Source organism: Cryptomeria japonica, chromosome 2, assembly GCF_030272615.1.
Source record: "Cryptomeria japonica chromosome 2, Sugi_1.0, whole genome shotgun sequence".
Taxonomy (NCBI): Eukaryota; Viridiplantae; Streptophyta; class Pinopsida; order Cupressales; family Cupressaceae; genus Cryptomeria; species Cryptomeria japonica.
The window spans coordinates 171897775-172041953 of NC_081406.1; the positions used below are offsets into that span (position 1 = coordinate 171897775).

The following is a 144179-nucleotide window of genomic DNA, read 5'->3' on the forward strand; positions in this document are numbered from 1 at the left end:
TTGACGATAAAGAGAAATCGTCTACAAGAATCTTTTGGAGATTGAAGTATGATAAGAATGTTGCTTTTCCTTTTATTAAACTTAATCACAATTATAAGAATAAGGAAAGTGATGAGCATTATATTTTTCATCATGGTTATTCTCATTCTCTTGAAAATTGTAAAGCCTTTAAAGTATTTGTTCAAGACTAATATGATCAAGCTCGTATAGCTCTTACAACTGATCTTGCACTTTTTCTTGGTGAAGAGGTAATGCCTTAGCACTCCATTCACCATATCATGTTGCTTCTCACCCTAGGACACTAGTAGTTAGCTTCATTGGGGTCTCTTTGTCATGAGTGGTGATACTTTCTCCATAATAATCGTACTTGGACAACAACATAATTCTTCCTTATCTCCTCGGTTGGGCGGCAAGGACAATATATACTTGATTCTCTCTCTCCTTTTCAAATATTACTTCTTCTTTAGAGTTGCATTCTGGATATATTTATGTCCTTTCTTGCATTGAATATTCTTTTATGCAAGTACATGCATGTTCCTTGTTAGGACCTTTTTCTTTTCTTGAAGTGCTACATCTTCTTATGTATAATTTATCTTTGGAGATTGTGTAATCCTCCTCATTGTCCTTCTGCTTGGGGGGACACTGATCTTTACTATCATTTCTAAGGACCCACTTTTCCTTTGTTGAGTGGTGTTTTCTTATGATACAATACTATTCCTTGTGTGATGTGGCCTGTTTTCTCAAGGATTCTCTCTTATACAAGAGGTGTGTATCCTTGTGTACAAACTCTTCTTCACTTGAACATTTATATATATTACAAACAAATATTTCACTTTAGGTCAAAAGTGTGTCATCGTTCATCAAGAATCCCTTTCACCAAGCAATATGAGAAAGATATGTATTCTTGTTCTCCTTTCCCTTTTTTGGCCAATGATGTTATTTTTTTCACGAAACTCATCTTGGAGGTAGATTCTTTCGAGAAAATATCTCTTCCCCTCCAAGGATTCCCTTTACACTTGTTGCAAGATATCTCTTTTTTAACTATTTTTCCTTTCTTATAAGAGTAATGCTTCTTTAGCTTGGATTTATGAGCATTGTTGCCTAAAAGGACATCTCCTTGGTGTTGAAGGTGTGTATCCTTGTTTCTAGTTTCTTTAAGACATAAACATAGGACTATGTTGAAATCTTAAGTGGCGGGGGAGGAGGGTGCATTGCATATCACCCTCTTTGTACTATATTTTCATATGTCTTAAAGGGGGTGTTCAGACTCAAAACAAGACAAAACAAAGTCTTCTACGAGATGATTTATGCCCAAAACCAGACACCTTTTGCATTTTCATTTCATGTCTTATATAGGTTGTTGCATGCTCGAAACCAAAAAAAGACAAAGTCTTATACGAGATGCTTAACTCTTAAAACTAGACATCAACATATGCAACAGGATGAGTGGAACTAGAAAAACACAACTAGACTATTTTGACTTTCCTCTCTAACATCGAGCACCTAGCATAACACAACTTGCTAGCATGTGACATCCATGTTCTCTCTCTTTTCTCTTACCCATGAGCTCATAGCTTTTCTATTTGTGGATCATGGTTCATCATTTGATGCATGCTCTTGATCTTTTCATGTGATCACTTGTGTTCTTGTGATGGCATTCCAAGAATGATATTAGTGGTTGAGACATTTTGACTATCTAGGTATCTTCAACTAGTTGACTTGGAGCCTTTTTGTGTTTTGTGTTGTGTTCTTTTGTCTTTGATTGTCTTTGTTTTCTTTTTTTTTGTCTTTATCTTGTTTTGTGTGTCCTTGCATGTGATTGTGTGAGTTAAGATCCTAAGATTGAGGGATTGGTTCCTTGAAATTAGTGATGTCTTATCTCCTTGTGATCTCGCTCCTAATTGTTTCTCTCTCTCTCATATTTCTACTTTACCATGAGTATTTTCATAAGATCATATTCCTATTAAAGTGGGGGCTAAATGTAGTATCATAAGTTGTATCTGATCCAATTTACACCTCATGTGTGTGCTCCTACTTTAGTGTGTCATATCTCCATGCCCTCTCTAGGTCCGGTTTGACTCTATTCTCTAACTTTGATGTCATGAACACCCTTTGGTGGGTCCTATCATGGAATACCCTCCCCCTTGGATATCTATTTTGGCCCTATTTGTAGAAGACTAGGGTGTGGGACTATAGTGTCCTAGATTATACCTAGTGCATTTATGACACTTACACATTACACTCGATGCATTTATGAAAAGGCTCATGATCAAGATCTCATTACTTTGGCATCATTAGTTCAAAAGACAAAGTGCCCCCAATTACCTTAGACCTCATTTGGGATCATCTTGGTGTGGAGAATAGCGCATCGTGCAGACGTCTATGCACTGCGCTAATGTCTTATCACATTCTCAAATATGGAATCGCATATCCCTCATCAGTCATTTTGGACACGTGCTCCTTCGCTTGAACTTGACTATAATGGATATTCCCGCCCATTCATTGCATTGAAACCTCACCACTTTTTCCAATATCAAGCTTTAGACACTCTTGGAAAGAAAGCTCTCAAGGACCATTCTCTCATTCTCTTGGCTCTCACAGTTTTGGCTCTCATTATGAATACTTAGCAACTATCTTGCAACAACAATGCTATCTCGAGCTTCATCACACTCCTATCTCAAGAGAGGGGTTTTACTGGAATGCTTTGTATTCTCTCTTATCTTTTATTTCATATATTTAACATTGAATGCCTTGCTTTGTTACATCTTTGAATGTATCTATTGTCTAGGTGCATTTAATTTATCATTTTTATCATATATCATGCAATAGGGGTTTTCCTCCATTAAGTGGGGTTTGTTTCTATTGCATTTATCATTAAATCATTTATGTAGTAGGAGTTTTCCTTCATTAAGCAAGGCTAGTTTCTATTATAGTTGTCTTTTTATCAAATCTATCTATTTGGATGTCGGTGGTGGTGGACACACCAAAGCAAGGGTTTGACTAAGAAAAAACCCCTATACATCCCCAACATTTTCCCTCCATCTCTACATGCGCAAGTGGTGAATAGGTTTAGCGTGACTAAGTACAATTTCTAGAATATTTTTGGTGCATCTGTAGGTCTCTATTTGTATAGATGGCAATGTGGTGCACAAACATCCCCGCGATGTGCTGGCATCCAAGGCCCGAGATCGGATAGGTCCTCCGGTATAATTTAACTTTATTTTTGTATTCTCGTAATATTTAGAATTTTATTGCTTTGTTAAATATACTTTAATATTTTTCAATTTCATAGTTTAGTTTAGTGGTTACTTTATTGTTATATTTTCATCCCCTAGCTCACCTTTAGCATTATTTTAAGTGAGGTAGTAGTGGATAGTTTGTTCTCTAAGATTTGTCATCTTAGAGGTAACAAATTCCCTCTATAAGGATGCCCTGGTCAGGGTGCCCGAAAATGCCTTGGTCCCTCTCAAATGGGCCCTAATTTGAAATGGTCTAGGTCCTATATCTCCCCAATGGCATTTGCTTCTTGAGCTACAAATGACCGTTAGAGGTCAGCCTAATCGGTAATTTGCTTAGGGAACCCTATATAGAGACATCTTATCAATTTATTTTGACATCCATGAGTTACCTAAAGTATTCATGCATCTGTGAAGCATTCATCATCAAGAATCTTTAGAGATTCAAGGCTGCATATTCATCCTTCAAGAACTATGGAGAAAAGTTACATAAATCTTCATGCAAGCATGTGCACGTGTGTGTGTGTGTATAAGATTAGGGTTTTTCATGTTCATGTGTTTGTCATGCCATTACATTCAACATTTGTGATTACATTTAAAGAGCATTGCATCATCATTAACAATTGCAAATCTGAGGTATATGGCCTTAATATTTATTTTAGTATTTACATTATTTCATTCAAGGTTAATTCCTAAATTAGGGTTTAACTTAGCCAAACTCCTATCCCAACATTTTTCCCTTTCTTTTTGTATATAGGAGCAAGTGGAGGGGATGTACTCAAGAAACCTAGCAATGTCGACAATGATGAATAGGTTCAGCTTTCGATGGCAAAAAATTTAGACCAGGGCGGATCTATGCTACCCGGTCCCAAAAAATCAAACCAAACTTCTGGGAACAAGGTCTAAACATCTTATTTTTCCCAGATTTCAGTTGGTGGCTCTATGGGACATCTATAGCTTACTATTTTTATCAAATTGCCTTAATTATCCCTCATTTTACTCTAATTTCATAGTTACATTCCAAATTCAATTAAGAAAGAAGGAGATTCCCACTACACAAAATTGGTTAATCTGATTAGTATTCTCAACCCCTTTTTTAATCAAATTATGGCTAGATCTATTGGATTTACCCACTTCTGTCAATGTATGGTTAATTTGGTTAATTAGTGGTTTTATTTGTTGAAACCCTAATTCCAAATTTACACCATTACATTTTGCTTCAATTGTGGTCCTATATTGTGTCTATTGGAGCTCTTGTAAATGTGTTCTTGTATGTATTTGTTGTGTCTTGATTAAGTTTCTTACTATGTTTTCTATCTTGTAGGGATGATGCTTAGTATTGAGATAACTTTTCATACTGATGTCTCCTTACCTCATTGACTTGGAATATTTGTTTGCTTTAGTAATTATGATTACTTTTTGTATGATTCTTTGTCTTGTATATTTCCTTCATGTCTTGCATATTATGTGTTTTCTATGCATATTGCATGTCTCCTATGTGTCTCACATGTATGCTTTGTGCCTTTTGTGTTTTCAATCCATGTCTACTTTGTGTTTGCTTCATGTTATGTATGTTTGATAAGTTCCTTAGCCTTGATTACTCTATAATTTATCATGCTTATGGGTGCAAGATTAAACTCTTACGAAAGTTGGGGCTGAATGTAGTGTTCTAAATTGCATACCCTTAGAATTCTATGTTGTGTTTAACACCTAATTTGGTGGTTGTGCTTGATCTTGTGTTAACAGGCTTGTCTTGGGACCATATTGGTAACTTAGGTTACATTGACTAGTGCCTAGCCCTTTGTGCAACCAAAAAGGGCTACACACCAGTGCCCAATGCTAGTGTCCTCCCAATTTAGCTCCAAATTCAAATCTTTGAATGTTGACTTCGGTCCCTTAACGATTGTAATCCCATTGTTGACCTCTCTTAGATAAATATTTATGAAAAGGTGTAAGTCACATATCAAGGTGATTCCCCTCCTCATTTAAAATGCATAACTAGCTAACTCTTCCTAATGATAATTCTAATTATCAAATCCTATCAAACAACCAAGATCAATCAAGTATTGATGAATTTGAGGATATAATCAAGCATATTGTTATTTACAATTGAAGTAATTTTATTTGTTATTGTTATTGTTATGTTGGACATTAACAGTTGTAGTATCTCATCAACACCTTATGTGGTATTCCAACAAGGGATTCATACATAAGATTTCCTTATCAATCGAGTATTTATGTTATTTTCTCCTACTCCCCTAAGAGTACACACTCTATCATCATCATCATGGTTGTTGTGGAGGTGGGAACACCAAAATAGGGTTTGAATTAGGCAAGCCTCTATATGACAGAACCATTTCCCCCTCTTTTATGTGTGCATGTGCATATTTGAGGGTATCAAATTGTGATAGTGATAAAGATAGACAAAATGGGTTATGATGAATAGTTTTAGACTTCAAACAATGAAAAAATATTAGATACTAGTGCTAGGTACTAGTGTCCTCCTGGTTTTGCCTCATTTTTTGAGGATAGTTACCCAATAACCTCCTATTCCTGATTTTTGGTACTAACTTCTACACTTCTTAGGTCCAGGATTTGAGCACTCAATGCCTTTGTCTTGCCCAACCATCTCTCAATTTTAGTCATAGATTTCTCTCAGCATTCCACTTCCAAATATGTCCTCTTCTTTTATACTTTTGTTTTTTATTTCATACATTTTGGTAAGCTTGTTCAATTTAGCCTTCCTTGACCTAGTTCATTGCATACAATTTATCAATCACACACAACCAACACATGCATGAAAACCATATAAGGTGTGGGTCTAAGACAACTTGGCTCTCCCTTGAGGATTTTAGTCAAAACCATTCACACCTCCTCTAGTGATTTGTATGAAAAAATGAATTGATTCTAGATTAATGCACTCGTTAGCCTAAGATCACATTTCCTCCATATCAATATTTACTATGAAGAACGTTGATAAATTTTATATAAGTAGGGTGTTAATTCATTATAACACCTTTAATCATACCAACATGAACTCATACATACCTAAAAAGAAGACTAATTTAATAAACAAAAATTACAAGCACAGATTGCCCCTTTGTTATATTTTGTGAGAAGCAAGAACCAAGCCAAGATTTGATGTTGGTCATAGATCAAATGCAACTCCAAGAAACATATGATTGAAGATCAAAATATTTGAATGAAGATAAATCTAAAATGAGAGAAAAATAGAGACAAAGAAAGAGAATTTTGAGAAGACTCTCAATACTCTCATGGAGCTATCACTGAACTAGTGAAGGTGAAAGTAGAGTGCTAATTATATATAAAAATAATAGCATATAGATCCAAGGGGTGAATTAACTCCTACTCCCCTTAGAAAGTGCGAGGTTTTACCTACTTGGTAAAATGCCAAAACATGTGACATAAACTTCTTACATGAATACATGAAAGGAGTTGTGAAAGTTGTCACATAAAGCCAAAAGAGGGTGACAAACCTAACTACCTCATAACCCACTTAAGAATTGACAAAATAGTGGTTATGCGAGGTGGCACAACAAGCCAAAAGAAGGTGCATAACTCAACTACCCACGTGAGGGAGAGAGTTACACATGTGGCTGAAGTATTCCACCACATGTCCTCATATTAACCACTCCTAATAACCTAAGCAAGCTTAAATAATATGTGTAGACAAAAATAAATACCCACTAACATAGAAAAATAAAAAACCAACACTAAAACCCTTACATAAAATAAGTAGATTCATCTTCACAATTGTGTAAGTTATATTCTACGTAGAATACAATTCAAGCACATGCATTCCCCTTTCATAAAATGAGCACATTCAACTTCACATATGTTTAAAATTGAAATAATGTTGATTAGGTGGAAAAATTCAATTCAAACAAAAAAGTGATTAAGTTAAAAAATAAAGAATATAGAAAATTATAAAACATGGTTTTCATCTTAAAAATAAAATTGAAAAAGTGACGAAGTTATCAAAAGGTGTAAATTAAGAAGAAGAGTGTAAAAATATGATTTTCTATTAATAAATATGAAAAAATCAAAACTCCTAAATCATAAATTATTATATAGAGACATGTATTAATAAGTAAACCATGAAATTCACCCTTTTTGTGGGGTCTTTAAAGAAAAAAATTGAAATATTTGGCAACAACTATTCCATGACATTTGAAATCCTAACATTTCTAGTGAGATATCTAATCAACATAAGCATTTTAATACAATAAAATGAGGGTGTTGAAGAAATGTAGAGTTTTAGCTTTCAAAGTGAGATGCCTAGGTGGAAGAATAATTTTGTATTAATACAATTGAAGAGGTACCATCTCAACAATATTAAAAATATGATAAAAGCATGGATACCATTTTTGTAGGTAGAGAACATATTTGTACATAAAATGATGATCTAGGTTATGATATGCAATTTAAAGAGATTTTTAGATAGTAGAACATCATTGGAAGATTTCACTTGATCTAATTTGTGCTTTTTATATAAATGAGAAAATTGTCAATTATTTTTGTCATCATGACCATGCTTGTCATTGTAATAGCCAAATAATTAGGCATAGGTAAGACAATAAAATACAATCAATTAATTTTATAACTAAAGCAAACCACATGTACAAGTGTTGTTGCCAAATAGTACAATACATGAAACAAACTTCTCAATCGACTTGTAACTAAACCTTAATCACATCATGAATAAACCCTAATAACTTTATGAATAGATGCAAATAAATCCTAAACTTACTAAGGACTTAAAAAAGAATCTTAAACATTGTTACACACAATATATGCAGATACCCTAATGAACATTAAAGACAATTTTACATTATTATTGACAATGACTAAAACTTTTGATAACCCATTTCCACAAAAAAATGTTAGTTTAAAATAACTAATTGAAAGAATTATAAACTTATAATTATAACTTATACTAGGTAGATCACCATGACGCTTTGATAAAAATATTATAACTATCATAATGAATAAATGTGTCACAAAACACAAAATACGTCTTTGCTGATAAACACCATCAAACACCAGTTTTGAAGTTTCAAATATATTTAGTAGAAAGTAAAAGAAGCAAAAAACATCATACATTCACCTTGAAATTCTAACTACTTCAATAGTTTGAATGCTAGATTTTAGAATCACAAAAAAAAAAAAAAAATATAATTCAACCACTTCATTAGTGATATGATGAGACAAAATACCCCAAAAATAGTTGGCAAAATTATTTGTTACATAGAAGCACCTAAAAAATTAGAGAAACCTTCAACTAATGACCATATAAGAATGAAAAATAACATCACCTCAAAACAAGGATAAGTGAATTAGAATAACACAAAAAGAGAAGAATAGATAGAGAAGTGATTGGGTTGCTGGTTCATTGCCTTAGTGAGGTGTAGAATCCTCACCTGAGCCAAACACATGCATATGATGGCTAGGAAGACAAGCAACAAGTAATGAGCCATCATTAGCTACCATTCATTTCTTCATTGAAAATAGAAAATCAAAAAACAAGTTAAAGTCACCAAACACATCAAAAATCATAGATAATAATAAATATATTATGAAAAGGGAATTAAGGAAAAGTGATTACATTGTTGGTCATTTACCTTAGCGTAGATGATGGTGTTGAAGATGATCAATAAACAATGACCCAACATTGGTGACCATTTCTTCTACATAAGCCTTGACCAATACAAAGCTAGAGAGATCATGTGTTGGTGCCAAATGAAACAATAGTTTCTAGAAAGAGGAGTCTTGGTAGTGGGGCGCCAGTGAGCAATAAATGCGAGGTATTGAAGCATTGAATGCTCAAAGGTGTCAAAGTGGGTGCCATCACATACAAGTATATGGAAATGAATGCTTAGTTAATGTGGTGGATCAAGAAGGAAAGAGGAGGTAAAGTCATTTAATGTTAACAAGTTTAAAAAATTCATGGCATTTTGCCTACTTGCCACATGACTTGATGAACAATACCAATCAATAAGTATGTAGGGACTGAGTCCCCTTGACCCACCATTGTTTAGCCTTTAAAACAAACACAAAATGACCCTGCTCCACCTCTTTTTGTTGTTCATATGATAGATTGGTTGAACACTTATCACAACAATTTTTTATGTCCACGATTAAATTACCAAAATAACAAGATTTTTTTAATTTTTGATCTACATGACACTCCACATGAACTTCCAAAATTAACCGCTCCCCCATAAGACCTCCCTTAATTTGTCCAGAATTCTTTTTATAAAATGTTTTATTTCTCCTTTAAATGTGCCAACTTATAAGATAATTCCAACATAAACATGGACACACTAACTTTGAACACAAATATATTAAATGCTTGGTGTACTTGTTGTGATTTTCCTTTTTCATATAGCTGAAATGCTTATGTGCGTATTCTCCAAACCCTTAGAGCTCCTCGTGTGACCGCTTTAAGTGGCCAACGGCTTAAATCATCTTTTCTGCAGATTTTGAAAAACCTCGCATAAACCCCGGCCCGAACAAATACACAGCGTAGAATAAATCCAACCGAGATCCAGTTGTAGCAGCATAACACAAATTATACCATGGGTTGGAAGGCTGCTGAAAAGCTCATTAAAAACTGGAAGATTCTCAGAGGAGACTATGTGAAAATTTTTCTTCGGTTTTAATTGAAAAAAGAATTGCACATTTTTTTGTTTTAGTTTTTGTCAAATAAAATTTACGTGATGACCGTTTTAAGTGTATGGATTTACAGGTCATGATAATGGCGGGGAAGGATAAGGGTCAGAACGGCACAATTAAGAGAGTAATCAGATCCCAAAACCGAGTTATTGTCGAGGGCAAGAATTTGGTAGTCCCTGCGAACTCATCATCTGCTTATATTAGAGTGTTTCGTATTACGAGGGAATTTTAGTGTTATATCGTAATTCCTTTAATTTAATCCACATCCGGGCAGTGTTTAATCCTACTTGGGTTTCACTGTAATTTTTTTATTTGGCTAGTTAGGCGAGGATATGAGCTGTCTTTATTGGTGGAAACAAGGGCCAGATTATATAACAATCTTGCTATCTGTATTGTAGGGAATTCCTCTTATTGCATTTGAATTTGATTTACGCTGGTGTGAATGTCTTCATTGCCATTACACATAATCAATTCCAAGGGTTTTTATTGCATCTTTTCTTGCTTTGTAATCTTGTACGAGGTCATGGATGCTCTTTATGCAGTGCTTGGACCACATTCTTAAAATTGGTTAACATGGGTTACATTTAAACGACTATTTCCCCTTTTTGACTCATGACCACTTGAGCTATGGTTGCCTTATAACATTGTGAAGTTTAAATGTGGGTCACACTCTGAGATGTGTTTTCCATCACCATTATACCACTATCCCTTGGAGGATTAAAACTGATGCCATGCTTATCTAATAATGGCCATTTTGCTAGGGCTTCATTGCATGTTGCCCCCACTCTAATGATCTATATAACCATGCTCAGATAGTTTTAAACAGGACATATTAAAATGAAGATATATGGGTGTTGATTTCAATAAAAGGGGAGGAACAATGGCAATAGGACAGATGACTACGCACAGGTTGATTTCATTTAGATTGCATAAACCTATTTGACTATAAGAAACAGACTATTTGAGTTTTATCTATAATATTCACAGATTCAGGATATGGTGGCTTGTTGGCATGAGCCTTATGTAATTTTGTTCTTTCCAGGTAAATAAATACATATGTCAGCTTCAAATAAGATATTTATATCAAGTGGAAAAAGTAGCAGTGTGAAGTCCACCCATGAGACCAGATACGTGACCTGCTTTTAGAGAGTAATAATAAAAGCCAACGATGGGCAACCGGCTCAGCCTGCTGTAGCAGGATATCATACTTCGATATCCTATCATTTGGGTCAGCCGATTGAAAATGCCCATAAAAAACAGATGAACTGAAATTGAGAAAATCCATAATTGCCAAGAGGCTTGCTAGAATTGACTATATGTGAAGTCAGCGGGAAGGTTTGCAGCATCCAAGATTCTTTTCATTCTCCAAGGGGAGCTCCTTATACCCTGCAGACAGAGTTGGAACAATGGGAATTTGTACACTTCCTGGCTGTTGCATGAGCACCATGATTAACTTCAATGAAGCAAGCCATCCCAGAGAAGTAAACTTCTGTAATGAATCAAAAGCTGAAAACCATAATAAAAGGAAACGTTGCAGCAAAAGTTTAAAGTTGTGAAACAAAAATTCCATTTTTTTTCCTTAAAAAAAGGAAAGAAAGATGAGATCTGAATTACAGGGTGTACACACCAAATCCGAAGAAAATCAAACAGAATTCTCTTATTATACAAATATGATTTCTATGTAATATATAAAATGACAAGAATTTTTTCTGGGAAGGCATGGGTGCCATGATCCGCCATCCACAGGCTCTTGCTCAATGTTTTCTGATCCCAAACAACATTTGGACTTGAGGCCTAAAGGACTTTAATAACTCCTGCAAGCCGAAAGGCCTGTAACCAAGCTAAATTACCTTTCACGGCTTGTAGGATCAATTTGTTATATCTGATATTCCTAATTATTATAGTGTAACTGATGGGTAACAAAATTATAATTGCTGACATAAAACTGACATAGCATCTTATGGCCGCACCAAAGAAATAAGTTAATAACTGATAGATCCTTGTATAACTGATCTATATCTACATAAGTGATGTTTTTGTGGGTAACTTGTATATTTCTGCATAACTGATTTCTTCTATCTCAACTATGTAGGCTTTAATAGCTTTACATGCTCTAGGCTGAAAAAAGAACTTCCCTCAATACATCCATGATCTGTAATTGGCCTGGAGACTGTACTGTACAATTATTGAACATAGATCTTATACTTGCCCATGTGTTGGCCCAAGGCAAATTGCTTCTAAAATCAACATACATAAGACTGATGATGCGTGTTACACTTATGGGTTTCCATCTACTTCATTTATACTATTTGGATGTGCAAGTACTGAAACACATGCCTACTATGGATTTTCCATATGTATGCAAAGATTCTAGCACTTCCTGATCACCCTGGAATGGGCAAGGTGAGATCATTCGATGGGTAGAATGCAAATAATAATCAAATTAATTTTAAAGACTGGCAGCAAGCTGCGCTGTTTACAAAACTTGCATATAAGCAATTTGAAACTAACTAATGCTCAGGAAATCTATTCTAAGCCTAAGAATATAGGAAATGATGAACAAATTTAGTGGAATCGAACTAGGCAAGGTCTCACAAACAGGTTTTGACATGAGCTTAGTGCAATCGTCTAAAGTATACTTATTGATTTTCAAATTATTACCATCAAACATTGACACCATCCAAGTTGATGCATATCAAGGGATGTATAATAATTGAAGTTAAGCTTGCTTAATTTTCCAGTTGACCACACAAGGCACACTTACCAACGGCAAGAGGCTAGTGGTATGGATTAAGGATTCCACACAAATATATTCAACAAATCTTCCACTAAATCTAATAAACATGATAACAAATTCTAATCTAAAATTCTAATCTAACTTGGAGGAATTGAACAACATTTGAAAGACAAAATCACCATCAAGTCGAACAATGATATATATTTAAATAGCTGCAACATATACCAACAATTCTACAAAAACTCTCCCTTTTACAAATGAGAGACAATGAGGTATATATAGAGTCTCATACAAAATGGATGGCCAAGATTAAGACTAAATCAAGGGCCAAGATCATGCCAACAAAACCCTAGAATCGCCCTAATTAGGGTTTACATAAAAAATGGTGCCACCAACATATGGCCCAATAGAAAGATACCTAGTCATCAAATAGAGAATCTTCTAGAAGATTCCTCCCTGCATCTCTCTCTCTCCTAGCATACTCCAAGAATCTAGCCAATACAAAATCTAACTCCTCCATGGAAATGCTAGGTACGGTATCCTGCTGTAAATCAATCACATCCAATGCATCCGAGCAAGCATCCAAAGTGTTCTCCCAATCTGGCATGAGCTTTTGCGTATTATGGACATGAATCAACAAAGAGACCAAATCATCTATCTGACTCTTCTTCAAAGAGTCCAATTGACAAAAATACATAAGTTTCATCTTGTCTCTTAATTCTGCTAAGTGTAAACCACTAGCCTCACTAACATCAACACCCAATAACTCCTCAATTGAGGCAACGATCTTCAACTGAATATCATGAATTGATCCTTCCATCTCTGTACAACTCAGCTGGGTTCTCTCATAAGTTGATTTCTTCATGGCCAATGAACAATACCGGCCATGGAAATCATATCTATCTCCACTGTGCACAACATTCTCCTTGATTAGTGTGGACACGGGAATCTTCTTCAAAGCTCTAAGGCATGGAATAGTCTTCTCCTAAATAGGCCTGAATTCTTCCCAAACTCCCTCCAAATACTGGATTCTAAACATGGGCCCCGTTGTCCTGTCAAATGCCTGGACAAACTGAGTAAGGAAATCATCTGCCTGTTTCTTTGTACTTTCAATCCATTTCTCCACCTCCGAGAGTGTATCTCTCGCTACCTCATAGTGTGAATGTAGTCCACGATCAACTGCAATAGGGGAAATAAGGGTGGGATTCTCACGCCTTATCCCTACAATGTACTCTTTAAGTCTGATATTCTCTTCTTTGTACTTCTCCTTTTCTTCAATCTTTCTATCCAACCTCGCATTGATTGCCCTAAGGTTATCACCAACCTCCTGAAATTCCTGCTCTCTTGTAGTACGACCAAGGGGAATCTGAAGTAATCTGGAAATCCATGGGAGTAGCAATGTGCGCCGTCAAACTTGCAATAGGAACAACCACCTGCGCAATCCGCATTCCTGTCTCATCTCTAGCTATGTGTGACAAAATCTCAGCTCTCTTAGGCTCTTTCTCTTTATTGCTCCTAGCTAAGTAGTCATCAATGTCATCAATAGGCTGTACCTCTATCATTTTCTTACTTTTCTCCATACTCTTCATCAGCCAATCAGGAATAGTGGCCATCTCTATACCATCATCGAGACACATCTCTTGATCAAGCCCTCTCAATGCTGAGATAACATCATCATCATCGGGATTATTCCTAGTCAAATCATATACATCTTTTCCCAAACTAACCTCCAAAAGGACAGTAGGGGATCCCGACTGATCATCATCCTCATTAGGTGGAGCAGATGTGGCTGTGGCGTGTAAATCCTGAATATTCTCTGGTAGTATCACTGTGTTGGAACATTGCTCAGTCCCCTTGTTTTGTTTAGCCATTTCAACTTCCTTAATTGATGAGACATTGAGAGGTGGTGAATGAATGATAGGTGAAGGAATGGTAGTCTTTTGTTTCTTCTTCTTGACCTCTTCAATCTTTTTCCCTTAAGCCTTGACTTCTCCTGGTGTGTTCTTCCTTCTCTTGGGAGCTTGACTCTCCTCGTCCGCATGAATCCAACATCACTGATAGTCCTCTGATCATCCTCGGAAGCGGATTCCTCCTGTTTCATCTTTTCATAAGTGAAGGAGACACCCATATCAACTAACTTATTCATCTAAATATCTACCCATGCTCGGGAGAAACTCAAGACCTCTCTCATCAATACATTCAAATCTATTTCTACTAACTCTGACCAATTAGGCAATAAGATCGCCCTCTTCATTTCATTTTCATACTGTGGATGCGTATGATCCTTGCCATCTAACACCTGATTAGGAACGAGGAAAGTCCCTCATGAAATCCACTAACATTCTGGACCAAATTCTTCTCTTCACTGCCTGCTCGTCCATCAGGTTGGCCCAATAATCTTCTATGTCTACCTTGTGGATGAACTTTTCTCCCCCGATCCTTCCAACTTTCTTATCTGGATCAAACTTTTCTCTTCTCTTATATGTCGCAAATCGATAGATTGCAAGCTCCTTGCTCACAGTGTTGGCGGCTAGGGCGGACTGGCAAACCTCCAATGTTTTTGCAACTGAAATATGAAATGTCATGCCTGTCCTGTGCTTCTCTTTCTGAATAGAATCAAACTCCAGAAGCTGTCTCACCACTTCCAACAAGATCATTTTGTCGGAAGGATACCTAGGAAGCTTGTAGGGTTCGGATTGAAATCCATGAATCCTAAGGTATTTGAAAGTGGGAAACTGAATATACCACGATCCATATTTCTCTATCAGCTCCGTTGCCTCCTTGGATAACCTCTTGTGGACTCCACCTTGCAGCATTCGTGTGATATACATTCTGAATACATCATTCACTCTCTTATAATTTTCAATTCTATACATGTTTAGCTGTGGATAGCACTCATAACTCTTGAATTGTCCTTGTCCATTCCTGACTTCACCTTTGCATATCAATCCTTTGTATGTAACAAACCGTGCAAGCAGGTACACCAAGTAGGAAGTCATGGCGAATGACTTGGACCGCTCCACATTCCTCAACTGAAAGTCCAGATTGTCACTTATGATTCTAGACCAATTTATCAATGTTCCTTTTAGACAATCCTGGATGAAATAGAACATCCATCCATCGTATATTGCACCCTATGGCATCCCCATCACTCGGTTAAGCAGGAATACTAAATCACTATATTCCTATTTGAAGTCTGTGCACATGAGTGTTTTGGGAGCCTTGGAATGATGAGTTCTAGGCTCAATCATCCACTCCTTATTCACCATGGTCTTGCACGCATCCATCTTCTTCTTGCATCGGTCTTCATATTCATTCTTGGTTATATCCTTCATGTCTGCTCCACGTGGAATTCCAAACACCTCAGCAATCGCATCCTCAGCAAGGTAGGCAACGATGGCACCCTTAGGAGTCTTGATCATTCGGGAGCGAGGATCATAACATCGTGCACACTCCAGGATAAGCTCATTGCACTATATGGATTGCGGAAATCCAGCGGCCTGATAAATGCCACTCTTCATATTGTTCGCATAGGTTGGGGAAGGAATCTGGCTCCCAATTCCGAACATCCGCTTTCGCATCTGGTTCATGTTCGTGTTTGTAATCTCCTTCCATCTAGATGACATCTTGGATTCTTGATAGAATCCAGTCTCAAGTATCTTCTGTTGTTCTCTCCTTTCTTTGAGTCTAGACTTCGACATCGCACTTGTACGAAACTTGAAGTTAGAACTTAGGAAAATATAATATTCTAGACAAAATTCCTGACTTCTTAATGATTTAGACTAATTTTTATATGGAAATCAGGAAAATAATCCACACTCTTGATAGATTTCAACAATTGAATACAAAATGTGACAAGGTTAGGGCATGAAATCCTCATGAAATTCATTAAAATCAATAATTTTCAGACCAAAGTCTGAAAACACCTCCTTATACCTAGAAATTATGCTCAAATTAGAGTGCAAAGGAGTATACCGGATCAACAATGACTAAGAAAAAGACACAAAATCATGTTTGAAGACACCTTCCGAAGTCAACAATGGCTGCCAGCAAATCTGAAGACAACCTGCAACTTACAAATTAATCTCTAAAAACATGTTGCAGTTACCCAAATATGCACAAACTTGATGAAAATCAGTTTTGATGACGAAAGCAATCATATCCAGGAATGTAGGTATGACTGGTAAAAGTTTAATCTTCTAAGGACAAGTCTGAAAATGTATTGCTTCAGACTTGCCAGCACTTTGGAAAAGTGATTAAAATCCCTGGAAATGATCAAAAAATGAGTAACAAATGAGCTCCAAGCAAAATCGCCAAAAGTGACAGGTGGCTGGAAATGAAAATTTACTGAGGACAGCAGCCAACCAATGAAATTTGCAGACCTGCAACAGTTCTGAATAACTCTGAAAATGGACTGAAAGTGATCCCAATCAGCCTATAGGCAAAATCGCCTAAGGCACAAATGAACTGAAAATGCAACGTAGGTCTGAAAATGGATTTTCCAGCCAGCATGAAGGTGTAAGATCTTAGCAATGGAGGCAAAACTCAGGTCTGAAAACATCAATCAGCAAGCTCACAATAATGGCAGCATCACCCAAGGAGGAAAAATCACTAAAATTGGAGGTGAAAATCTCCCAAACACAAAATCGCCTTCCTTCACAAAAATCACCAACTCTCCAAAAATCGATATCCCTCCAAAAATCGTGGCAAATATACTCCAATGGCAGCCACCAAAAAATCGCTAGGCTAGAAATGGAGGAAAAATGGCAATAAAATCAATCTTCAATTCAATGTGTCACTTGGACACTTCACCAAAAACCGTCAGCTAGAGGAAAAATCGCCTTTGCATGCATACACTTGGCAAATATAATAATAAAATAATGCTGGGATCTCTCCTTTTAAACTTGCTTTCACCATCAACTTTCACTATACAACCAATGTGGGATAAAAAACTTGCTCTTATACTTGCCTTGCAAAATTGATTTGCTTCTAGAAGGTTAAAATCATTAAATGTTCATTGCAAATCATTTATTAATTGTTTTTTATTTTTTAAATAATCATTGCCTTTCATTAAAAAACAATTAAATGAGGTTCATTTTATTAAAATATTTCAAAATTTAAATTAAAAATGGCCATTTGGGGAAAATCGATTTAAGTAGGGATAAAAAATAAATCCCATTAAAATCATTAAAAAATTGTCAAAATTATCCCCTTAAGGGAAAATCGATCCCAGTAGGGATAAAAATCCCTATCAAGATTCAAAATTCATCAATGTGCACAAAATTTGGGTCTAGGGGAAAATCGATCTCAGTCTGGAATGAAAATTCCACTTAAAACTTCGTCATTCAACACAAAAATGCCCCTGGTGGAAAATCGACCCTAGTCTGGACATTGATCCGGACACAAAAATATTAAAATCACTCGTAGTGGAAAATCGCCTAGGGTTTGGAATGAATATCTGCACAAAAATCCTCAAAATCTTGTCACAAAAAGGCTTGGTGGAAAATCGACCCAGGTGTGGAATCATCACAAACGTCATCCACAACCTTATCCATACTCCCAATGGAAAAACGAGGGTAGTCAGGACAAAATCCTAACACTTAGTCAAAATTATAGCATCTTGGGGAAAATCGACCCTAGGATGGATTCTCAATGGTGGAAAAATGGGGCAAGTCTGGATTTTAGGGGAAATCCATGTCCATTTTGGATTTTGAGTGGGGGAAAATCATGACTAGTCAGGAATATGAGGGGAAAAGCACCTCTAGTATGAAATTTTGACCTTTAAACCCTTAGAATATGGATTTTCATCCAGAAAATGATGATTTTTCCACTCAAAATCACTAGGAAACTTCAAAACTCAGTAAAACTCAACTGGACTTGGCAAATTTATCAAAAATTTGAGCGAAAATAAAGGAAACCTATTGGGATAAAGTGCAAAATCAACTTGAATAACTCCCTGGGAGCAAGAAAACAACTCCAAAAGGTCCTGAAACACCTTAGCACTTTAAAATCACTGACGTGGATGTTCAAAAACACGTTAACGCTCAGAAGGTTTATACTTAGACAAAATTAGGATCACTTAAAATCTCAACTTTACGTGCTTGATCCTATAACTTCAAATAAACCCTAAACGACACTAGGCATGATCAAAACTCTGAGACTCCGGCACTAGAAACTCAAAATTGCCCACTAAGCTGCCAAAACCCTAACCCAAACAATGCGGAAAGCAGGAAAAGAGGGGGTCCCCATTAGCCATGGGGCGATGTGTGAAAAGGTCACAACAAGACTCAAATCGCAATCAACATGGTGGATTCGACAACTTGTATTGAGGAACCCATCAGTGAGTCTGGAGCAATACTGGAAGAGTGACCTATCGCCAAGAAGGTTGAAGGAGTCACCATAGCAAGAATAGATCCATATTTAACAACTTGTCTATTTGGCCCATTGGCTACAAAGATAAGACTTTATGAGGGCTCTAGGATAATGCGTGCTCCCTATTTCGGCAAAAGGAGGGGCTACATAAGCCATGAATTGGATATAGATCCAGTAGTGAAGAAAGTGACAAACAAGAGGTAGAATGGCCCAAGTTTACTCTGAGGATGAAGGTGGTCCAAAGCTATGACCTATATTGATGGCAAAATGCTATATGGTAGTGGAAAGGTTAGGGTACAACGAGGTTGTAATTGAATATGCAAAGGTGTTAATGCGATAGCTATGGTCGGATCCTTCAGGCCAACATAGCAAATGGAAAATGTGTGAATGGCCTATCGGCCTTACACATTTACAAAGTCCGATTTAAGATGATCCTTACCGACTTTGTAACTTTTATTTGCATTTATATCTATCCCGCCACTCTTGAATAATAAGATGTGTTTATTATGATATAATTAATCGCTAACAAAAAGACGTGTTGATTAAATAAGAAGTCGGCTTTTGATATAAGTCGTGTTGGTTGATCAAGTCGTGGTGGGTATATAGATCCATTCGTTCGATCATCTTCAGCAATTCGAATCAATCATCAAGCAGATTGTGTTCCTTCTATTGTAGATCGAAGTACATACATCCTACAGCAGTTCACATCATTCACTCAGCAGTCCGTTGATATATATCTACAGCAGATAGAAGACTATCTACAACAGTTTGTGAATCAACTAAAGAAGACCGATTTTCATAGCAGATTGTATATTCTCTATTGTGGATTTTTGCCATTCATATATAGCTTCAAGTGTGAAACAAATTCTTTGTAAAGTCACTTGACATAGTTGAGATAATAAAGACATACTTCATTGCTGGGTTTTCCACCTTCAAGAGGAAGGTTTTCCCAGGGTACATTCTGTGCAATTGTGTTTGATTTTCTATCTATCTAATCTGATCACATAATTTAACATGGTATGAGAGCCACGGTGAAGTAAGATCGTGATCAGATTTTTCCACAACTAAGAAGTTTTCTCTCATCTCTCACCTTCAAGGAGAAACTTCAAAGCCTCGAAAATGGTGAACTGTCTTAAAGTTGAGGATAGGTTGGAAGGCGCATCAAACTTCATCTCATGGAAGTTTAGAGTACTTATTGCACTTGAAGAAAATGATCTTCTTTAGTTTGTGGAGGATAAAGACTTATCCCAGGCAGAAGATCAAGAGGAGAAACTTTAATTCAAGAAGAATGCCATAAAAGCAAAGAAGATATTGATCGACTTTGTGAGGGATCACTTAGTGCCTCTCATCTCCAAGATGACAACTGCGAGAGATATGTTCAAGACCTTGGAAGGTCTATATGAGATTAACAACACAAGTAGGGCTCTTGCATTGAGGCAACAACTTCATCAAGTAAAGATGGCAAAAGGAGAATTTGTCATGTCATTCTTCATGAAGATTTTAGAACTGAGGGATCAACTAAGTGCTATTGGGGATCTAGTGATTGATAAAGACCTTGTCATGTTGGCATTGAATGGCCTTCCTCATTCATGGGAGCCATTTATTCAAAGTATAAGTGGAAGATCCAAATTGCCTAAGTTTGATTGTCTTTGTGCGGATTGCATTCAAGAAGAATCAAGATTGGCGGCTAGGGGAATTGTCAAAGGTTCTTAAAATGATGACACTCATGTTCTTTCCACCCAATCTACCAAGAAAGGAAGGAATTGGAAGAAGAGCAACTTCAAAAGGAATAGAGATCAGAGATCAGATTCCACACTTGATTCAAAGAAGAAGAAGAAAGATCTCTCTCGCATCTAGTGCTTTAGGTGTGACAAGTTTGGTCACTATGCAAGGGACTGTTTGACAAGGCCTAAGCAACAAATGACAAACATTAATGAAGTCTCGATTCAGAAGGAATCTGAAGATAACTCTAATGGATTCCTCTTCATATCTGCCTTATCAAGCAATGTTCCTACAGATAGTAATGCTTGGCTGATTGATAGTTGAGCTTCTAGACACATCATCGGCTATCGGGAGCATCTTTCAGATTTGGTGGAGAAGGAGTCTAATCTCCAAGTGATCATTGGAGATGATGCACGCTATTCTGTAAGAGGATTTGGTACTACATCACTCAACCTAGAATCTGGAGTCTCTCTTCACCTAAGTGATGTCTTATTCGTGTCGGGAATCAAGAGAAATCATGTGTCTATTTTAGCCTTGGAGGATAAGGGTTATCAAATTGCATTTTCAAAAGGGAGAGTTCTTGCATGGCCAAAGAACTCTAGCATCAAGACTGCTCGTGTGATTGGGAATCGTCATGAGAGTTTGTATAAGCTCTCCACTCATCTTGTTCAAGCTCTTCTACATGATTCTTCCCGTTCCAACGAACTATGGCATAGAAGACTTGGGCATCTACATTTCAGGGCTCTTCCATCATTGGAGAAGATGGTTAAAGGTATTCCTAAACTCAGTCATGTACATGATGGTACTTGTAAAGGTTGTGCTATGGGTAAAAATATTAAGAGTCCATTTCATAGTAGTGAAAGTAGGTCTAAAGAAGTTCTAGATCTTGTACATTCAGATTTATATTGTCCAATGTCAATTTCATCCCTAAGTGGATTTTTGTATTATGTAACTTTCATAGATGACTACTCTAGGAAGACTTGGATTTATTTCTTAAGGTCTAAAGAGTCTGATGAAGTCCTAGGTAGATTTAAAGAGTTTAAAGCTCAAGTAGAAAACTTATCTGGGAAAAGATTTAAAGTTTTAAGGCCTGATAATGGAGGTGAGTACACCTTTGGTAGCTTTCGTGATTTCTGTATTGAGGCAGGGATCAAGAGGAAGTTTTGTGTCCCTTACAACCCTCAGCAAAATGGGGTTGCAGAAAGAAGGAACATATTTATTGTCGAAGATGCAAAAGCCATGATCCATGATCAAGGCCTTCGAACCTTTATTTGGGCAGAAGCTTCTAGAGTAACAGTGTATGTTCGGAACAAATGTCCTCACTGGATGTTGCAGAATATGACTCCAGAAGAAGCCTTTTCAAGGATTAAGCCTGATGTAAGTCACTTGAGGATCTTTGGTTGTCTAGTGTATGTTCATATACCCAAAGACAAAAGAGCCAAGTTGGAACTTTCTGGCAAGAGAGGAATTTTTGTGGGCTACAGTGAAACCTCTAAAGCCTACCATATTTACATTCTTGGTTAGAAGCAAATAGAAGTGAGCAGAGATGTTACATTTGAGGAAGATGTTGCATTCAGAAAATCTAACTGGTCTTGCATGGAGATAGATGATGAAAATCATGAGACTCCTCAAGACATGGACATTGATCATACTACTGAGATTTAGAGGGAGTCCATTGAACTTGTAGCCAATGATGATCCAATTGAACCTTTAGATCCTACTGATGGGCCTAGAGATATTGTTGTGAACCGGAAGAGACCTCTTTGGGCAAGAAACACTATGCAGGAGGCATAACAGTTTGCAGCTCCTAGAGGCACATTTAGAGAAAGTAAAAGACCACAAAGATTCTCTAGCTATGTTGCATTGATGTGTAATCTTATTGAGACTGAACCTTCTAGTGTTGAGGAAGCCTCAAAACAACAAGTATGGAAAGATGCAATGGATGAAGAGCATCAATCCATTATTAAGAATGATGTTTGGGATATGGTTCCTAGACCTGAGGGGAAGTTAGTTGTATCTTCCAAGCGGCTGTACAAGATTAAGCATGTAGCTGATGGAAGAATTGAGAAATACAAGTCTAGATTTGTGACTCGTGGTTTCTCTCAAAAACAAGGAATATACTACGAAGAAACATTTGCTCCTGTCGCTCGCTATACTTCTATCAGGACCATCATTGCCATTGCAACAACTAAGATATGGAAGATGTAAAGACCAACTTTTCTCAATGGTGTGATTGAGGAAGAGGTCCACATTGAGCAACTTGAGGCTTCGTGGTTCATGGGAAAGAGTTTCATGTATGCAAATTCAAGAAAACTTTATATGGTCTTAAGCAAGCTCCTCATGCACGGTATGAAAGAATTGACAGATACTTAGTGGGTTTGGGTTTTTGCAAGATTGATGCTGATCCGTATCTTTATTTCAAGGTATTCAATGGTGAAATGTTGATCTTGATGCTATATGTTGATGACCTATTTGTTACTGGGGAAGATCATCTCATCCTTAGATGCAAGAAGGAGTTGACTTCAGAATTTGAGATGAAGGACCTAGGACTCATGCATTTCTTTCTAGGTTTGGAAGTAGGTTTGGAAGTATGGCAGATGCTTGATGAGATTATCCCGAGTCAAGGAAAATACACCATTGACATCTTGAAGAGATTTGGAATGTTAGATTGCAAGTCTATGTTTACACCGATGGAAATGAACTTGAAGAAATTTGAGGGAAGCTGCAGCTAGTTCAGATCTTGTGGATCCTACTATGTACAGGTAGTTGAGTGGATCCTTGATGTATCTAGTCAACACTAGACCAAATATCTGCTATGCAGTGAGTGCACTTAGTCAGTTCATGTGTGAACCAAGACAGATACATCTAGTTGTAGCCAAGCATATCTTGAGATACTTGTGTGGCACAGTTGGATATGGCTTGAAATATTCTTCCAGTGTGGACCTGAATCTAGAAGGCTATTTTGATTCTGATTGGGCAGGGACTGTTACTGATTGGAAGAGCACCTTTGGTTGTTGCTTCAGTTTGGGATCTGCTATGATTTCTTGGTGTAGCAGGAAGCAATCTTCAGTGGCATTGAGCACCACAAAGGCAAAATACATTGCAGCATGTGTGGCAACTTGTGAAGTAATATGGCTTCAGAAGCTCATTGCAAGATTTTTTGGACAATCCTTGGAGCCTACCACTATTCATTGTGATAACCAAAGTTGTGTGAAGTTTTCATTGAATCCAGTATTCCATGACAAAACTAAGTATGTTGAGATCCAGTACCACTACATCAGAGATATGGTACAGAGGAATGCTGTTCAGTTGAAATACATTTGTATTGAGGAACAAACGACTGACATTCTCACCAAGCCTCTTTGCCAAAGTGAAGTTTGTGCATTTTTGAGACAAGCTTGGAGTCGTGGAGAATGAAGCCTTTGCTGAGAGGGAGTCTCAGCATCAGTGACTTCTTGAGATGTATGTTAATGCATTCTTCTCTGTGAGAGAGAAGTTTGAGGTGCAACCCCTTGTTAATGCATTCTTCTTTGTGAGAGAAGTTTGAGGTGAAAGCCCTTGTTCCACCCTCTGGGAGTAGCCATGGTGGATGTCAAGTGAGAGACTCCATGACTTAACACTTGTGCTTATTCTCCCTCTGGGAGTAGCCATGGTGAACTTCATCACGTTGAGTGACTCTGTGATGAGCACTTGTGTTCATTTGCATTTCCATACATGGGAGTAGCCATGATGGACCCACCTCTGGGAGTAGCCATGGTGGATGTCACTATGTGACTTAGATATCGAGAAGGATTCCTCCCTAGCTAAGAGGGAGTGTTAATGTGATAGATATGGTCGGATCCTTCAGGCCGACATAGCAAATGGAAAATGTGTGAATGGCCTATCGGCCTTGCACATTCACAAAGTCCGATTTAATATGATCCTTAATGACTATGTAACTTATATTTGCATTTATATCTATCCCGTCACTCTTGAATAATAAGACGTGTTTATTATGATATAATTAATCCCTAACAAAAAGACGTGTTGATTAAATAAGAAGCCGACTTTTGATATAAGTCGTTTTGGTTGATCAAGTCGTGGTGGGTATATAGATCCATTTGTTCAATCATCTTCAGCAATTCAAATCAATCATCAAGCAGATTGTGTTCCTTCAATTGCAGATCAAAGTACATACATCCTACAGCAGTTCACATCATTCACTCAGCAGTCCATTGATATTCATCTACAGCAGATAGAAGACTATCCACAGCAGTTTGTGAATCAACTAAGGAAGACCGATTTTCATAGCAGATCGTATATTCTCTATTGTGGATTGTTGCCATTCATATATAGCTTCAAGTGTGAAGCAAATTCTTTCTAAAGTCACTTGACATAGTTGAGATAATAAAGACATACTTCATTGCTGGGTTTTTCACCTTCAAGAGGAAGGTTTTCCAGGGTACATTCTGTGCAATTGTGTTTGATTTTCTATCTATCTAATCTGATCACTAAATTTAACAAAAGGAACACCACATACCACCCCCTCCATTACCTTGCACAAATAGGCTTTGGTGAGTTGTACACAATTTGCTAGACAACCCAACAATACAAGTGGAGAAGGTTAATTGGTATCAACAGTGTGGAGAGAGGTTTATTGATGGTCATCAAAAATTGGAAAAAGCTGTGACAACACCTTTGACCATCAATAATATTTTCGTTTTAGAATATATTGGTACCTATTATGAACATGAATGATAGAAGAAACCATATGACTCATGTAAGTGGAGGCATGATAAAGAAATAAAAAAGCAAAAAATATGGAAAGCCGAAAGAGGAAAACAGAAAATGAGGAAGACAGTAAAAAGAAAAAGAAAAATATTATTAAAACAAAGAAAAAGAAAAATATTATTAAAACAGTGAAGTAAAAAAAATTAAAATATTGAAGTTGGAAAATATTAAAATATTGACTTTTAAAAAGTATAAAGTAGGGCTACATATTTTCTATATTGTATGACATAAGGTAGGAGCATATTATAAAGTGAAATTTATAAAGGAAAAATATCCAAGATTTTATAGAAGTGCCGATTATAAAGCAAATCCGAAAGGATCACTTGTTATATGGTGGTCAAAGGGAATTATTATCGTATGACTACCTCAGTATTTCAATCGCACCATACGACAATCACATTTTATTCATTAGATTACAAGGAGTGATGCAAGGAAGGTCTCCACATTTGGTAAGTCTCTCATTGTATGGTTGCTCTCACTAGTTGGAAGATGACCCACTCAGATCGTATGGCTTTGCGATTCTAATGTACTGATGAGCACACACTTATACTAAGAGAGGGGGGGGGGGTATCAGTATAAGGTAATATTTTACTTTCTCAAAAAACTCAACAATCATCATAATATCAATCACACAATATCTCCAATTAGGAACACAAGAACACAAGTTTTATGTGGAACCCCTTACGGGAGAAAACGATGACAAAATATTGCGTATATAAAATTCTCTTACAAAATTTGTAGGCACCAACCTTTTGGAGACACCAATCACTGCTTAGTTTTGCAGGCACCAACCTGTTGGAGACACCAATCCCCACTACTGAGAACCAACCTAGCGAGAGACACCATTCTCTTTTTTAGAGAGGCACCAACCTCTAACACAACACAACTTTTGTCTTCTTAACATTGCTTCTTCAAAGCATGAGAGTCTACTCACAAAATCTGCTATAAGTCCGCTCTTCGGTCTGCTCCAAACCTGCTATAGATTACCCCCAAAAATCTTTTGTAAGACTGTTCTTAAGTTAGCTCCAAATCTGCTCTTTGGTCTGTTCCAAATCTGTTGTAAATCACCTTTAAAAATCTGCTATAAAACTCCTTGAAAGGTCTGATATGAATCTGCCTTAAATCACGTTGAAGATCTGCCTTAGATTCCGTGAAGGTCTGCTACAAATCTGCCTTAAGTCACCATGAAGGTCTGCCTTAACTTTCTCTTAGGTCTGCTCCGAATCTGCTATAGATCACCTCCAAAAGTCTGCTATAAATCTCCTTGAAAGGTCTGCTATAAATCTGCCGCTGAAGAATATACTTCTGCTCTAAATCTGAAAGAGGAAAATAGAAAATGGAGAAGACAGTAAAAAGAAAAAGAAAAATATTGTCAAAACAGTGAAGTCAAAAAATATTAAAACATTGAAGGTGGAAAATATTAAAATATTGACTTTTAAAAAGTATAAAGTAGGGCTACATATTTTTTATGTTGTATGACAAGGGAGGAGCAAATTATAAAGTGAAATTTATAAAGGAAAAATATCCAAGATTTTATACAAGTGCTGATTATAAAGCAAGGCTGAAAGGATCACTTGTTATTTGGTGGTTGAAGGGAATTATTATCGTATGGCAATCTCAGTATTTCAATCATACTGTACGACGATCACATTTTATTCATCAGTTTACAAGGAGCGACACAAGGAAGGTCTCCACATTTAGTAAGTCTCTCATTGTATGGTTGCTCTCACTAGTTGGAAGACGACCCACTTAGATCATATGGCTTTGCAATTCTAACATACTGATGAGCACACACTTATACTAAGAAGGGGGGTGAATCAATATAAGGTAATCTTTTACTTTCTCAAAAACTCAACAATCATCACAATATCAATCACACAAGATCTCCAATTAGGAACACAAGAAGAACACAAGTTTTACATGGAAACCCTTACAGGAGAAAACAATGACAAAATATTGCTTATATAAAATTCTCTTACAAAATTTGTAGGCACCAATCTATTGGAGACACCAATTCCTGCTTATCTTGTAGGCACCAACCTGTTGGAGACACCAAACCCCACTATCGAGCACCAACCTAGCGAGAGGCACCAACCTCTAGCGCAACACAACTTTTGTCTTCTTAGCTTTGCTTCTTCAAAGCACGAGTCTACTTCATAAAATCCGCTATAAGTCTGCTCTGCAGTCTGCTCCAAATCTGCTATAGATTACCCCCCAAAATATTCTCTGCTCTTAGGTCTGTTCCAAATCTGTTGCAAATCACCTTTAAAAATCTGATATAAAACTCCTTGAAAGGACTGCTATGAATCTGCCTTAAATCACGTTAAAGATCTGCCTCAGATCCCTTGAAGTTCTGCTACAAATCTGCCTATCGCCATGAAGGTCTGCCTTAAATTTGCTCCGAATCTGCTATAAATCACCTCCAAAAGTCTGCTACAAATCTCCTTGAAAGGTTTGCTATAAATCTGCTGATGAAGAATATACTTCTGCCCTAAATCTGAAAGATATTTTGTTAATTGTTTGATGTCTTTACTTCAATTTCATCTTTTATTTATACCTTAATCATGCCTTTTCACCCAAGAGGTCGACCTCATATGAAAATAATAATTTTAATTTCATGAAGGAGGTTGGCCAACTTTTGCACATAAATAAATTTAATTTAATTCCACAAGTATTTATTTTACCAAGGAGGTAGGCCAGCTTTTGCACATAAATAAATTTATTTTATTATTAATACATAGGTTGGCCAGCTCATAAAATTCAAGTATTTATCTATGAAACTCAATAAATATTTTCTGATTAAACCTCCTTTGACATCATTAATAAATCGTCTTGACATTAATTCCCCTTTGACATCAATGACAACAATATTTCCAACACTTATGACACTTTAGGCAAGTCATATGTTCTTAGACAAATTTCACCCTTCCTCTCTTTGTACAACGGTGGCAACTAGGGGTGATCATACAACGGTCTTCTCCAATTGGCGTGCGACACCCTCATAAAATCGGTGCTTGGTGATGGCTTTCCTAAACATATGGGGAACTTCGACTAGCAATGTATGCCCCTCACTACCTTTCGGTGTATGGTCCACCACTCTCTCCTACTTATGGTAGTCAAGGTCGTACTTTCTAGCGTATGACTCAAAATCTCATTGTTTTAGCATTCAACAATTTCATTTCGTATGGCGTACCCTCTACTTCTTCATACGATGGTCACTCCATCCCTTCTTTTGGTGACTTAATTACTATAAAGTAATTGTCCAGTTTTTGCTTGCCTTTCATACAACATTTTGGGCACATTCTTCAACAATGTCCTCTCACATGGCTAGACAATTATCATAATTGTTTTTTGCAAAGGTACCATCGATTTGAATCTAATTGTGCATTCCCAAGAGCAGATTTGAAATATAATTTCCAGATATGGACAACAATGGTAGCAAGGGGAAACTAATAATGCGACACTATGAGATGAGATTTCCACCAGGAAAAAGCTGTAAAGGAAAAGAGGAGGATAATATAGTTGATTCCATGACTTGGGAAAGTCTCACCGACAATGAATGCTGGATGTGGTGGTAGAGCAATCGTTAAGGTCCTGTGTTGAAAGTGGCTCTTCAACATGCTTAGGTAGACAAAGCCGCACAACTGTCATTTTTAATTAGTGGTAGTTTGAACCATAGTCGAAAGAAATACTAGAAAACTACAATTGGCACCCTCTCGTAAAGTAGTGATCAACTACAGGGGTTGCCCGGTCACTATTTCCTTTTGGCTAGTTGATTTTACTACAGTGTTCGACATACCTTATATTGGGGCAACAATGTGAAAACTATCAAGGAAATTCATCCCATAGCACAAAAAGGCCTCCCTTCATCGACTATGGTGTCCAAACTTAACAAATGAAAGACAGTATTTGGAGTGCCGGAAATAGAGGAATGCATAAGCCTTCTTGGTTAATGCTGAATGGAAGTTTATAATGGACTTGGTGAAATGTTGATTGATAGGTGCTAGCCGAGCATCGGATGTTGCGATATGGATGATTGACTACATGATCAACCTGAGCATAGAGAAGGTGTACAAGTGGGTGAGACTTTTGTTCGATAGAATCAAGGAATCCCTCTCCCTCAAATGCAAGGCCTTCTACATGACTTAGCATGTCATCAGCCTATTCATGCATGATCTTTACACTCAGGTCCCTAAAGATAAATTGGGCAAGTTACAGCCCATATCTCAGTTTGATCTCTCATGGCCTACTGCATTCCGTTTGACTACCTTATACATTCAAGCACTAGTTGGGAAAGAGGTATAATCGGCCAAGAAGAAAAGAAAGCATAGGGACTATCAGGCAAAGGTGGAAATAGTATGTAAGATAATTGTGAGCTTATTGAGTTGTCATAGTCCACATTGACCACCATACCTAGGGACAATTCCATGACAGATGATGTGTCCTTAGTTGCTGATGCTCAATCCTTGGTCCCACTTGATTTTGAGATAGTAAAGGCCATTCCTGTCAATGATACTATTGCTTCAACCACTCCACCCACATTTCTAGCTGAAGTCACATTGCCCACTTTGTTAGTTAAAGGCACCATGCTAGCAAAAACCACTTTGCTAAACGATGCCACAAAACTCACCTTACTAGTCAAAGGCACCTTGCTTGCAGATGCCACTTTGGTTAAGGAAGCCATCTTGCCGATGAAGAAGATTGATCATTGGCTGAAGCTACTTGGGCTTTTGGTTGAGGTTCCAACATTCCCTTCACTGAGTTACCTAGGGGTCATGGCAAAAGGAGTCGAGCAACAAGTGATAGAGCATTTGGTGATAGTGGTTAACAACAACAAACTTTGTCGTGCATAGGCAACTATGTCCATGTTGAGCATGTTCAGGAGGAAGGTGGTCCCTCCCATAGTTTTAAAACTCGTGGATTCACCACGGACTTGCCACAGACTTGCAAGTCCCTTGGCGGGCTGAGTCAACTCGCCAAGGACTCGCAAGCCAAGTCCTGGTGAGTCTTTCCCAAGGACTCGCTAGTCTTTCCCATGGACTTGTGCGAGTCTTTCGCTTGGACTTGCGAGTCTTTTGACTGGACTTGCGCGACCCAAAAAACACGCCCATCAAGCTAATAAACTGTTTTTTTTAAAACTTTTTTCATTCATTTGGGTTTGTTTCACATGAGGCCATTGACTTGGATGAAATTGATCCATACGGTGGTTGCACCGTGAATGAACAAAATGACGGTGATGATGTCCTCCTTACCGAAGAAGAACTTGCAGAAATAGAGAGAGGAACAACACAAGAAGCAGGAGGAGCAAGATTTGATGAAATGGAGGAGGATGAAGATGAGGAGGAAGATGAGGACTTTGATTTAGAAGAAGAATCATCTCACCATTTAGATACCTCAACACCTATTGCTACTACTACTAGCTCAAGGCCTGAAAAATTGAGCTATATTAGGAGAAGTACAAAGAGGGAGATGTAGTCCTCTTTAGTTTGTTCATTGTTGTTTTTCACATTTCGACATATCATTATATGTAATTTTGTAAACATTTATAAACCTATGCTGCTATTATACATTTTAGAGTTTGAAACTATGTGTATGAATGATGAAATTTCAAATATTGAGTGTTTGGAGATCATATGACATGTGTAATGTTTCAGTTATGGCTCTTATGTTTTCTAAATGCATTAATTACTGTCTTTTTTGTAAAACTATAGTTTTTTTTTTGCCAAGTCCTTGCCGAGTCCTTTCACGAGTCTTTCACGAGTCCGAGTCCGAGTCCAATTTTTTGGTTTGCCGAGTCTGTGGCAAGTCTGAGTATTAAAACTATGGGTGATCCATCTGGTTACATATGTTAATGCATAGTAGCTTCGGTAAGATAAATGATTGAATGAGAGATAAATGAAGTCTCATTCAATCATTTATCATATCGATAATTATGATGAATAACTTCAAGCCCTCATTTGATAAACCATTCTTTATCTGTATATGATCAATCAAATTAGTTCGATCAAAATGCTTAAATGTCAATTATCATTCTATAGCATAGAATCCTGATTTAATATCAGTTACACTATTTGTGTTCACCGATTATTAAATCGGGTTAACCATTGCAATCTGAGTTAATTCGGTTAACTCATTTAATGATAAAACAAACAATTATCGAGTAGACCAAACATCGATTAGTATCGATGTTAACTTATGTTTGCACCGATTGATATCGGGTGGTAGAATAAATAAACACCGATTGTTATCGGGTGTTAAGGCAAGCATTCACCGATTGGCATACACCGATTGTTAATATAAGCATACACCGTTTGGTAAATAAACGCCATGTATTATTATTATAGCGAAGGGGCACGATCAAGTAATGTCTTGATTGGCCATGTCTAAAAGACATGGCCGGTCAAGGCATTGCTTGACCGTACCCAGTCTGCTATATATATATCAAATGGCATTTGTGAGAAAGGACATCGAAATTCATAAATGCTCCTCTCACCTGCCATACAAAAGAAGATAGTCAGATTTATTTTTTTAAATTAGTAATACATAGAACAAGATAATATCAAATAGAATATAACTTGCATATTGAATGTAAATTGAACATCATTTACATGGTATCAGAGCTATAGTTAAATCGAACCTGAGGCTGTTCAATTTTATGTAAAAGTCAAATCAAGCATATATTCAACATCACAATCCTATCAATGGCTAGCGCTATTAGATTTGAAGACAGACTCGGAGGAGGTGATGACTTCTCCGCATGGAAATTCAGAATTCAAATGATTCTAAAAGAAAATAAAGTTGAATCATTTGTAAAGACTGAAACTGAAGAACCTGAGACTGAACCTGACAAAGCAATTTGGAGAGAAGGAAATGATAAGGCTATCAAAATCATAGTTGATGGGGTAAGGAACAACATTATACCCATTATAAGGAAACATGAAACAACCTTCAACATGTTCAAAGCACTTGAAGATGCTTTTGAGATATCTAATGCTAGTAGAACCTTGGCTCTAAAAAGAGAAATAAATCACATAGCCATGATAAAAGGAGAATCAGGCAATGCCTACTTCATGCGAATATTTGCCCTAAGGGATGAACTGGCAACCCTTAGATATGAGATCCAAAGCAAAGAATTAACCCTCATTGCTCTAGATGGGTTGCCTAGCATATGGGAAACATTCGTCCAAGGCATCAGTGCAAGGGATAACTTCCCGAAATTCGATAGGCTAAAGGCTAACTGTCTCCAAGAGGAATCAAGGCAAAATAAGAAAGGGATCAAACAAAAGAATATAGATGAAGATCTTCAAGTTCTAAATACGAACTCAAACAAGAAAGGCAAGCAGAAGCAATTCAAGAAGAGAAAAGGTCGTCATGGCAAGAACTCCTTCAAGAAGTACCTCTCTCAGATTCAGTGTTACAGATGTGACAAATTTGGGCACTATGTTGCCAAATGTCCAGAAAGAGCTAAACAAGCCACATTTGCCAAAACAGGAAAATCCAAAAGGGAAGAGGACTCCGAGAAGTATGTACTCTATTCAGCACTCACAAATCAAGCATCAAACAAAGTGAACTCCTGGGTGATCGACAGTGACTCATCAAACACATCACATGATTCAGAGAAGTACTAGACGCCATGAAAGAGGAGAAAGATGAGGAAGTAACTATCAGAGATGATTCTACACACCCTGTCAAAGGAGTTGGAACCTACACCATCAAACTAAAGTTGGGTGTATCATGACAACTTAGAGGAGTGCTATATGTTCCAGGCATCAAGAGAAATCTAGTCTCAATATCAGCATTGGAGGACAATGGATACAAAGTAACCTTCATGGACAACAAAGTATTGGCTTGGCCAAAGAACTCATCCATCAAGAAAACTAAAACAATTGGTCAAAGACAAGGCTATTTGTATGAGATATGTACATAACCCAACTTAGCCCTAATTCATGAGACTACAGATACCAACGAAATCTGGCAGAGAAGACTAGGCCACCTAAATTTTAGAGCTTTATCATCAATGGGAGACCTTGTCACAAGTCTACCTAAGTTAAAGTAATATCATTCAGGGGCATGCACAGGATGTGCCCTAGGTAAAAATACTAAGGGTGCTTTTTCAGAATAGTACTAGGAAAACAAGTAAAATTTTAGAGTTAGTTCATTCTGATGTATGTGGACCTATGTCCGTACTTTCATTGGGGGGATTTCTGTATTATGTAATATTTGTTGATGACTACTCTAGGAAAACTTGGATCTACTTTTTGAAATGTAAAGAATTAGAAGAGATCCTTAATAGGTTTAAAGAATTCAAATCACTAACAGAGAACTACTCAGGAAATAAAATTAAAACCCCAAGAACTGACAATGGGGGAGAAGACACATCAGAATTTTTTAAAGAGTTCTGTAAAAATTCAGGGATTAAGAGGGAGTTAACAATACCTTATAACCCTCAACAAAATGGGATAGCTGAAAGGAAAAATAGGACAATCGTTGAAGCTGCCAAAGCTATGATTCTTGATCAGAATCTAAATATCATTCTTTGGGCAGAAGCAACTAGCACTGCTGTATATATTCAAAATAGATGTCCCCACTCTCATCTTGAAGATAAGACCCCTGAGGAAGTCTTTACTAAATCAAAACCTGATATTAGCCACCTTAGGATATTTGGATGCCCTGTCTATATTCATGTACCTAAGGAGAAAAGATTAAAATTAGAGCCTTCTGGGAAAAGGGGAATCTTTGTAGGATATAGTGAAACCTCCAAGGCTTACAGGATCTGTATACCTGGTCAAAAGAATATTGAACTAAGCAGGGATGTGATCTTTGAAGAAGACTTAGCTTTCAGAAGAGTCTAAAGCTCTCTAGACCCTGAAGTCTATATCCCCACCCCTAGCATAGATAAAGATCCTACTCCTGAGCTTCAGAGGGAGAATCCTGAGGAAATTATAAGTGAAACTCAAAGTCCACCTAGAGAAAACCTCAAGAAAAGACCACTATGGGCCACCAAAATTGTAGCAGAAGCTCAGAAGTTTGTTGCTCCTTCAGGGACCTTCAGGGAAAGCAAAAGGCCTAACAAACTCACTAGCTATGTTGCCTTTATGAATGATCTCTCCAAAGCCGAACCAAACAATGTATCAAAGGCTCTTGAACATCAAGTATGGAAGGATGCCATGTCTGAAGAGTATCAGTCCATTATGAAAAATGATGTTTGGGAGATTGTTCCTAGGCCAACTAAGAAATCTGTTGTTTCATCTAAATGGCTTTTTAAGATCAAACATGCTGCAAACGGTAGTAATGAAAAACACAAGGCTAGATTTGTAGCTAGAGGTTTCTCTCAAAGGGAAGGAATAGATTATGAAGAAACTTTTGCACCTGTTGCCAGATATACATCAGTAAGAGCTGTATTATCCATTGCAACAGCTAAGGGGTGGAAGGTACACCAGATGGATGTTAAGACAACATTTCTAAATGATGAGATCTCAAAAGAAGTCTACCTAGAGCAACCTGAAGGGTTTGAAATTTATGATGCAGAGTCTCATGTGTGCAGACTCAAGAAAGCTTTTTATGGGCTTAAACAAGCTCCCAGGGCCTGGTATGAAAGAATTGACACCTATCTCTCAGGACTAGGCTTCTCTAAAAATGATGCAGATCCCAATCTCTACTACAAAAGAAATAAAGGTGATATGCTAATGTTGATTTTATATGTTGATGACTTATTAATCACAGGAAATGATCATCTTATAGATCAATGCAAGAAAGATCTATCCAAAGAATTTGATATGAAGGACTTAGGACTCCTTCATTACTTCCTAGGATTGGAAGTATGGCAGAATTTTGACAACATTATACTAAACCAAGGAAAGTATACCTTGGATATATTGAAGAGATTCGGAATGCTAAACTGTAGGCCCATGACCTCTCGTATGGAAACCAATTTACATAAACTTAAAGAAGCAGCAGCAGAGTCACAACCCATTGACTCTACTCAATACAAACAGATGATTGGGTCCCTGATGTACCTGGTGAATACAAGGCCAGATATCTGTTATGCAGTTAATGCCTTAAGCCAGTTCATGTGTGAACCTAAGGAGATGCACCTAGTTGTAGTAAAGCACATCATGAGATACCTACAAGGTACTCACTCTAAACCTTGGTCTCAAATATGAGAAAGTTGACATAAACCTACATGGATTTACAGATTCAGATTGGGCTGGAAGTGTAACTGACAAAAAAAGCACCTCAGGGTGTTGCTTCAGTCTGGGTTCAGTCATGATATCTTGGATCAGCAGGAAACAGTCCTCTGTAGCTCAAAGCTCCACCGAGGCAGAATACATTGCAACTTCTATGGCTGCTCGAGAGGCAGTATGGCTTAGAAAGTTGCTTGTGGGGTTGTTTGGAGAACCTATGAAACCCACTATTATACACTGTGACAATTAGAGCTGCATAAAACTTTCAGTTAACCTAGTGTTCCATGACAAATCCAAGCATATTGAGATCCCATACCACTATGTGCGAGATATGGTAGACAGAAATGTAATTCAATTATAATATGTTTGTACAAGAGATCAAACGACAGATATTCTGACCAAACCTCTTTCCAGGGTGAAGGTTGATCACTTCAGAAAAGGTTTTGGTATGATAGAAAGGTAATTTGCTTTGTAATCTGTATTTACATATCAATAAGATGTTTAATGTGTAAACTTCTTTGTCATGATAGGACATTTTGGATTTTTATCCCCTGAGTTCATATCTAAGAGGTGACGATCTCTCAAGATAATGAACACTTGTATGGAGACATTATAAGGTGACGATCTTATAATGTCCAAATCAGTTATCATGTTGGATCTCTGGTGTATCATGGATGAGCCATGATTGTGTTGTGGTAAAACATTTATATGAAATGTTAGTGCACCTACCACAACTTGGATAAAGATGAGAATTGAATATTTTCTCATATGATTATCCTTAAGTATTGCGTGCTTAGGCAATACTGATATCACATGTTAAGGTGATATCCTGTCATCACAAGATTGATGTGATAGACACTTTGTATCACGTGTTTAGGTGATACTTCACATCATGTGATTAGGTGATATGATCTCCTAGAAGGTTAGATTGTGTAAAAGAATGCTAACTATCATTTGAATTGTGATGCTTGATACACTGCTCTCATTTATCTTACCTAGCTAAGAGGGAGTGTTAATGCATAGTAGCTTCGGTAAGATAAATGATTGAATGAGAGATAAATGAAGTCTCTCATTCAATCATTTATCATATCGATAATTATGATGAATAACTTCAAGCCCTCATTTGATAAACCATTCTTTATCTGTATATGATCAATCAAATTAGTTCGATCAAAATGCTTAACTGTCGATTATCATTCTATAGCATAGAATCCCGATTTAATATCGGTTACACTATTTGTGTTCACCGATTATTAAATCGGGTTAACCATTGCAATCCAAGTTAATTCGGTTAACTCATTTAATGATAAAACAAACAATTATCGGGTAGACCAAACATCGATTAGTATCGATGTTAACTTATGTTTGCACCGATTGATATCGGGTGGTAGAATAAATATACACCGATTGTTATCGGGTGTTAAGGCAAGCATTCACCGATTGGCATACACCGATTGTTAATATAAGCATACACCGTTTGGTAAATAAACGCCATGTATTATTATTATAGCGAAGGGGCACGATCAAGTAATGTCTTGATCGGCCATGTCTAAAAGACATGGCCGGTCAAGGCATTGCTTGACCGTACCCAGTCTGCTATATATATATCAAATGGCATTTGTGAAAAAGGACATCGAAATTCATAAATGCTCCTCTCACCTGCCATACAAAAGAAGATAGTCAGATTTATATTTTTAAATCAGTAATACATAGAACAAGATAATATCAAAGAGAATATAACTTGCATATTGAATGTAAATTGAACATCATTTAGAACATAAACCTCAGCCATTTTGTAACTGTTTTAATAAAGCCATCGTTCTTGTGATTAACATATACATTTATGACATACCCAAAGTAGGACAAAACATATAGATTCTATTGATTCAATCACATGTTTGTTTGGGATTTTAACATCTATCCTAGCCATTGAATCAAATACCTTGCACCAGAGTTGTTTTCCAGAGGACATCTGCTCAATAGCTTACTTTTTAGGAGCTCAAGCAGCGCTTTTGTGTTGCTTCAGTCCTGGTTATGCAGACATCTGCTCAATAGCTTGCTTCTAGTGAGCTTGAGAAGTGCCTTCGAGATCAAGATCAATGCATCAGGCTATGCACTTGTGCAGTTCTCACCCAGCATAGACATCTTGTTGCATATCACTCACACATTCAATAACACTATTCAATTTTACTCCACATATATGAAAGAATTGAATGTCATCATTAATTTGTCAAGCAATGGCAATACTGCATTCTAGAGAAGAATAGCATCACTCATTTAGATCATTAGCCACTTTGGTTTTTGCATACAGAAAGCAATCTGAAGTATGCATGCCACATGAAATAGATGACAGACTTGTAATGGTTACATCTGGGCATTGAGAACAAGAAGTGAAAATACAAGAAGGCTGTAGATTGCATGAACCAACCATCTGTCTATATGCTCACCAAAGTGCTTGACATGAGAGGCCACAACTTCTCATGCTAGGTTTATCTCTACTTTGCTGAAACAACTTTGCAAAAGTCCATACTGCTCTCACTCAGGGTAAACATGATGCTGATCACTATTTGTCCAATTATCTTGTCTACTTGCTTGGGAATCTTTGTGTTCCTGTAGGTTCACCTCACCAATGATTCATTGGGCAGGCACACTATTCAAAAACAAATGAACACTCTAGGGTAAGCAAAACATTGTCTGCATTCCAACAACATTTGTTTTGGCCCCATAGGCTCAATGAAATTAATTAGATATATTAAGCCTTGCATCCTATGTTGCATTGCCAAGGGAACCAATAAAAAAATTTGAGTGGATATTGTTGGTTCCAACTATACCATATGAATTTCCTATTTGGTTTGTCAGTGACAAGGCACTGGAAAGACAATTATGTCTGTCATTTTAGATCATTTCTTGGAAGTGGACATCATGATTGCAGGCAAGAAAAGCATTAGTGTGCTAGATTCAATGCATCTATTTTCCAACTGTGTTGGATAATGTTGTGTTGCAACACGCATGCCCCATCACTAACCCATTCATAATTAACCAATCAAGTTATTCCACATCGACATGTCCAAGTTCATTGAACCTGACTCATTCCAAGAGGAGCAAGTGACATGTGGAGTCACATTTAAATATTATTTATTATACCTTACCTCATCTCTCATTGGTCCACATTCAAAGGAAGGACATGTGTCCAAAGTTGTGTAATCATATCACTGGTCAAATATTAAATTAAGTGGTGGTAGTTGTAACTACCCCACATTAGGGTTTTGTTGTCCAAATCTTGGCCATTGATTTGAAATCAATTTGGGCCCTTGAATTGTAATTCAAAGTCTATAAAAGGCTTGACCTTTTCATTTGTAAAGGTTAAGAGTTGATAATTATGAAGTAGTAGAACATAATAGATTAGAGTAGGAGGAGGAGAAGAAATTGTTATCAAGACTGTTGAAATTAATACATGAGTTTCGTTGAAGATATGGCAGATCTTTGTGTTTTGTTTCTACATTTTGCATGGTTTCTTTCTACTTCTCAAATTTAGTTGAAGTTCATTGGTTATGATGGTGATATGTGAAGATATTTGTGAATTCCTTTGTTCATATCATTGGTGATTTGTTGATTGCAAGTTGGTTTGCATGGTTAGTCTAAACCTCATAATTGGTAATAGTTCGATTATGAAGTTTCATTTGGATTGTGTCGTTAGGGTATTTGAATGAATGTTTGCAATATGAAAATCTTCCACTACCTTAGAAGATTTCACTCTTTCTATGGCTTTGTGAGCTAACTTGGTCAAGTAGAAAGTAGTTCCATAAGGAATTTGTCTATCTAAAGCATTATCCATCATCATCATTGTCCTTATGTCTTAGATTAGATTTCCTACCCCTTTATCTTTTTGATCTTTTTTTGTTTGAGGAATCACTTAGTTTCCAAGTTCCAACAAAGCTTAAGTCCCTTTGTGATACCAACATATCACATCATTTCATTGAGACTATCCAATTTACATGTCAAGACTTGACTAAAGAAACCTTGGGGTAGCCTTATTGGATCACATTGTTCAACGTGCAAGGTTTCCTTGTTCAAGAGAGGTTAGAATACTTAGTATTTTATTCTGTGTTCGAGGTGTCATAAAAACCACATCAACAAATACATTTCAAACTTCAAATGTCTTTTGTGTTTTATTTCTACCCAAGGTTTGGAAGCCATTTTTGGCAAGTCTTGTGGAACATATTAGATACACAACTAGATTGGTCTACAATATTTCATCCTTAAATAGATGGGCGAAATTTGGTGGTCACTTGAACTATTGTCTATTTGCTGTGAATGTACACCACCACCGTTGCACTTGGGATGATAATCTTTTGTTCATGTAGCATTTCTGTGACTCAAATTTGCATAGTTCTATGGATCTTATTTCATTTTAGACATGTTTAGGGTTCTCCTTAGTTGTGCCCCTTGCCATCTCCTAGTCATTGGGAGGATGTGTACAAGTCAAAGAAGTTTTTGCAACACATTGTAATGTCCCCTTTTTATTTGGCCTAGAAATATAATTAAATAATTAAAATTAAGTTTTAATTATTTAATATTGTCATTAATTCGTAAGTTAAGTGATCACTTTATGTCAAGGCCACTTTATTATTTCACAAGCTAAAGTAAGAATGTAAAAAAAGAAATGGAAATATGAAGAGAGAGGGAAGCTGAAAGGGTGGTATTTGAAGAGTTTCCTAGAAGGTTATAAAAGAGTGATGAGAGGCTAAATAAGGATATGTTGAGTTTATTCTTCTTGAGTGAAACCCTTGTGGTTTTTGAGTTTGAAACTTGTTCCATCTTAGCCTCTTGAGGACAAAAACCCTCTTGGGAAGATCAATTTCGGCAGTGAAAGATTCCTTCCTAGTTGGGGTTGCAGAGTCACTCAATTTCACAACTAGATTCAATGTATGGAGTTTTGGAAATTTGTTGAAGTCTCTTTTAGAGACAATTTTGCAAAATAACAAAAGTTCAATAAATTTCCAGTATTCATCTTGCAATTCCTTGTAGTATTAGGTGGTTTTGTAATATCATGGTATTCTTTGCAAGATTATATTAGTATCATTGTGAAATTTTTGAGTATGGCTTTTGAAGAGGACATTGGGTATTTTATTGAAAATTCATGATTGTGCTGGTTGCCAACTATCACTGATTTAATTTTTGGGCAAACATCTATAGGGGTTCTTACACACATCCAACATATTCTTCAACTAGTTCAGAATATCTTTTCATGCCAACAACCAAAGTACAAAGAGAGCCATGATGCCCAATGCATCCCCCATGAATTCAAGATAAGTGAGAAAGTCTGATTGCATCTTTAGGAGTGTTAGTGTGAAAAGGGTATTTTATCTAACTAGTTCATTTCCTAGCTAGTTGTCCACTTAGGTCCTCTTCACACTAGATTAATTTTACTTCGGGATAAGCTTGTTGGGGTTTAATGACCCCAAGTTGTCACATCTCATAGATTACAGCACTTGTCATAATCTATATCCCGAGTCTCACCTTGGCCTATTTAACCAAGAGGTTCCCTTTGTAATCTCAATCTCATGCTCATTGTAATCTTTGCATTCTCTTGAGTAGAATACAAATTATTCTTGCTCATTTCATATTTCTATTTAGCGTTCCTTCATTCATTTGTATCCTAGGTAGGCTTTTTAGTCAAATCGTACATGGTATTAGAGCTGTTGTGAGTTGTGGGCTAGCAATTTTTAAGAACTTTAGGAGCACAGAGCTGCTATTTTCCAAATCACAGGTATGCTCTTCTCTTGCATCCTTGAATGATCTAGAGAATAAGAAAAGTGTGGAGAAGATTCCAGTTTTTTTGAGGGGGGGTTCATACTTTACTTGCCAATTGTAGGTCTTTTGAAGTTTCTTGGAGAAATTTGGAGCTCACCATCGAGTCTAGAGCAGCTGAGAATGTCAAATCTGCCTTTTGTTTCATTTGAATTGATCATTGAAGGCCAAATCTACAAGATTTTGAAGTGGGAGGTTCATTGTTAGATCTGGCAAGGAAGTGCCATTTCGCATTGTTTTGGGTCAAATCTAATCTTGCCATCGCACTCAAAAGCACTAAAATCGACTATAAATTTGTTGATTTTGGTCAAGATTGCAAAAAAGCAACTTTTTTTATTTGTTTAGGGAACTGTATGACCTCCATGAGCGTACCGGTTTTTTTTTTTCAAAAAATGTCTAAAGAAAAGGGTTAGGTATTCTTTTATTTAAAATGCATTGTTTTTATAAAAATCTTTGAAAATTTAAAAAAAATAATTTTCTAAAATTTTGCTTTGAAACAATAAAAAATTTAAAAAACACAATTTTTTTTCAAATGTAGGTACTTGTGTAGGCTTGCTCAAAGGGTATGTGGTATTCAACTGCCACAACCTAGCGTACCAAAAAGGGTACGTGGCTTGTATTAAGCTGAACATTTTTTGCCTTTCAAACTTTTTGAAAGTTTTCTTATAGCCATTCACTCGGGGTGTGGTGGAGGCTATGGGCCCCCACAAATTTTTCTTTTATTTTTTTTAATAGTTTTTAATATTAAAAAAGACATTAATGTTTTAATAAAAACTTTTGATTAGATAAAACCTTTCAATAAGTTTTTCTTTAATAATTTTCTATTAACGTTTTTTAAAAAACTTTTAATTAAGTTTTTCTTTAATAATATTTTTATTAAATTTTTTATATGTTCAAGATAAAACTTTGTTAATTAATTTTTGATAAAGATTTTAAATTCAAATTTTTTTCTTTATTGATGTTTTTAATAAAGTTTGTAAATTAAACTTTTAATTAATTTTGTTAAAACAACTTTCACATTAGTAAGTAAATTTGGAAAAGTTCTTTTTGAGTGATTGCTAAGCTCCGTATTGGACCATCCATGTTGTTCCTCCAACCAGTTGCCAATAGGGCTAGTTGCTTTTGATATTATGGCACCATCCCAACTGAAGGGCATCTTTAACAGCCACATTTGATTGTCTACTTTGGAGAAGATTTTTGTGTAGCTTCTTCATCTGAGTTTCTAGATTTGCATCATTGTTGTTGTCCAAATAACTCTTGTATGTTGAAGATATGCTATAAAAAAGCTAAAATAAAATGCCACAATCTTGTCACTTCAGTGTAATTTGCCACATCTTTCATATTGCATGCTTCTTTGGATTGATCTATGTAATAAGTGTCAATTCTTATATACACAACAAATGTAGTGATTGGTTACTCATGCATTTCAATGTGATGGATTAGAAGCAATATTGGCACTCCTATTATGGAAGCCATTCCTATATTCAAAAGGTTAGGTTGTACATCTAGAGATTTGTATTTTCAACTAATATCTAGTTGACCGGTGTCCATAACTAGAAACACTTATACAAACTATGTATCAATTCTATAATTTCAAGCATTTGGGAGTATCTGGTTGAACTCATGTAATGGTCTCTTTGATTATGATCTTATTCTTGTTGTAGTGTGGGATTCATTAGCAATTCTTCATCAACAGTTAGAGCTTCTTCATTGACAGTTATAGCTTCATTCTCTTTTTGGAGTTTGGACATGATTGGTTAGGAGTTTTCTCCCACTGGGTTTTTGCTTGCCTTCCTTTCTACTAGAGGGCATCTGTTGTACATGGGTACCTCATCAGACCTTGTAGCTAGAACCAATTGTTGTCTAGATTACTCCTAAGTTGTACTTAAGGGGGTTGTTAGTGTCAAAAGGGAATTTTATCTAATTAGTCCATTTCCTAGCTAGTCATCCACTTAGGTCCTCTTTACAGTAGATTAAGTTTACTTAGGGATAAGGTTGTTGGGGTTTAATGACCTTGAGTTGTCACTTGTCGCACCTCATAGGATGACAACACTTTTCATAATCTTATTACATCTTGAGTCTCACCTTGGCCTATATAACCAAGGGGTTCCCTTTGTAATCTCAATCTCATGCTCATTGCAAGCTTTGCATTCTCTTGATTAGAATACAATTTATTCTTGTTGATTTCTTATTTCTATATTTTCTTTCCTTCATTCATTTGTATAATAGGTAGGCTTTTCAGCTAAATCTTATAAGGAGTTCTTCAAGGATCCAAATTGGAAGATCAAGCTTCTTTGCTATGTCTTATTCCATATTGTGCTCAGTTGGAGATAATGCCTTTGTTCTTGATCCACCACCATACTTGAGTCTACATCAATTATTCATTGTGGAACTCTATATTCTGCTGTTCTTATCCAACTTGTAGTCACTCAACATCTTTTGGAGTTGGATCTGGAAGATCTACGTCTATAGGAAGGATCAAATCATTGAGACTGCCATGGTGTGTACTTTCTATGGCATACATCAATTTTTGAGTGGTCAATGCAGGACAGTACATTGTTAGGGTAAGTGGTACAACCTCCAACAGCTCAAAATGCATTTTTCATTGCTGGTTGCAATTTGATGGATATTATCACTTCTAAAGAATGTGCGAATGATCCCCACCAAGTTGCACCATGCTGTGGTCATTCTTGCATTGTTGCATTGCATCAGCATGTGTAGATGTGTCATTACTCGACATTCTTCAGCTTTGCAGCTCTGCACTAAAAGTTTGGCGCCATTTAGTGCAACTCTACATTTCATACATAACTTGATAGGTACAATAGAAGCTAGCACACACCACCAACATCTTTTGTGTAGTTTGTATGCTATGTTGGTCCTTTGTGCCATTTTGTCCCATGTGAGGCAATGCTTCCATGACCCATGTCATTTCAGCACATTTATCTGTGCAACCTCTATGTAGAAGACCAAACATCACACCTATAGCAAGGTGACCCGTGAAACAATTCTGCTTCTAGATTTCCAAAAAATGTAAGAAAGGAAACACTTGCTTTCTATTATCTCAATGTAACAAAATTACAACATTCAGAAAATAACATGCTACAACCACATGGCCTTTCTCATTACAATATTTTGCAAGATAGAGCCACAACCTGCACTATTGGAACTGTTTTTCTGGCGCTCGCATTTGCCTTCTTTAGCTGGAATATATAACCACCGTAGAATGTTCTAGAAGGTGGAATCCTCTATTTTTGGGTGCCAAAGCCCTAACCAACCAACTTTTGATTTAAGAAATTTTTTTATTAAATTTCTGGTATGTGAAGCTCTAGGGGCCATAACTTTCAAATTGACTGTCGGATCCACAATCATCATACATCATTGGAAAGCTTGTGAGGAGACCTACAGTGATAGAGTGTTCTGATGCAAACTATGGTCAACTTTCAAGCCCATCCAGAGCCTCTAAGGTCCTCAAAAATGCATTTGATGTTTATTGGAGAAATTTCTTAAAAAAATTTAATCTCTTGAATGCGAGTAGATATTGGGATATTTCCTTCACCATTGGCTTCATTTCACCATGTAGGAGGTTTGTGTAAGGTTTCACACTAAATTGACAACTTACTAAAAATAGTAACCCTGTCATTATTAGCCCTTATTGAAAAATTAAACAATATTTCTGGGTGATGCAAGATTGCTCTTACACCCTGGATGCTCTTGCATCAAAGATGTTACCTTCTAGTAAATCTTGAGCTCGAGTTTGTCTACTTGGACAATTTAATAATTTATCCCTAACTTGAAGAATGTGAATGATAGTCAAGGTCCTTAGATGTGATTTTGTGTTCTCGGGATGTCAAATGAGCTGTACTTATGAGATGTGATGAGGACTTAAGTCCTGCTAATGACAATCTGATTAAAAAGGAATGAAATTCCATGTAGAATGATACGAAGTATGTAAACTTGGATTCATTTCCTTGTTTCTTTTGCTTGACATTTTCTTGAGATGAAATCAATAGTTTCATTGTATTTAATTATTAATTATGAGTGTTTCAATGTAAATATTGCTTTATGGAGAAGGAACTCATTTGTGTGTTTGGGATGGAGTACTATCAATGCAGGTTAAGAAACATGTTAAACGAGGAGAGGGACGTGAAGGTGGAATTTTCACAGTAGAGGCACCACTTCATGTTTCAAATGTCCAAGTACTTGATCCCGTTACTGGGTAAGGATATGGTTTATAAACTTTCAAATGATGTATAAGATCATATGATCATGGATCTTCAAAAATGAGCTTATTTTGGTAATTTAATATGTATTTATGTTGCTTTGTATAGTATCTCTGTACTTGTAAACTTGTTGGAAACATAAATTTTGAAAGCCTCCTTCGATTCATAAATTTCTTTCCATGCTAATAATTTAACACCTGGGTTGTATGCAGTAATCCATGTAAGATTGGGATCAGGTTTTTAGAGGATGGTACTAAAGTAAGGGTATCTCGGGGAATGGGAGCTTCTGGGTCAATCATTCCTCGTCCTGAGATCTTGAAAATGAGGAGCACACCAAGGATAGATTTGGGTATGTGTAGTGTACTATTTATCACAGAATGCATATGGACTTGCATCACTTTAATGCATTCTTTGGTTAGGTTTTCTGTTCACCATAGTGTCTGTAAGGATTCTAGTTTACAGGAATTTGTAGCTTTCAGAGAATTTTGGATAGGATTACTGGGCTTATTATGGCCATTAATTTAATATTGGAAATGCTTTAAGTTGATGTGGGCATAATGTGATTGTTGTAATATTTGTACTAAAGAGCATATGAACCTTGACATGTAAAACTGTGTCTCAAGTTGTTTCACCAATTCAAATTGTTGCCACTTCAATGTGTATGCTTTTATTATCTTGAGATTGTGCATGATGATCTTTCTATAAGTGCACTTGTGCTTTTTTTTCTTGATTAGTTATGTCAAAACACCTAGGAATGCTCAATATGTTTTTGGATTTTTGAGTTGAGATGCCTAATACCAACCATTTATTTTTCTAGGCTCTGATTTGTCTGATTGTAGTTCTTTCTTATGGGGAGAATTCTGAAAATATTTCGCCTGGCTCTTCTTATTCCTTGTGGATTTCATCTCCATCCCTCCAAATTCTGTCCTTGTGCCATCCCATAAAAAATTATTCACATTTCACGGGCATCTTGCTTATCTTTTTCTAGTTGTTTTTCTCATCTTTCTATTTGTGGGTCACTCTGTTTATAAAATAAAATTGCAGGGTTAAGCACTAAAAGTTTTCCTACATTTTCAGGTGAAATTTTCTTTATTTTGTAGGCATATTTACTCAGATGTTTACAGGTTGAAACACTGAAAATCCTAGGTCCTAGTCACAGACAATGCAAGGCAAACTTGTTGGGAGAATTTTGTGATGCTTGCAGTTAAAAATTCAGAACTCCTGGTTGTTAGTTCCAATTTTTGCCCTGTACAAAAAAGGGTTCAACTTCCATTTATATGAAATAATAACTGATTGTTCAATTAAACAAATGAGACAAAAAACTCCTTAAATATAGATTACAAATGATGTTTCTAAAACAGAAACAATCGTGAATTAAAGCAATAAAATGAAACTTACTAAACTAATTAAAAGACTAAATGACCATTATAGCAATATAACAATATTACTTTAATGCCCTCCCTTAATGGTAATTCTACTAAGTACCTGTTGTGACCTTTTCACACATCGCCCAATTGCAAATGGGGACCCCCTCTTTCTTGCTTTCTGGTCTTGGTAGTTTAGGGTTTTGGCAGTCAAGTGACAATTTTGAGCTTCAAATGTCCAAGTTTTGTCTTTGGATATGGTCATGTTTCCAAATCTCCATGATGCAAATAATGATAAATCAGCATGTCAATCTATCTTTCTAAGTGCTGAGTTTCAAGCCTTAAAATTTGAGCAAATGATGATGATGTTGTAACTGATGTGAATTTTGTGTGAAAATATTGAAAGTCCCTATAGGAATAGTTTTTCCACTCCTAAGAGGTGAAGCGGGCTCAAAAAATGCACAAGATCCCGATGGACTTTGATTTTCCACCCTTTAAATCTTGGGATAATTCACAAAGTCCGATGAAAATAGAATTTCCACTGCATGAATTGATAAAATTGGGTAAGTTTGGACTTAAAATGCATGACAATCAAGTAAGTCCTGATGAGGGACATTTTTCCATGGAGCAGTTAAGTGAAAGTCAAGACAGTCCCGATGGAGGACATTTTTCCACCTCATTTTGAGCATCAAATTAACTATTTAATGTTAAGGACAAGTAAAGTCCTGATGGAGGTTGAATTTCCACTCCAAGACTTAGTTTACAAGCAAATGAAGGTGTTATTGTGGAAAGTCCCGATGACTAAAGAATTTCCACTCAGGACAAAACAAAGGAAATTAAGTGTCCCGATGGAGGTCGTTTTTCCACTGGGCTTACAAGATGAAAATGTTCAAGGAAAGTGAGAGTCCTGATGACCCACAAGTTTCCACTTGAGGGAAAAGTGACCAAAACAAGGTGAATCAAGCAAAAATCATGTGTCTTGATGGAGGTCGATTCTCCACTTAGGGCTGAATTACAAAGATTTGACCAAAATTAAGTGTCCCAATGAGCATCGATTTTCCACCAAGGGGCATGAGATCAAAATTACATGAGGATTTTAAGGACAAATCAGTCCAGATAGAGATCGATTCTCCACCATTTCATTTGGTGGGCAAAGAAGAGGGAAAAGTGGCTGAATTACAATACCCCTATACATATTGTTTTTCCTCACCTTGATAACTTAATATTTTATTTGTCCCACATTTGCTGTGTTGTGAAAACAAGAGGTGAAACGCTGAATAAAGCACATACCAGCAAGCAATAAAATAATCATTAAGTCTCTGATTTGATGTCAAGTGAGCTGGAAGAGAAGGAGATTAGAATCGCTTAAGTCAGCAAGAAGAGAGGAAAGGGGTGCGACATTTGACTAAGGCATCAATGGTGCCACCATTTAAGACGTTTGCAACACATAGCTGAAGAGACCATTGCTAGCTGAATACGCCATCGTCTCAAGGGAAAATCGCATCATTTCCAGCCAATACAAATGCAAGTTGCATCAGTCATATGAATCACACAAGGAAAGGGATGACATTCAGTTGATAAGGGACTATTTTCAGACATTTTTTGGACCTTTCAAACTCAGAAATCAGACTTAGATAGTGAATTTGGTTACAACATCATTCTCAATTCTGAGTTGAAGGATATTTTCAGACTTATAAATTATAATCAAACCTTTCGTAAGTCTGTAAATCAGGTTTCTTTAAGGCAAAATTTCCAGATTTAGATCAAATCCTTTGTATTTTCCAGAATCAGCATTGCATAGTTTCAATTTTCTGATTTTAGAAAGCTAATAAGTCTTAAAATCAATTAAAATGAGAACTTAAGTTAATTCTGGAAAATTTCTTGTTTAATTTTGTTGACTTCTAGCTTCATACACGTACCATGTTGAAAGTGGGGATAGCTGCAAGGAAGACCCAGTTGAAGAAAGTACTTGAAGGATACTATCCAGAATTTCAAATATCTTCCAAATGGAAGAAGGTTGGAGTCACCAACATGGGGTACCTGGATAGGAAAAAGATGAAAAGAAGGATGTACAAAATGAAGAACCAACTACCCTCTTCCTTAGTAGTCAACATGATGAAGAGTGGAATATACCATGCGGCTGGATTCCCATCAACAATACGATACAATTGTTAATGTTATAGCTATGGTTGGATTCCTTTAGGTCGACATAGCAAATGTAAATGTGTGAGTGACCTATCGGCCTTACACATTTAATAAGTTTGATTTCTATATTATACTGACTTCGTATTTGCAAATTAAACAACATGCTTTGAAATATAAACCCACCACCCTTGGTTAAAAGGACGTGTTGACTATAATGTAATCGATCCCTAATGAAGAGACGCGTTGGTTAATATTATAGCCGACCCTTGGAGAAGTCGTGTTGGTTGGAAGTGTTTTGCCCCTGAGGGGTGTGTGTGACGGGTCTTAAGGGCTACCCGTTCTGCCACCTCGTGTGCACGCTCCGCCGTCTCCTAGGCCAATTCTGTCTTGGCACGAGCCAACTCCTCCTCTAGGCTGGTCGCCTGGGCCCTCTGCTGTGCCAACTCCATCTCCATCGTTTGCAGGCGAGTGGCTAGCTTCTCCCGAGCTGTGATGGCCACCACCCGCTTTGTCTCTGCTATCGAGGCACCATGCTGGGTAAGTCTGAGCTGGTAGTACCTGTCTTGGAAGGCTTGCTCTACCCGCTGCAGTAGCAAGTTTACTCCACTAACCCCAACCGTCTCCTCACTACTCCAATCCGCCAACATCTCGGGAGTCTCCACAGCAGGCCAACCCCTGGCCTCATAACATCTCCCAAACTCCTCAGCACACCCTCCAGTGGCAAAGGCGAGGAGTCCCTCAACAACAGGCTACCCAAGAGCCTGAATAGAGGCTGCCAATCTCCGTGCACCTACCTCAACCTCCGCTGTTATCCTCTGCCTACTGGCTCCCATCTCTGCCAAAAAATCTCTATGCCCTCTAGCTCGGTAGTGGCCTGCTCCTGTTGCTGCATCTCTACCATCTCCTCCTCAAACCCAACGGTGTCCTGCAGGAAGTCCATCACCAACTCCTGCTGTCTCGCCTCCTGATGAGAACTACCTTCATCTAGGTCCACAATCTCAGGAAAAGGACGTGGCTGGGGTGAGGCATGTGGGGGTCCCAGTGGTGGCATAGGAGGCATCTCATAGCGACCCAACCACGCATCCATGGTGGCATCATCATCTTTGGTCACCGTGCCCTCTGCTGTCGTGACCTCCGTATGTACAGGTTCCCTTCGTACGATAGACCCAGTGCAAGGAGGTTCGTTGGGAACCAATGATACTGCTGGAACTCCCTCTGTCGAAACTGTTGTGGCGACCCTAGAGGGTGTAGGCAATGGGGGTCAGGGTCTCAACTGCCCAAATCCTGGGATGGGTATAGCTGGTATGGCTCCCATCGTCACCCCCGAAGCCGGGAGAGGTGTCAGTCCTCCATCCTGAGTCAATACTATTGGTACATACACCAGTTGGCCTACTCTCGCAGGTCGCACTCCACCCGCCAGTAATCCACGGATTCCTCTCGTCATGTGCCCAAAAGACACTGCACGACCACTACTCTCCTCTGTACTAGGGGTTTTCTCTACTTCCTTCCGACTATCAAGGCAGAATGTGTCGTGACTTTGGCTGCTCCTAGAAGAAGTGTCATCGGAATCTTCCCCTTCCTTTGCACTATTATCATCCTCTTCTTTAGCCTCTTCTTCTGCATCCTTGTCAACTATCTCTGTCTCCTGCTCATGTTCTGACACTACTACATGTGGTGGTCTCCTTCGTTTCGTGTTGTAATGGGCTTCCCCGCTACCTGCGATGGTATCCAGGTGGGTACAATAGAATATGGCTGGCTGTGAAGGGTCCAACGTCTCTTGAGGTTTCCAGACATGCTCCTTCGACGATACTTGTGTGCGTACAACGTCGAGGAACAACCCTATGGTGTGAAACAACATGTAAAAAGCCTTGTGTCGCAGGATAAAAAATTTTATGAATTCTGTCAGATAAGACTGCAGCCCAGTTGTACACCGTCCCATTCCTCGGGCCATTCATAAGTGCAATCATGGGTACCACCATGTCTGATGCCCTGCTGACTCCCGTAAGTCTTCTTATCATAACATCCAGCAGACCCTTCCAGTCTCCTGGAATGATGTATGACTTTTTCAACCCTTTGCCCTTAGGTGCCTTGATCGCTGCCCATTCTTGTTCTGAGAGATCACTTTGACAAATCAACCGCAACAGTTGCTCTTTCCTCTCTGGCGATATCTTAGTAGCATTCTTGTCTATTTTCTTTCCCTCATCTGGTATGCCAAATACCCTAGCAAAATCGTCGGGTGCAAAGGAGACGGTCACAGTGCTCTGCTGGTAAGAGAAAGTTGATGCCCTCATCGCGCTGTCATATGTGGCCACCATCATTCGTAGACATGATTCGAAATCCCTGATCGCAAAGATGGGCATTTGAATTGCCCAGTGCACCCGTGCTTTCCTGAGAGATTCCTTAATCACATAATTATCTGGGGTCTCCAGCCACCAGGTCCTGCATACATTTCCACTCAATCCTTCAAACGTAACAGTGTCAGGTGTGATTTTCTCCAACATTGTCTTCTTTTTGGCCTTTCCTGTATCTGCTGGCCTTGCAACTTTTACTCCCGACTGCAACACTCGCTTTCCTTTGCCTACCGTGCTTCATTTCGCCATCTTTCCTGACTTAGACGGTTGGTCTAACTGCTGCAACCGTTTTTGCCAGTCCAACTTCCCTAATCTTGGTTTCCCTAACTCCATTTAAATGACTCTTTTTCTTACTAGCCAACCTTAATAAGTTGGTGAATTCCGTTATTTCTCACCTTGTACGGCGATTTATCTCTGTTGGTCTACCCTGTACGGATTTTTTTTTCTTTTCCCACGCTGTTATGCCCACATGTGGTACGGAGCTTCCTATATGTGTACGGATCTTCTTCCTGTTGGTCACACATGGAAGGGATTCTGTTCAGCGTTGGACGGCACCGTACGACCTTTTGCTTCTTGCTATCCCCTCACTCGGCCATACGGTTTTTGATTGTCAATAGTGCCGACTGCTATCCGTACTACACCCTATGTCACCTTCATGGCCATATGGACTTCTTCCTATCAGTCGTACGGATTCAAATGTCCCCTGCACGGTTCTCCTGGCTGTACGGATTATGCTCACCTGGCCGTACGGATTCAAAATGGACGGATATTAAAATGTACAGATTCACATCTCTCCACCATATAGATTTCGTGAAACAATATCACCATCGTATGACATCAAATTGTACGGATTCCTTGTGCTTGTGTGACCGTACGGATTTCCTCTTAGATTCAATGTGTTGTACGGGTTTGGAAAGTACGGATTTCCCTTGTGCCACTGTACGGATTCCTTCCTCTTTGCTGTCATATGGATTTATCTGCTTGACTCAGTCCACCGTACGGATTTCTCTGTCTCCCCTTTGGCCGTACGGATTTTGTTCACCTTCCACCAATGTTATGATCGTATGGATTTAAAACTGAAGTCTGTACGGTTATTTAATCTATCGTCTGTACGATGAGTTCTCCGTCATTTTTTTTTTCTATATATTTTTTCAATGTTTCAATTTTTTTTTTTTTTAATTTGAGAACAACTCATGTCTGTATTCATTAATGCCAAATGCCAGTACATTAAAAAACATAGCTTTCTTTGATAATGTCTACACCCTGAAATAGTAAACCAAGTACATATATATAGGTGTCGGTACAGGTTGTTCGGTGCCAACTGCCGACAACCATCACGCAACCACTGACCCTTAACACGTAACATTCTAATTACACTATGACATAATTACCCGACAACAGGAAGCACACATGAACGGGTATATATCTAGTTTGTCTCCCTCTCTCATGGCATCGAACAAGTTCATCACAAACAGATCTATTCCTTCAACAGTTCGCATCATTCACACAGTAGATCGAATACAATTCATAGCAGTTTGTATGCACATCAAGTAGATCACATTTCTTACATCAGCAGATCGACATCCTTCAATAGATCGTGTTAACATATAAGCAGGTCGAACTTATATATGAGGCATACTGAAATTATATACTGATCTAGGGTGAATCAATTAAGCATATAGCTTCAAGGTGTGAAGCGGTTTTGTAAAGAGTTCTTGACATTTTGTCTAATATAATATAAGACAATTATTGTTGGGTTTTTCACCTTCAAGTTGGAAGGTTTTCCTAGGGTACATTCTGTGCATTTTGTGAATTATCCTCTATCTAATTTGATCATTAAAATTTAACAACAATGAGCTCATGGTTGAGTGTGGCGAACACTAAAACCCGTAGTCAAGAACAATTCGAACACCTAAGGGGTTGGTGCTTGCATTTCTCACTGAAGATGCAGTAAGAGAAGCGTTTGGGATTCCCAATCACTAAGGAATGCAAACAAGAACTAAGGAGTATGCCCAAGCTATGTTTGAGAAAGGACCGGATGCATGTATCACTGTCATGAACAGTGAGTGGGTCCTTGAAACAAGGTGTCACCATTCCAAGCTACCGAAGAAACTCCTAAGTTCAGATTTGAAAGAAGAGTTTAGTGATATGATCTTCATACTCAACAAGATCATGGGAGCATGTCAAGGAGCCTTATTTGAGACATGGATGTTTTATTTCATTGAGGAGATATCATTTGGAACAGTAATAATAAATTGGGCAAAGATCATAAGTGATAACTTGGATATCCAGCTGAGGAACTTGGAGAGAATGAAGTTGTTCTACATGTCTTCTTACTTAGTTTATATGCTAGCAGGAAACATCAAATACAAAGGACTAATATGCAAAGGTGAAGTCGGAAACAAGCAGGGACAACATAAGGTGTATGAATGCTATCTGCAACTCCACCTACATAAGAACGAACAATATAGAAGGGTGAATGATACATTTACCATGTACCTTACACGGTTGCTACAAGGTGGAGTACACAAGAGGTTGTCCAAGGAGGCAATGTCATTAGTAGAAAAATATGGATCATGGTTTATCCAATTCTACCTTCACATACATAAGAATCCAAGGATTCACCTTCGAACCTTACAAGTTTCCCAGGTATTCAATTGACAAGATGGTGTTGCTTGAGGTAGTGAGGCAGCTATTGGAATTCGATTACATAAAGAAAGAGAAACATAGGCAGGGTATAACTTTTCCTATCATGCTTGGGAAAATGATGGAGATATGCCCCACTATGACAACATCGGATACAGTTAATGAAGAATTACAATTTTCTATCTTGGAATATACAAGGCGAGGAACCGTTTTGATCCATTTCAGAGGATATTAGCAGCCAAAGGAGAGAAGTTTACACATAAGGTTGACATCGAGGACTACTAGGCAAATCATACAGATGAGTTTGAGTTTAGGAGAAAGATGTGGTCTCGAATGTTAGTGGATTTCATGAGGAAGTGTAACTTCTTCTCAATTTTTGATCAAGTAAAAGATGTTGGGAATCATATTCATCCTCAACATGGGAAGGAGAAAGATAAGCTGGTTTCATCACCTGATTGGTCATAGCCCGAAGTAGTGGACTTGAACATTCTAATGAGGGAAGTGAATGATTGCTCCATAGAGTGGGTAGACAAACACATCAACAAGCTAAGGAGGCAGAGTACCACTTTGACCTATGAGAAAATGAAAAACGAGGAGTCTTCTCTTAATGATGATGAGAGAACTATAAGTGATATGAGAACAAACGATGATGAAGATGGTCAAGCTCCTAAGAGAAGAAATGGTATAGTTGGAGGAACACAAGCAAAGGGTAAGAAGATTGCCAGTCAAGAATCCAGACACAAGAAGCACAGATCCGACACTCCGTAGTCTACCATGACCTCCTCATCCGTTAAGGAGAGTGATATACCATAGGAAGACAATGAACTCGAACAAGGTTTTGACATGGATATCCTACCAGATAATGATCAGGATGAACACACATCAACACTATCAGCACCACATGAAGATGAAGAACAACAACTAGGATCTCCAACCATTCAACTTGAGGTCCATTTAGGAGATGATGTGGAGGACCTCAGTAAGAGGGGAGCGGACGAAGAGATAATTTCCACCTTGAGAGGAATTGATGACGATCATTAGCTCGAGGATGGAATGGAATTTTCTACAATTCTTGATTGGTTGATGAACAGTATGGAAAAGAAGAAAGTTGGAGAAATGTAACCCATTGAAGATATAGATGACTTCTTAGCCTGGAATGGTAAGGCTAAAGAAAAGAAGAAGGCAAAGAAGTTACTCTAAAATTACTAGAGATGATTCAGGATCCCAAATTTTGCAAGTGGCTGTCCCAGTAGTTGACAAACCTAGAGATGAGATCACTCCCATGGGCTATTAGGTTACCACAATCGATCTTGGGCCATCAACAAAACAACAAGAGTTTTAGGAGCTGAATGATTCTGCCAAGGCCATTGAGACACAATTAAACAAAGTTGAAGAGAAGAAGGAAATGTTAGAGATAGAGAACAAGAAACTCAAGGAATACATTGAGGGGTTGTTGAATCCTCTAAGGTGTGAGGATCCTACATTTGTTCCACCCATTGCTATTGATCAAGGGTCACTTAATGATCACGAAGCAATGAGGAGTACGTATGAGGAGGTTGGAAAATGGATAGAAGATATTTCGAAGCAAGCAGAGGACTTCCTAGTCCAACTTGTCCATGCCTACGATAGGACAATGTGAAATGTCCCCCACAATTTTTTTTCAATTGTTACACACAATACATTCACCCATTAGCGTTAGCATGATAAAATGTAGAGAGCAATACAAATTGGCAGTTGGACTAGCCACTTCCACTTTTCAGCGGGATAGAGAAAACTGGAATTTAACAACTATTGGCGGTGTAACTAGCCAATTACAAATCCAAAATGACTGAAGTAAACAAGATAATCACTCAACCACTTATTCAGTAGGAGGACTGAAAATAATAATAACTATCCACTCAACCGCTTATTCAGTGGGAGGACAGGACCACAATGAAATAAGATAGGTGGCGAAGCTGACCTCTTCCACTTATTCAATGGGTATTGTGAAACAGTTCTGAAATAAGATAGCTGTTAGTACTACTAATCAGCTTTACAATACATAACATGGATTTTTCAGATCAAGAGATATCACTGTCCAAAGCTGCAAATAATGTTCAATGCACTTCACAAGCTACAAGAGACTAACTACCCAAAAACAATCCCCACACTCCAAAAATTCTATATCTGATATACTTTCCAGCAAACTGAAAAATACAGACCAGCAACATCAAATCACACTAAAATGCTCACAACTCCTCCAAAACTCAATGGAAAGGCTCGAAACTGAATGCAAATGAATTCTAGGAAGGAGGCGTCCTAGCCAAGACCAACAAACAGCTGCAAACTTGCCCAAAACATCAATGCACACCTCTCAGGACAACTTCAGACATGGTACGACCTGGGCATTAGTGCGATTTGCAATATAAAATCCAAAGCTTCGAATTACCCTCTGAAAATTGGCTTAAGAGATCGCCTAGGCCTAAGGAAAATTATTAGAGAATACTCAGATGCAACAAAAATTCACCCTTGGACTTATGATGAAAAAACCACTTCAGTTCTACAACCGACTTGCAACCTGAAAACTCACAAACACCCCCAAATTACATTAGAAAACATCAAATGTCATTACAACAATGAACTCCATCTGTTCTTTAGTGTAAAGAACAGTCTCACAATCTCAACTAGTTGCTATTTTTTAAGCAAGAAGCCAAGAACCAGCTAAGAGGTATGCATTCCTCGAAGCAATCATTCTGAATTTCGACAACACTTCGTTGCAAATAATCATGGATACCAAAAACAAGAGCCCAACACTCTTATTTATAATTTTTTGAAGCTCCAAATTCAAATTCAACTCCTTCCAAATTGCCATAAAATGAAATGAAATTACCTCCAATTTGGATGCCCAAGCAAAATAATATTTGACTCTAATTAAAGTCATGTAATTTCTTCAAAGGGGGACGTCAATTTAAGTAAAAAAGTATTACTTTATTCACCAAATCGACCCCCTCAAGGTAGCAGATATACTTTATAAAATATTCATAAAGTGTGTTTTGGCGTCCAAGGTAAAAAAGTGAATTATTTCATATAAATAACATATTTCTTCTAAGGCATTCATCATGCCTTATAAATAATTCACCCAACATAAGCTCTGACTTGCCAAAATAGCTTCAAAAATGCTGGAAGACAAATTGCTCAAACTAACCTGCTGGAAATAGCCATTTGAACTGACTTGTTGAACCCTTGCTAAAAATAATACTGCTAAAAATAACACTTACTAAAAATAGTAAGTGTTTCCAAAGTGATTTTAACCACATTCTAAGAAGCTGTCACAACTTACTAAAAATGGTAAGTCCGTAAAAGTCTTCAGATTCATTTGCATGTTACACAATCGCGAAGCTCTCTGAAAAATTAGAAAAACCCAAAGAAACAAGCTGTCCTCGCCTCCACTTACTAAACATAGTAAGTTTGCCAAACTCCACTGCTTGCTATGCATGTACCATCATTGCAAAGCTTTCTGAAAACCTAGAATGATTCCAGAACCAAAACTGACAAACTCCAACATGTAAGCCATCAAAAATGCCGAAACATCCTGCCCCTAGAGGTAGGAAATCCTAATTTCTTCTCTTGACTAGCCTACGGGTCTCCAAGATAGGCTAACAGCCAACTGAATGGGTTGCTACTGAGAAGGGGACATTACACAATGTTATGAGCAAGATACAATGCGTGAAGGGAGTATGGGAAGAGTGTCGACTAGTCCAAGACAAGACTATTCCTCGTCTCAAGGTGTTGAGGCAGATTCCTACATCAACATTAATCTAGGAGGGAGTAATTCAGGAGGGAAATGTGTATAATTTCCATGGATGGTATTGTTCTTTGGCAATGAGGAAATTAGTGTTTGATCATGTGAGAGATAAGTGCATGGAAATGGAAGGATCAATCTTAGAGATACAATCAAATATCCGCACTTCAATTGAGGAATTATTGGGACACGATGTCAACACTTCTAGCAGCTTGAATTTGGAAGGATTGAAAGAGAAAATGAGGTTTGTTTACTTTTAAGGGTTAGAGTCTATCAGGAAGAATCAACAATACGATTTGGTCTCCCTTATGATCTTCATCAGCAACTTGCTGAAGCATACACCAGATTGGGAGAACCACTTTGATGCTTGCTTAGATGCCTTGGATGTGATCGAATTGCAGCAGGATGGTTTGCCAAGTGTCACAATGGAAGAACTCAGTTCGGTCATGTGCAGATTCGTCTAATATGCAGCCAAAGAGAGGGATAGAGGAAGGAATCTTCTAGAGGGAAGCTTGCTTGATGATTAGGTGACATCTCATTGCACCTTATTCCTCAAGCTCTGTGATATGGATATGATTCTATTTAAGCCTAATTAGGGCTGTGTTGGCATGATCTTGGTCCTTGATTCTAAATGAATCTTGTCTATTCATTTCATTTGAGATTCTATATAAACCCCTTCTCTCATTTGTAAGAGAGAGATTTTGAGAATTGTCACTTTGATGCTGCCAAATTGAATTGAATCATTGAACTTGGGTGATTTTTATGAAATCTTGGAGTATTGTGTGGTTCTTTAATCCTTAATTTAGTTTAGAATTTTGCTTTAAGTAATTTAGTTGATTGGATCTATATGAAATTGGTTATCCATACCATTAGCTATTTGCTGACTGTAAATTTGCCTTGTGTGGTCAATAGGGATTGGATCTAAGCTTAACTTTGATTTCTACTTGCCCAATGATATGCATTGAATGGATGGTGTTAGTGTTGTGGGTATAAATTTGAATATTTATTGATTACCTTAGTTAGAAGATTGCACTAAGCTTTATGGAGTTGTTCTTTGTATGACAAAACTGAGCCTAGTTGAATTTCATAGTCTCATTCACTATTTCTTGCATTCTAGGATTAGAATAGGATTATAATAGAATTCCTAAAACCTTTCCTTTTGCATTTTATTTCAAAATCCTTGTTAGAGATAGGATCAAGTTCTCATCTTGCTAAATCATAAGTCATTTCTAAAGACCATGGCAAATATACTTCTATTCATTAGAACAATTGTTTAAGTCCTTTTGTGCATACAAGAATCACATCAACCATTAAGTTACCCACACATCAAGACCTGACAATAGGAATCTTGGAGTTGTCTTGGTTGATCATTTATTTAGCATCTGAGGTGGTTTTGATCAAGAGAGGGTAAAGTACCTTTGGTATTTTATTTTGTGTTAGAGGTGTCTAAAAAACACATCACCAGTACCCTACAAAAGACTTGACATAAACTGCAGGTCGTTTGGCCATGAATGCATAGAAGGCTGCCCCCTTTTCTTTAGAAAGCTTTGCGACATGAGCCTGCTGCTAGGCACCTCCCTGGTTCTGTAGAACTTCTAGATATGACCAAGTTTACCACAATCCTTCCAACATAGTGTTGGGTAAGAAAGATATCCCTCTTGCTATTCAGAGATATGGAAACCAAGATCAGCTGCTCAAGAACTTACAGGTCTGAAAGAACATGATTTTGTCAAAAATCTTCTAAAGAAGCAACATCCACGATTTTGTAAAAAATCTGTCAAAAACTTTTGTAGAAGAACATCGTTTGCCCTAGAAACCCTAGGTTTGATAAAAAAACAAGCTGCAATAAACCACAACTTTGTGGAAAAAATCGTCAAACCCTTGATGTGATGTTGCGCTAAAAAATAAAAGGTAAAACCCCATGACCATGATTTTTAGGAAAAAATAATGCAAAACCCTCCTTGATTTTTATGGAAAAAATATGTAAAAACCTTCCATGACTTTTTGTGGAAAAAAATCAGAAAACAAAAAAACAACCATCTTCATCAGAAAACCCTCCAACAGAGAAAGAACATATGAACCAAAAGACAACCAAAAACCCTTCAAGAAACACCTTTGAAAATTTTCAATAAGACCCTCCCTTTTTTTTTTTTCAAAAAAAAAATCGATCAAAAACCCTACCACGATTTTATAAAAAAAGCTAGGTCTAAAACTCTCAGTCTAAGAAAATCATAATTTTTCATAAAAGATCGTGTTAAAAAACTTATTGAAATAAATTCTAAGTAATGAAACCATGAATTTTATTAAAAATTTGTCAAAAAATTCTTTCCCCATTCTGATACCATGATATGATAATTAAATATTGGATTAAACAAAGGAGACGAAAGACTCCTCAAATAGAGATTACAAATGATGTTTCTAAACTAGAAACAATCGTGAACTAAAGCAATAAAAAGAAACTTACTAAACTAATTAAAATAGTAAATGACCATTATAGCAATATCACAATATTACTTTAGTATTATACTCCTCTTGCCAAAAATGGGTCTTACATGGTAGCGGAGACACCATCTTTAAAAATCACAAGCATGAGCTGTTACTCATTGAAAGGTGTCCTCAAGGGGAAGGCATCAATATAGTTCTCCTGAGTTGTACCACTGGATGCAAATTATTATATCAAATTACATGGATTATAAGTCCCAGTCTTAAAATTCAAGGTCTTAAGTGTCAATTTGATTGTTCAAAATGTATTATGGATATATACAATTCATGCCATCAAAATTTGACCCTATTTAAGTGACTTATTTGGCGGGACATTCAATACAAACAGAATTTAATTAAGTCACTAGGGGGCGTGAGGTAAAATATTTACAATGGCTCAAATTAATAAAATGTTAAATTAGGATATAAAAGTGGATAGTGAGTTGTTATTTGGAAGTCATGTTAGTTGAATTAGCGTTGAGTGAGGTGGAAGTTGGTTGCAAGAAGTTGTCACCATAGCTCAAAAACTTGCAATTGACAAAAGCTTGGCATGTCTAAAATTCATCTAGCTTGGAACTTGGCATATTTTTGGAACATTAAAAAATACATAAAATTGTAAAATAATTTTACAAAACATGTATAAAAGTGAATTTTTATAGAATACTTCATTTATTGATAAAAAACGAGTTCAAGACACATTATAGTATCATATGCCATATGATATATCAATATGAATAAAAATTACAAATCTATATTCATATTCCACAAATTTTTTCCTCCAATTGAAGCTTCTAAGTGGTTGTACAGGTGCCCTTGAATTGGATGATGACAATTCTTGTTGAGGAATAATATCATCTTAGCCATATCATGCACATCCATAGAAGCCCCAATTGACATTTTGTCTTCTGCCTCCTCATTTGCCACAACCTTTGCTTTCCCTTCCATTGGTGCCCTCATGGGTTCCTGTTGACGTGTATTTTGTACACAATCATACACAGAATAAAATACCAATAGGCATCTTATCCTCTCTTGAGAAAATAGTCTCTAACTGCTGAAGATCTGCAAAAAGGATCAGTTAGATGGACTCCAAGGTTCTTTTAGTGGGGTCTCCACGTGTGGACAAGCTTTTTAGTGGTATGATGTGATTTGCTGTTTCCTCCAAGGCGTCTTACGGATTCCAAAGGCTCGAAGATTTTACTAATCTAAAAGGAACTTTCAAAAAAAAAAATAGCAAAAGATAGGGTTTAAGGAAGTCTAATCTAGCCTAACCCTATGAACGACTTAGCATGAATGAGATTTGGCAAGACTCAACCAACTTCAATTTTGCCATAAGATAACAACTCAATTGAAATTAGTGCGATCTTCTAAGGTAATAATAATGTTCAATGCATCAAAGACCAAGGACACTACTATGAAGGTACATATCCTAGATACGAAAATGCTTGAAGGTTAGGGACTCAAAATGTTCTCCAGTCGACCACGCAAGGCGTTCTTACAATCAGCAAGAAGCTAGTGGTTTGGATAGCGAATCCTACCAAATATCAAATCTCACACTTAGTCTTTCAAATTAACAAACTACCTTGATTGAGCGTGATTCAAGTACATCCAACAACCATGAAGATAACTTAAGGAATTTGCAACAAAACACCATAACTTCAATATTTTATTGATTTCCAAGTCATCATATACAACAATTGCTTGAGTTTCTCTCTTCAAGACTCAATCTTGCTACAAAATAAGAATTGCTTCTAACTCTAATCTCTCTATTTTACTCTTATCTGACTATTCGACTATTAACTATTACCAAATGAAATGAAAAATGGGGGTATAAATAGCATCCCCAATTACAATGAAAGGTCCAGATTGAAAGTAAATCAATGGACAAGATCATGACACCTAAACCCTAATTAGGGTTTGTTACAAATGACCTCCTTTTTACTGAACAATATTAAATACATAGCCAAATATTAAATTTGGCACAAAAATCTAGGAGGTATCAACCAATGAGAAATAAGATGTCATGTCATCTGTAACAACCTTTCATCTAGAATCTTATTCCCTTTCCAATTCTCTTTCTTAGCATATGCAACGAATTTTGTCACGATTCCTTCGATTTCTGTGATTGGAATCTCGGGAAGATTCTTGATACTCTCTTCCAAGTGGATAACCTGATCAAATGCATCTAGAAGAGCTGCGTCCCAAGTAGGTTCAAGTTCCTTTGTTCTGTCAATCAGGAGCATGATGGCATACATCTGATCATACTGCTCATCTGTAACATCTGCGTCCTTGCGAAAGATGATCTTGATTCTATCCTCAAATTCTTGTATATCCACATCTGTCTCGACCTCGATCCTTCTGCCAAGAATGGTACGAAGTACCTCAAATACTCTGTCCTGGATCGGATTGATCACCTCCTCAACTTGACCACGTCTAACACTGATGTCCTCGAAGAGAACACTCTTTATATGGAGTAAGGTTGACCACTGAAACAAACTGTGAGAATCACCTTCTAAGATCCTCTCCTGCGTTAAAATTCTTCTGGATGTGTGTCTTATTACTTTCAAGACAGGGATGACAACGTCCTTAGTATGGGCAAATGCAGCTACTGTTGCCATCAATCTGTGGATAATTTCAAGAACTTGGATAGCCTGATGAATGATCTTCGACATCCTTGTAACAAACTCTAAGGCCATTGTATGAGATCTATCCATCCAACTACATGTACGCTGGACCAGGTTCCTGAATCTTTCTGCTTCATTGATCGATTGAAGGGGCAATGCCTGCACTGGTGATCTAACTGGATCCTGACGTCCCAAAGGTTCATTGATGTGACTGAAATATGTCCTCCATGCACCGACCTCTCTCTCAAGCTTTCTATTCTTTTCTACTTCTTCTCTAAGCTTGTCCTTCAATGCCTCAAATGTGTCGGTGGCATCATCTAAAGTCTGCTCTGCTGTGGATGGTCCTAACTCAATAGTCTGTATATGATAGTCTTCTGCTAGGATCTCACCCTCATATTTGTCTGCTGCCGGTGTAGCTATCTGCAGTTTTCTAGATCCAGTCTCATCTCGAATCATCTTGGACATCTTTGTAGCCTTCTTCTTCTCTGTTGTCATATGTGAACGTCCAACAAGGCTCTCTAAATCAATTGCACTGTCCTCGTCCTCTATTACGATCACCTTAGTCAATCTTTCCTTCAACCAATCTGGGATATTCGATCTTGTCTCTTGAACTTGAATTTCTTTATGTACTATTTCTTCTTGTCTGGGAGGAGATGTTACTTCATTATCATTATCTAAATCATAGTCTTGGAGAGATCCATCTGACGAAACATGCTGTGCCTGTCCTTCCTCTTGTCTGCCATTCTGTACCATCGACTCCATTCTGATGTTTGTGTCTGAATGCCTTCACATATGCTGCCAACTGCCTTGTTACTTCAAGTAACACAATTCTGTCTGTCGGGTACCTCGGCAACATGTATGGAGGTAAAGGACATCCATGCACTCTAATGTAAGTGAACTTGGGAAACTGAATGAACCAAGCACCGTACCTCTTGATGAACTCCTGGGCACCCTGAGATAATCTGTTGTGAATCCCTCCTTGCAACGTCCTTGTGATGTTCATCGTGAAAGTATCATTGACTAACTTGTAGTTCTTCCCTGGCGGATGATGCAAGTAGGTATAGGATTCACAAGCTCTGACCTCGCCGGGTCCTCTTCCAATCACTCCTCTGTGAGGTAGTCCTGCGTACTCAACGCTCCTGATTAAGGCATAGATGACGTATGAACTCATGTGGAAGGACTTAGTAGCCCTGAGTCTTCTCAACTGTACGTCCAAGCAATGGCTAATTATCCTAGCCCAATGTATTGTACCCTTTCCTTGAACAATCACCTGGATGAAGTAAAACATCCATTTCTCAAAATAGAAGGCATGAGGTGCTCCTGTAACTCTGTTGAGCATGGTAATCAAATCTCTGTACTCCTCTTGGAAATCAATCCTGTGTGGTGTGTTCGGTACTTTGCTCAGACGGGGACGACTCTTGAGTAGCCAGTTCTTGTTGATTATGCTTAGGCAAGCATCTGGATCATCATCGTACACTGATCTGGCTCCTTCAATGCTCTTGTATATCATGTCCCTGTGCTCTGGAAGATGGAAGGCTTCACTTATGGCTTCCTCTGAAAGGTATGCCAAAGTGTTTCCTTCATTGGACACAATTGTCCTGGACTGTGGATTGTAGTGACGGGCACACTCGATCATCAACTCGTGGCACTGAATGGCTGGAGGAAAACCGGCCGCCTTGATGATGCCACTCTCTATTATTCTCCGGGCGACAGGTGATGGCTTGCCGATGTAAGGGACCTCTCGGAACTTCTTCGTGCTAAAGTTCCCCAAGTTTGTATCTCCAATGTTGCTCCATTTAGACACGATCTTGGTCTCCACTTCTTCGGTCTTCTGATCTTCTTTCATGAGAGCCGAGCGGCTGGTGGATGCTCCCGCCTTTGGGGTCGCCATACCTACACAACATTTCATTATAAGAAATAGGTTTTGCAATAAATAACGTAAATAAGAGAGATAAATTTTTAGGAAACATCATGATAAGTCTCTAGAGTTATCATTTCCTAAAAAACAACGATTGAGCTAAGAGATTCAAAATTTCAAAATTCAAAAATTGAAATATGACGATGAATGAATAAAGCAATAACAATTAAATCGCCATACCTTGATAGAGAGCTAACTCTAGAATGCAAAAACAAAATTCGCCTAGGCAAAATTTGAGGTATAAGATAATCTTCAATATGATTCCCTAAAAATAGACTTCGCCACCTCTGGAGAGAACGTGATCTTCAAGTATTGCTTTAGACGTGGTCTTAAATGATCTTCAAATTTGCCTTTGGCGTGGTCTTCAAATTCGCACCACCTTTTGATAACTACGCGCCACCCTTGGATGAATGAAATTCGCACCACCTTTGAACACACTTCGCACTATATTCGCCTCTTCTTGATTCGCATGAAGAAAGGTAAAAAAGATTATGTGAAAATGAACATTTCACTCCCCTTATAAATAGCGCTCATATCCTTTCACCCCTTAGGCCGACTTGACAAATAAAACCATTTTTTAAATGATTTGCAATAAAATAACAAGGCCGACTTGCCTAATTGGGCGCTTCAAATCGATTTTATATTAACTAAATAATTAATTATTAATGCCTTGCGTTTTTTAAATGAGAATTTCGATTTTTAATAAAGGCAAAAAAAAATAATTAATAAAAGAGAACGCCGTATTAAATGCTAAATAAAAATGGATTTTCAATTTTTTTAATCGATTTAGCATTTAAGGAAATTTAAATTTGTTTATTTGGCGCCAAAATTGGAAGACAAAGGGACGTACCTCATCGCTCTGGTCCCTTGGAGAGGGACAGGAGCGATCCATTATTTTGTCTTGGTTTTGCATTTTTTCACGATCAACTTCTTCCTCTCCACGTTAAAAATCGATCACCTTGATAGGTTCTTCGCATTTGATAATCTTGCATGTGTGTTTAAGTGCCTTTTGAGTGTACATCGCCCTGGTCCTTGTCCAAAGGACAGGAGCGATCTTCTTGTTTCCATGTCCATCTTGCATCTTTTAACTTCGATCTTTTATTGTGGGCGAATAGCATCCTTTGTTCGTGTCTTTTGCGCTTATTCCATTTGCTCGCATGAAGTTTTGAGCATATTAAAGGGATCATCGCCCTTGTCCCTTGGAGAGGGACAGGAGCGATCCATGTCCTTTCCTTGACCTTGTCAACTTTGCACTTCGATCTTCATTGTAATGTCCTTCAAACGTCGTCCTTCACCTTACCTCACCTCGCTTCGCTTTGATCTTGAAGGAACGTGCGTGTTTTTGATGATATCGCCTTGGTCCTTGTCCAAAGGACAGGAGCGATGTGAGGCTTTTACATTATTTGGCGATGTTTGGATGTTCAAAACCCTTGCGAATTATCTTCAAACGATGCCTTGGACCATATGCTATCTTAGGACGTCTTGACTTAGCTTGATCTTGAAGCAAAACAAGGAATCCAAAGCAAATCGCCCTGGTCCCTTGGAAAGGGACAGGAGCGATATAGTCTCCATGCTCAAAATGATGATCATTTCACGTTCAAAACTCTTGTTTATCATCTTTTTACCATACCATGGACCCTCTAAAACATTGCAATGTCTTGTCCTTACGTAAATTTTGCATGAAATGGCCAATGCATCTAACATCGCCCTGGTCCCTTCCTGAGGGACAGGAGCGATCTATGTTATAGGGTGTCAATTTCTTCATTTTAACGTCCTTTGAGTGTTTGCGCATGATGAAGACGCCTTGAAATGTCCCTCGCCACCTCGTCTTGACTTGTGTCGACCTTGAACTTCGGAGGAACGACCTTGAACTTGCGTAGGGAGTATTATCATCAATGTATCGCCCTGGTCCCTTGGAGAGGGACAGGAGCGATCCTTCCCTTGTGGCCACTACCTCACTTTGCCAGGTTCCAAGTTTATATTCAACGGATTCGTCCCTCTTCACTCCATTCGTCCATGCCTCGACATCATCTGTAACCTTGCAAGAAAAGCAATTATATCAAAAATCGCTCGGGTCCCTTCCTGAGGGACAGGGGCGAACTAGGCATTTGACACTGTTATGGACGTCCCAAAAATCTTCAATTTATATTCAATGCGTTCATCTAATGTTTTCCCTTGTTTTTGAACGTAAACTTGCCCTGACCCTTGTCTGGATTTTGCATAATGAAGGAAATCGCTCTGGTCCCTGGGAGAGGGACGAGAGCTACAAGGTACCTCGCCCTGGTCCCTTGGAGAGGGACAGGAGCAATTTGGTCAATATAGGTCATTCTCCTTCGTTTTGGCATCTCAAATTATATTCATTTGGCAAAGTATCTTCCTTCGGACCCTTTCAAATTGTTAAGTTTTCAAAATCTTGCAAGGACAAGGCGAAATTTGAATTGTAGCTCCGGTCCTTCACTGAGGGACAGGAGCGATTTTCCTCCTGGGGGCATTTCTGTGCTCATGAAAATCTTCAATTTATATTCAATGGAAAGATATTGCCGTTCTCCATCATTTCCAACTTGAAATCTGTCTGGACTCTGTAGGGACGATGAGATATTTGAAAATGAGCTCCCGTCCTTCACCGAGGGACAGGAGCGATTTTGCTCCTACAGGCCAAAATAACAAGATTTTTCACATTTTAACACTTCACGAGGCGAAAACAAATCAATTCCAATGCCCAGGATCAAAATTCAAAAAAGTCAAAATTTGGTCAAAATATTCAATCGGACAAAAATTCACATTGACGGTCAACACTTAGACAAATTCAAGCTCTGCATTAACATTCCAATTGAAAATTAGACCATTTTGGCGAATTCATTGCATTCAAAATTTGCATCCTAGAAAAGGAAGCTCAAAAGCTCTCAAAAACGACTGGATTTTGGCTTGAAAGGACAAAATTTAAAACCCTAAGGTTTGACCCTAAATCCAGACGACCAACTAACTAACAAAACCCTAAAAACGAAAGCAAAAACGAGCGAAAAACAAGCAAAAAGAGGGGGTCCCCATTTGCGATGGGGCGATGTGTGAAATGGTCACAACAGTTCCACATTCTCAACAATCCAATTTGAATATGTATCAATGTCATTGGGTCAATTGTTATATGTCTCCTACTTCTCTACCTTTTTTGCATGTAGATGAAGGATGTATTGCACAAAAACACAGTCAGTTAGGCACTTTCGAGTCAACTTGTTGTGCTTCTTTGTGTGCATAGTTTCAAATGTGCTCCAACCATATTCACACCCAAAAGTTCTCTAGGGCTAGCTGAGCCTAGGACAATGGAGATGGTGATGGATTGGATGTTTTTGCATTAAAATGCTTCCACCACAAATTTTCAAGGACAACATTTATAACTTTGTAATCAATTTTGTAAACTAAAAGAGAAACTAAAATTAAACATTAAATTTAAATCTTAATTTTCTTTCACTTGGCTATATGATTATTCTCTTGTGAATGCATAGACATGAAGGAAACAATCTCCTCTCCATGCCTTTATAAATCTGCAATTCATTTGAAACGATGTTTCTAAGAGCTTCATCAAGGACCATTCCATACATATATTGAGGCCATCCATATCCTCCCCATTTGCCATGAAAGATCTAGACAAGAAAAACCGTGTGCAAGTAGTAAGTAGCAATGTCAATGTGTTGGTAGAGTTGTTTGTTGCACCTCTGATCAAGAATGTGCCAAATTGACTCATTTTTTGCTTGACTCATGCAAATCTGGATGGCCTCCTATAGATAACCCATCAGGGTTTTCTGTCCACCCACCAATCATTGAACCCTAGCCAATAATTTTGACACCTAAAATAAGAGTGGAGATTTGTTTTTTTAAACTAGAGAAAATTAAAAAAAATCATCAAAAGCTTAATTCAACAAATTAGAAAAACAGATATTTAAAGTTAACGTTACCTTGATTCCATGTGATCGCAAAAAAATCATAAAAAATGATCTTCACGACTTTTTACCCTTTGGTTTTCGGATTTCCTCAAGTAAGGATTGTCCAACGACTTAACACTCACAAACATCCACATAGGAGATAACAGTGAAGTTGCAATACTCTGGAAGTGCTCACAAACATTGATATAAGAGATGGCAGTGAAGTTGCAATACTCCGGAATATGATGAAATTGTTTGCAAATCGTGTGGCTCCTCCTTACTATACAAGCTTGCTTCCATTGGTATGCTTTCTCATAAGATTTAGAACCCATTGGTGGTTGTCGATGTACTTTGTAATATGTTCCTTGCCTCTTCCACCACTGTTCCGACCCATCCAAGTTTTCCTATATATCAAGGAGATAGTCAAGGTAAAGTGTGGCACCTCAAGAAGCCTCTCAGCTACCACATATGCAACTACATTGTTTGTTAGAATCTTCTCACAACATTCTCCATACCCATTTCCATCACTGCGTTATCCTACATTGTTATATCCCAAACTGATTCCTTTTTTGAATTTTTACAAATTTCATGATGAAATGCATAAGCTCTCACATTTGTTGATCACCAAAATCTTGATACAAGGTGAGAGAACATAGTGATTGGGACACCAACTATTGGCAGAAAGCTGTACAACTCTATAATGCATGCAAATACTAAAAATAAATGATTGTTAAAAGGTTTGGTGGCTATGCTTTCCAACATTGATACAAAAATTATTATGCAATATCCATGAAGATCTGGCGGCAAGCTTTCCAGATTATAATGTAATCTTATATCTTTTTCTAGTGGTGAACTGCAGAAAATAAGATATGGACGTGGAAATTACGTACAAGCTTTGATTTAAATTTGAATTTTTTTTCTAGCATACATTAATATGATCTAATGCAAATCTCTTAGTAGTAATAAACTTATAAATCTTCAACTGACAACTACTTAAGAATGTAAAAAGCATATGTATGACCAATAAGCCTAGCTGTACTGTACTCAGGAAAGTTGGTATGTCAGACTTGGAAGAGAAGCTACAGTAATTATCAACCCAAAATTTCCAACTTTGTGGTAAAGACTAGTCAAGGTGGAATCATGAATTGTATTAAACAACAACCAAGGATGCTGTGTGCTAGGACCGTAACTTAGTATAGACTGGTGCAACAAAGATTAAATTTCAAGAAAAGACTTTGATTTGCTCAAATACAGTGATATCACTTGGTTACAGTCTGCCCAACTGTGAATAGAAAAGATAATAATGGCCCCACTATCAAGGAGCACTATAATTCTGTGTCCACACAAGAATCCCCTACCATCTGAAAAGATAATATCATGACACTCTTGAAAGGGAAGCAAGTATTCCTCCACTGGTGTCTTCATCTTCAGAATTTGAATGTGGTTTCAGCTCAGGTTCCTCTCTTTCTTCCTTGTCATCTGAAACTACCTTAATATAGTGAATTTTCCCTTGCCAAGATATCTATGACCAGCATTCCAATGTTTGCTGCAATTGAAACACAAAATCTTCCTCATGAGAAGTTTTTCTGTTTGCCCCATAAGAGTTGTCTTGAAAATTTATTCTTGGATACTGAAGTTTCCAAGTTGAAAGATCTTTTGATTGCATCTTGCAAGAATAACGGATCAAAAGATTTTACTAAACACTTGGGAGTTTTAGACAGCCCTTCTATGAAAAGAATTATGAGCTTTCTTTTTGTGATGTCAAGAACCATTACTGACCATCTTTGAAAATTTGCCATGTAACTTTCTACTCAGTAAGCTCTCTAAAGTGAACCTTTGGATCCTTTCTATCAAATTTGTCAATTATCCTTTAGTTGAACTCGGCACAAGTCTCAATCAAACTATGTCCTTGGGTGACTGTTCTATGGTATCACCATTCATCCGCTACTCCTTCCAAATTGAGGGTACCATATTTGATCAAATCTCCCTTGAGCATAGAGTTAAGAGAGAAATAGGGGTCTAGCTTTTGGCTCTATTGTGACCTTTTCACACATCACCCCATTACAAATGGGAACCCCCTCTTTCGCTTTTCGGTCGCGTTGGTTTCATAGGATTAAGATGGCTAGCTATCAAGTTTAAGCTCCAAGTATGATGTTTGACCTTAGGAAGTGATTAAGTTACCCGGATCTCAATTGCAAGCATGAATAGGTCCTAGGGTATGAAATTTGTCCAAATAATGAAGAAAGGAGGCAATGAGCTCATGAAGGCTTGAATAGGGAAATTTTGACTAAGTCTTAGTTTTGCCTAGGTTGCGGTCTTGATGATAGCTTTTGCTCATCAAGTGGTATTTGTGCGAATGAACCCTTGAAATGCGCCTAAGCAAGGGAGGATTTGAGGGAAAGAAACATCAAAGTGATCGTCTTTATGGATCATTTGTCTAAGGCAAAAGTGAAGAGTAGTCTAATTTTGTGCAAATGACTCATGAAAAGCCGCCCTAGCAAGCTAATTTGTGTGAATGACCCATGAAAAGCCGTCCAAGCAAGAGAAAGTTGTTCAAAAGCAAGATAAAAAATGTGCTCAATCAAGCGACAACTTGTGCAATTGACCTACAAAAGGCACCTTGGCAACCGATTTATGCAAATGAATTTTGAAAATCCGCTCTACCAACAAATTTGTGAAAATGCATGGGTAAAATGTGCCCAAGGTTGTGTAAATGAAGGTAAGAATGGTGCCCTTGCTTGTGCAAATGGATATTGAGAATGTGCTTAGCAAACATTGTACAAACTAACACCAAAAATGCGCCTTCCTTAGGTTATTGTACAATTGAATGTAAAAATGCCGCCCTAAGTGGCATGGTTATGCAAATGACATCACAAATTGCGCCCTATCTTCTGCAAATGTATGGTGGAAATGTGCCCAACTTGAAGGATTAGAAGATGATAAGTCTTGTGCAAACGACCCTCAAAAGGCCACCTTAGCAAGAAAGTTTTGTGTGAATACATGAAGAAATGCTCCCCGCTCCACGATTCGTGCAAATGAACATCGAATTCCTGCCATCCTTTATGCAATCAAACATGTAAAAGGTGCCTAGGTTGTAAGCAATTTAATTTATGTGTGGAGTTGGCCATATAGGAGAGGGAATGCTTAAGGAAATATGAAATGTTTTAAATCAAATAGTCAAATTGGCTCTTGAAGACAAATACACACAACCCTTGAGCACCTATAAAGGAGGAAGGGAAAGATCATTTAGTCATTCAAGTAGACAGAATTTAATGCATAAGCAGAGCAAGGCGAATTTTCTTAGACTAAGGCAGCAAATTTTTTAGCTAATTTGATCATTTCATTGAATAAATTCACAATTGAAGTGAAAGCAAATCTATTTTACAGAAGTTTGAGGGGGTTTTGAAATAATTTCCACCTATTCCTTGGTCATCGATTGGGCAAATTCAAATTAACATCAGAGCTGTAGCAGCCTTAAGGACAAGTCTGATTAAAATCAGACCATCAACACTTGTCAAATTTTCATTGCAGACCTGATTTCAAGGCAAGTTTATCATTTGTTGTGCATCTTAAGAAACCCTAGGGTTGCAATTTCGCTATAAGATCAAAGGACTGAGTTATTTTTGTCATCTCCAGGTCTGATTCAGTTGTCTAAGCACATCAATGTCATCATATCAGACTTAGTTCCAGACTTGCAACCTGATTTTCAAAGTAAATTTTAGTTTTTCATCTTGATCAAGTTATGTAGAAAGTTGAAATGATATCATCATCTAGGATCAAGCTAGGGTCTTCTTGTGATAATTTTCAGATTTAATCTCATGATGGTTACTAGGGCTTGTGCTTTTCATATTCCTTGCATCAATTTTATTGCAATTCAATTAAGATTCAAGGTGTAGGAGGCGTGCAAGATGACTTTTGTCATCATCTAACCTTCAAAACCCCAAGCAACCAAAATTTGGTAACATAAAGTAATTTGTTTTGCAGATAGATGTCGGGAGCAAGGATTGGAGGTAATCGAAGGCAAGCACAAATGAAAGATGAATTTAGAGTAGTACTCTTTGAATCCAAGCTCTCCTCCAAATGGCGAAAAGTTGGTGACACCAACCTTGGTCATGTTGACATCAATGACTTCCAGGATCGAGTGTTTGGGAAAGGAAAGTACAACACTTCTAAGATGGCAAGAAAGTTGACAAGGAATGTGTTGTGACGTTTTCACACATCGCCCCATTGCAAAGGGGACCCCCACTCTTTTTTGCTTTCTAGGTTAGTTGTGGCATCTTTCGCTATTAGCTTTTCACTTGGAAGAGGTGTAGTATCTTAGGTTGCCAAGAGGTAATCAAGTCAAGTCTCTCTCTTTAGGATGAAGTGAGGTCAGTTAGTTTTTCGAGGCTTAGGAAATGAATGATTTCATGATGATCATCATCTTGCAAAATCAGAAATGAAGTGCTAAAATTTGGCTAAGGTAGGTTGGTTTTAGAGGTCAACATTATAAGGAAAAGGGAGCTGAAGTTACTTGGAGCAAATGGATCAATTCAACTAAGGTTGCCATTTTGGAAGACTTCCTTTGACACCCCAAAAGAGCGAACTAAGACTTCCCTTGCCTCCCCAAATCTGCATCTTAAGGTTTTCCACTTCCTTTGACCCCTTGAATCAGCGAATTAAGTTTTGCATTGCATTGTTTTGAATGAAATCACGATTTTGCCAAGTACGTTGCTAAGAAGCTCAATCGATAGCAAGTGTGGAAGGAAATCAATCACTTCCAATGGAAGGTCAAATCAGCGACTTAAGCATTTTCGATCACTTCCTTTGACCCCCCCAAAGTGCGACTGAAGCATTTTGATGATTTCCTTAGATTGCCTAGTTCAGCGACTAAAGCATTTTGATGATTTCCTTTGATTGCCTAGATCAGTGACTAAAGGTTTTTCATCATTTTTATTGCCTCTTCCAATCAGCAATCTAAGATGTTTCATTTCCTTTGATGGTTTGGATCAGCAAACTAAAGGATTCTACTTCCAATTTAAGCTCCCAATGTGTGACTTAGGCATTTTGGACTTCATTTCCTTTGAGGGCCTAAATGTGCAACTTAAGGATTGAGTTACTTCCTTTGACCTCCCAAATGTGCGACCTAAGGCATAATCACTCCCTGCCTCTCTCAGCATTGCCAATGGATGCTCAAACTCCAACTCATTAACTTCAACTCCCTTCCACAACCACGCCTTTGCTTGGGCCCCACAAACCTTACGATGGAGATCAAAAAAGTTTCTAAGGCATTAACAATGCCACTTCAAACACCGACATCAGCTCTTCCTTTGACCATTCAAAAGAGTGACTTCAGCATTTTGAACGACTTCCTTTGCCCAGCCAAATCAGCGGCTTAAGAATTGAGTCATTTCCTTTGCCCCTTGAAAAGTGCAACTTAAGAGATTTGTGACTTCCTTTGCCCCTTGAAAAGTGCGACTTAAGAGATTTGTGACTTCCTTTGCCCCCCTAAAAGAGAGACTTAAGAGATTTGTGATTTCCTTTGCCATCCCAAATATGTGACTTAAGGCTTCCTTTGCTTTGGTAAAACACGAACTTGCTAAGCTGACCAACATCCATGATAAAAGAAGACATGAGCTGGTGCCAATAAAAAGAGGAAAGGCTGACTTATAAGAGGAGGCATTTCATTTAAAAGACGTGACTGTTGGCATATAAATCATTGAATGGAAATTATCAAGTTTGCTATGGTAAGGAAAGGGTGTGAATCCTTTTGAGACACCAAATACGAATTTTAATTGGCAATAAAATTATTTAAATGCCAAGTCAGTTGAGGCAAGGAAGAGGTGCGATTCATGTTTGGGGATACATATATAAGAGAGGTACTAGGTAGCATTCCAATATCATTCAAATTTTTTTCAAAGCAATTTAAGGAGCAGATTGGAGTGCGAATTGAAGGAGCAGACATAAAAATCAGGTCTTAAGCAATGGAAAATCAGACATAAGAACAGCGATTAGAACACCATTTTGCACAATTTTAGCATATATATGAGATTAGAAAGCTGAAAATGGGTGAAATCAATATATGTCAAATATATCTAGTGTGCTTGATTGTATCTTTGTTTGTGTTGCAGGTTGCTGATAGAGAGTGAAGTGGCAGGCTGCAAGCAACATCAAGGCAAAGAATAGTGATCAACACCAAGCACCCAAGGAAGGACTTTTACAAATATCTTGAATTTCTTCCGGAAATACAAGAATCATTGCCAGCATAGCTAGAAGGAAGCTCCAAGGCAGAAATGATCAAGGCAGAAGTTAGTTTCAGAAGAGTTAATCAAAGTTAGAGGATCGATTTGAGCAAAGTCATCATCACATTAGGTGCATGGAAATGTTGAGTATCAAGAGATATGTCTCATTCATCTACAACTTGTGATGTGTTACAAAGATCAAGCAAATTGAGGTGGCGCCTATACATCACTTATCCAATTACATCATTTCAAGATAAGGTGTCCAAATTCAATGTGCCTAACTCATCCAACTAGAGGATAACTACCACATCTGGGCACAAAATTTGATGCACCTACCGTCACCATCTATTGGTCAATTATTCAAGGATGTGTCCATTTTAATTGTAATTTTGTCATTGGTCAAGCATTAAATGCTTTGTAATGGGTTTGAAAAACCCTAATTAGGGTGTTTCTATCTTTCAATCTTGGCCATTGATTACGAATCATTTTGAGCCACTCAATTGTAATAAGAGCACTATATAAGGCTCTAGTCTTTCATTTGTAAAGGTTAATAGAAAATAGTTAAAAGTTAAGATAATAGTTAGAATAGAGTAGGAAGAGAAGGCAAAGATTGTCCCCAAGACATTGTTGTAAGAAGCATGCAAACTTCATTGAAGATATGGTAAAATTCATATGTTGATTCGACAATTTGCATGGTCTCTACTTCTCGTTTAATTTTCATGTTGTTTAGATGAATGGAAGAACTTTATGTATCATCAATGGTGAAATTCGTACATCCATACTACTAACACCTTGCTGATTGTAAAGTGCCTTGCATAGTCAACTGGATCCTTCTTAGCCGAGCTTAACTTCAGTTGTCACTCCTCCATTGATATGCTTCACCTTGAAGGTATCTATGCTTGTGGTGGTGATTTGAAAATCATTAGCTATGCCTAGAAGATCACACTAGCCTTGTGGAGATGTTCCCTGCATATCAAAGCAATGCTTAGTTGAATTTCATCAAAGATTGTCCACCACTCTTACATTCCTAGGATTAGAATAGCTTTCTCAACCCTTATCCCTTTTGCTATTTTTTCAATCAAGTGAAATCCCATGCTCTAGCGACATTCAAAGCATTCAGCATTGAATGTAAGTCCACCTTGTGATTCCAGCAATATCACATCAAACAATTCAGTCTATCCAAGAGCACGCCAAGACCTGACATTCAAGAACCTTGGAGTCGTCCCATTTGATCACGTAGCTTAGCATTTGGGGAGTCTTTGTTCAAGAGAGGATAGAATACTTAGTATTTTATTCTGTGTTGCATAGTGCATAAAAACACCATCAACAGAACGACATCTCCCATATTGCTGGCTTTCCCTCTGCCCTTCAATGTAGTGAGCTGATTGTGGAGTGTGCCAAGCATTAGAACTCAGAAAAAAGGCAAATCATTAACACTTGATGGTAAAGTGTCAACTTACTTCACAGAGGCAGCAGTGGTGGAATTATTTGATCTTCCTATGTATGATTCCATGGTTTACAAGAGCAAGAAGGATGCCTTAGCCTTATATGAAAGCAAACCCAAAAAATGTGCTGAGATTATCAACAATGAGTGGATCAAAGAACGTAGACATCACCATAAGAGGTTACCATAGAAGCTTTTCATGTCTGACTTCAAGAAAGGATTTGGAGAGTTAGTCATGATGCTGAACTGAGTCATGGGATCACCACAAACTTCTCCATATGAACATTGGATGTGGTCCTACATTGAAGAGGTTGCAAGAGGAGACAAGATCTTCAATTGGGCTAAACTAGTGAGTGACAACTTGAATGAACAGTTGAGAGACCTTGAGCATACAAAGACTTTTTATATGAGCTCATATGCGGCGTATATCTTAGCTAGATATGGCAAATACAAAGGGCTAACTTGTAGGGCACTAGTTGGACCAGCTGAAGGATGTTAGCATATGACGCCTATTTTGAACTACACTTGCATAGTATTGCTCACTACAAGAGAGTGAATGATGCCTTCACGATGCACATTGTGAGAAAGTTGCAAGGAGGCTCTCATTTAAGGTTATCTAAGGAGGCTATGAATTTGTTATCAAAAGGCATGGTTCATGGTACATTCAATTCCCTAAATTCAGTTATCTAAGGATACAAGGGTTCTCATCATATGCATACTGTCTTCCAAGGTATCCTACGGATAGGATGGTGCTACTAGAGTTATCAAGGCAATTGCTGGAGTATGATAAGATTCAGAGAAAGAAGAAGAAGGCAAGAATGACTTTTCCCGTCATGATAGGAAAGATTGAGACATGCTTTACCTTACAAGTAGCCCAAGGATCTGAAGAGGAGTTGCAATATTATAATCTCAACACACACACTGCAAGGAGCAACTTTGATCCTTACCACAACATCAAGACAGTAAATGGAGAAAAATTCCATCATCTCATGCACATTGAAGATCATTGGGCCAATGCAACAGATGACTATGAGATAAGAAAAAGGTCGTATTCAAGGCTATCACTTCAATTGATCACACAATACAAACGTATTGTGCGTGCTTGATCAGCTTGATGAGGGTGATAGGATTATATTACAACCTTTTGACAAGGAGAAAGGTAGACCTCTTGATTCATTAGACTGGTCCATCCCTGAGATTACTCTACCTGAGGTAATTGATCAGCCAGTGATAGAAAACACTAAGAGATGGATACTTCAGCAAGTTGACAAATTAAGAGAGCAACACATCTCTTTAACCTATGAATTGATGGACAAAGTAGAAACATCATCTTCAAAATATGAATATTCTGAAGGATCCGAAGATGAAGTCATAAAAAATGAGGTTAATACACAAGAACGGAGTCATAGCAAAGATAGAGATGTTCCCAAGAGTTCACAATCTCAAGGAAAGAAAAGGAAAGGAGTGCATGAAGAACTAGTGCAGCAAAAGAGACATAAGTCAGCAACTACTCAGTCCACTACTAGCACCTCTTCCGTGAGAGAAGTTGATCTCTTTGTGGATATGCATGCATGCTCAAAGGCAAGGTATAAAACCCAGGAAGCAGATGGAATTACTCCTAATTTACAAGATAGGAGTGTGAATGAATCAAATGAAACCATTCAGCAAAATGATGTGGAAGTCAATTCTCTACCTTGCAATGAAGAGCCTCCACACGATCAGCAAGCAAATATTGTTGGGGAAATGCTAGGGATGGACATGGATGTACATGGGGTAGATTTCCATGAAGATACAATTGCAACCCCAAGAGGAAATCAACATCAAGCTGAATTGGAAGAAGATGATGAGCAGTTAAGTCAAGTACCTGAATGGCTAAGAGAAAGAATGAAGAAGAAGCCCATAACAATGATTGATGAAGTGAAGGATTTAGATGCTTTGCTAGCTCGGGTGAAACAAACTAAAGAAAAGAAACCTAAGAAAAATTCCAAAATTATAAATGAAGCTTCCGGTTTCCGAGTGATGTGAGTGGCAACTCCAAAAGTTGATAAACCAAGAGAGGAGATCACAGCTGATGAGGATGGCTTGAGTATTGATGATTTGCAAAGTAAAGTGAATTGCAATTTCTTTCCAGCTACAGGGTTTTCAGCAACTCTTTTAAGCAGTGTTTCTTCATTCATGGCATTCATGGAAAATTTTAGAAAACAAGAATTGGAATGACAAAGAACCTTTGCTACTTGTGCTGAAATGTTGGATGTTTTTGAGTTCAAGCTTGACATCATGCCAAGCATATCCATGGTCATGTACAAGTTCATCATATTTGCTCTCAAGGAGAGAGAAAAAAGGAATGTTTTTCTAGAAGGAAGTTTGTTGCATTCCTATTTAGCATGGAATTTTGCCATTTGTTCTCTTTCCTCGCATTTTGTGCCAAGGAAGGTGTTTATCTCTATTGTTGGTTTTTGATTAAGTTTGGCAATTAGTTAGTTGGTTACAACTAACCCTAATTAGGGTCTAGTTGTCTCAATCTTGGCCATCAATTTTAGATTGATTTTGGCGCTTTATTTGTATTTGGAGCTCTATATAAGCTGCCATTTTTTCATTTGTAACTAATGAGAGACTTGAGAATTATTGCTACGTTGCTGCTGGATTAATATAAGACATCAAAGCTTGGTGATTTTATGTTATATCTTGGAGTATTTGCATGGTTATCCCTCATCTCAATTTAAAGTTTAAGTTTATTTAGTTATTTGAAATGAAAGATCTTTGTGCAAGACTTATGGTGAAACTTTCATGTTCACACTACTTGTATTTGGCTGATTGTTAAATACTTTGCTTGGTCAACTGAACTCTATAATCAAGCTTAACTTCAATTGCTATTTATTCATTAGTATGCATTCTTTTGATGGTATTGATGATTATGAGTGGTGATTTGAATATCATTAGCTATCCTTAGAAGATTGCACTAGTTTTGTGAAGTTGTTCATTGCATATCAAAGCAAAGCCTAGTTAAGTTTCACAAAAATCTTGCTCATTGTCCTTGCATTCTTAGGTTTAGTTTAGAATCTCTCAACCCTTTGATCTTTTGCATTGTTTATCAAAAAATCACTAGTAGAAGTAAGCAACAAGTATCATTGAAAATCTTTCGAATCTAGATTCATTGGGCATTCCTTGTGTTTGAATAGTCCATCTCCTAAGAACAACTACTTAAGTCCCCTTGGAGTACCCAATCACATCAACCATAACCTTGGAGTCATCTTGGTTGATCACATAATTTAGCATCCGAGGAGATTTTGATCAAGAGAGGATAGACTGCGTTTGGTATTTTATTTTGTGTTGCATGGTGCATAAAAACACATCAACAAGATCCAACCATGAGTTTTACACTTGTTTGAGCCATCAAAGGTGGGTATTGACAACTTAATCAAACAACACTACAAATCTTGATAGGTGTAGTTCATGTTTCTCTGCCTTGGTTGATTTCTCATTTTTAATTTTTAGAAATCTTGTAGACACATGGCCAAATGAAACTATTCTACCATAGATGAATACACATTTAATAATCTAAGAAGTTGTCTCCACTATTTTGATTTTGTTTCTCTCCTTGACCCTTAAGTCCTTTTCTTGTCAATAACTTGGGTTGAAAAGGTCTAGGTATATAATTGATCAAAGTTTTGGTGTGGTGTTGATGTGTTTTTTATGCAGATGCGAACACAGAATAAAATACCAAGGTATCTTATCCTCTCTTGAACAAAGTCTCTCATATGTATGCTTCATGATCAAATGAGACAACTCCAAGGTTACGAAATGTCAGGTCTTGACGTGTGGATAAGTTCAGCGGTCTGATGTGATATCGCTGGAATCACAAGGGGACTTACGTTGTACATGAATACTCAATCTTATCATGGATTAGGATGGGTATGTTGATGACTTAGGATTTAGCAATGAAGCTCTAGACTTAATTCTAACAAGACTTACTAAAAAAATGACAAAAGAGAATAGGGCTCCGGAAATCTATTCCAAGCTTAGGAATGTAGGAAATGACGAACAAATTTAATGGAATCAAACTAGGCAGGGTCTCACCATCAAGTCGAACAGATTTTGACACGAGCTTAGTGCAATCATCTAAGGTATACTCATAGATTTTCAACCATCAAACATTGACACCATCCAAGTTGATGCATATCAAGGGACGCATAATAATTGAAGTTGAGCTTGCATAAATTTCCAGTTGATCAGGCACGACACACTTACAATCAGCAAGAGGCTAGTGGTATGGATTAAGGATTCCACACAAATATATTCAACAAATCTTTCATTCAATCTAACAAACATTAAAAGCAAATTCTAATCTAACTTGGAGGAATTGAGAATCATGAATGCAAAACAACATTTGAAAGACAATCACTATCAAGTCGAACAATGATTTATATTCAAATAGCTGCAGTATATACCAACAATTCTACAAAAACTCTCGCTAACAAATGAGAGGCAATGGGGTTTATATAGAGCCTAAAAGGAAATGAATGGTTCAGATTGATTCAAGATCAACGACCAAGATTACAAGATAAAACCCTAATTAGGGTTTGTACAACCACCATTACATTGGCCAATAAGAAATGGGGGTAGGTAAGATAAATAATATTTGATGTAGTGCCATGTGTCACCTATTCCCTCCTTGAATGAATGTTGACTTGGTACCCTTTGATTGAACGAATGGTGACTAGGATGCCACCTCATCTTGCCTTGTACACTTAATCAATTTTCTTTGTACGTTCCTCTTCTTCATAATGTTTGGAATTCCTTGTGATACTTTGCATTTCATCCTTATGTTAAAGAATTCCATGAACTATTCCCTCCTTATGTTTGGAAAATTTTCCCAATCTTGGAATCTTGAAATATTTCCTTCCTTGGTGCTCTTTGATGTTGAAATTCCTTGATGTAGTTTTGGATTTCTTGATGTGAAATTCTTTGTGCTCATGTCTTGAACTTGCTTTCCTTCATTTGTTCACCATCAAGGTGAAGTCTTCTTCATGATTGATCTAGTCCTCATCTTCACCTTCTGGAATCTCTGTTTAGAAATCCTCTTTCAATCTTGGAAGTGTTGATATCCCTTATCCGTATTTGCTGTGTTGAAGTGTTGATCATCATGCTTCCCTTCCTCGTAAGAGTCCTGCAAAACAAATAAACATTGAATCAAACACCAGTATGATAAACCTTATTCAACCTTGGTGGGAAATCCATCTGCGTACAGACGAATCAGTTCTCAAAACATCCACATTATCCCTGTCCCTTCCTTCACTTGGTGGAAATTTGATGTCTATCTGGACAGATTTCTTCCTTTGTAATTCCATACTCAAGTGGAAATCTGACCCTCATTCAGACTCATTGTCCTTAAAAATCTTGTGGAGATTCGATCACCATTCGATGGAGTGGACATCCGGACAACATTAGGACTTTGTTCCTGACATTTGTCCCAACACGTGATAGGTAATCTTAGAAAATTGTAACACCAATTCTGGAAAATATGAAGGTCCGGATTGAAATCTGGAAAGTTCTCCCTAAGACAACCCGATTTTCAGACATAGGGTAAGTCTGATCACAATTGCTAAGTCTGAAGACACCCATGTAAACTCAGAAAATCAAGTATTTGGAGCCCAAAAATGAATGTCCAGGTCTGGAAATATCACTTGGAGGTCTGAAAACACTCAGAAAGTGACCGATTTTTGATATCAAAGTTGTTATTAAAGTCTGATTTTCTGAGGACAGAGTCTGAATACGCCCTCCAATGTGTGAAAATACTCAAAAAATGGTGTATTGAAGTCTGATTTTCTGATTCTTAATTCTGAATACACCCTCCGAAAGTCTGAAAAATGGCTCCAAAAAGTCTGAAGACACTCTGAAAATGATGAATATTAATGGCTGGAAGTGGTCACAGCCCTGTCACATGCTTGCACTTAAGTTGTTTCACCTTTCTAAGCTCAAAAATGGCTACGTCTGGGCATAAGTATGTGGCTGGGAGTGAAGTTTCAGTTTGAAGACAACCTACAACTTTAATAAATCAGTCATTTAAACTTGCCGCAGTCATAGGAAACACTTGTATTTGATGGATTTCACCTTCCCAAAGTGAAGTTTGTCAAATTTGGACACGAACAAAAGGCTGGTAAAAAATATCTAAGTCTGAAGACAAATCTGAAAGTGAAATTTCAGACTTAGATCAGCAATGGAAGCTCCACCAGATGCCCAAAAAACTCAAGGATGATGCATTCCCAAGTAGGCAATTGGCTGGAAATGAAAATCAGTCTGAAGACAACCCGCAACTATGGAGTTTCAGACTGTAACAACAATGGCAGCCCTTGAAAATGCATTAAAAACTCCTCCAAACAACCCCTAACCAAAATCGCCTTAGTGTGGATGAGCTGGGCAATGAAGAATAATTCTGAAAATGTGTTCCCAGCCAACAATGGAGTCCAAATCACTTCCAGCAATGACGTCAAACTCTGATCTGAGTGTAATGGCAGCCTCCCAACAACAATGGAGTTCAAGAGAATCACAAAAATCACCCAAAATGAAGGGCAATCTGCCTCACAAAATCGCAGCCCCTCCAATCATGGTGCCATCTCCCAAAATCGCTATATGTGGCTTAATCAGCCATTAAACATGCTGTAGCTCCTCTCCAATGGTGGCGTCCAGGTCTGATTGAGCAAACTCTTCCTTCAAATCTGCAACTTCAACTCCAACAATGGTGTCAACTTGACACTTGGGCAAAAATCGCCCAGCTGGGACCTCCAATCTGCCTTCAATCAGCCACCTAACTGTCACATCAGCAACTTATAATGTTATTTTATTGCTGTGCAGGCATACTTAAACACATTTTCACCTTGAAACTTCACCACACAAGCAATGTGGGATAAAACTTTGATACTTACACTTGCTTGGGGAAAATCGATTTGCATTAGAAAAATTATTAATTATAAAATGATCATTACAAATCATTAAATAATTGTTTTTTAGTTTTTAAATAATCGTCAACTTCATTAAAAACAATTAAATTTGGGTCACATCATTAAAAAGATTTTAAAATTTTATCCAAAATTTGACCCATGGGGAAAATCGACCCCTACTTGAATTAAAAATCCAAATAAAAATAATTAAAATTTTCAAAAATGCACACTTGGGGAAATTCAATCCCTGTCTGGATAAAAATCCAAACAAAATTTCATCATAAAAAGCGCTGGTGGAAAATCGACAGTCATCAGGAATCCTCACTTAAGTCACCCGCAACTTCATCCACACTCCCTAGGGGAAATTTGAAGGTAGTCAGGAAAATTCCCAACACTTGGACAAAATTTAATCATCCTAGTGGAAAATCGCCCCTACTCTGGATTTTGAATGGGGAAAAATAAGGCCTGTTTGGATTCCAAGGGAAATCCATGTCCAGTCTGGATTTTGAGTGGGGGAAAATCATGGGTAGTTAGGAATATGAGGGGAAAAGCACCTCTAGTGTGGAATTTTGACCTTTTGACCCTTAGAATATGGATTTTCATTTGGAATATGATGATTTTTCCACTCAAAACCAATAGGAAACTTCAAAACTCAATAAAACTCATCTGGACTTGGGCAAATTTACCAAAAATTTGAGCAAAAAACAAGAAAACTTATTGGGATAAAGTGCAAGATCAACTCGAATAACTTCCTAGGAGCGAGAAAACAACTCCAAAAGGTCCTAAAACACCTTGGCACAAAAGTATCACCGACTTATACACATTTAGACATATTTACGCTCAAACGTCAAGGCAAAATAAAAAATCAACACTTCGCAAGAATAAATCAAAACCCTAAGGTAACCCCTAGACTTAGGCAAAACTTAGGATCTCTCTTAACATTTTGACATTTTAAACACATGATCGTATTCAAAATTCAAAAACCCTCTTGTCGGCAAAGGCAAACACTAGGAAATTAGGCAAAACTTCTACTCTAAAAAGCGAAAAGTGGGGGTCCCCATTTGCAATGAGGCGATGTGTGAAGACGTCACAACATGTGGTTATAATTGTTATTCGCTGATGTACTCTCTCCATCCATTTGGTTTTAATTAGCTTTTGAAGTATTTAAGTTCTGGAATGTTTACATTATCTGAGTTAACAAATTTGTTAACTTTTGCTGACCTTGTATGATGGCACTGAGCTGTATATTGGTTCTTTTTCCTTCACTGGGAGTTCTCCTTTCTCTTTTTGTCAATCAATATTCTCTACCTCAAACTTTGTGAACAAAAACTTTGTTTCTGTGTTAAAAGAACTAAAAAGATTGAGCTTTCCTTCTTTCCCTTTGATAGTATTTAAATTCTTTCACTTGGATCTATAGATATGATCCTTTGCATTGAATGGGTAGTATGTATATGGGCTAGTAAGATCACAACTTTGATAACATTGCAATGTCTCAAATTGATTTTTTTGTTTGAATTTTTACAATTTTATGATGAAATGCATCAGCCCTCACACTTCTGATCATCAAGATCTCAATGTGGGCAAAGTGAAAGAATATGGTAGTTGTGACTTGTGACACTGAATACTATTGACAAGCTGCACAGTTCTATAATGCATGCACTGACTAAAAAAAAATGATTGTGAAATGGTTTGATCACTTTGGCTTCCAACACTGATATAGAAAATTATATGATGCAATATTTATGAAGATTTGGCAGAGCCTTCCAAATTTACAATATAAACTTATAACTTTTCTAGTGGTGAACCGCACAAAAAAGATATGGATACTGAGATTACATACGAGCTTTGATACGATTCTGAAAACCCTCCAGCATACATTAATATGAACAAATTTTGCAATGTCCCCTTCCCGATTTGCCCTAAAATTATAATTATTAATTGCAACTGATTAGGGTTAGGGTTTCGTCTTACCAAATAAATATCTCTTTAATGATGCAATCCTGGATTTGAATCCTGCAATCATAACATGACAACTTATGCAAATATACTTAATCATTAGGGTTAGGCAACTCCATCATAATCATAGATTACTAATGATACTACCAAGCACATTAGAGTTTGGAGGAAGAGACACGATGGGTCCGCCTGAAGCCATTTCTACACCAAGCCCAAGGGGATGTCTACCACAGCCCTCTTGCTTGTTTGGCAGCTTGTACCTACTTTCCCCTTTCACGTCTCATCTTTCTAAAGACACATGCCCTCTTGTAGGATCGGGGGGAGGTTGTAAGGGGGTTACTTGACTCTGTAAGTGCCCTCTTTGTTCTAGGCCATAATGGTCCTACTAGGATGGCCTCCTTATGAGCCCACTCGCCACCCATCTCTTACTCCTCAAGGCCTTCGCCTGCAAGAGGGATTTCAGACAAGTACATCTATGGTTGGAGAAAGAAAATTATATATTCATCATTACACAGCAAGTCTGATTGGTATGTGAATCTCAGTCATAGAAGATATGGATTAAGGAGGCAGGGTAGGGTGCCCTAAGACAGCTGTTCTCCCTCCATGAAGTCCTCCACCACACATCCATGGCTGGAGATCCTTATGTTTATTAACAGTCCTCAACATAAGGGTTGGAAGGGAATTTGCAGTAGGGTGCCCTACTAGCCATTCTCTCCCTATTTGCCACTGTAGCAGGGTGCTCTATAGCTGTTCTCCTTAATTGCAGATTTCTTTCCTTACACTTTTGTGACAGACTGTTGCAGCGCTGCTTTGTATAACAGAGATGTGCATATATTATTATATATACATATATAAAGCTAAGGTATGATCTCTATATTACCACTGGAAATGGGAATGTTAACAATCGTCAGTCTGGTTTGAATGCTGTTCCTGCACTCTATTCATCTCTTATTCGATGGATTGATGATGTCTGATGAACTGATCTGCTCTTATGGATCAGTACTTGTGATCCTTGGTTCGATCTGATGCTATTGTCTAATTTTATATTACTGCTGCTCTGAAATTTTATTTATTGATGCTTCCACGATGATCCTTCTTGGACTGATTGTTCTTCTCCAATGGTTGTTTGATGTTTGCTGATTGCTTCCTTCATATATTCAGAAAATTGTGAAGTCTTATAAATAATACAATTTTCAGATTATATGAATGTCTGACTTCATATCATTCTTACTGTAATGATCCCACATTTTTGTAATAAAACATTTCCATTTTTCAATACTATTGTAACTTAATTAATGATAACTCCTTATTTTTTAATATATATCTATTGATCATATTTTTAATTAATTAATGTTAAATATTAAATGAGCTTTATCATAATATATTAACACATAATTTAATATAACAATCATACAACACAAACAAAAATAAATTATCATATTAATATAATATTATATAATATATATAATTAGACAAACATAAAATATTAAAGTTCAATCCCCCAAGAAATACTTTATAAAGTATTATGCAACTAATCTCTTAAAAGCACCATACGATATTAATGAAATTCTATCGCACATAATCTTAAAGCAAAAACATTTACAAGTTTGTGATTAAACCCACACTAAAGGAGGAACGCATCATAAAACGGCGTTTATTAACAAGGCGTCCACGAAGGGTAGCGTCTGGAACAGGGAGCAGTCACCACCGCTCACCAAGCAGTCATGCCCATGGAGGTATCCCCTCCAAGCGCCTCCCCCCACGGGTATAAGGATGCGAGCCGAAAGGGAGGAAGGGCACGGGAGAGACACGGAAGAAAAAAAGACACAGGAAATAGCGAACAGAAGGAGACGGACAAGGATTTAGCACGGGATAACAGCGAAAGAATCAGGTAAGAGTCACGACCTGCTAAGTTTTCATTTTTTTGCAGTAGAAGTTAATAAGTAAAAGGAAACTCAGGCAGATAGGAAGTTAAATACTAAGCAAATGTATATAGTTTATTAATTCAGTATATAGTATATAAATGGTATACAAATATTAGATGCTAATATAATAAAGATCAAAGTAAGTATATATATATATATATATATATATATGATTGTGCAATGTGTATAAACTCTCATAAACAAACAAGTTAATAAATAAATTGATTAATAAACTACAACTCCTATTTAAGGAATAAACAACATTATATAATTAGGGACTAATAGGTATGATATGCGTTACTACCAAAATTATGAATAAAGCAATTGCATATCCAAACCTAGTGGGGTAGATGAGGAATTAGGCAACAGGGATAGCAGGAACTAGGCCTCTGCCAGGTAGGCCACCCACTGCAGTTGACAAAGGGCTTCTGACAGTAGGGCCAAGGGGGAGTGTTCCGCCCTTGGGCCTGATAAGCGCTACGGGCATCCTATGGTAGCTAATCCTCTCAATCTCCTTAGGAATTAAATATGGGAATTGACTTATTGATAATAAGTGTCTTTAAACGAATTTGGTTAATTACACTATAAATAAATTATTCGTACTCAAAATAAATTGTTGAAATCCACTTTTTATATGTCTCTTTAGATTACGGAGTTGGGGACATTACACTTACCTTATATTTCTATTTTTCCCTTTTTATTCCATTCTACTCTAAGTCTGCTTTGGACCTGTTTCAATTCATATTTTATTACCTTCAAACACCTGCTTAATAATGTATTCACGTCTGCTGTAATAATACATTTATGTCTGCTTGTAGTTGTCCTGCTCTAATTCATATTGTCTTCCCCTCTCCTGGGTTTCATCTCCTTTATATATCCATCCAGGCTTAAGAGTTGTAACCCTTCAACTCACATGGGGTGCAACTCTTCACATAAGTTTGTCTATTAATTATGTGCTGGTCATTATTTACCTAGGTCAACCCTTTGTTTATTCACACATTTTGTAATAAACTTTAGTTGCCCCCCCCGCTCTCATTTCCCATTAATTTTATCAAGGTCAGCCTTTTCTCATCAATTGTTTATTTGATTTGTTTGGCCTTCTAATACTTCCTACTGCCCAGGCTTGATATTAAATGGGGCTGTATTTTATTTGCTAGAGGCTGCAAATGTCTCCTCATACAATCTTTGATCTACTGTATTTATTTGCAAAACATTACAAATTTAGATTTCTCAGTAGTAATAGACTTAGAAATATTCAAATGAAAGCTGCATAAGAATTTGAAAAACATAAGTATTACCCAAATGAAGCTCAGTGGTATGGTACTCAGGAAAATTGGTACGAGAGACCCATTAGATAGGCTATAGTAAGTATACCTAAAATTTCTACCTTTGTAGCAACAATTAGTCAAAGAGACACAGACTATGTTAAACAACGCCCAAGGATGTTGTACTAGGGCTACAACTCACTATACATTGGTACATGGATTAAATGTCAAGAAAGGACTACAATCTGTATAAAATACTACTATATCACTTGCGTACAATCTGCCCAACTGTGAATACAAAAGATGATAATGGTGGCCAAATACCATTTGTTAGTTTTCAACATTATCTTCCAGAATTGGAATGGCTGATTGATTGGGAAGAAATTTTGAAGACAGCCTCCCAAATGAGTAGGGAATCTTCCCACAAAAAATATAGTGGCCGAAACAGCTACACGAGATTAAAATAAGTGGTCAATCTGTGTTTGAAATGTATGGCCTGATATAAAAGGATTAGCAGCTGAAATCTGTGTGGCCGAGTCTCCTTAAATAGTTGTGATTTACTTTCAATGAGTACACCAGAAATTAAAATATGTATGGCTCATACAATAGCTCCACAAAACTTAATCAACAATCTCCAAAACTGAGTACAAAAATGCTCATGAAGCTCTGTGTAATTCTTGGGTAGAATCACCAACTGAGAATTTTTCGAGTTTTAATTCCCAAACTCCAATAAGACCTCAAGGTTTTTCATCTGGGATCGTGCAATCTTAAGGGTCTTCATCCTTGGATTTATTTCGAATAGAAGTTCTTTGAAAATGAGAAAAGTTCATATTATTAAAATTGGACACACTCCTTGAGCTTTTGCTTTCTTTAACAGATTCATTGAGGGAATAATTGAATATTAATTCTTTCTTTTCTAATTTTTCCCTCCACTTCTTGAAGTACATGATTGCAACTAGCTTGAAAAATCCCTCCTAAATTTAGTTTATAACTCCCATCCTTAATGATAGAGAAATAATAAAGTATCCTAGGAGTTACAAATGGCATTATTGTACCCCATTTAAGTGTACCATACAAAATATTAAATATAAGTTGTCTTTTATAATAATTTTCAAATAATCTTAGGACTAACTTAAAGTCTAGTAAAACCCCTCGGACCACTTCCTTGACAACACATTTTAAACTGTAAAACAACTTATATAAGATGTCCTTTAAAATGTTAAATTAACCTGGACAAATTAAAGTTTTATTTTAAAATGATTTACATCACCTTACCCACAAGTTTTATGAAAAATAAAATAATAGGCCTAGGTGCTCTTGATTATATTTAGTACAAAAAGGGGACATGACAAACATGTTGCATGGTGCCTGCATTGTTCACTTCACAAGAGGCATCAATTGATTTTAGGAACATGTTGTGCATTGCACACGCTCCCTGTCGCCAACAGGGCCCCCTTTCCTTTTTTGGGCCTTTCCGTCTTCGCCCTGTTGAGTTCCGCGCAGAGTGTCTCGCGTCCTTTTGAGCGAGCCCGTAATCAGTCCGTGAGATGGTGGTGTCATGAGCGGGAGCTTGTCAATACGTGAGATTAGTTGAGCCTTCGGGCATGAGATTCCAAGAGAGTTAAATTCAAATCGCCTGAGTTTTCAGAATGGCTCAAATTGCCTAAGTTTTCAAAGTTTGCAAAACGCTTGAAAGGTCCGAAATTGGTAAAATGACTAAAAGGTCCGAAGTTTGCAAAGTGAGTGAAAAGTCCGAAGTTTGCAAAACGCCTGAAAGGTCTGAAATTGGCAAAATGACTGAAAGGTCCGAAGTTTGCAAAGTGAGTGAAAAGTCTGAAATTTGCAAAAAGAGTAAAAGTGCCGAAGTTCGCACTTTAAGTGAAGACGAAAGTTAAAGTTTTAAAAGCCTCCATATCCCCGAAAATTGCGATTTGGAGGAAAAGCGCGAGGAAAGTAAACTTCGAAAATTGGCAAAAGGCCCAAAAAGTGCGAAGAAATTGACTAAAAGGTCCGAAGTTTGCAAAGTGAGTGAAAAGTCCGAAGTTGGCAAACTCCCCCATATCGCCGAAGTTCGCATTTTCAAGTGAAAACGTAAAAAGGGAGTGTTAAACTAAAGTTTGCAAAACACCTAAAAAGTCCGAAGTTTACATTCCCCCCCAAATCACCGAACTTCGCATGATCAAGGTAAGTCGCAGGGATTTTAAAAATTGAAAAGTGTATCAAAATGCCGAAGTTGGCAAAATGTCCCAAAACCCCGAAAATGGCATCATTAGAGAAAAGTCAAAACTTGCGAATTCCCTCCCATATCACTGAAGTTCGCATTTAGGGGATAAGTCGCGCGGAAATAGAAAATTCAAAACCTCTTCATAATCTCGAAAGTCGCGCAGTGAGAAAAGTGAAAGTTTATGAAGCTCGCAAACTCCCTGAAAGGTCCGAAATTCGCCATCTAGGGCAAAATTGCGATTTGGGAGGCAAATTTAAGGAATTCGCAAATTGACAAAGGCCCTAAAAACTCCGAAATTTGCAGTTCAAGGGAGAATCGCAATTTAAAGGCTTTCCACCCCGTCCTAAACCCCGAAATTGTGAGCCAAGGCGTGGGTATAGATTTTTTATGGTTTGTAAGAAGCAATAGAAAACGCCTAAGTTTGGTGACTGAAAGGAAAGCTGCGAGATTTGAATTTTGAGGAACGCCATAGCTTCCACGTGGAGGTTTGGTTTTTGGTCGAAAAGCAAAGCCCATTCAAACATTTAAGTTCAATCACCATTTCGCCCAAGGTAAAATCGCTATGTCCAAATGTTTAAATCTGCATTTTCTTTCCAAACCATAGGTGCGGAAATTTGAATAGGGAGTTAACCGTTGAAATTCGAATTGCAGACTTCCCCATCCGAAATTTGGAATTCATTCTTGCAAGGCCAGTTGTGCGAATTCACGCCATTCATTTTCGCCAGGTAAGTGTGCTTCACCTCTCTTGAAATCATTCGAAATATTTGCAAAATCATATAGATGCGTACGCAAAATGAATTAAAATGATTAAGTCTTAAAAACCACATCTTTTCCCGTTTATAAGAGGTCATGCAAAGCAATTGAAAATAGAGTCTAGGAATTAACCAGAAAATGCATTTTTAGACTTAGGAAAACTTCAAGGCGTCGTCCATTTTAAAATTTGATCCTAAAATGCCTGAGTATAAATCCGCAATCGAAAAGCTTCATAAATATTCATGTTTAAATCAATCAAGCTTTTAGCTAAAGATGTCATGCTGTTCTTTCAATTCGGTTTTTGAACTGATCCTTGTATGCTGGCATATCCTTTATCTAACCCACGTTACTTCCTTTATATCGCCTCGTAATCCGCATCCAGCTGTGCAGGATAAATGCCTAAGTCGGCGGTAGAATCATCAAAGACGTTTGCTGCAGCCGAGACATCGCGAGCATCCAAGTCAGATATCGCTCGCAGAGTTGAAAGGATGAAGTATCAGTATCAGAGAGGGGGACTGAGGGAATCGAAGGTTTAGAGTGTCTGGGAGAATATCGGTGATACTGACCTGGGCTATATTGATATTCAAGATTTCAGAAACCGAGTCTTCTCCCCTAATTGAAGACATAATAGCTGAAAAGAACATGTATCAAACTCGTGCTGAGAAGGCCGAGGGGTACATTGATCAACTCCTAAGACCATTGCACAATGCTTCCGAATCCCACATTCCCCCAATAGCGTTGGCACAGAGAACCACGATAGAGTTTGAAGGAGTACGAGATACTGCAAGGGCCATCAAGGAATGGATGCAGGGCATTAAAGAAAGAGGGGAGCAAATCTTCAAGGATCTGCGCGAAATGACCCTCCATAGGGAAGCCATTGTTATCAAAATATGTAAGCTGAAGAAAGAATGCTATAACATTCATGAGGCGATGGCCAAGACTTTGCCCCTCGTTAGGGCTCTATTTTGGACCTGTTCTCAGATCCCTGCTGCTGATGCTATCCTAAATCCTTATAGTGTCAGTACCTTCATAGACTGGTATTGGACCCTCAACATGAAGGACGACATGAGGGATAATATCAACAAAATGCATGATAAGTGTGATGACACTTTATCAAATGTGAAGGACCTTGGTGAGAGGATCCTCAAATCCATGGTTCCTGGTTGGAAGAACGGTATGGAGGATAGTGAGGTGCAACCGTAGTGGGAGGACCGACTCAATCCCAAGGTTGCATACTCCATAGAGGATCTAGATTTTGCTTCTAGGCTTCAAGCGGACATATCATGTTTTGAAAATCACAAGTCATATTGGAGAGAGGAGTTGGAGAATTTAGATAGCCTCTTACAAGGTATCCATTACAAAATGTTCAATCCACCTATGCTGCCAACGACCGAATTATTCAAGTTATGCTTGAGATTTCAGGACTACGTTCGGGTAGAACGTGCAACAGGTCGGGACCTTTGGCAAGAATATTTGCATGGCGAGGATGAATTCCTGGAAAAAGGATGTGAAGCTAGAAAAGAGAAAGTGCTTTCCTAAAGTGCTTTTTTCTTTTGAATTTTGAAAAGTGCACTTTTTGGCCAAAGGGTCATATTTGACTTCCAAGTCAACTGTAAATGTAAAACTTTGTGTGTGTGCACCTTTTAAAATTATTTTGGATAAGTTTTAATTACTTTTTTGGGTAGTTATTGCTCCCTTTGGGGTTGTTGCTGATATTTACCCTCCATTTATGGGTATGGGTACCCTTTTGTAAGGATGAATCTGGGCCACTTGTTTAGATTAGATCTTGGCCATTCATTCATTTTTGAAGCCTATTTAAGGGGACTGGTTTTCCCTCATTTTGTAAGAAGTTCATGGATTGTTGCTGAAGCTCTGGCGGAATTTACAGGATTTAATGCAAAGTTAAGATTGTTTCAAGTTTCCTTGTGAGTGCATGGTCTCCTTCTTCATTAATTTGAAATTTTCAGTTATGTTTCTTTCATTTATATAGCATTTTCTAGATAAACATCTGATAGAATCCTCACTGTTCATACCATTAGGGAATGACTGATTGTCTTTCCTTCTGTATGGTTAGTCTAAACCTTTCATATGCTTAGTTTGGTTATTGAATACTCACTGAATGAATGTTAAAGTTCTGATGTTGTATTTGATGGCATGAAAACTCAATTTTCCCTTGAAGATCGCACTAGATTCATACAAGTACTGTGCTTAAATGGCTGGTAATGTTTAATCTAGTTATTTGGAGGTGTTTGTCTGTTTTCTGAATATGCTATCCTATTTAAATAATTTAGACATTTTGTACCTCTCTTTCCCTATCCCTCTTTTTCCCTTTTTTACCAAGAAGAATCCGCAGTCCTGCTGAAACAGTATCATGCAACTGAAACCAATTGATAATGAGACTGTTAAAGTTTTAGGGAAGTCATCCATCAATTGCCTATTTTACCGTAAGTCCCCTTGTGTTTCCAGTAGAACACATTAAACCACTGAGTAATCCCGTAGTCAAGACCTGACAATCAAAACCTTGAGGTCGTCCCCTTTGATCAAACGAGAAACAGCATTAGGGATTTCCTTAGCTCAAGAGAGGATAGGATACTCAGCAAGATCATTCTATTCTGCATTGGCCGGATGGAGTTTGCAGCAATGCAACTTTAGACATGTCAACAAAACACTAATTGTCCACTCTTATCTATAGTGAAGTTGATTAGTGTCCATTCACCTCTCAAATAAAATAGGGCAAACCTTGTTTCGCAAAGCTTCTTTTGGTGTTCAACTAGTACCTTATCTTTTTGACACCATCTTCCAACAATGGCCTGCTCAATAATAAGAGGGCTTAGTGCATCCAATTCCTTTCTTGCTGCAGTCAATGCATTGACCTTTCACTTCTAGTAAGGGCTCCTTGCAACACAGAACTGTATGCTGGTGTGGTACCAAAATTGGCACCTCAACTTGGCTTAATTATGCTTATCCTAATTCTACCTGCTAGCTTCTAGTGAATGTTGTGCAGTAGGAGTGTTATGTGGAATGAAGAAACCTTTTGCCTTAGATTGTGAGAACCAACTATATGCATTTGCAATATAAGAGTTGTGGTTGTGGGCCAATGCAAAAGAACTCATTACAATTGCCATTGCCTCGATTGTCCTCTTTTTTCTGTTTTCTTCTTCTTATAAGAGGCAAAGAGAGTCTTCGTCTCTCTTATGACCTCAGGGTCCACTGCATTGCATAGCTGCATATCTTGAACAGTGATTTGTGCAAGGTGAAAATTGAGGCGAATGATACCTCCTCTCATATGCAGCCCACAATGGTTACACAACACCGTTTCCATCTGTGTATCTAGTGTGCAATGCTTCCAAGTGGGGTCCCTAGCCTTGCTGCCACTTCTCTTTTTTGTGGATGCCATTCTTCTATCCAAATAAAGCAAATATACCCCTAGTAGAAAAGAAAAACAAAAAATTCAAATGTAAAACATCGTAAACTCCAGCAGCTAAAAGGAAATAACTGAAAAACAGAAATAAAAAAACATGTAAAACCTGACTGTAGAATAAAAGAAAAGAAAAGAAAAAACTGAAAAACTGTTACATACCTTTAAAATCCTGTCAATAAATTTGTTTACAAAGTCCATAGTCACTCAGAATCTCATAATATCATTTGCAAATAAACACAACCTGCCCAATTTGTCATTATGTTGAAAATTTGAAATCCTGAAGGAGGTGGTGTGAAAAAATGAAGCATTTTTACTTTTTAGTGTTTTATGTGCAGATTGTCATATTTTTGCCACTGACTTGCTAAGTTTGGCAAGTTGCTGGGTAAGGCACTTGCCGAAAACTTGCCAGTGAATTGCAGGGCTTCTGTAAGCAAGTATTTGTGAATCTGCATGTTAGTCAAAGAATTTTATTGCTACGGTTCTAACGACTTTCATGTTTAACGGTTGTGAAATCAGAAGAGTGAAGGGTTTTGATGCATTTCATCTATAGGCTATTTGTCTTGTGCAATGAAGTTTTCCAAAAATGTCATTACATGGGTTCTAGAACCAAAATGGATGTAAGATGTATACACAGTTTTCGTTGTTTTCCTTGCATGATATCTGTGCTGGAATGAATTTTACTAGAAATAGGGATTAATTTTATTCATTGCTTCTGAAATTCAGTCTTGCAGATTTGTTTAAGTGCATGGTTTTTTTCTAGCAAGTACAATTTTATTTTAGGGGTTTGTATATTGGGTTTCATCACTTTCATCTAATCTTTTGGGTTTGTGACATTAATTATGGACTGCATGCCATGCATATCTTGGGAGAATTGTTTTGAGAAGATTCCGAGCTTCCAAAGTTTCAACACTTGCACTGAGCAAAGCCACATTCTTTCCTCCATCCAGTGTATTCTTTGGTGAATAAAAGAGGCAATTGTTGCAATTATTTTCTAATGACTTGAGCCAATTTTGTTTGCCAATTTTTTCACTTTTTCCCAGTGTTCAGAGGATAGGCATTTTGTCAAACAGTTCACATGCATTCTATTTGAAGAGTTCCAGACTGAAATATTTTATGAAAGTTTTCTGATGGTTTTTGAGTCACATTGCTTTATATAAACATTCATAAAACTCGATTTGGCATTCATGTATTTGAGGTACAATACACCAAACAGTTTGTACCATTGCAATATGAATTTGATACATAAAACTTAGAGCATATGTCGTTGTACAGGTTAGTAAATTCCTGAAAGTGATTATACAATGCTCTAACCTTGTAATCGCCTCAAGTGAATGACTGAAAATCTGCCTGCAAATGCACTTCTACAGGCAGTGTCGGTCCTTAGACAGTCTATCAGCCCCACATCCCACCTTGACTTTTCTGTAATTCCCTTCCAATCCCTCATGTCTGCTGATAAACCCGCGGGTAGCATTTATTATAGAAGTCACCACAAACTGCCCCACTTTATCACGCTTAGCATTTTGTATTGAGCGCCCAACAATAATAGATATTAATGCCCAACAATGTCCAAATATTGAAAACCAAGAATGTAGGTAATCATAATGCTTGGCACCATTGAAACTCACGACCAGCCATACTTGGGCATTTGAAATATGTTATCAAACTATCAATAATGGTGTCCCATTTCATGCTATGTTAATTTCCAAACATGGCATCTGAAAACAAGCAATCGGATGAATCTTTCAATGCCTATGGGAAACCTATATGATTCTACCTACAATTTGGCTGGGGTAAATGTCTCACCATCGAAACTGATCCAATAGATGCACTTGTGAATCTTGTGCGAATCCATTGAGATGGGCTGAAATGGGTTTTTGTGAATCAAAGGGTTTTCGTGCTAGGGTTTGTTGAATTGAAAGCAGAAGCTCTTAAAGCTCTCCAAGAAATAATAAGGCAAGAATGAATCACTTTTTGGCTTTCAACCATAGTTACAAGACTCGCCGAGTCCTGAGGCGGGTCACCCTTGCCGAGGCCAGGCACCTCTGGACTCGGACTCAGCTGAGTCTGGTTGGGTCTTGGCAGACTCGCTGAGTTCCGAGGCCTGGACTCTGCCACCTAGGCAACAATAAAAAAGCCAAAAAAATTGAAAGAATCTTTGTTTTAAGTGGAATAAACGGTGAATATGTCCAAGGATGATGTGGATGTTAGGAATTGCATGTAGAAAATATCAATTAAATGCAGATAAAGATTAAATAGAGGAATGAAATAAAAGTCGTTTGAGCTTTCGGGGGCACTTCCCCTCGACCCCACCTTGTTCCGCGACAAGGAGTGCGCTAGGGGTGCTGCCCCTGGACCCCGTCTTGGGGGCGTTGCCCCCAAACCCCCATTGAATAATTTGGGGGGAAATTGCGTCGATAGAAGTGGGGAAAATTTAACCTCCGAGTCTAATTAGGCTCCATATAACAACAGTGGATGAGGAAGTTGATGTCATTGAGGCTAAGGCTGAGGCTGAGCTTGAGACACAGGCAGATATCATGGTTGCAGAATGTTCCGGGACCTATCTTAGGCGCACACATAGGACGGTTGCGGGGTCGAGTGATCAATGATCATTAATATTGGCTCCTCTGAGCCTTAGATTTCTAGGCTCTAGCTTTTATGTTGAACTTGATATATGTTTTGAACTTTTGATGACATGGATTTCATATTCTATGAATTTTGTAGACATTTGACACTATCTATATTTCTAATGTGTTATTTAATTTAGCTTATTTCCTTCAGCGCAAGCCTAAAATTTGCATTTATACTTATGTGATCAATGTAAACTTGTGTATGTGCTTCTATTTGATGAGATTATTGTGTAACAAATGTTTATTTATTAAAAACTGCATGAAAGAAGTTTAAAATCGTTAAAAATCTTTGAATTTCTTGGGTTTTTCAATTTGCCGAGTCTCGATCGAGTCTGGGCGCCGAGTCCGAGTCCCAGTCAAAAATCAGCTTGCTGAGTCCGAGTCTTGTAACTTTTCTTTCAACACCTTATATATCCATCTTTGAGAGAATTATTAGATTTGATTTATTTTTATATCATTTTTCTGCCCATAAAGTGACCCACTATAATTTTTCCATTGGCATAAAATAAAGTCACTTTATTAAAATAACAAAGGTTCGACATTTAAGCAATTAAATAGAAATATTTTTAAGAAGCTTAGGACTATTTAAAATTTAATTAATTAATTATTCCCTTAAAATACCCGACTTAGCCTACTGGAATAAAAGAGGCTAACAATCTTTGATAAATGGCTCATTCATAAAATGAGGACATTATAGTCCTCCCTTCCCAAAGATTGCTTGTTCCAAGCAATTTGAACTTGAATGCCAATACCAAGATCCCAAATGAATTTGAAGAATGCTCCACTATCCTTGCTGCACCATTATGATATAACTAGCTAAACTGGACAACTTTCTCAATCTCTATTACACTGTGAAGCAATCCACCCATCATAAAAATGCTTGGACCCCAAAGCCAAATTGGGAGTCTACCATACCCAATATTTGATGACTTCTATTGTGCACTCTGATTACACATGGAGAACTAGTGTGCCAAGTCTCACTTTCCTTATCCCATACCACAGCATAATATCCATCTTGTAGAAACAAACTGGGAGACCTGCAAGATTCAAATTTTTCTTCCGTTGAAGGGAGCACCTCATATGAGAGTGTTCTATGTAATCTCTTATCTATTCTACTCTTATGTGTCATCAGAAACATGGTCAAATCATTTGTTTGTGGGCTGAAAGAAATATGATGAGCATACCTCACAATGCAATCAATGTGAAATTCACTGGCTTGCTCCAATGGAAATTCCAAACAATCAATTGGATTCTATATCTCATCATTCTCATCCCATGAATCAGGAGGTGTCTCTCAAATCAGATCATGAAGAGATACTTTTCACCAAAAATGGAAGATGTTTCACCTTTCAAATTCTGTTTATCAAGCCCAATGGAATTGCACTCATGATGCTCTTCCCAAGTGCTCATCTTGTCAAATCTTTGTGATGGTAGAGCTGTTGTAGCCATTAAGTAATTCTTCACCACTCCCAAGCTCATTAATTCCTTCAATCGTCCGTATGATCTCCATAGGCCCTATATCACATTCTTGTTCCTTCGATGTGGCTGCAACAGGTGACTGATTTTCTGCTTTGTGGAGAGAAAAGTGAGCTAAACTTAACTCAAGGTTAAGTTCATCAACTTCTTTCTCCTTTTTTTGTGAATGCTTTATAAGTCTTCTCTGCAAACTTGATGGCATGGTCTCTATCAGAAAGTAAATGTAGATAATCTGAATTTTTTTCTTTAGCATGTTTGATAGTCTGCAGATTTGATACAGTGGCTCCAATCATTAAACCCTTTTGTCTCTCTTCAAGTTGAGGTGTCCAAAGGAGTTATTTAATGAACTTGTGTGTGCTATCAAAATGAGTTAAGGTTTGAACAATATTTTGCTCAGTCACCAGCAATTGACTCCTCAAAATTTGCAATGCACTAGGTCCTTGATCATAATCAGCATCACACACCAAAATTCCTTATTTGCCTTCCTTAGCATAATTTTCAAAACCAGCTACCTCACTGTCATTGCCTTTGCCAAATTCTTGCATTGAGGTTAGGACAACTCTATGCTCAGTCAACGTGTCATCAAAAACATCTATACCGTCGTAGGACTTTATCGTTAGTTACTGATTTAGCAAACTCCAAATCAGCATATCCTTCAATTTCAGCACTATCATGAAGACCAAAGTACTCTTCTTCGTTTGCAGATGCACATGAAGAATTACCTATATCCTCATTTTTAGAAGCAACATGAACTTCAGGATCAGATTCCTCTTTCTATGTTTCCTTGCAAACTTCTTGAAGAGATGGCATGAAAGCACTGAATTTTCAGCAAGCTCAACACTACCATGCATTGTGAGGTAATGCAATGTCTAGAAGGGCAGTTTGACAATCTTCTTGTTTCTCTTTTTCAATCTCTCCTTCTGTGACTTTTGATTCTTCCGTTGACAACTTCACTTCTTTATCCTTTCATAGGTGGTTAGGCTCCCAAGTTCCTATGAGAAGCAATTTTTTTTTTCTTTTGAGTTCATTCCTGATGCTTTCATTTTCCCTTGCAATAGAAGAATTTTTTTTTTTCATCACTTATTTCTTTCCATCTGATAGGTGAGGTTCCAACATCTCAGGATGCCCTAGTAATGTGGTAAGATTCTTTTGATATTCTTTAAAGACTTGCAACAATTCTGTCATGAGTACCTAGTTTGTCTTCATCTTCGCACTGAAACTAACCAACAATCTGTTGCAATTGTTATGGATAAGTGCTGGCCGCTTACTGGAAACGATCTGAAAATGATCCTTTCATTGTTAACCCCTCAAGCTGGTAGGATGCAGGACTCTAATACCACTGTAGTGACCTGAGCCAATTTTGTTTGCCAATTTTTTCACTTTTTCCCAATGTTTAGAGGATAGGCATTTTGTCAAATAGTTCAAATGCATTCTATTTGAAGGGTCCAGACTGAAATATTTTATGAAAGTTTTCTGATGGTTTTTGAGTCACATTGCCTTACATAAACATTCATAAAACCCAATTTAGCATTCATGATTTGAGGAACAATACAACAAACAGTTTGTACCATTGCAATATGAATTAAATACATAAAACTTATAGCATATACTGTTGTACAGGTTAGCAAATTTCTGAAAGTGATTTTGCAATGCTCTAACCATGTACTTGTCTCAATTGAATGACTGAAAATCTGTCTGCAAATGCACTTCTACAGGCAGCGCTGGTCTTTGGACAGTCTATCAACCCCACATCCCACCTTGACTTCGCTGTAATTCTCTTCCAATCCCCATGTCTGCTCATAAACCAGCGTGTAGCATTTTTTATAGAAGTAGCTGCAAATTGCTTCAGTTTATCACGCTTACATTTTGTATTTTGCGTCTAACAATAGCAGATTTTAACACCCAACAATGTCCAAATGTTGAAAACCAAAAATGTAGGTAATCATCATGCCTGGCACCATCAAAACTCATGCCCAACCATAATTGGCATTTGAAATATATTATCAAGCCCTCAATAATGGTGTCTCATATCATGCTATGTGAATTCCCAAACATGGCATCTAGAAACAAATATTCAGATGAATCTTTCACCAATAATTGGAGAAATAATAAATTTTCGTTTGTGTGCAAAAATCCGAAAATTTATCCAAGCTTTAATTGCTCAACACTTGCATGAAACTTGTATGATTCTACCTGCAATTTGGCTAGAGTAGATGTCTCACCATCGAAACCAGTCCAATAGATGGACTTGTGAATCCTGTGTGAATCCACCAAGGTTGGCTGAAATGTGTTTTTGTCCAATCAACCAAAAAGCCCAAGGGTTTGCTGAATTGAAAGCAGAAGCTCTCAAAGCTCTCCAAGAAAAATAACAAGTCAAGAATGAATTTCTTTTTGGCTTTCAACCTCTTTTATATCCATCTTTGAGGGAATTATTTGTTTTTATTTCATTTTTCTGCTTATAAAGTGACCCACTTTATAATTTTTCCAATGGCTTAAAATAAAGTTACTTTATTAAAATAACCGAGGTTCAATATTTAACTAATTAACTATAAATAATCTCGAAAAACTTACGACTATTTAAAATTTAATTAATACTTAAATACCTGACTCAGCCTACAGGAATAAAAAATGCTTACAGTATCCAACAAATGACTCATTCAGAAAATGGGGATATTACATATTTTCTTTGCTTGTTTGGGTTTGTTGAGCAACTCTTGGTTTCTTCATTTTGCTTGTGGATTACTATTTCCTGTTTTGAGGGTTATCCAGAATTTCGTTTTTCTTACCTTTTGGCAGACAAAGAAAAACCAACCCCCATTCGTTTCCTTCTACCCTTCTGCCATTGTCCCTCATCCTTAAGTACACACCTCTTCCCCCATCCCCCTCCCCATTGCTGATTTTAAAAAAAAAGTTCCATCCTTTGAGGGTGCCATCCCTCTAATTTGTGGAGGGAAACCTTCAAGTTTCTTGCAAGTTAGCCTTGTTTTCTGTCACCTATTTATTTATTGAGAAGTCAAATCTCTGTTAGTGTTTTGAGTTGATGAATTTGTGCTTATAACAGTCGATCAGTTTTTTAGTGGCCTCAAGGACAGATTTGTAGACAGATCCGTTATCATGTTGATTCATGGTGGTCAGTTTTTCATTTAAGTGTTTTTAAAAGCTAATATATTTGGAAGAGCCACCAGGTGCAAGTATGGGAGCTTGAAATAAATCTGTATCTGAAAAATAGAGGAATTACTACTGTGAACTCTTGATTTGCCTTTAAGAACAATTGCAAGAGTAATTATCTGCCAAATCTTCCAAAAGATAATTTAGGATTTTAGAGAATGTCTTTCATTTCCAGATTAATTAAAGCCAAAGGGACATTCCTTTGAGATCATCCTTTAAGGTTTGTAAATGAACTCAAAATAGCATACCGTCCTTTAGATTTAAAAGATAAAAGCTCATAGAGTAATTGAATTTGATTGAAAATTGAATTATAAAACATATAAGCTATCTTTTTTTTTTTTCAACTATGCTTGGTAAACTTTTTAATGTGACTGGTGATGCTGGCACAACGCCATATGAAACCCTTTTGACCTGGAGCTATGAACTGGTGAGGCCATAGAAGATATGGAAACTGAAGGGAATGGCCATTTATAAAAAAAATAGTATTATAGATATAGTTGTCATTTTCCAAACACTATAAATAGTCAACAAAGAAAGCAAATCATTCTCTGGAGTAATGAGTATATCTGGAGCTAAACATGTACATGCAACGATTGATGCAATGCCTAAGAAGGTCTATGGCAGTACAGATCATCCTAGAATAGCCCAGAGACTGTGTAGGTTTGGACTACAAAGAATCATCATCTTTCTTGTATTTCCAGAATTTGGAAGTGTTATTGAAGCTTCTTAACACAAAAATTGCTTAAGGAAAAAAGGCAAGTTTCATTTACTAGGTAAGAAGCTTCAGAGCATGATATCAGGCTATGCTGTTGAAAGGCATGACTTCTGAGAAGTTTATATATGCGAAACACTCACGAAACACATTCTAAATAAGTAGTTCATGTTGTGTTTATTGTATCTAACACGCAATCTACATGATTTCTGGTTTTCTTCTTTTGCAAGCTATGGACGTGGCATTCATTGAATACTTGTTTTATGATCTTTTTGGGCTTGTGTATGCCATAATATGCTGTGCAGCCTATTAATTTAAAAGGACATTTTCAAAGTAGGATTATGATCTTGATTACTTTTCTTAAACTTCAAGTTATAGTCCAGTTCTCACAGACATTATCTTCTTATTGCAGTGGGTCCAAAAGATACAACTGCAAAGGATGTTCTCGAAAGGACATATGATGCAGAGGGTGGAAGAGGTCTTCCAGAGCTCTAAATAGTAACTTAGCCTCTGCACATTTTGACATAGATCCAATGGGTTGTATGCGTTGATAATTATCAAATGTCCTTATGATTGTTTGCTTTGGAATAATCGTTGGAAGCTACACATGTGAAAGCTTTCCTTGTATATTTTTTGATTTGGCTCATTATTCCTTAACATTTCTATATGCTTCACAATCTGAATCAACAATACAATAACATCAAGTTAAAGAAAGTACTCCTTTAAAGGAAATGGAATGTGAATGCATTCTTCTTTCTTTTTTACTTTGTAAGCACTGTTGAAATCTAATATTTGCAAGTTAATCCCAGTGTTACTAATTTAAGAAATTCTTACTGGCATTTTGATAACTTTTATTGATAATTTTTTTTATCGTCTAACTTATATTGGAGTAATGTACTTGGATATATTTTCTTCATTCAAATTGTCCATTTCAAAATTAATAAGCATTTCTTTTCTGGTGATATACAATAGGAGAATTTCAATCTTGGAAGTGATTAACATACCTATAGTAACATCGTAAGTTTAGCTTGCTTATAATATTGTCCCATCTAAAGTAAAAGTAGCTTACATTGGAGGTGATGTAGGAGCTTCTTTCGTGTAGACTTAGCTCATGCATGCCTTTTATTGTGATAGTTTTTTGCACATATGCTTAACTTGTGTATGTGTTGTGTTGTGATAGTTTGTTCACATGCAAGTTACATGTTCCATTTTGTCTAGGAGATTTTGAGTGTCCTGTATGCCCTATCTTTAGTAGTGCAACTTTGTGAGAGTCTTGCATAGACCTTGCTAGTCTGGCACATTTCTGTTGAAGCACACTTTAGCCTTCACGCAAATCTTTCTTATGCAAAACTCGGCAACTGTCTCTTTGTGTGCCAACATTCTTAATGTAGCCCACACAACTCGTGCACGCTCGTTCTCACCCTGTGAAGTGTAATAGATACAAGGGCTTAGGAAAAGTTAGATGTCAGAACACTATTAGTTGGTCATTCATCAAACACTTTTGTCACATGGCAACAATTGTATGTTTTGATGACTCGTCAAAATTGGAAGATCAAAAGAATGTGTGGGTCTGGAAATGAAATGCAATGGAAATATTGACAAAACGAAGTGGATGAAAAATTAGACACGAAAAATTCATTCAATGAAACTTGTATTCCGTTCCCTTCAAAATGTGATACAAAGTACTCTTCTAGTATATCTATAAAATATAAAATATAGAATTTACTCTAAATTTTGACTACACCTGAGATTATGTATAATAGTATGCCATTCTCCCCTTAGTCCACAGGGTAGTTGTAAAACCAATGTTTGTATTGGACATCGGACAACCTTAGTGCCTCATTTTCTTGATATGAAGCTCCAATCGGTGGAAAAGGTTTTGCCTAGTTAGTTCTTTTGTGTAGTTTGACTTGATAAAGATTTGAGTTTTTTTCCTCAAGTCAAGTCAGCCATCTATGATACTATATCCCATTTTTATAGAATACCAATACCCTTTTGTTGTGAAATTTGTAAATTCACCACCATTTTCTGTTCTGAGTGATAAATAAATTGGCAAAAGAACACTATTCAGTTTTTGTCAATCACTTCTATTTTCAAATAGAATGAAAATTGGAGATCCTAATTTGATTGAGCACATGAAAAACCCAAAAGTATGTTGAAGCATGCATTAAATGACCTTACTTTTTGTCAAATTAAAATTGTGAATAATTTATCATCCACAATGCTCTCAAATGAATCACATGTTGAGACAGAATTGCTTGTGGTAGAAAAAACTCCATAAAAAATGAAGACAATGATTATGCTCCATGCATATCATAAAAACAAGAAGTGCAATCTCAGCTGTGTGCATGTTGAATTGAACATCACTAACGGAGATGCTATATTGATAAGTCACAACATGCTATAATTTGTAATATGTTGTAATGACAAATTTTCAGTGGATAATGTGAGAAATCTCTTAGTACCATGCATGAAGAACTCAAAATTTAAAAGTCACAACATGCTATAATTTGTAATATGTTGTAATGACAAATTTTCAGTGGACTACCATGCATGAAGAACTCAAAATTTAAAACTTGACATTCCACCTTTAAGATGAGAGTGGAGAGTTGTTGCAAAGACCCATATGGAAAGAGGACGATATATACATGTTTTTAGAGTTTGTAAGCCAAAATTTTAGGTTTTCAACTACAACTCAAGGGCAAAAGTATAATCATCAATAAACATAATCCATAGCCTTATATAATTTGTGTTGAGTTGCATACTTGGTGGTCTCAAGATGTTCATGATCAATAACCCAATTGGGATAAGTAATCAAGGGAATTGAGTGCATAATCATCCTCCTCAGGAATTGAGTGGAAACGTACAATTTTGTTAGTAGATTGTCATTCAATATTATAAATATCAATATCACCAATGTCAAGGTCATCATTGATTAAATCAGTAAGAACATTTATATTGTAAGTAGACAAGTTCATCAAGCTCTTATACCAATGCTCAATATGATTTGTAATGTTAAGTTTATTATTACTTGGATTAACAACGCTTGCATCAAGAGTAGAGAAGTGATCATTTGAATTGGTGGATTGGACTCTCCTATAGGATTTTGACAATAGTCAAGTGTTAGTTTGCCATTTGGAATGATCTATACATTCAAATTGCATATGCCTCATTGCTTTTGTAGGCCAATCTTTGGCATAACATTGTTTTGTTGAATGTGTTAGTTGACCTCATGATAGACAATGATAGATTTTGACAATAGGCTAGCTTTAGTTTGCCATTTGGAATGATTTGTCTATTCAAAATGCATATGCCTCATAGCTTTTGTAGGCCAATCTTTGACATAACATTGTTATGTCGAATGTGTGTGTTACTTGCATGATAGACAATGATGGATATCAAAATAATTGGGAATATGGCCTCGATGTCCACCTAACATGTTTGGACTTGATGTTTTTAGTGCAAGTTGATTTTGATTGACTTGACAACTTATGAATTTCACATGGATGACTAGTATGTGAAGACTTGATTGTTGTTAAAAGTACCCTAGACAAATTTGAATTGTTTGAAAAAGGAAGGGACATCATTGTTGATAACACCCTTATTTCCTAAGGTGTTGGGTGTTTGATCTTGTAAATTGATCTTGCAACCTATTGTTTTTTTTTTTGCATTATCTTGCATTAATTATTAGTTTGCATAAATAGAGGTTTTTATTGATGCCACCTTAGATATTATTTCTACTTCTTAGTTATTGTCATTAATTTGGAAGGATTACATGCCATTGGTTTGTAATGTGAATATGATTACAAACATTACACACGTTCAAGTTAGGTTCCATTGATAATTCTCAAAGATAATACAATTCATAGCACGCTACGAATTTTGTTGTCAAATGGAGATGAAGTGGTTCCTACTAGATTGATATACTAAACCTTTCAATATGCTCATCCTTTCAATATATCTAATGGCATGTGGAAGAAGCTTGTCCATTTGATTTATTTGGTAGTATGTGAAAGGGATGTTAAAGAATCTGATTTTTTCTTGACAATTTATAAGGACTAAACCACATATGCCATTATTAGAAGTTGATGAATAGTTCAATTGCAACTGCTCATTCCCATAAATATGAATTAAAGACATTATAATACAAATTTGTTTTAGGTTTGTGTTGCCCCCATATTTGGTCTCAATGTTGAATGAAGATCCAATAGGTGCTTTTGCGTAAACAGTGAACACACAATCCAAGGTCCTTACCAGTCAAAATATGAAAAATGAAAGAATTTTGAAAATTACCACAAATTGAGGGAAATCAGTTGACAGTCAGGATCTAAGCGTCATTTTGTATCATACGACCAACTTTCACTTGAACCTAGTTCATACTTTGTCATATTTTAAACTTTCAATTTTTGGTGTCTATTGCTCCCAAATGATTAAACTATCTCATTTAAGGCTTTGTCATGAGGTGTAGATAATTGTGTGGACCTTTTTCCCTTTCATTGACGCGTGTTTCGAATTTCAAGACCTAACTCCCTACTGTTTGAAAGTTATGCCATTTTTCTCCAGCCAAAGCTATATATTTAAAATATTTAAATTATTTCTTAAATAATAATTTAATATTTTAAATTATTTTAATATGTCTGGTCATTTGTGATGAAAAAAAGCTGTTCAAAAACATCGGTTGCATTTTTCCTTGATTCCTCTTTGTGATCAATGGTTTCTAAGGGCTAAAGGATAGTTCGTTGAAGCAGAAGGTTAGAAATGCTCACTTTTTGAGCATTCTTAACCTCATTTCTTATCCTTTTGCCGAGAAGGTTAAAAATGCTCACTTTTTGAGCATTTCTAACCTTTCACAAAAGGTTAGGAATGCTCACTTTTTGAGCATTCTAACCTCATTTCTTAACCTTGCGGGTCCCACTTTGTCAAAAAGTTAGAAATGCGCACTTTTTGAGCATTCTTAACCTCTTATAATTGTAGAATGGAAGCATAGACATGTCGCAAATTCTAGATATGAATGCAAAAGTGTGTGGTTTGCTAGCCGACAGATGTAACCACTTTGGTAGTCTTGCGTGCAAAATGTGAAGCATAAACATCTTATGAATTGTCTAATGAAATGCCTCAAGAAGATGTCACCTCATCACGATAGGCACTGCAGAAATAATGCCAATTAACTCCGCTGCAATCTCCATTATCAGCACTGGCTGAAGTCATTTAACGCCATGTATGATGTTGGAAGTGAATATATAGACAATGCATGTGAAGTATTTGATAGAAGTCCTCAATGAAATGTGGTCTCGTGGTATGTGATTGGAGATGATTTTGAAACTGTCAAGCAAGTGAAATCCGTGAGTGTAAGGCCGATTTCCACAACCTTTGCCAACATCCTCCATACCGATGATAAACTGGAATGTTCAAACCAAAAAGTGAATGCATACTCTCGGGACATGCGAGTTATTATATCTTCAGCTCTGCAACTTACGTATGCACAAAGGCAAATTAGAGAATGCTCCTGGAACGATTCCAACATACCTGATTTGTTTGACTGGATGCCTTGAAGAAATGTCATATGGTTTAGAGGAAAACAAAAATCTGTAGAGAATGGGAGCATCGTGTTGGCATGTGAAAAGTTCTACAAAGCATTATGGGCACGTAGCCGCCCATATCGAAAATGAAAGGGCTGCCGACCGGGTTCATTCTTCTTCCTAAATACCAGTAACGGTGAGAACACACCCCATGCTAGTTCCGCCTGAAGGCAACTAACTTCCTGGAATCAACACTTGCAAAGAGGGCTAATTATGTATTAAATATTCAGAATGACTAAGTGACAAGATTCAAAGTATTTTATTTTGCTAGACGAAAGCAAGCTAGGCGCCTATATCTCTGCACTAGGGATTAGGGGTTTCTGAGATTGAAGGTTGAAAAGATGTCCATGCTATAGCACTTCCCTATCCACTTTATTCTCTAAACGTATTTTGTTCAGCGAGGATTGCCATCTAATACACCCACCCTCAGATTTTAAGTTAACCTTCCTAATGTCGACTTTCTTTTACTCCCTTCCTTCCCCATGGGGTATAAGTTATGAAGCATAGACATTTAGCAAACTGTTTGACAGAATGCTCCAAGGAGATGTATTGGCAGGTGTAAACCCGAGTTCCACGTAACATGCAATAATGGAAAGCTCAGACATGAAATGGGAAGTATTTGATAGAATGCTTTAAATAAACGTGGTCTCTTCTAATGCAATAATCGCAGAATATGCACCAAATTGTCAACAGACATTCATCAACGCATGAAAGATAGTGGAATTGCATAAGATGTTGTAGTTGCAGCTGCTGCAAATCGTGGAAGCATCAACTTTGCATGTGAATTGTTGAATTTAACATTGCAGTCTTCTTGATTTAACATTGCAGTCTTCTTGCTCACGAGCCAATATGGAAGCCGTTCAAGCACAAAGGATAAGGGAGATTTGCCAGTCGTGTAACTATTTTGGCAGACTTACATGCATCGTGGGATCATAGCCAATACCATGAGATGTTTGACAGAATAGCATGATGCAGATCGTGGAAAGCATAGGCAATGCACGTGAATAGTTTAACATAATGCTTCATAGAGATGTCATCTCAAAGATTTTGAAACTTCCAAGCAAATGTAGTTCATGGGTATAAAGCCAAATTACGCAACCCTTTGTTAGCATCTTTCTGGCCCGTGTCAAAATGTGAGTTTTGAGCAGTGAAGAGATATCCATCAAAGCATGATTAAAAGAAGATCTCTATCGAATATTATTGTTAGAAATGCTCAAGTTGATATGCACAACAAGTGAACCATTTGACAACATGCGAAAGGCAAAAAAAGGAAACATAGACCAAGCACACAAATTGTTTGTTAGAGTGCCTCAAAGAGATTTCCTCTTAGGAATGTAATGAAATGATGACAACGATACACACATGCACTCATTGGAAAAGTGATAGAAACTTTAGAGTGAATGCAATTGACAGGTACAGGGTCAAATTATTTGCTGACACCCTCCATACCTATGCAAAATGAAAACTTTGAAACAGAGTTTGTAAATTCATCGAAGCACTAAATAAATGAGGATTATTGTTAGATATAAAACCATGGTCGTCATACATGAAGAATGTGAAACATAAGACAAGACGTGCTATTCATTTTACATAATGCCTCAAATTCATCTCACGGCTTGCGGTGATTTCAAACAAATGTAATGGAACGACTCATGGCTCACATTGATCGCAAGGAATAGACAAATATATTTGTTGGGAAGATCTAAGTGTAGAGCTTGTGGAACCATAGTCAAGGAACTTCAAGGGTCTGGTAGATTGCAACACTAATTTCATGAACCTCAACCAACATTCTCCAACCGCAGTGGAACGACACACAAGAGCTAGGAGACCACGGAAATAATGTCATGAACATGATAACGTCCTCATCATATAAGCCTTCTTATTGTTCAAATAAATATTATGTTCATGATGGATAAGGATGTTCGAGAGCTTGTAGACATGAATTCATATGGTGAGATGATTACAAGATCAAATGAAGCAAATGAAGATGGAGGCCACCTCGACAAAATCAACAAACAAATTATTTCTTCAATGTAATGGGTTTGATATTATTTTTGTAAAAAGTGACTTGTGTCGCTTATTGTAACCAAAGGTTAGGAAATTGACTTTTTCTGCGCATAAGTGTGTAAGTTATTAACTCATTGAAATTTATGCAGAAAAGAGCTAGTTATTAACCCAGGATTGAAGTTGGTTATAAGGTAGTTATCCTACAAGCCTATAAATAGAAGGCTATTTGTAATGTATAGGAGACTTTTCTATAGAGGGGAAAACTCTGTTGGAATTCTAGGAGAAACTTGTAATGACATTTTGATTTGCAATATGTATAGAAAGGATTTTGGACTTGTATATTTCCAAAAGGATAATGAAGAATACGTCTTAGTTCGTATGTTCTAAATGTATTTATGTGTTATCATTGCCGATTTCTCGTATGTCAAATTGGTAGTCTTTTTATGCATATGTGATTTGTACAATTGATGTGATGATGCACAAGCAACCTTTGGTCTCTCAGTTTGAATGTGTTGAAGTTTCTTATCTCTACGTATGTTGAGATTTGTCATTCTTCTTTATCGTCATCTCATGGCTAAGCGTATTACGTTATAAACTCCCCTTGTAATTTGTTGCAAATGTTGAGAAATCTCAGTTGATGGTCGTATGTCTGTTGTTGGGGTTTCTATCTTTATTTCTTGTTTAAGTTCTACGTTTTCTCCTTTACGTACTTTCAGGTTAAAAGTACACGAAAATCCTAAACACCCCTATCATACGAGGGAGCTGCCCCTCTCAAACGCAGAGGAAGATCGTGTTTCACAGAACGATCTCTCCAACTATTTGAACGTTTGTCACTGCTTATCAGGCAAACAGGGTCAGTTTTAGGTAAACGACCGCAGTGACAAATCTATTTACCAATAGTTTGTAAAAAATTCTTTAATTTTGAAATGACTTATTTTTCAAGGTTTTAAATGTCAAAAAAATCTTCTCAAATTTTAATATCTTCCAATATGTTTTACTTTCACTCAAAAACTCTCCAAAATCTAGAAGTAATTATATTCTCCCAAAAAATGAAACATTAATTGAGTTTAGCTACACATATAGTATAGGGAAATGGATGTGATATGCAAGTGAGAGTCGAAATATGTGGGAGATAAAGAACACTAGGTTAATGTACATGGCATGGGAAATAAATGGTACATGGGATAGTTACAAGAATTCAAAGGTCTTCTAAATAACTTTGCACCTCAATGCACTTCTTCTACAAACAAATATTTTGGATCATCAATATTTTTCTAATCCTTCTTCAATCTTCATTTTAGTATAAATATTTCGGATCATCAATATTTTCTTCATCTTTCTTCAATCTTTGCTTTGATACTGATGTAGGCTTATAATAAAATGCAAATGAAAGGTTGATAAAATGAAATGGACAAGAAATTAGACAATAAGAAAGTATTCAATGAAATTCATATTCTATTGTTTTGAAATGTGATACAAAGTATTTATTTATTAATATGAGATAATTTTTCAATTCATCTCTTAGATGATTGTTCAATTTCTAATTGTAAAATAAAAAATAAAAAATATTAGTCTACTAAGTTTGACCAGTTCTTGGATTATGTATAACAGTTGCAAAATGGTAGATTAAATTTTTATTAAAGGTTTGATTATTTTACTTGTAGACTACATATTTTTGTTTATTGATCAGAATTTTTTCTTGGATTCTCATTCATGGAAATGACTTGAATTGATCTTCCATTTTAGCTCATATCATATTAGCGAGATGGTCCTATTTCTTAGGATGCTTTTGTCATTAGTAGGAGCTTGGATTGGTTGCAAAAAGAGGTTTGATTCTTAAAAAAAGACAATATTTTCCACTTTAGGCTTTGATTCTGAGAGACAATGGTTAGGTTTTGGGTGGAATTTAGACTTGTTTGATTGTAAATGATTGGAGTCTCTATGTATATTTTTTAAGTTGAATAACAGTGTCATCAAGTTTCTCATGTTGGTTTCCTATTTGTAGTTCTCTTATTCTAAGTAATGCAAGCATCATCTTCTTGTTTGATCTCCATTATTTTTCTTATTCTTAGCTTCTATCTATGTACTTTATATTGATTTATCAATTTTTCATTGAACTTGCTAGCAGTCGATGTATTGTATAGTATTAGAACAAATGTTATGTGTAATAAATGTTGACACAAGTTTTTACTAGACTAAGCATTTTTGTGAAAGTGTATCATAGATGATATAGAGAAGATGACTCAGAGTTGGAAGAGGTGTGAGGAATAATCAAGTGACCTAGGTTATAGATCTAGCTAGTACATTGAGAGTTGTTCATGCTTATTTCGAAGTCATGGAAGCTATATAGAGAAGAGGTTTGGTGGTGATGGAAGATATTGATGATGATGGAAGGAAAGCTTGTGACATGTGAGATGGTGTTGTGGGTTTGGATGAAGTTGAGAATGACATCATTGCATAGGAAAACATTTGCAATAAATTTGATGAAGGCTAGGAACAAGTTAAGATTTCATCTCCAAGATACTTGGGAAACATAATTTTGGAAGAATTGCTTGATTGGCTCACTAAGTTGGAGAAATAATTTGAGTTTGAATCTATTGGGGAATAACAAAGTGTAAAGTATGTAATTGTGAAGTTGAAAGGGCATGCTACCTTGGGGTGGGATAGTTTAGAAGAGTCATGTATAGATGGGGGAGCATAAAAACTTGTAGTGGATCACATAGCCACTAAACTTAAGGGAAATTTATAGCTACAACGCTTTAGATTTTTACAAGAAGCTCCAAAACCTATGCCAAAGGAAGATACTAACTAAGTACATGGATAAGTTATACAAATTGCTCATTTATGTCGATCATATGGAAAATGACATCAAGGTTTCTAGGTTTGGGGATAATTTGGACATCTCAATCTAGGATAAGATGTGTTTGCTTATGATCTATTTCATTGAGGAGGATTATCAATTTGTGCTTTGACTTGAGGAGATTTTATCTTACAAGTGATAGGGCACACACAATATTGTTGGTAAGGGAAAGGATAGAAAGAAAAAATATAGTGATAAAAGGCAAGCCTATTTGTGTGCATATAAAAATGTGGTGTTGTACAAAGCACAAAGTGTGAGATGACTCTTGATTGAGATGGAGAAAAATGAATATAGGTTGATGATTTTTTTTTTAATAATAATTGTTTTAGGTGTGTTCAAGTAGGTCACTAAAACATTTGTGTGTTCAAATTTCATGCGGGAACAAGTTCACATAATGAAACATATGCATGTTGTACACTCTAAAGAAACATGGCCATTAGGCAGAGGAGTTGAAAGTGCAAGCTTAGAGGGTGGGGAGAAATTGATGATACACACGATTCTATTGAAACCTACATGTAGAGATAAGGAACTATGGTTAAAGGAGAGCTTCTTTGAAGATAAATACAAGCTAGATGGGAAGTGATAAAAGTTGAACATTGATGGAAGCATCATTCACAACTTAGTGTCCATAGAGATGATGTCAAAGTTGGGGTTGAAGCTAAGAGAAAACCCCATGTATATAAAATTTCTTAGTTGACAAAGGGATAACAACTAACGTTGATAGAGAAATGCAAATTTCCCTTTTGCATTTGAGGATACATAGATGAAGTATGGAATAACATGATTCCAATAAAGACATGGCATATGTTATCAACTATTAAGAAGTTATAATTACTTCCATAAGGATGAAGAAGAATTCGTATAGAAGGGAAGGTGATGCTAATGTCAACAAGAGAGATTCTTAAGAGAGCCTCACATGGTTGTTATGTTATAGTCAAGATCATGTAGAAGGATCAAATAGAGTTACATATCTCTTAGGAGATTAAAGTCACTTCAATTCTCAAAAAGTATGCAAATGTGACTAGTATATGAGTACCACATGGAATCACCAACATATATAATCTCTTTGTATGGCTTTGGTTCCTAGTTGTAGTTCACCCAATAAGGTGTGATAAGGGAAAACTATTTCTTCAATAGTGCCTATAATATGCACACAAAATAAAGATAAATAATGGAGGATGTGTACAGGTACTAATGCAATCAAGAGTATGGTATGAGCTTCCATTTTTATGCATAATTGACTTGATAGATTTCTTGTGGCATGTATTAACGTTCCATGATAAGCTTGAATAGTGGATACTATTAAATTAGAATTAAGGAGATGAATGGAAGACCATACTAAGAATGAAGGCTTGTATGAATGGATGGTCTTGTCATTTGAGTTAAATAATTCTCCAAGAACATTCATGAAGTTGATGGATGAGATTTTGGAAGTACTTGACAACATTTTGGTCATTTCTCTTGATGATATTTTGATGTACACTAAGAGAGGGAGGAGCATCTTGTGCATTGAAAAAAAAGTTGCACATAGTTGAGGGGAGAAGAATTACACATCAACTTGTTGAAGCGTATCTTTGAGGAGGAGATAACATACATTGGATTCATCATATATGAGGTCAAACTACATATGGATCTTTTTGGTGCCCAACTTTTCAATTCAATAATTTTCCAAGTCCTAGTTCCTCCTTTAAACTTAGTCTTGTGTATATCCATCATATAAACTAATCTAATATATTTTAAATGGGCTCCCTTGGTCAAAGTCACCAAATTTTTGTCCTTCATCATCCCCCATTTTCTCCTTAAGAGTTGGAAGTTGTAGAGATCCAAAAGGCTTGCATGGAGCCATGCCATCCTTTTCATGTGCTAGTAAGAAAAGTGATGGCAAATTCGTAAGTTTGCTAACTTGTTGAAGTGCCCAAAAGAAAAGTGGTAAGTTTTTCTTAAGGTTCACAAACCTTCAAAAATGCTAACAAGATTTTTGGTGAGCCTAAATTCTAATTGAAGACCTAATAAGCTTTGGCATTGGCATGTCTGTGAGCTCAAAAATCATTGAAAGGTTGACAAAGTTATAGGATGATGATGCATCGACAAGCTCGTGAGTTTGTAAAATTTTTAAAATATTGATGAAGGTTTCCAAAGGATAGTAAGTGTTAATAAAGTTAGAGCTTAGGGTTTTGATCAAGGGTTTCAAAGATCACACATTGACAAGTTTGTAATTTTTTGAAATTGTAAAATATTGAAGGAGGTTTATGGCGGGTGTTAATTTCAACAAGTTCAACGAAGGTTCCCAATAAAGTTGTGATGATGTATTAGCATTTTAGTGAAATTTCTAAAATTATGAAATACTACCAAGTTTCAAAATAATTAAAATTGAAATTTCAAAATGTTCCCAAACTTCCTAAAATGTTATAAAAGATCTAATGTGCCTAAAAAAATTGACATTCTAACTTATTAACTCCTACCTACCTCAATCTAAGATCTAGGGCAACATAATAGCTAGACTTAATTCCTACAACTCTTGATGGTCCTTTCTTGCGTAATAAGGCATTCTCTTAGTGGATTTTGTGGGCTCAACCATGCCTTGCACACCTAACAAAGGATGCCATTAATGATTTGAATGGATGCAATTAGAAAGATATGACTTTGCATGCCTTAGGGTATTAATGACTACCTCTAAGGTGGAATTTTATGTATGAAGGCATATGGTTGATGATACATATATGTGTGGTGACTTTTGTAGCTATATATTACATTATTTATTTTTCAAGGTGGCTCACCAGTGTTAAATGATATATATTTATATATTTTCAACAATAAAAGGATTAGTCATTTTTATTTTTCATGTAATTGCAAGTTCCATGGTTTAAAATCCTACAAATTTAGTGGTCATAAGAGTAGCATCTCTTGCAAACCATAAGGAAGTTGTTATATTCTAAATGGTACATGCAATCAAATATATCCACATATCCATTTGTATAACTTCAAGAGAATTATATGCCTAGGTTCTCTCTTTCCACATGTGTTGGTATGAATGCAATAGGTATTTGATGAATGTGACACCATTATAATTTATTACAAGATTTGTAATGGTAATTTATCTATTGCGTACATTTTTTTACAACTAGGAGATGGATAACTAAGTATCATCAATTATTATATGATAAAATAATTTGTAGTGTATGCATCTACATAACTCATATTCTTTGTGATTTTAGTATGGTGTATCTCATAGGAGGTCCTCTATAACCCATTAGATTAGATAGTAATGATGGAAGTAATTATCCATCTTAAGATGAAATTCAAAACATAATTCACCTATAGTTTATGAGTAGAAATAAATTTGTATGCATCTCATGATTCACTTATTCAACTAGGAAAATATTTGTAGTAATCCATAACAATTATAATCCTTTAGGAGCCATGTTTTGCATACCCACATCTTACTATTATGAAATCACATACTTATTAGTTTAATAAGAGGTCTTATGTTCAATAGATTGGTTTTTCACCCAATGACATCCTTTTGGAGGAAGTGTACATTGGGTACTACTACAACTCTTTCAATCTATATGGTTGTGATTAATCCTATTGAGGATATGTCTAGGAAGAGCCCTTAGGCTCACTAAGCATAAAGTGAAGGAGAAATTACCCACTCATAATTGGTCTATTGTTTTTCCTACTTAATTATAAGTTATATGTTTTTTTCTCATCCCTAACACTTAGATAATAGCTTGAATTTAGAAATTTTGGAACCTAAAACTTTGAGCACTAATATATATGAACAAGGTTCACACAATAGTAGAGTGTCTAGAATTAAGAAGTGTGATAAACATTAGACAATAAAATAGGGGTAAAAATATAATCAAAACATAGAAGCTATAACAAAAGAAGGCAAACTACCCAAAAAAGAGAAGCTACATCATAGACTTATCATGACGAACAATTTGATCAAGCACTCAAGACAACTTTGAAGACAGTTGTCCCCTGTCTTCAATAGACCAACCCTCCATAAAATCGGGAGCCCATTTGTTAAGACAATCAACCACCCCATTCCATTCCCTGGGAATATGCATGAAAGTAACAGACTCAAAGAAATGACAAAATGAAAGAATTTGATGGATAATCTTCTGAAGTTGCCAACTAACACCATCATAGCTCCAAAGGTTCAATATATTCACCACAATCTGGGAATCAGATTCAACAATTATTCATTGCCATATAAGAGAACAACAATGCTCTAATGCAACCAAAATAGCCAAAGCCTCCATAAAGTTGTTTGCATAAACACCCTTGTAGATAGAAAAAAAGAAAATGGACTTGTCCCAAATTATCACACACCACACCACCAATACTAGCATGTTCAGGGTTACCTCTTGAAGACCAATCCATATTGATCTTGAAGATACCATGTGGTGGACTCGAATTACCTACTCTAGAGATCTTTCGTAGGGGGGTGATGACACATATTTCTGAAGAGTTATCTAGTCTTATGCATACTAGGACCAAGATTATTCCCCTGAAGAGGAAAAATAAAATAGTTAAAAATGCCAATCTCCCCAGGAGCAGAACCTCCAACGATGTCACACTTAGCCAAAATAGTCTCTCGAAGAGAATGTAGAATTTTCCACCGTAGATGCTAAACAATTAACCTGGCATCCTGGAAAATCCGATGATTCCTCTCCAACCAAATGTGCCAAATAATATTTAAGAGGGCCCTAAAGACCAAGAGACTTGAAGAAAAGGAGTTTAAACAGGAGGTTGACCCCAGCGCTCCCAGAATTCAGCTAGGGAAGAAACATGCCAACAAGGGCGCTTCCAACAATCCCACCAAGAGTGCCAAATCCTCTAAGAAAATGAGCACTGAAAGAAAATATGGGAGACCCTCTCTTCACTATTACAATAAACAACACACATAGAAGACCCACAAAAACCTCGCTTGCAAAAATTATCCCAAGTAAGACACTGATTCTGGACCACCAACCATAAAAAAAAATGCATTTTGGCCAAGAAAATCTATTCCACACTTGCTTCCACCAAGGTACCTCATCCCCACAATAAATCTGACAGACCAACTTCATATATCCTGCAACAACATATTATTTTCCAGATGAATCATTACCTCAAGATAAAATATACAGACCGACCAAGGAGTTACACTCTTGTGAGGCAAGAATATGAGCCAACTCTCGCCTAGCATCCTCTGAACTACCAAGCGTCCACTCATCTTGACCCTTCCATATATAACCAATAGCCAACCCAAAGTTTTGAATAGTCTTTTAATGCCCAACTGTAGTACAACTAGCAGTCACAAAGATGTCATAAAGAGGCTGAAGATGAGGATACATAGAAAGAATGGGGGGATTTCCATCCCAAGAGTCTAGCCAAAAAAGAGCCTCTGAGCCTTTATTACAAATCCAAAAGAGCCCATCTTTAATAAGCCAAGCTTTGGTTTTCAAAGTAAGCTAAATGATAGAACCCCTATCCTCCATCTGGCTACGAGGAACATTCCAACTATTAATGGACCCTAAATACTTCCAAGTAAGGATACGAGCCCACACTTGATGCTGATCGGTACACCATCACCTATATAACTTAGTTGCAAGAGCCAAACTATGCAAAACTATAGACTGAAGACCAAGAACACCCTCATTTTTGGGTCGACAAATAGATTCCCACTTCACCAAACTCCACTTCGAAGAATGCAAATTACCGCTCCAGAGGAATTGCCAAGACAAAGTGCCAAATTCCTTGAGGAAATACATCGAAGTTGCCTGCACAAAGCCCCGATAAACAAGAAGCGCCTGAATTACAGATTGAATGAGAGTAACTCGAGAAGAAGTAGAAAGCCACCAATGCGTCCAATGATTGACCTTCCCGCACAACTTATCCAATAGATCCTGCCAAACGGGTCTAGGCTGTTGACCAACGGCCATAGGAATCCCTAGATAAATAAAAGGGAGAGACCCAATTTGTAACCTCAAAATATTGGCTATCCTTCTTTGAATAGGAATAGGGGTATTGAAAAAGAAGATAGAAGACTTGTGGTCATTAACCCACTACCCCGACGCTACTAAATAAACATCCAGTGAATTCTTGAAAAACTCAACCTCTCGAATTCTAGCCACTCCAATAAGAGCAATGTTGTCAACAAACTACTGGTGTGAAAGATTGGGAAGTCCAACACCCCAATCCCACCCCCAGATCAAACCTTGGGAAACTCGAGCCTTTAAGAATTAGCCAAGTCCCTCAGCCATAATGATAAACAAATAAGGTGAAAGAAAATCACCTTTCCGCAAGCCTCTAGAAGCTCCAAATAACTGTGATGACTCACCATTGATAAGAACTAAGAAAGAAGCAGAGGTCACTCAGCTCATAATCCAACTGACCCATTTTGAGTTGAAGCCAAAGGCCAGGAGAATATTACTCAATAAAATCCAATTCACCCTATCATAAGCTTTGGCCATATCAAGTTTGATAAACATAGCTATTTCCTTAGACATTGATATGGAGTAAATGAATTCAGAGGTGATAAGAACCCCATCCAAAATTTGTTTGCCAACCACAAAACCTCCCTACTCATTTGATATTAACTAAGGAAGAAAAATTTTAAGCCTTTCCGCAGTCAATTTAGTAAAGATCTTATACACAAAATTTCACAAAGCAATAGGATGAAAAAAATCAAGCTGAGAAGCACCCTCTTTTTTTGGGATAAGAACTAGGAAGGTTGAGTTCAAGGCCCGAAGCATTTGCTCGCTACTGTGAGATTCTTGGACAACCGCCAGTAGATCCAACTTGAGGATATCCCAAAAATCCTAAAAGAATTCAATAGGAAAGCCATCAGGTCCAGGAGCTTTGCCTTTAGCCATTCCAAAAACAACCTCCTCTAATTCCGATAAAGACACCTAGTGGGTGAGAGACTCATTAATCATATCAATAACCCAAGATGAGGTGCAAGCAACAATCTGATTTATGTCCATAGGAGCAAGGGGTACATCATCAAAAAATAGGCCAGAATAATACTGATAAGCTTCATGAGACATTTCTTGAAGAGAGGTTAGCTGAATGCCCTCAAAATTAACCAAGGAAGAAATAACACTCTTTTGCTCATAGCCTAGACAAACTTGTGAAAAAGGCCAATATTACGATCACCTTTTTGAAGCCAGTCAACCCTAGCCTTCTGTTTCCATAAGAGCTCCCCTCGAAGCTCCCATTCTTCCAAGTCCTTCAAGGCCTAATATTCTGCATTACCCAACTCAACAGTGAAACCAAGATCCCAAATTTGTTGAGTAATAACATTGAGGCACTTTTGAGCTTCTCTTTTCCTATGAGAAAGATTGCCAAAACACAACCCATTCCATTTTTAAGCTAGTATTTCACAAACTATAACTTCTTGACAAAAGCAAACATAGCAGTACCATAGGCCGGTCCTCCATCACACCACCACTCAACCATGAGGTCATGAAGAGAGTCATCCTAGAGCCACATGAGCTGGAAAAGGAGGATTCTTAGGGCCACTAACAAACCTAGCTGAAAAACTTGATAGGCCAATGATTAGAGCCCCGCTAGTCCAAGATTTCTGAAGAGGAAAACACCCTATCTCCAACCCAGAAGCAAGAGACCAAAAAGCTATCCAATCTCTCTGAAATAGCCTCCCCACATATTCAACTATTCAAAGTAAAAACCTTATTAGATGGCTTGGTATCAACTAAGCCAAGAAAATCAACATTCTCTTGAAAAAGAACATAAGAAGGGCCCAATCTAGCTAGCAAGCCCACCCCGCTTCTCAGCCAAACTAAGAACAAAGTTAAAGTCTCCAGCAAGGATCTAAGGAAGATAAGGAGCACGAGACCAAACATACCTAAGATGAGACCAGAGCTGGGCTTTACCCGGAATATGAATTGGTGCATAAACATTAGTAACCAAAATAATTTTTCTTGATTCTAGACTAGAGGCAACCACGAAAATAGAAGTTTGACTAGAGATCCTCCAAAGAGGAGCAATCTTTCTTGGGTCCCAAAAAAGAGCCAATCCACCTGAACAACCTAGGGAACCAATATACTGACACTGACCATAGCTCCACACTACTTAAGCACATTGAAACATAAGATCAACTAAAAGCTTGGTCTCTTGAATACACAAAATATCTAGAGAATGAACACTCACCAAATTGCGAATAGCTTATTGCTGGGAGGGGCTATTCAATCCACACATATTCTAAGAAAGAATAATCATTTAAGGGGTTGTGAAAAGTGAGAGTCAATAGGTCTCACCAAACCTGACTCCACCATCAAATCGCTCGCTGCATGTAGCTTCTCCTAAACCTATTTACGACCTCCCTTAGAAATGTCCGATGAGATTTTTTTATGAGGCTGCTAAAATAAACCCAAAGTTGGCGAGGGGCCCCTGCTCTTGGTAGATTTAACAACTTGTTTATCCAAATCTGCCAAAACAACATCATCTTGCAAGATACCAAAAGCATTTGGATTCTGCTTAGCTTGACTTGAAGAAATAGGTTGGGGATCTAGAGGGCATTGAGATGCCAAAACATCACAAGCAATCCCTACAGGGACACTCCTACCCATTGCTTTAGAAGAGAGATCAACAAGAATACCCTCCTCTAAAGCCAAAACCTCAAATCGATTAAAATCCTCATCATTTTTGTCTATCCATAAGTGACCTCTTTTCCCCTCGTCCTTTGGTGTAAGGTTTAACTAGCTCAAAACCATCCCCACCAGTGCGCCCCTCTGACCCAATAACCTTTCCCTTGTCTCCCTTATCGCCCACCACATGTAGGGTATTAGAGGAAGCATTACCAGTAGCAGGTCTGTTAACCTGAGGACATTGATGCTGAAGATGTCCGTATTCATGAAAAAATCTACATTTGTGCGGAAGAGACTCATAATCTAGTTGGTGAACCCAAGATGATGAACCTAAAAAAATCTCCAACGAATCCAACAAAGGGTTACTCAAATCCACCTCAACACAAATACAAGAAAACAAAATTACCTTTTTATCCAGAGTTTGTTGAGAAATTGCAGTCGGCTTCCCAAGTAACTCAGCAATTAGGCGTAAAATATCCTCTCTCCAAAATTACAGAGGCAACCTTGAAAGACAAACCCAAACTGGAACTCGGGAGGGAAGATCTTTAGCTGAGTTAAAGTCCATATGCCATGGTTCAATAAACAAGACAACCTGATTGTAGAAGTAGGGTCCTCCCTCAAAAACCTATTCCTATCTGCCATACTGGAGAAAACAACCATGAAATAGAAATTGGCGGCCAACATAATCTCCATATCACCCTCAACTTGCCAAGTTCGATAAATACAGGCTTCCAAATTAGACAAAGAAATGTGGATCCCAAGGAATTTACAGATCAAAGCATGATTACTCCAGTACGCCACATCCTCCACAATAGAATAAGGAGGAAAAACCAACATAGGGCGATCTTGACTTCTCTACAAACAACCATTAACTTTCTTAAGATTTGACCGCTCTCTAACATATAATGAATTACGAGGACTCGCATGCACACTCGAATCCAGACTCACATGCACACCCAAGGAAGAGCCATTACACTTTCCCGCCTTAGAAATCACCAAATTGAAAGACACCAACCTCCCACCCATAGAAGATCAGGAAAAATTCATGGAAGAAAAAACCCCACCAGAGAACCTCGAACACCAAACCCTGAATTCCAACCTCCTCTCTGTAGCCCACAAATAAACCACACTCACAACCCATAGAAAACCCACACCTACAGCCCACAGAAAAGACTCGCCCTCCATGCACAATCACCTAAACCCTACCAAGCAACAACAAAAAAAATGTGTAGGGCCGAGCCCTAGCACGCACAACTCATAGTAGCCTGTTCCATCATCAAACCCATCACCATCTTTCCAAAAGAAAATTTTAGCTTATTCTTTCATGATAAACATTAGAAGTTTTTATGATTTGGTGAGCTTTTATTTGAAGCTCATTAAAAACTTTAGTGGCATTTGTGTGCTCGTGATGCACTAAATGTAGAAGAAAAAGTTCAAGCATATGAATACTATTGCCAAGAGTTTCATTCTCTTAAATAAGATGATGGGGGATTCATGTTAGTATTGCCGAACATTGAATACGTGTTCCAAGTTGATACCGATGCCAATATAATGAAAACAAATGCTATATGATGCTCTGCAAAAAGGATTAGAAAATCTGTTTGATGGCAACACACACAAGAACACAAGAAACAAACGTTAGTGTTAGCAACAAAAGATTATCCTAAACAGGCATATCAAGAGAGATATTAAACATCAAATAGAAAGCATATAAACATAGAATAAAATAGCTAATCAAGATGCTCATAGTTGCTCCTCCCTTGTTCCTCTCCTCTCCAAGTTCCACATGAGTGTAGCTCTTAGCTTTTAGCACTAGCCATGGATGCCATATGGAGATTCAAGATGGTTGAATATGATAAGCAAATGCTATGCAAGTGTAGATAGTGATGCTATGAAAAAGCTCTATGCTAATACCAGTATAACAACAATACTCTAATGCTTCCTCCTTTGCTTGAGGAGAAGGGTTCTATTTATAGAAGAAATGGGGAAATGAAGGGTTAAGATTGAACAATCTTAACAAGGGTTAGGATTGAAAGATATTCAATCCATGTGAGACTTTCAACCCAATCCCATGTTGACAAGTGTCACCATGAGGAGGCTTGAGAGGAGAGATAAGGAGCATTAAATCCTTGAGGGGACATGATGGTTACCTTAGTCAAAGAAATAAATGTTTTGAAGAGACACATGGGTTACATGAGGGTTAAGTTAGGGGTCAAAGTCCTTAACCATGGGTGCAAGTGGAATTAACCATTAATGGTCATGTAAGAGCCATAAGTGGTTTGGAAGACTTTAGAGGTTAATTTGTTGAACAGACAAAGCATTAATTGCTTTTTAAAGACTTTGGAGTCTTTGAGAAGTGACTCCAATTTGCTTAGGAATGTGACAATATTTAGGGGATGGATTAGGTTAATTAGGAAGGGTTTAGAAGAATCTAGAAGGGGTTTAGACATGCAAGTGGATTTTGTAGGAAAATGCAAGTGGGAGGAATTTTGGTATTTTCAATTAAAATAAAATCATTTATTTCAATTAAATGGTGTAAGTTGCATTTGGATAAATATTTAAATAAATATTAATTTATTTACATGAGAAAAAGAAGATAAAGCATTAAATGCTTGAAGACTTTGAGGGAAACCATTAAAGGCTTAAGAAGACTCTAGAAGAAAGCCATTAAGTTTGAAGACTTTAAGGGAAACCATTAAAGGTTTGAGAAAACTCTAGAAGGAAGCCATTAAGTTTGAAGACTTTAAGGGAAACCATTAAAGGTTTCAAGTGGGTGAGGATAAATAGGATTTTAAATAAATAATAATAATTTTTATTTAAAATAGTTGTGCAACTTGCATTTGTAGGAAAATGCAAGTGGGTGGAGGATAAAGGTGATTTAAATAAATAATTTATTTAAAATAGTTGTGCAACTTGCATTTGTAGGAAAATGCAAGTGGGTGGAGGATAAATGTGATTTAAATAAATGTTAATTTATTTAAATGTAAGAGATGGGATTTTGGGGGTTTTAAATAAATATTAATTTATTTAAATGTGAGAGAAGATTTAATTAAACAAATATGATTTATTTATTTAATTAATGGTCTGAATTTGGTGAAGTGAATTAAATCAAATAAATTGAATAATTTATTTAATTAATAGGAGAAGAGGGTTAAGATGAATTAATTAAATATTAATTTAATTAATTATTGATTGATGGTTAAATAATCAAATAAATACTAAATATTCATTTAATTAAGTGGACAGATTTATGAGATTACATTTGCCCCTCTTTGAGACGGTGCAATTTTATTGCGTTGTTTCAAAGAAAGAAAAATAGGTGTGAAGAAATATGCCCCATAAATGTTAATTTAGTGGGTGGTATGCCCCCTCGAGAGATGGGCCGATTTTTTTTGAAAAATCGGGCAATCTCTCGAAAAAAGAATGAGAAGTGGAGGGGAGGTAGAACAGAAGAAATTAGCAATAATGGTGAAAGAATGGAAGAAAATAGAGTGAATATAGAAAAATGAGCAAGCCAGTGAGTACTCGTAGGTTATACAGGAGATACTGTGCAAATGTGGTGTTGTGCTTTTGATGGATGCTATAGAATTGATCAAAATTGTTTGAACAATCTGGTGCAATTGGTTAAATTGCCCCAGTCAAGTCAAAGTATGACAGTTGATGCCAGTTGTTTGCTTGGACAAGATAAAGTTTGAGTAAGTGAATCAAAGTGACCTAATGGTGACGTAGACAATTGATGTAATGGCCCAATGAAGTCAAGGTATATGAAGCAAAATACTCATTGAGACTTAGACAATTGATGTAATTGTCCGTTGGATTGTGTTTGATTGGTGGATCAATTGATAGGGTGTGTGTGCGATGGATGGTTGTGGGGAATCATGGCAGCCCCATTGAGACTAGGTCATTATGATAAATGCCTGATGTAGTCTAGGATTACCATGATTGATTACCTGTTGAGACCCGAAGATACTTGATCAAAGTATCTGTTGATAGTCTAGGTATGTGGGAGTCGATGTATCTGTGTAGACATAGTAACTGGCTTAATTTTGTGGATGAGTGAGGATGGGAAGCGATGAAAGGATTAGGATGATGTTGATGATCAAGATAGGGAGGATGAGGGGGGATTCGATGTTAGATAGAAGATATGGAGGACTAGGACCGAGTCCTATGGAAGAAGATGAGTAAAATAGAGTATGCATTATTATGACTATGTATGCATGATATGCAACTATTATGAATGTATGGATGGGTGGAATGCAACAAAATGCAATATATACAGATGAGATGAGATGACGATCCATAGTGCTCTATTTTCATCATTGAGCTTTAAAATGTTGTAAGAAAATACAAGCAACTTGACATAAAGATTCAAGATGACCAGAGTATTTCTTACATGGATTTGATATAGCAAGTTAATACAAGCAACTTGATATAATGGATCAAGTTGACCTGAGTATTGCTTGCAGAACAGACAAGAATTATCTCCTTTCATGCATGACTTGGATCGTCCTCCTTGATCTTAGGCTGATCATATCCTGAGACAAGTGCATACCGTAATAAGAGATAAAACCTTTATCCAGTTTGGATGAGGTAGGAAGAACCAAAGAAAGAGCATTGTACCTGCAAACAAATAGTATATACATAAAGAATAAAGAATATGGGTCCTTGGTAATGGTTCATGCTCATATGGTTGAGGTATACGCTGTAGTTAGCAAGCCGTAGTGATCTATGACTGTATTTTTGCCTATGATCACATAGCTTAGCGAACTTCCCACGTAGACACCATTAGTACATGCCCCAGAATTTCATCGGAATAATTTACAAAAGACATACAAACAATTCTTAGGAACCATCACGACCACTCTAATCACTTGTGGGTATCCCGGAGTAGTGTAGGAACCTGATATAAATTACTAGCCCATAAATCAACCAAGTATTTGATAGCGTAAACAGAATTTTCTTGTCAAAGAAAATGTCATCTTGTCTTTGTTTTGGTAAGGAAGGATGCATCCTTGTTGAAGACAGTTTTGAGTGTTGATGTTGATTGTGTGGTCGATGGATAAGTAGTCATTTTGTGGAGTATATCACAATGTTTGTTTGGTATCTGCACGGATGAGTATGTACAATGTGTTGCCATGTTTTTGTGTGATTTTTGACGTTTTGTTTTTTGTTTTGTTTTGTTTTGTTTTGTTTTGTTTGTTTGTTTTTTTTGTTTTGATGTTTTTGGATTTTGAAGTGTTTTGAATGTTTTTGGTTTTTGAAGTGTTTTGGATGTTTTTGGATTTTGAATTTGTTTTGAATGTTTTTGGATTTTGTGAGATAGTTTTAAATGAAGAACTTTAACGAATCACAAGACAATGTAGAATCCACTTCCATCAGTAGGTTAAGGGCATTGCCCCCAGTTTAGACATGACTATAAAAAAAAGCGGGATGCAGGATGCATGCAGTAATTTCTTGGATTTGTAGATTTATAACAAGCCATGGTTGATGGATGGATGGATGTATGTATGAAGTAGATGTGATCGCAACAAGTTTGAAAGACAATGGAGCCATAGCCTTTTACGAGTGATGCCTGTTTGCTAGGTTTTCACCATCGCACTTACCCAAGGTGCCACCAGAGTGGTTGTTCACCATTTGGATGCATGATTTTTCTTTACTCTTTTGATGTTTTTGTATTTTCTTCAGGTCATTTATCTGGATGTTTTTGGTACTTTTCCCAGTATATATGGGAGCCTGATACTCTGTGCAGCTTATGTGTAAAACCGTTTGAGGTGCATGCTGTTGATCGGATCTGCTAATGGTTCTCCTTCTGAAGTAGCCAACTGATATGCCCTGGACCCAAATACAGTAGTGACAACATATGGACCCAGCAAATTTGATTCAAACTTTCCTTGATGTTCTCGATTTGGTTGGTTACTAGGATTTTCTCGAAGAACAAGATCACCCACCTCAAAGGTACGAGGCTTAACTCGATGATTGTAGCTTCGACTCATGCACTGTTGATAGGTTTTGAGGTGGTTGTATGCAACTTGTCGCTTCTCATCAAGTAGCTCTAAGTCTTGAAGGCGTGAGACTTTGTAAGCTTCATCATCTATTAGATTATGCAAGGAAACCCATAGTGATGGTATCTCAACCTCAATAGGTAGAATAGCTTTGGCACCATAGACCAATGAGTAGGGAGTTGCACCTGTAGGGGTTCTAATGCTAGTTCGATATGCCCATAGTGCTAGATTTAGTTGAACATGCCAATCACGGCCAGCATCATTGACTGTCTTTTTTAGGATCCTCAATATGTTCTTGTTTGATGCTTCAGCCTGACCATTGCCTTGTGGGTAATAGGGGGTGGAAAAGTGGTGTTGGATATGAAATTTCTCACAAAGTTCACGGACATCCTGATTTTTGAAAGGAAGACCATTATCTATGATGATGGACATGGGTACACCATACCGACAGATGATGTAATTGAGGATGAATGAGGTGATCTATTTGCCGGTGACTTGGGTAAGTGGAACAACTTTGATCCACTTTGTGAAGTATTCGGTGGTGGTAATAATAAATTTATGGCCATTAGATGAAGATGGATGGATTTTACCCACAAGGTCAAGACCCCATTGACAAAAAGGCCATAATGTTGTGATTGGTTGCAATTCCTGTGCTGGTGAATGTATCAGGTCGCCATGAACTTGACATTTCTTGCACTTCCTGACAAAGTAGTAGAAGTCTTTTTCCATAGATGACCAATAGTATCCATTGCACAAGAGTTTCTTGGCTAGTGAGGACCACTTGCATGGGTTCCACAAATTCCTTCATGTACCTCTTCCAAGGCCTTTGTTATCTCATCCTGTTCCAGACATCGAAGGAGAGTACCATCAAGACTGCGTCGGTATAGGGTCTTGACAATAATGGTATGTCAAGCAGTTTGGTGAATGAAGGTCTTACGTTGGTTATTTGATTGGGCAGGAGGTAGGGTGTGATCGCGGAGATAGGTGTAGAATTCACCGTACCATGGGGAGTCAGAACCGACAAGGCAACATATCATCTCAGATTCTAGGATATCATAAGCGGGGATCCAAAGCTGTTCTACCAAGAACTCATAGCGTGTTGAATTCTATGGAAGATCTAGGAGAGATGCGATGGTAGCCATAGCGTCAGCAGCTCGATTCTGATCTCTAGGTATCTGCTCAAAGGAAATTGTAGTAAATGATGACTTTAGATTGTCCACCATTTGCTTATATGGCATGATTTTATCATCCTTGGTCTGATATTCATCTGTTGCTTGTCGAATGACCAGTTGTGAGTCGCCATATACTTGTAGTTCTTGTAACTTCCATTGTACAGCTAGCCTGAGTCCTGTGATCAAGGCCTCATACTCTGCTATGTTGTTAGTGCATGGAAATGTGAGCCTGTAAGACTTCAGGATGCTGTCACCTTGAGGTGTGATAAACAAAATGCCTACCCCTGAGCCATGCCTAGTGTATGAACCATCAAAGTATAGTTTCCATGGTTGTGCTGTTGTGATCATGAATATCTCTTCATTTGGAAAATTGGAAATGAGAGGATGCTCGTCTATGAGTGGTGCATCAACCAACTGATCTGCAATGACTGCCCTTTGATAGCCTTACAATCCACATACTCGATGTCAAATTCACTTAGAATCATCACCCATTTGGCCAAGCGGCCTGTTAATGCTGCTTTGCTGAGTAAATACTTGAGTGGATCAATCTTTGCAATGAGTTGTACCTTGTGTGTTAACAGATAGTGCCTCAGTTTAGTGGCTGCTAGGATTACTGCTAGGCAAGCTTGTTCAATAGGTGTGTAATTGAGTTCATAGCCCACCAGTGTGCAAGAGATGTAGTAAACAACACACTCTTTTCCTTCTGCATTATGTTGTGCCAGTAGTACACCCAATGCTGTACTTGTTGCTGAGATATAGAGTAACAATGGTCTATTTGGATCTGGTGGGATCAGCAATGGTGGATTCATGAGATAGTCTTTAAGCATCTGAAATGCTTGCTGGCATCGGGCATCCCATTGAAAGCGGATGTTCTTGTGTAGCAGGTGTGTGAATGGGTGACACTTATCAGCCAGTTGTGCAAAGAATCTTCGGATGGATTGAAGCTACCTTTGTAATGTCCTTAGCTGACTGATATTCTTTGGTGGTGGCATGTCCATGATTGCTTTTACCTTTGTCGGGTTGACCTCAATACCTTTGCTTGAGACAATGTATCCTAGAAGCTTCCCGGAGGTTACTCCAAAGACACAATTCTTTGGGTTGAGTCAAACATGGTATTGTTCTAGTCTATCAAAGATTTTATCTAAGATGTGGAGATGCCCTTCTCTGGTGAGTGATTTTGCTAGTAAGTCATCCACATAATCTTCCATCATAGTATGCATCATGTCATGGAAGATGGTGGTCATTGCTCTTTGATAGGTCGCTCCTGCATTCTTTAGACCGAAAGGCATTACATTCCAACAATATGTGCCTCATGGACATGTGAAGGCTGTCTTATGTTGATCTTCTATTGTGATCTTTATCTGATTGTATCCTGAAAAGCCATCCATAAGTGAAAGCATGACATGTCTCACCGTCAGATCCACTATGATGTCGATATTTGGTAGGGGGAAGTCATCCTTAGGACATGCCTTATTCAGATCTCTGAAGTCAGTACAAATGCGGATGCCCCCTTTTGGTTTGCCGACAGGCACAATGTTGGAGATCCATTCTGCATAATCAATTGGTCTAATGAATCCAACATCTAGGAGTTTCTTGAGTTTTGTTTTGACTAGCACTGCAATTTGAGGATGCATCTTATGAAGCTTCTGCTTGACAGGTTTGGCTTCTTCTGCTACGGTGAGGTGATGCATGACTAAATCAGGATCAAGCCTAGGCATGTTTGCATATGACCATGCAAAGTTGATCTGGCGCTGTTGAAAGAACTCTATAAATTTAGGCTGTTCCTCTGGAGTGAGAAGAGATGCCAGATGTATGAGATGAGGATTTTCAAGAGTCCCCACATTGTATTCTTTGGTTTCCTCGATGAGAATCGTTGATCGTTCTTGTTGTGTACTAGCAGGGAGGATGTCAAACCCTTCATCCTCAGGCGCCTCAGAGAGGTTTTCACCGTTGGATACGCTCTTTCTTTTTACTTTTTTTCAATCAAACAGTGCCACAGTGTGGTTTTCACTAGAAGATCCATGTTTTATTGTGATATTTTTGCAACTAAAGGGTTTGGCATCCGCCCCGGAGTATGCTGCGCTATTTAGTTCTATGGCGAATCCAGCTTTGTGATCCCTGCTTGGTAGGTTATCCCTTAATTCCAAAAAGTCAATGATGGCCTCATCGTTTTGGAAGAGGTCAAGACATGGAGGATTTGATTGGTTCCATTCGATGAGTTCAGGATGGATAATGGGCATTACTTCATCGATTAGGTTAAGTTCATTAGAGGTATTAGTGAGGGTTAAGACGTTATGGTGAAGGTCATTGATGGTACTCTCCCTGTCAGAATCAGGCGTAGGATGAGACGTAGGGTCTGTGGAAGATGTTTCCAGCTTAGGAACCCAAGAAGTCTTTATCTATGCTTCTCCGTAAACAGGGATGTCTTTGCGTGGTGGAGGTAGTGATGTGTCTTCCTCATCTGAAGTGTTAAGCTGTACAGAATCAAATTCCCACTCATGTGAGTCGGTCTTTGAGTCACTTTCCAACATCCAATTACTATACCATACTGGGATGTCCTTTGAGTTAAATACTGCAGGTGTGATTGGTTGATGTACCTTTGTAGATGAAATGATCGGTGTTGCAGGAAGGTCGATGGGGATTAAGGAATCCAATATGGGGAGTATCGGTAGTGTTGACTCAGTTGCTTTTGCTGGAACTACTGGTGCCATAGATGCTACTGCGGGCTTTGATACAGTTGCTGCTGCTAATGGCACTATGGATGTAATGGTTGCTGCGGATGGGATTACTAGTTTGATTGGTGGGATGATTGGTATTGTAGACGATGGTGTTGGGATTTTGAGCTTCGATGGGTCAGTTGTGATGGTGCTTGATGCTGCTTTGATAATGAAAGGTGTCCTTTTTGCAATAGGCTGACATAATGGTTTGCTGGGTTTTCCTTTGAATTTGAGTTTAGGAAAGATCTCTTTTTCAAAGCCTAGGCCTATATTACCTTTGGGCTTGAATTCCAGCAGTAGAGGTTCATGTCGTCCTTGTTTGCAATATCCCAAAGCACTTTGACCATCATACCCCATTCTTTGCATAACGAGGAGACCTTTGCCATATTGATCTGTAGGAAGCTTAAGTTGTGGTATATCAGTGGTGATGGGATCTTTATAGATCCATTCCGCTAAGTCCTCATCTTGGTTTTCTTCTTCTTGACTCTTTCCAAGGATGAAAGGCGTCAAAGCACATGCTAGCGTGATTAGTGGTTGCTGGAGTAACTGCTGTGGTTTACCATGTGTTCTAGGAGAAGTGGGCATTTGTCCCACACAAAAGAGTTGACTCAAGTTGTATTCCCTAGGACCTTCCTCTGCTATTTTCATCTTAAGCTTTTCTTGCTTTGGTATAGTGGTGTTCAAACTGGCAAGAGAGACGGGACTTATATATGATGTGGAAGAAATGGCTTATCTATTATTAGGAATGATAATCTCTAGTTGATGGTTGATATTATGGCAATACGCAAAGGGATTTGCATCACCCAGGATTGTGATCTCTACACCGTTATGTGGGAACTTGATACATTGATGGTAGGTAGATGGAACGACTTTCATGGCATGTATCCAAGGTCTTCCTAACAATAGATTGTATGGCAGAGGAAGGTCCAGAACCTGACAGATGATGTGCTTTACCATAGGGCCCACTCAGATTGGTAGTACCACAACTCCTTTGGATGAATGCTCTGCATCGTCATAGGCTTTGATTGTGATCTTCTTACGGGGATCCACTGATTCTATGGCATATCCCAATGTTGTGACCAATTGTAGTGTACAAATATTTAAGCCTTCTCCATTATCAATCAAGACTCGCTTGATCATAAAGCCTTCAATGTGTAGTGAAGCGTTATGAGGTTGCTGGAAGGAGGAGTTGTCACTTTCGGAAAAAGTGAGACAAGGTGATGACTTTAGACTTCCAACCATGGCTTGAAATTGGTCTGTATTTAGGTTTGCAGGGACTGACACCTCTTGGAGTGCTTGATCCAAGATTGTTTTATGAGATGGCGATAGGCACAATAGCTCTAAAATGGATATAAGCGCAGGCATTTTGTCTAATTATTCCACAAGATTGTATTGCTTTGGGATGGAAGTGGTGCCTTGTGGAGCTGCCTTTATGGTAACCTTGCCGCGACGTGTAACAACATTGCAATTGGAGTTGGGATTTTTTATGGTTATAGTTGCAAGTTGTTCACTGGCATCATACAGGTGATTTACAGTGTAATTATATGCAGCTTGCGTATAATCCGTGGTATCAGTGCCTCGCCTAGAAGTGGAAGTACCCCTTTGATCTTGTGATGGAAGTGGATTTTTGAACATCAGATGATCATTGTTTGTTGTTTTTGGGTCATGTCCTTCGATTTCAATTTCACCTCGGTCAATAAGATCCTGAATAAGATCTTTTAATTAGTGACAATTACTTGTCTTGTGTCCTCTCCCTTGGTGGAAATCACAGTGTTTAGCATCTCTCCACCATGCAGGTTTGAGTTGAGGCTCATAGTTTGATGTTTTAGGTAGAGTGACCAAATTTTGAGAAATGAGTTGTCGCAATACTGTTTCAACTAAGGGAGTGTATGTTCATTTTTGTTTTTGCTGATGAGGTCTAGGTTCATCGTGAGATGTAATGCGACCTTGATTGGAAGGAACATTTGTGTTATTCTAAGGTGGAGGATTTTGTCCTGCAAACTGAACCACAGGTTGTGCACTTTTTATAGTCCTGGCATCCACAACCCCATCGTTGACGATATTCTTGTTTTTGTTCCAGAAGCTGGGTTTATCACTATTGAAGCATGGGCGAGGACTATCCTTTGGTTCATTATAGATTTTGATAAGTCCTTTCTTGATGAGGGCTCGCTCACATTTCAAACCCTTGGTGATCATATCATTAAAAGAGTTTGTGTCTTTGACATCCAGGTGAAATTCCATTTCTTCGTTTAAGTTGGAAATGAATATTTCCACTAGTTCTCGTTTAGGTAACTAAAGAGAACGTCTGCTAGACATTTGATGCCATCATTGCAAGAATACTGAAAATAGTTCACCTGGTTTTTGTTTAGTGTTGCATAGATCAGCCATGGTGATGTCGCGTTCAATGTTATGAGAGTAATGAGCGAGGAATTTTTGGACGAGTTCCTCAAATGTTCTAATGCCACCTGGTATTCGGGAAAACCATGATGTGGTTGTTCCTCCCAATTTTTGGGGAAAAAGGCGCATTAGGTATGTGTCTTCATACGCTACTTTGAGGCAAGCGGAATGAAATTCTCTGACATGATCGCGAGGATCTCCCTTTCCTCTATATTTTTTGAATTTGGGTGTTTCAAATCCTCGTGGAAAGGGTGGCATATAAATATTCCTATCAAAAGGATAGGGACAAATGTCATTAAGTGAGAATTGGTTAGTTTTGACACCACTATGAAGTTGTTGGGCGAGATTCTCGACTTGTTGCCACAACATCTCCATTTGATTTGGAGGAGGAGGTGGTGGGTTACCTTGAGGAATGTTATATTTGATGGGATCTCTTCCTCTGTCCTCTTCATGGTGACTTTGTCATTTTGATGCTTGTCTTAATTGGGCCAGATCAAAGTCAGAGGGGAGTTTTGCTCCTTCTTGAGCGAGCTTTACAAAGTGAGCATCCGCATTGCTCCTGAGTATTTCGTCAAAAAGTCTGTTAAAGAGAGGGTTATGCTGGGCCCTTTCTATTGTTGCAGAAGTGGGAGTACTTGGGTTTTCGTCATTTGCATTTTCTCCAAGTTCTTCTTGAAATTCATTGAGATTTTCCTCTTCTTCTTCTTCCATTTCTATTTCTCGTTGCCTTGATTGTGATCGGGTTTGGGCCATTTTGTTTACAAGCTTTTGTTGAAGTTGTGTGAAAATGATGATGAGTTTTTGATGAAATGAGAGATTGATGGTTGGTGAATTGTGTTGCATGTGGATCTCTAGCACTTTTAAGGTAGATGTAACCAAAATTCCTTCTTTGAATTGCTTGTTTGTTTTTGATAAGGTTGGATATGATAAGGTGTAGAGAAATCTGAGATGTGTTACAGATTTAACTACCTAGTAATGAGAGGATTCACTCATGAACTAGTTTTAACCTGTGTAGATGTGTCTCTTAGGATGAGCTTATCCTAGATGTAGAAACAATCTAAAAAGTGATGTGATGCGTTTAATTCAAGCAATATCTAAAAAGAAAACTTGGAGCAAGAACCTCTTAATGTTTTGAGAGTTGGAACGGATTGATGATGAAGTGATGATGTATAAGTAAGATAATGGATGAAAATATTTTTAACTTCAATAAAAGCTTTGTGTCACAAATGGGACAAACTCTACCTCTTCCCTTTCAGGTGTTGGTGGTATTTCTCGAGCTACGTTGTATGTGATACAGACGTTTGGGAAAAAGTTGGGATTAATCTTACCTCCTTGGTTTTTGTGATAACTTAGAGCTCTATATTGCATAAAAGCTCTGCGGTTTAATGTCTCTGAATCAAATTCGTTTGTTTTGCCTTGAAGGTAGAGACGCATGTGATGCAAAAAAACTCTATGTGAGACAAAGATTTGTCTATTTATATAGAAGAATTTCCTCCTTTTGATCAAAGCCTTTGAGCTCAATGGTCTTCTTTTCAAGTTGATATTCTGATGATGCTTCTTCTTTCGTAAGATGTGAAGAATGGTCATAAAGTTTGATTCTTTGTTGTTTGCACTTTGTTTTTGGTATTTTTGGTTGTTTTGAAAGATGTTTGGTTTGATGAATACTTTATTTTTTGGAAGTGATTTTTCTTTTGATGTTTCTTTGACAAGAAAACAAAGCAAGCACACAAACACAAGAATGTTGCCTCAAAGGCACAAATGAGTATGGGTCTAGATCAACCCAATCCTTGGACTTTTATATGACCCTTCCTTTAGATGTATTTTCAAAGCCTGAAGTTAGCTCAATTTGCACTTGGTCTTTGACTAAAATGAACACACTTCAAACATTTTTTATCCTTAAGGTCAAATGGCCAGTTGTGATAAATTTAGCCCACATCTTGATATTTCTTTGACTTTGGTACTACATACCTTATGAATCCCGCCGTGGTAGGTAAGGATGTGATATACTAAGTCTTGCACGAACATAACAAATAGATGATCCCTATAATGGGGGAGTCACCACTTTTATCAAGCCACAAGTGACTTTTCAAAAAGCTATGTTTCTACTCAAGGAAATATGTATGGTGAGTATCTTGGGAGCAAAACCATCTATGCTCTTGCACTAAATTATATCACAAATATTCTCAATCAATAGAATGGGTGGGCTACTACTTAAAGGTGTTTAGTCATGTTTGATGTTTTTGGACATAAGTTCATTCTGCAGTGACTCACTTAAGAGCCTTGTAACCAGTGGTGGGGCCCATTTGTCCTTTCGGCCAGTTACACTGTAGGAACAACTATACCCAAGGCTACAGCTTTCGCTCACACCTAATTTCTATAGCGGCTCGAAGGATTTACCGCTCGAGGTCGTTCCCAAGAGTATTGATCCCTTGGCAAGCCTCTCTTAAAAAGATAAAATTTGAGTGTTACTAACACTTTTCTCTTGCACCTAGGACCACGAGAGCCAAGGGAGAGGATAGTGTGTGTTAGAAGTAGGACCACTCAACCAACTCTTTTGCACAAGTGTGCCAAACACAAAATTCACTTGTTCCTTTTAACTTGTCATCGCAATGATTTTCTATCTATTTGGAGATTTTGCTCCAACAATCATGGTGTTCTTTTTAATTTTCAAAGGCAATTGTTTGAGTAAACTAGAATTTGAAAATCCTGGTTAACTTAATGAAAAACACGTTTGCATGAAGTAAAATTGCTTTAAAAATGAGACAAGTTGATTGTGAATTTTATTTGCACCAAAAATGGAAGTGTGGATTGTGAGTTTTAGCTTGATGCAAGAAATAAAATTTGTCTTGCTGATTTTAAGCACCAAAAGAATTTGTTCCTAACTTTGCAAAAAAATAAATTTGCGTGTTTGTTTTTGTGATTCTTTTTAACTTTGAACAAATGTGATTCTTTTTAGAGCTCTAAACGAAAGATGTGGTTCTTTTTAAAACTCCGAATGAAAGTGTAGTTGATTTTAACCCAAAAGGAAAATGAATTTATTTTATCCTAACTTGAAAGACAAAGCTAACAATATGAACAAATTTATTTCCTAAGCTAAAATTGCTAAAAATAATCCTATTGTAGGGGTTAGTTAAAACCTGCACAAAAGATAATTAGTTAGAAAAATCCACATGTTTTGGTGGGCTTCTACAAGCCTAAAATTTTTGGTTTTTGATTACAAGGAATTTTCTTACAACTCTCTGTTACAATAGCTCTACTCTATGTGAAAATAAAAGTGCTATTTAATACGAAAGAGCAACAATATAGACAATAGCGCTAAAGTATCAATTTGCGAAGGTGCTAAATTGAGAACAAAAATGCAAGAGAATGACTTGTGTGTCAATTAAAACATTCAAAAGTTAGTAGTCTTCAAAATGATTGCTCTTTGATTAACATCGGGTTCACCAAATGATGCTCTGCAAAAAGGATTAGAAAATCTGTTTGATGGCAACACACACAAGAGCACAAGAAACAAACGTTAGTGTTAGCAACAAAAGATTATCCTAAACAGGCATATCAAGAGAGATATTAAGCATGAAATAGAAAGCATATAAACATAGAATAAAATAGCTAATCAAGATGCTCATAGTTGCTCCTCCCTTGTTCCTCTCCTCTCCAAGTTCCACATGAGTGTAGCTCTCAGCTTTTAGCACTAGCCATGGATGCCATATGGATTTATGATGGTTGAATATGATAAGCAAATGCTATGCAAGTGTAGATAGTGATGTTGTGAAAAAGCTCTATGCTAATACCAGTATAACAACAATACTCTAATGCTTCCTCCTTTGCTTGAGAAGAAGGGTTCTATTTATAGAAGAAATGGGGAAATGAAGGGTTAAGATTGAACAATCTTAACAAGGGTTAGGATTGAAAGATATTCAATCCATGTGAGACTTTCAACCCAATCCCATGTTGACAAGTGTCACCATGAGGAGGCTTGAGAGGAGAGATAAGGAGCATTAAATGCTTGAGGGGACATGATGGTTACCCTAGTCAAAGAAATAAATGCTTTGAAGAGACACATGGGTTACATGAGGGTTAAGTTAGGGGTCAAAGTCCTTAACCATGGGTGCAAGTGGAATTAACCATTAATGGTCATGTAAGAGCCATAAGTGGTTTGGAAGACTTTAGAGGTTAATTTGTTGAACACACAAAGCATTAAATACTTTTTAAAGACTTTGGAGTCTTTGAGAAGTGACTCCAATTTGCTTAGGAATGTGACAATATTTAGGGGATGGATTAGGTTAATTAGGAAGGGTTTAGAAGAATCTAGAAGGGGTTTAGGCATGCAAGTGGATTTTGTAGGAAAATGCAAGTGGGAGGAATTTTGGTATTTTCAATTAAAATAAAATCATTTATGTCAATTAAATGGTGTAAGTTGCATTTGGATAAATATTTAAATAAATATTAATTTATTTACATGAGAAAAAGAAGATAAAGCATTAAATGCTTGAAGACTTTGAGGGAAACCATTAAAGGCTTAAGAAGACTCTAGAAGAAAGCCATTAAGTTTGAAGACTTTAAGGGAAACCATTAAAGGCTTAAGAAGACTCTAGAAGGAAGCCATTAAGTTTGAAGACTTTAAGGGAAACCATTAAAGGTTTGAGAAGACTCTAGAAGGAAGCCATTAAGCTTGAAGACTTTAAGGGAAACCATTAAAGGTTTTAGAAGACTCTAGAAGGAAGCCATTAAGTTTGAAGACTTTAAGAGAAACTATTAAAGGTTTCAAGTGGGTGAGGATAAATAGGATTTTAAATAAATAATAATTTTTTTTATTTAAAATAGTTGTGCAACTTGCATTTGTAGGAAAATGCAAGTGGGTGGAGGATAAAGGTGATTTAAATAAATAATTTATTTAAAATAGTTGTGCAACTTGCATTTGTAGGAAAATGCAAGTGGGTGGAGGATAAAGGTGATTTAAATAAATTTTAATTTATTTAAATGTGAGAGATGGGATTTTGGGGGTTTTAAATAAATATTAATTTATTTAAATGTGAGAGAAGATTTAATTAAACAAATATGATTTATTTATTTAATTAATGGTCTGAATTTGGTTAAGTGAATTAAATCAAATAAATTGAATAATTTATTTAATTAAGAGGAGAAGAGGGTTAAGATGAATTAATTAAATATTAATTTAATTAATTATTGATTGATGGTTAAATAATCAAATAAATACTAAATATTCATTTAATTAAGTGGACAGATTTATGAGACTACACTATATTAATTCAAGAGGGTAGAATAGTTGTATTTTTAGTGATAAATTGAATGAGGATAGGTGATGATATTATGTCTATAACCAATAATTCTATGCCATAATACAAGATTTACACTACTGGAGACATTACTTGTTGCTAAAAGATTTTTTGTTGTACATAGACCACTAGATGTTGAGGTTCATTAAGTTAGGTAATGCTCAGTTAAAGGCACATGAGGTGGGTAAAATATCTCTTGGGTTATTATTTTGTATTGAAGCAACATGTAGGTAAAACTAACAAGGTTGCATGTGCCTTGAGTGTGCCTTGCGTATGAGGAAATAATTGTTGTTCTAAATGATGGTTAAACTAGTGGTTATGGAGGATTTGTGTGCCACAAATTTGAGTTTTTTAGATGCATGCAACACATGTATGGAGTGTTAGGTTGGAGATAGAGGCCCATAAAATGAATTTTTCATGTAAGAGGGATACCTATTCAAGAGGTCATAGTTATGTATCCCATGAATTTCAACAAAGGGATAACCTCATTAGAGAGTTGCATAGAGGGAGTCTTGAAGGAGATTTTAGTGTATAGAGGACACAAACCATGTTGAAGGAGAGGTATTTCCATTTGATTTTATAAAAATAATGTACACATATTTGTATAGAGATGCAATATTTGTCAAACAATAAAGATAGTGCTTTAAAACACCAGGATATACAAGACACTACATACGCCATATAGATTGTTGGAGGAACTTACGAGGCAATTCACAAGATTGCATTCAATTATATTATGAATGGAATTTATACATGAAATGGATGCATTCATGGTTTCAACAACTTATTTAACAAACTAAAATAAAAAAAATAACAAGCCAATAACAAATAGATAAAGGGAGCTCAATGATGTAATACGTCAACATTCTTCCTCATTATATCATTGTTTTCAAGTATTAATTAAAGAATCTTGAAAAGATTCAAACTTCACATGTCCAAGAGGCTTGATGAATATGTTACCACATTGCTCTTTAGTAGCACACAAAATTGGAGCTCAATATTATTTTTGTAAATATGTTCTCATATGAAGTGACATATTACAAGTGTGGTTGCCGTTGCACCAAAAGATCATCCTGTTAATTCCTGATACAACCAGTAGACTTATAGAATCTACAAGAGGAGGTTAAGCCATGTCACAAACACAAGCACTGTGTTGGTTGAAAATTTTGTACACTTGGGGAAATATACAAAATTGTGGTTTCAACCACAGCACATGAGTAAAAACTCTCCTAATTTAGGGGAGACTCCCCCTATCTAACTACAACTTTGAAAATAAAATAGGATGGGACAACAATCTTTCTTCTTCCTTCAAGAAAGACAATATCCTTTTCTCTTCACAGAAAAGGATAGCGATTGGCTATAAACAACAATAACCCCTTTCGAATGAAATGAGTGAAAAGAAATGAAGTTTCTTGAAAGGGCAAAGACTTCCGCCACTTCCATCAGGATGAGATGACAATATCAAGCTCAAAGACTTGATTATGTGAAGTCCTATCTACCCTTTTTTACACTAATGCTATAAAGAATGAGTTATGACAGCTCAAAGACTGAAAAAACACTATTCTTTTCTACTTTAAATAATGGGAAGTAGTATAAGCACACAGACTTACAACTATTTCTCACATAATCTATTCCTAAATTCTCTTAAGGGCAAGTGAAAGCACAAAGACTTGCAACTTCTCTCAACAAAATATTTAATTTAATCTATATTAAACTCAACTACTTGCAACATAAAGACCGCAAATTAGAAGTGATTAAGCTCTTAAGGAAAACTTGCAAGAAAGATAATATAGAACACTAACTCAAGAATGTAGCACAAAGACTCAAAGCTTGAGAAATTTCCTTCTATTCCTTTCAATTCTTGAATTTACACATGAAAGCTCAAAGACTTCTTTGCTGTAAATTTGGCAGAGTTTTTGTTTGCATTCCAAAAGATAATATTACAATATACCCCTCAAGTATTTATAGAAGAGGAGACTTGAGAAAAAGGTGGGAGGATCCTAAATAACTTGAGAGATTCTCTCAACACCAAGACTTATTCAATAACTAATTAAGAATTCATTAACTAACTAAGACTTATTCCAACTAGAGTCCTAATTGGACACAGCTTGTAGTTGCCTTACATGTAATTACAAAAGTGCAAGTAATGTGTAACTTGTATTTTACAAAAAATACTTTTATATGTAACTTGTCAAAACAAAATTACAACTAAAGATTACAAAAGAGGGAAAATACAACTAAGTGTTGAAAAACACTTATGTTGTAGAATGTGAAGACATGAATCCTTTAAACTTCTGGATGCTCACTTGTAGTTCCTCGGAATTCAGTTCATGGGTGTTCTTGGCAACAACCATGGTCTTCACAATAGTGCCATGACACCTGAGGAGCGCATAGTTGTTTTTATCCATGATAGACTAGATTTCACGCCAAAAGGCTTGGTGTTTCATCAATATCTGAATTGAAGCGGCTGAGAATTGTTCGCTCCTCCATTCATTATGAATCCTCATCTATAAATCAGCAAGAACTTCTTCTTTTGGAATCAACTCTCCATCCTAACTTACTATGTTGCAAGAGGCCCTTTCACAATGTGAGACAATATCTCGGAAAACTTCACCCCAGAATCTCTTTGCATCACCGATCTCCTCAATGAGGAATTTAAGAACAAGGGCCTTGTTTTCCAGGAGTTCTTCAAATTCCAAATACATGATCTTGGAAGAGATGATAGCACGCTCCTACAAAACACTCAGGTGTTGTTGGGGCATGGTACACTAGATTGTCAAAATTTCTTCAACACTTTCCAGATTCTTTTTGAAAGCATTAGAGGTTTGATCCAGTTTCTCCTCAATGGTCTCTAACTTAGACATCATCTAGAAAATGTTTTTCATTACCTGTGCACATAGATCATGAAGCTGATCAACAAAGGAATCCAATGCTTGTACCTTCTGAGCAGCCCTTTCCACTCCATGAATTGATTCTTGAGAACTAGAAGAACCTATGGATTTACTCTCTTCAGCAATAGGTTTTGTAATTTTATGAACGACTACCATAAGTTGTCAGTTTTCATCTTCTAGCTTGTCTTTCTTTGCTAGAAGCTCATCACACCTTTGCACCAATGAAGCAACAAAAAACTGAGTATCATGTTTAATGACCTGATGCATTTGTTTTCCCAACTCTATCCTTGTAACCTTATAATCAACAACTGACATTTCCTCAAGTGGCTTATCTGCAATAGGTTCCACAATTTCAAATAGCTTCATCTTGTTGCTGTCAACAGTTACTCTGGAGATAGTCTTGGCCTTCTTAGCAACTTTGGATCTGGACTATTTCAGTTGATGATAGTCGAAGGCATTAGGTGAGATTTCTTGCTTCTTCATTTTTGGGGTAAAATAACTAAGCCATGGAGGCAAAGTCATCAACTCCCCTCCAGTAGTAGCCGTAGGCAAAGGAGAAGTAGATTCTGTTTGAATCACCGTGGTCATCCTGGGAGGAATATCTGTTTGGACAACGAACATGGTTTGCTCAGTTACTAATGGGCATGAAGATTGCCTCATGAATTATTCAAAACCAGAAGTGGAAATATCAATTTCTGATAACTGGATGCAAGTAGGAATATCCTCAAGAAATTCCAACACACTTTCTTGTTCATGATCAGGAGATGGCTCGTATGCTGAAATGGGAATAGCATTCTGAGGAGACTCATCCACAAGCAAATCAGGAGGAGAAAGATGCATCTCAATGGAAACTAGAAGAATGATCTCATGAGGCAAGTTTGAAATTAGAGACTTGAGAGCATCATTAGATTGCTGCCCCTCTTTTGGATTATCCATATCGATCACTTGGACATGAAATTGTGATTTTTCCATCCCACGAACCATCGTCTCCTCAGGAGGAAGCACTATTGCACGACTGACTCACAACTTGATCCTTGTGCCCAAAGATGATGTACCCTCCTTGTTGTCAAACTGAATCTCAGACTTACATCCAAGAGGACCCGTAGAATCATCTTCTTTTCCAACCTTGATTTTTATAAGTCTAAGAACATTCTTTTTCAACCATGCATTAGTGTTAGCCAAAATAGGCTGAAATCTCTCAAGAATGGATATGCACTCTTAGTGTGACCATTGGATCAAAGGAAGTGGAGCTTCCTCGACCCTCCATGAAATGTATTTAGGATCAAGTATGTGCCCATCATCAAGCATCCCTTGTGGGATATCCACCAAGTTCAAATCAACAATTTGCTCAACAACGAGCCTGTAGTAATCCATCTTTAGAACTTCAGCTTCTGTGCAGAGATCTACCTAGATGTCCTCAATGCGATGCACATGCACAAATGATTTCTTGATCTTCTCCTTCATACCCCTGTAATAAAAATAAGCTCTAGGTTTAAACCTTTTGAGATTGATTTCTTGCAGTTCAGTCTCCATGGCCTTAGCTTTCATAGATGTG

General features: G+C 37.3%; 1 protein-coding gene across 2 annotated transcripts; it reads left to right on the plus strand.

The window, feature by feature from the left end:
- The first annotated feature begins 9649 nt into the window (after positions 1–9649).
- On the plus strand, positions 9650–103929 carry LOC131065936 (uncharacterized). 2 transcript variants are annotated; one of them, XM_058000536.2, is made up of 6 exons: positions 9650–9895; positions 10006–10101; positions 45641–45744; positions 45961–46097; positions 100938–100991; positions 103515–103652. In XM_058000536.2, the coding sequence occupies exons 1-5, from the start codon at positions 9836–9838 to the stop codon at positions 100982–100984; spliced, it is 444 nt and encodes a 147-aa protein (XP_057856519.1). In that variant the 5' UTR covers positions 9650–9835; the 3' UTR covers positions 100985–100991; positions 103515–103652. The 2 variants fall into 2 exon arrangements, with proteins under 2 accessions (XP_057856519.1, XP_057856518.1); XM_058000535.2 differs by lacking the exon at positions 100938–100991 and having other exon boundaries at positions 9653–9895; positions 103515–103929.
- The last annotated feature ends 40250 nt before the right edge of the window (positions 103930–144179 follow it).

Coding starts and splice junctions, on each gene's coding strand:
- LOC131065936 (XM_058000535.2), top strand. CDS start 9,836: ATGGGTTGGAAGGCTGCTGAAAAGCTCATTAAAAACTGGAAGATTCTC. Junction 9,896..10,005: donor AGATTCTCAGAGGAGACTAT/GTGAAAATTTTT, acceptor ATGGATTTACAG/GTCATGATAATGGCGGGGAA. Junction 46,098..103,514: donor CACACCAAGGATAGATTTGG/GTATGTGTAGTG, acceptor TTCTTATTGCAG/TGGGTCCAAAAGATACAACT.